At 38.4% G+C, this 138,398-nt stretch overlaps 1 protein-coding gene and 2 pseudogenes across 3 annotated transcripts; 1 reads left to right on the top strand and 2 right to left on the bottom strand.

Annotated features, from left to right (window-relative positions):
* Positions 1-27,891: 27,891 nt before the first annotated feature.
* On the top strand, positions 27,892-121,374 carry BBOX1 (gamma-butyrobetaine hydroxylase 1). Of its 3 annotated transcripts, none has more exons than XM_023230379.2 (8): positions 27,892-27,967; positions 48,248-48,501; positions 50,271-50,385; positions 89,950-90,148; positions 108,005-108,110; positions 112,866-113,062; positions 119,220-119,386; positions 120,865-121,374. In XM_023230379.2, the coding sequence occupies exons 2-8, from the start codon at positions 48,283-48,285 to the stop codon at positions 121,023-121,025; spliced, it is 1,164 nt and encodes a 387-aa protein (XP_023086147.2). In that variant the 5' UTR covers positions 27,892-27,967; positions 48,248-48,282; the 3' UTR covers positions 121,026-121,374. The 3 variants fall into 3 exon arrangements, with proteins under 3 accessions (XP_023086147.2, XP_023086146.2, XP_031789738.1); XM_023230378.2 differs by having other exon boundaries at positions 48,245-48,501; XM_031933878.1 differs by lacking the exon at positions 27,892-27,967 and adding an exon at positions 28,292-28,550.
* Positions 40,577-41,878, bottom strand: LOC111533773 (annotated as a pseudogene).
* Positions 59,827-62,244, bottom strand: LOC111554704 (annotated as a pseudogene).
* Positions 121,375-138,398: the final 17,024 nt, after the last annotated feature.

The following is a 138,398-nucleotide window of genomic DNA, read 5'->3' as shown; positions in this document are numbered from 1 at the left end:
GAAAGAAAGAAAGAAAGAAAGAAAGAAAGAAAGAAAGAAAGAAAGAAAGAAAGAAAGAAAGAAAGAAAGAAAGAAAGAAAGAAAGAAAGAAAGGAGAGAGAAAGGTGAAAACATTAATCAACAGGTTGATTTTATCTCCTTGACTTCAACAAACCAAAAGCCTGGATTTCTGGTTTTCCCATTGATTATGACTTCTTCGGAACTTTGGCAAGACAATTAAAGGGGATGAGTGGAGTTGATTTACCCTAACTAATAGTTCGGCATGATGTAGACAAAACATCTGGTTGACTGGTGCTTTCATTTTTCACTTGGTGGTTTTGACATGGAGGAAACATAATCATTGTTGGATGCTAACCAGTTATCATTGTAAGCCCAGCTGTTCACAGGGTAGAATCAACCAGTCCTAAAATAAAGTACTGTAGGTACATACCTTCAACCTGAAAGATCACAGCTTATAAGAAAAATGAACTCTAGAGGTAAAAACGAAGAACTCAGGCATAACCTTCATTTATGTCTACTTGCCATTGCTCATGTTCAAGTACCCTCTTAAATATGTCTTACATGCCTGGGAGTTTGTGTGATTCATCAAAGCATTAAGTCAAGCCACATTCCCTAGACCAGAGCTGTACCTTCCTGGAGACAGAAGCTCCTTTTTCTTCACACATAAGTTGTTGTATACACACAAAATCATGTACCTCAAGAGGATGTATTCACCCAGAAAGGGAGTGATATGTTTCGTTATTTTTAAAAATTTATCTGCCAAGAGGAGACTTCTTGTATAAATTCATCTGATGGAACAATAAAAGCCAGTGAAAGTATGGGTTGGTTTTTTCTGCACTTCTAAATCCTACACATCTTTTTAAGCCTAGTTCTTCCCACCTTCCTAAAGGCTTCCCTGGGGCTACTGCCCATGGTGATTAACATACATGACAATTTTCATTGGCAAAGGACTACTTGGATCACTGTGTCAAGCAGATTTTTGAGGTTATATTAGTATCCCACAGGAAAGAGTTCTGTGATCCATTAGCAATGCCTTTCATGATCATAAGAAAGGGAGGAGGTAACATGAGAACAAAGTATTTACTTTCTTCATCATTTCTTAGCATTTGTTGACACTGTCATTCATTTGGTACCAATGCTAGACACTGGTGTAACCACAGTGAGCAATAATAAACATTATTCCTGCTTTCTCAGAGCTTAAAGTCTAGTGGAAAGTGTCATTAAGCAAATACTCATATATCTGCTGATGAATTAAAGATAGCCACAAATTGTGCTTCATCCATCAGAGGGTAGCATTTTCTTCCCTCTCTTTGAATTCGGATGGCCTAGTTATTTTCTTTGACCAATAGTATATGGTAAAAATGACCTGTGACAGTTTGGGGCCTAAACTTTAAAAGGCCCAGCAGCTTTCACCTTTTCTACTTAGATGCTAGCCACTAAGGTATAAAGAACACTGGGCTAGACATCTGAATGAAAGCACCCACATGGAAAGAGGTCCAAAAAAGGCAGACATCATGTTGAACATGCTGGAGCCAAAAGACCTCTTAGCTAAATGCAACCACATGAGTTAACTCAGTTTTCACAGTGTGGAGCAGAAGAACCAACCAGCTAAACCAAGTCAAGTTAAAAAATCATAGAAAATTTAAATTGCATTGTTTTAGGCCACAAAATATGAGGGTTATTTGTATGTAGCAATAGATAGCTAAAAAACATAATTTCTAAAGCAGGCCTCTACCACATCCCATTTTGATCACATTATCCTGTTTTACTTTTTTTGTAATTCTTATTACTACCTAAAATTATTTTATATATTTATCTGTCGTCTGTCTTACCCAACAAGAGAAAAACCTGGTGAGAGCAGACACCTTGCTTCATGCTGTAACCCCGATGTCCACAACAATGCCTGTCACAAAGCAGAAGCTCAGAAAATATTTACAGATTAAGTGACTAGATGGATAGTCGTAACTATGATATATGCGGTAATGGAGAAGTTAATGTTGCTATAACTATAAAAAGATTAGTCCTGGTGAGGGAGGTCAGGAAAAGGAAGGCTGGCTTTGATAAAATCTTCACATGTTATATCCAGGATGGGAGTGAGAAAACATTTCTTTCTAATTACTTATTAATTTACCACTCTCTTTTAAGCAACATTATCACTTTAAACTTTTTGTGATGGCAGGGTAAAACTTTTTTTCCAAATATTTTTACAGCAACTTGCTGACAATCCAGTTGCTAACTACTTATCAATTTAGTAGGTAAGGAATCTCCTGAATTATAAGAACATTAATTTTAGAAAAACTGATCAACAAAAGGAGATGTGAAGTCTACTCTATTCCTCTGCTAGAAATCTAGATTAAAGGAAAAATATCTTCTTTCTTATGTACCTATATATTTGCAGCTTAAGTTTCTATCTGTGTTTAAATTTGTTATTTAATTAAAGCTTAGTTTTGGCTCTCTTAATAGAAAGACAGATCAATTGTTGGCATGAAAGAAATGAAAATTCATGGTTATAAAACTCTGAAATGAGTTTTAACACAAAAATACTATCAGTTAGTATACAGAAAGAAAACAAAATTCAAGTCAACAAGTAAGCGCAGACTCTGGATTAATCCAGACCTTTGTTTGAATCTTTGATTCAATACTCCAAATATTGGAAACCTTACTTAATATTTTATCTTCAAAGATAGGTTCTTTCTATCCAATTTAAGAAATATTTATGGAACTTTCTTTGCTAGGTTCTGAAACTATAGCAGACGGCAAGACAGAGAGCACTTGTTTTCATGGAGTTTAAAATTTAGGGAAAAAATACCTAGAAAGTAAATTTTAAGTCAGTTTAGAGTCCCCTTAAAAGATTTTGATTCAGCAAAGTTCCCTTATAAAGTAGTTGAGATGATTTTGTGATATAAGGCATATGAAGTCCCTGAAACTATGCTTGGCACATCAGACATTCAACAATGTGGAATTCCCCAGCCTCTTGGCATTGAAGCAGACGGAAAGTGGACATCCCAGATGTTCCAGATCTGAATGATTGATGAGGGAAAAAAAAAATATATCTGCCTGTTCCCCATTATAATTCTAATGCTTACGTTGAGTTAGTGAATGACTGAATTGATCCCTCTTGAAGCTTAAAAACAAGATAAACAATCTAAGTGTGCAGCTTTGTAGCACTGCCTTCTCTTTAAGGCCCAGAAGAGTGCCTCACTCACCTTTCACAGTCCCATGGTGATCAGTACAATGCCTAAGAAACTCTAGAAAGTGCAGATCAATCGGAAAACCCTGGAATTGTGGGAGAAAGAGTTCTCTCTCTACCACTTCTCACCTGTAAATCACATAATCTCTAAGTGCCAGCATTTCCACTTGTCAAGTAGGTTCTGAAATCCTTTCTTCCCTCACAAAATAGTCAAATGAGATAATATAAGTGGAAATGTTTTAAAAACTTAAGATACAACACAAGTATAAAGGAGTAGTATTATTAAGACGCTTTCATGCTTTAACCCTCTGTAGTCTGCTTTCATCAGACCATCTCTTCACTGGGACTCTTTTCTCAAAAGTTACTAACTGAAGTCATTTGAGACAAAGCAAGCAACAAAGTAGTTTTGTTGCTGGGGAAGATCAGCTAGCTGGCTGCCAGGAGGCCATTTACTTCTGTGAACTCAATAAATGTAGGCTGTGACCCTCAGTCTGGCAGCTGCAGAAACAGCCTTAGCAGTTTTACAGAGTTGATTATATTCAGGATGATGACTCATACTGATTTGGGTATATAAACCAGGGTATGTGTTAGAAAAAGGAAATAGAATTGTTAAATCATCTTTTTCTGTTGTGTATTTACTACAGAAAAGCTACATGAAAGCCAATTTATCAGAAAATACCTTGATGGGTAAAGAATTGGTTCCCTTGTAGTTAACACGGGTGACTGGAATGTTTAATGACATTGATGTGTCTGCTTCCGTGATAAGGATGCATCTCCCTGAGAAAAAATGGCTGTTTACATGGTCTTATCAGGGCATTCACTTCTCCAGCTTGTGTCTCTCTGCTTCTCCCTTGCTGGCCAGCATCTCTTTTGAAGGATACATTCTTTCTTTAGATAAGGTAATGCCTTCAATAAGGTTCCAGTTCAGTCTCACTGGCCTGGAGGACATTTAGTCTCTTTTACATATATTTGCCTATTTCTGGCTTACCAAACCCAAAGTGTTCAGTTTACAGTTTAACTCTCATGTGATCATCTTACTTCCTTATTTCCTGTATTCTTAGGGGGTGCTTCATTGTTGCTCCATTTATCACCAACAATAATGAACTTCTAATTCACCTCCAAATCCTATAGCCCCTTCTTGGTCTTCAATCTCCTGCATGTCTGTTCAGCATGACAACATTGATCTTGCCTACAGTAGACAATGTTCAGAATCCTTTCTATCTTCAATAGTCCCCCTATTTCCTTTTGGAGAATTACCTTCTCCCATTGTGCTCGACTTTGGTGGAAGGGTAGTTCCTGGCTTGTGAATTCCCATCTCTAACTTGGGAAGGCTAGGAGACCAGATTCTGGCTCTGCCAGGACAGGCATGTAACTAGACATGAGATTCTTCTGGAACTTTGAGTGGCAGTCATTCTTATGACAGAAGAAGATTAAATAGCAACAGTGGCAATATTACCAGCATACAGAATGTGGACTCCTGCTAGAAATATTTGCTGAATGGTCCCAGTTTCCTGTATTTTGGGCCTCCAACTTGGGGTGTGTGTGTGTGTGTGTGTGTGTGTGTGTGTGTGTGTATGTAATGTAGATACACGGAAGATGAAGCGAAGAGAAGAAAAAGAAGAGAAGACAAGAGGAGAGAAAGAAAGAAACAGAAAGAAAAGAAAGAAGAAGGAAGGAAGGAAGGAAGGAAGGAAGGAAGGAAGGAAGGAAGGAAGGAAGGAAGGAAGGAAGGAAAGAAAGAAAAAGAAAGAAAGAAAGAAAGAAAGGAAGGAAGGAAGGAAGGAAGGAAGGAAGGAAAGAAAGAAAGAAAGAAAGAAAGAAAGAAAGAAAGAAAGAAAGAAAGAAAGAAAGAAAGAAAGAAAGAGGAAGGAAGGAAGGAAGAAAAAGCAAGCAAGCAGGCAAGCAGACACAGACAGATAAACAGATAAATTAACAGATAGATGGATTCGTTTTTCATTCCTCTCATTCCTAAACCTGGTCTCTGTACTGCCTTTTGATTCTGTGAGGCCCTGAAATCCTGTCATTAAGTCTGTTTGCTTAAAGTAGTCAGAGGCGTTTTTATTGCTTGCTACCAAAAAGTTTTCTTGTCTCCTCAAGTAGATTGAAAGCAGTGAAAATGACTTTTCATCATCTCCCCCAGAGCAGTGCCTCATACACAACGGGCGCTCAATAAAGTATGCATAATTGAACAATTCTGTGTTGTATATTTAGCAACTATAGCAGAGTTGAATTTAATTCAAATGAACTGAGCAGAACTTGCTCCAGCCCATAGCAACTATAATACTAGAATATTTCACCACCATTCAGAAAATTGGGCTCACAAGATTAGATTTTGGAATCTCGACAGTCAAGATTTCAGCAACTCCTTATTTAAACACTTCTTAGGCAAATTATGTATCACACTCTGTTACTAGGAGCTCTGGCAAGGATCTACAAGTGAAACAGTCAAAAGCAACTGCCTATGTTTGTAGGTGGTGTATCATCAAGAAGTGGCTATAACATGCTGCAGTGTTAGCTCAAGCCTCTGATTTAACCACAGACTCTGAATCAATAGCATCATTGGTTTGCAGATTCAGATGGAGGAATGCACGCAGAATAGGAATCGCAGATAATAGTATGAATTGAGTTTTTTCCTTCTGAAGCTACTTGGTTTCTGTAATACCTCTTCTATCCAGCATTAGATCAATTCTATTTGGCAGTTGAGCAGAAGTCGGTTGAATAAAAAATGAAAGATTGCAGTTGTCTTTTAGGGAAACTCTTCCCCTGTTCAATAAGATGCATTTTCAAAGGGATAAGAATAAACTTTGATTTTTAAAAAATGGTCAGTATTTATGACTCAAAAGTTTACCAAAACAAGACTATATGCTAACTTTGCCAAGTAAGATTTATACTCGTTCCTAAGAATAAACCTATCCCTGGGAAGAAATATCACTGGAAACCACTAGTTACTACTAGCCACAGCAAATCTGGGTTTCATCAATGAGGCCACAGAACTCACTGAACACCACCTCACCCTTCTACTGGGTACACATATACCACCCAGAAAATACCATCTCAGCAGCCTTCTTACTCTTGACCTTGTATGTCCTTCCCCAACCTTGCAGAAGACCCTCAAGGTAAAGAAAATACATATGATTAATACACATGCAATGAAATATTCAGTTTCAACAGATGTCTGGAAAATACAAATTACAACATGATACTATTTTAGACTTATTTAATTGGCCACAATGGTATGACAATGTTTAACAACACCAAGTGTTGGAGAGAAGGTAGATGAATGGGATTGAGAGGTAAAGACAAACTTTTCAAGACCAATCCACTGTGGACTGATCTCTGAAAAAAGGATGTGGCCTCCTACAAAGCTCCATGGAAACCAGCTTTGTTAAAATACTTAAGACATAGTCTGTGACTATGCGAGGTAACTGTGACCTACTCTGTAATAGGGTGAGCAGAGGAGATTTTCAAGTAATATTCTACCTCTTATATTGGGTGGTAGGTCTTCAAATGTTTCTGTTTTGTTGAAAATAAATAACTGTAAACATATAGACAACAAAACAAGACTATTCATGAGCCAATGATGAGAGTATGTAATGACTAGAGTCAATGATTAATCCAATCCTCTACTCCTGAGTCAAAACCAAAAGAAAAATGTCAAAAAATAATTGGGATTTAAGATAAGGTATAGGAAGCACCTAAATTAATGTAAATCCCAATAGTAATTTGTGATGTCATGTACTGTTTATATACATTTTTAAATTTTCTGTATATTATAATGTTTTGACATCTTAAAAATTTTTTTGACTGGGGAGAGTTTGCCTCTCCTGGGCTAACCAATTCTTAGATAGCAAAGGGCTCAGCCAGGAGCATGCCTTTTATGTGCAAGCTAATCAATCCAGAGCCTCTACCCGGCCTATCCTCTATCTGGCCCATACACCCCAGGAGGTAATATTTCCCGCTTTCTTTATCCCAGAGCCAGGGACCAGGCAACTAGGGACCACCCCTATAGTTTAAAGTCTGCTGAACTTATTCAAATTAGCCCATCCTAAACTATATACCCTACCCTGCCTAGCCTTTCCCATGGAAACCCCAATCAAGGCCATTGCCTTCGCTTCTACACTGCCCCTGCCCTTCCTGCCTCCTGGCCCACGTTGCTCTCTGTGGCATTCCATACCTCCTGTTTCAAGGACCTGTGAGTATTACAAATTTTGTTTTCCTGTGGCTTCCTTCAGGACACACCAGACTGGCCATCATATAAAAGAACACAGAACATGTAGCTATTATCATATCTCTATTTCACGTAAATCAGCAGGCTTAGAGAAGCTAAGAGAATCACTCAGCACTAAGTATCTAAGAAGAATTAAACATCCTATTTGGACCTAAATCTGTCTGATTATGTACTACCATTAAGCTGAGTTACAGTAACAAATAAGCCCCAAACATTCTGTGGCTTAACAAAACAGATATTTATTTCTTATTCATCTGAAGGTCCAAAAAGCATTATTTGAGTCAGCGGAGTGGCTCTCCTCTATGTGATCGTATAAGGACCCAAACTCCTACTTTATGGCTCTACAGCTGTCCAGATTCTCATCAGTGTTTGTAGGAAACAGTATGAAAAAGTACTCTGTGGTGACTTCTACAGGCCAGGTTTGGAATGATACTCATTAATGCTATTCTCATTTTTTTTTTTTTTTTTTTGAGATAGGTTCTCACTCTGTCACCCAGACTAGAGTGCAGGGACACAATCACAGCTCACTGAAGCCTTGACCTCCTGGGTCCCCCTACCTTAGCCCCCCCAATTAGCTGGGACCACAGGCATGTGCCACTATGCTCAGCTAATTTTTTCATTTTCATGTAGAGATTGTGGGTCTCACCATATTGCCCAGGCTGGTCCCAAACTCCTGGGCTCAAGTGATCCTCCTGCCTCAGCCTCCCCAAGTGCTGGAATTATAGGCATGAGTCACTGCACCTGGCTGCTCTCATGTTATTAGAGTGAACTTTGTCACATACACTAGTGCACTTACCTGGGAGGGTGGCTCACAGAAATGTGGGAAGAGTGAATTTGAGTGGACAGCTGATACTTCCACCAGAGGCTCCAAATATCAAGTTCTTTCCAATGTCACAGTATCCTTCTTATGAAGATAAATGGCAAAGGTAAAAAATGACATGGAAATATCACATGATATTGGCAAGCCATGGGTAACAAGTTCTGTGTTGCTGGGGTACATGTGCTCTCTGGACTAATGTGCTGATTTTGCTAGCATATAAAAAAAACATATCTCAAGCAAAGTTGTGTGAGGTACTTCCTCATTATGCTGAAATCCATGGATGCCCACTAAACAACTGCCTTATAAAAAGAACTGGTCATCCTACAATTAGTAACTATGAAGGAGAGAAGGGAATGTATTGATGTAGTGAGTATATGTATGCTTTGGAATGAATACAGTGAAATAATGAAATATGAAAACAATCATAACATAGAAAATCAGTGTATTTTGGTTGCTGTTCAATATCACCTTTCCTGGGTCACATTTGATTTTGGCCAGATAGTCACTGTAGTCCAAAATATTGATGAATAATCAATATGATAGCCACATTCTTCAAAACTAGGATGTGTAAAAACACAGGGTTATTCAAACAAAATCAAAAGTTTCTGCATACAGTTTGATTAAGTTTTTAAGGGACTGGCAAATATTCCTTACCCAAGCATGTATCATGCTGACCTAATCAGTTATCTCTTTCAATTTTAAAAAATAATAATTTGCTAAGACCTTTATATACATTATATCATTTAACCACAATGATGTTATGAGGAAGTTATGATTCTCAATTTTAGGATAAAGATATTGAACTTAGAGAGCTTAAACTACCTAAGGTCACTGAGCTAGAAAGTAGCAGAATCAAGATCACAGTCCAGATATCTACAACTCCAGCACCCTCATTCTTCCCCATCATGTTAAGCAGCAAGAACTCTAGCTCAGAGTCAATAATGTTAATTACAATGTATCAAAAAAGAATGATGTTTCCTTTTCTTGGTTAGAGCATTTCTGCTAGGAAGACCACAGCTGGTACTATAAATGATGAGTATAAGTGACATTCTTGTATCTCAGGATGGTTCCAATTTCCCACTCAGTTCTGACCCACCAGGGCACACAGTGCTAGATAGCTAGACTAATATTAGAAGAGATTAAGATGTTTTCTTAATTTAGTCTTTGTAAAAACATTGCTTATCCCTACACTCCCATCTGTTTTGGAATTTTAAGAGTGTGCATTTTTAAACCAGGATGGAACCTTTCCAGACCACTCAAATTACATCATGCAGAGATAAGAATTTCTCTAGTGGCATGGCTTCTTTCGACTGGAAACCCCAGACTTCTCTACACTAAGTAATATGAAACTGAACTAAGACTTTTCCCATCTCCTTAGAATTGACTGTTGCAACCCAATGCTGATGACAAAGAGGTATTAAATACCTCCACATTTTAAAAACAGCAGAAAATAAAGATGGGCCAGAGTCTCCCCAAAGCTTATTTCAAAGCAGTGTAACTGGTTCTTCCAACTCTGATCATGTCTCAGCTACTTAAATCATCTTCCTCCCTCTCCCTCTACAACCTCCAGTCTAAATAAAGAGAAAGTTAGAGAGACAAAGGTGTGTGGGAGGAGGGAATCATTGGCCTAGAATTAAGTGCTGTATCTCCTTCTCGACCCTTGCTTCCTGTGGAAGAGAGAAAGATGTCACCTATTTTCATCCCAAACCAAGTGAGAATGGCACTCAGAGAACCACTTGAAGAGTTTGAGGGTGCCTGCACCTGTGTGGAATTGTCATCTTATTCACTGGACAGACCTGTGTTTGGGTAGCATGCATGCAAATCTGACTTTTATGCCTATTTTAGAAGGGGCAAAGGATTTGAAAGAGATGGCAATGTGGAAGTGGGAGTACCATAGTGAAGCTTAGCAAAGGTGTGCAAAATGTTCAAAGTTAAGTAGCCATTGCTATAGATACTTAAACAGGCAGCATCTTGCTGATAACATATCCAAAAGGGCAGGGCATCCAGTGTGATATCAAGAGCATAAAGAGTCCGTGGGGTGAACTTCCAGGAGCACAAGATGAAGGGGTTCAAGAAAGTTGAGCCAAGAAGAATCTCATAGTAGAAAACTGGGCAGTAAGAAAACCTTGAAGGACCCACTTTCCTCTCACAATGGAGCCAGTATGTAGATGTTTGCCATACAAGGGCATCAGCAATCAGTCTTAGACATAGACTCAGAGACTGCCAAAGACATGTACAACTGCCATGACCTGCTGAATTAGAGGTGTTTGTTCTATTCTATCTTTTTCAATTCTAGAAAGACCAAGTAAATGAAAAGAAAGAACAGATCTTTGCTGGGGCCCCAGTGCTGGGGCCACCAAAGTTAGATGCAGAAGGCTGAGACATGAGCAGTAAGTTGAATATGACATAAAAGCTTTCAATTCAACTACACTGGATCGGACTTCTTTGTACCTGAAATTTACTGGAAACCTGTGAGATTGAAGGTGTTTTAGATTACTAGATGTTGGTATTTAGATGTCATTAGATTATTTGCAAATAGTCGTTCCTTTCCCCTTGACCTCCTCCAAAAAGAAGAATTTGCTTCCCTGCCATTTATGTTGGGCTTGGTCATATGTCTTGTTTTGACTTATAGGATATTGACAGATCCCATATAAGCAAGGACTTAAAAAGCACTGTGTGGATTGGCTGGCCCTCTAGCACTCCTGCCTTTTGCCATGAGAAGAACATGATTCAGGTCATCACTGGTTCAAGGATAATGGGAGGCATGTGGCACAGACATAAATCCAACTCACACACTGCAGCCAAGCCCACTTAAGAAGAGCTGGAGCCCAACCAACCTGTGTACTTATGAGAAATATATAAATAGATATGTTAGTTTAGCAGTTTCACCGTATTGATAGGCATGAGGTTGTTTACCTTTTCAAGTTTTTTAATTCACAGAGTGCTGTAATAAACATCATTTTGCATATACGATTATGCATATCAAAAATTATTTCTATAAACCAGAAAACTAGAAGAGCGACTTCTGGGCCAAAATCCTCACAGACGGTTAATTTTATGTGTCAGCTTACCTAGGCTAAGGGATGTTCAGATGGCTGGTAAAATATTATTTCTAGGTGTGTCTCCAAGGGTGTTTCTAGAAGAAATTAGCATTTTTGAACCAGTAGACTGAATAAAGAAGATCCACCTTCAGGATTGAGGGTGGACATCATCTAGTTTGCTGCGGGTTCAAATAGAACAAAAAGGCAGAAGAAAGACAGATTCTCTCTTTCTCTCCCCCTCTGTCCCTCTCTCCTTATTTGAGTTGGGGCATCCTTCTTCTGTTGTTCTTGGACATCAGAGTTCCTGGTTCTTGGGCCTTCAGACTCAGACTTACACCAACACCACCCCTCACTCCCTGCCACCCCAGTTCTCAGATCTGCAGCCTCAGACTGGGAGGATATCATTGACTTCACTGGTTCTTAGACCTTCAAAGTTGGACTGAATTACACCACTAGTTTTCCTGCTTCTCCAGGTGGCAGATTGCGTATTATAGACGTCTCAACTTCCATGATTGCGTGAGCCAACTTCCATAATAAATCTCTCTCTCTCTCTCCATATATATCTGTATATCTTATTGGCTCTGTTTCTTTGAAGAACCCTGACTAATAAACTGTCTAAGTTCCTTGGAAAAAATATTATAACTTTTTATGTCAACACTATTTACATCCCCATCTACTGGATATAAGAGCACCTGTTTCGCCATGCCCTTCTAAGTCAGGCCTTAACAGTGTTTTAAAATTTTACCAAACTGACAAGTGAAAATAGAATCTCATTGTTTTAGTATCAGCAGTTTAAAACGATGAGGTATTCCTATGTGCATACATGAAAAGGTTTCCACAATAAAAGCAAAATAACAGGCATAAAACTGTACGTATCATGATCTCATTTTTTATTATGCATACAAATTTATATGTGCCTTATGTACGAATGTGTGTATGTATGTATATGTAGGCATACTTTTATGTAAGTTTATATACACATTAAAAATCTGAAAAGATAGTCACTCAATTGTTACTGTAATTATCTCTGATAAGTTAGTTTCGGGACAGAGGATTAAGGAGAAAACTTTAATTGTGTACTTTATATACTTCTGTATTGTTTAAAATTTTATAATCATGTAATACTTTGTAACAAAAGGAAGTGACAGAAATAGAAATACTTCTTTAAGTATAAAACAAAGATCTTCATTGTCTGGAATTTTGTAGCCATCATCTCCATTTAATAATTTCTCTTATTTCCAACCTTATTGAGATAAATAAATAAATTGCTATATTCACATAAGGTATCACAATTCATGTGTACCTGGCATTTATCAGTAGTGTTATTTATCTGAGTAATATCAAATGTGGCAAGATATAAATTTAAAAAATTATCAACATCATTTACTGATAAGGCAGCTAACAAGAATTATCTTACGAATTAAAGAGAGATGAAATAAAAAGAAAACCTCATGCTGCATGTATCTGTGACTGAGCTCATGGAAGTAACCAAGCAATGTTAATGTACTATAAAACAAATGAGTTCCAGACTTCCATTTGTATTTCAGAAGGCATTAAGTCTCAGAGATCTGTGTGCATCATTTTTTAAAGCCATTAATGGGCCAGCCTTTTAAGTAATTTATTAGGAGAGAAAAACAACTTTTCCATTGAGATGTTTTCATATCTTCAGCTTATCTATCTAAAAGCATCTCAAAATTTAAAAATCACTTCCACATTTGCAAATCAAGTACACATGTCTGGATGAAGCATTTTTTAGTGGCTTTTGATATTCAACATGACATATTTTCAAGTAGGAAAAATTAAATAGTATTTTAAGGAATTGAGATTTGGCTAGCCAAATAATGAACCCACCAATTATTGTTTTTAAAATGCTTTATATAGAGTGTGCTAACTTTCTTCTCCCACTGTTCAAATCACACAGTGAGTAGAGTCAGGAGTTGCTGTCTCTGTGCCAACAATGCAATCAGAGCCTGGGCAGCTAATTGAAAAATGATCATGAGAAAAAAAAAAAAAAAAAAAAGAATGTTATAGAAGCCTTTACAACTAAGAACTAGCTGGAAACCATCATTCTGAGCAAACTATCGTAAGGACAAAAAACCAAACACCGCATGTTCTCTCATAGGTGGGAACTGAACGATGAGATCACTTGGACACAGGGTGGGGAACATCACACACTGGGGCCTGTCATGCAGTGGGGAAAGTGGGGAGGGATAATATTAGGAGATATATCTAATGTAAATGATGAGTTAATGGGTGCAGCACACCAACATGGCACATGTATACATATGTAACAAATCTGCACATTATGCACATGTACCCTAGAACTTAAAGTATAACAAAAAGTATTGTAAATACATCTGGATATGGAAGAAATAGGAGACTCAGAATACAGCTTCAAGTAAGCAAAAGACATTAATATACTCTCCCAAACATATACAAGTTTGCCCACAGAATTGCATGCATTGGACCGTGTTGTTGAAGAGATTTCACTGTAGCATATATTTTCTTCCAGCCACATTCTGAATTCATCCCCTATAGCATATTGTCAAATATTAAATCCATTTGCCCAGTCGTATGTTGAAGTCTTTGATTGAGGTATTCAACAAATGCCGCATAAGTAGAAAAAGCCTGGAGAGCACTTCACTTGCTGAACAACAAATCAGCCAACGGAATTATCTGTTACTTTATAGAAGTAACTTGATTGCTTACATGCAGAAAAGGTTCATATTGGAGATAGAATAAGATAGCAAGGAAAGTGCCCTTGGGTCTCACTAGGTTTCATAGAACTGCCTCAAAGAATGAGAGACAATGTTTCACCTTCTGGATCACTTGTACCTTTGCTTTGAGACTCAGAAGACACTAATTAATTTCAAGGTGAATCTGTAAGATTCAGACCAATACTACAGTGTTGATTTGGGCACCATTTGATAATCATAAGAAGGCATCAGTTTATGTCCTCAAATTCATAGGTAACATTTATTCTGTCCCATTTCCAAAATTTTGAGTTAACCTCAGCCACCATCAGTTTGTTACACATCTTTTTCTTTTTTCTTTCCTTTTTTTTTTTTTTTTTTGGACAGAGTCTTGCTCTGTCACTCAGGCTGGAGTGGTGCAGTGGTAAGATCTCAGTTCACTGCACTGCAACCTCCACGTCCCGGGTTCCAGCAATTCTCCTGCCTCAGCCTCCCAAGTAACTGGGATTACAGGTGTGCACCACTATGCCTGGCTAAATTTTCTTTTTTGTATTTTTAGTAGATACAGGGTTTTGCCATGTTGTCCAGGCTGCTCTCGAATTCCTGACCTCAAGTGAACTGCCCACCTCAGCCTCCCAAAGTGCTGGGATTGCAGGCATGAGCCACTGTGCCCGGCCTGTTACACATCTTTCTGAATGTAGACATTCTAAACACTAACTTTTGGAGGTCCTAGAATAGGCTGAACTCTACTTTACATCATTATTCATTAATAAAGCTATTTGTTGCAATACGTGCTTGACATAATTTTAGTCAACACTACAGAAATTCTACTGCTTTGTGTTCAACAAGTGCTTGAAGGCATGCAATGGTTTGCATATCTAAAACCAAATCTGTATTGTACATCACTGGGTATTCTGGAGAGTAAAGTAAAAGCTAAAAATAACTGAGGACAGAGATAGCTCTTGGAAAGAAGTATAAAGAAAAAAACTTCCTGTCTTCTTTTTTGTTTCTTGGTTTTTTGTTTGTTTGTTTGTTTTGTTTTTGTTTTTTTAAGAGACAGGGTCTCATTCTGTTGCCCAGGCTGGTCTTAAACTGCTGGCCTCAAGCTATCCTCTTGCCTCGGCTTCCCAAAGTGTTAGGATTATAGGTACGTGCCACTGCAAGTCGCTGTCTTTTGAGACTCCTCAACTTTCCCTCCTGTACATTTTACTCAAATCCAAGAATGGATGTTGCTCCCCTCTTTTCATGTACATGATTTGATACCCGCCTGTCTCTCCAACTTCATCTCCTCCCATTTCCACCTTTATCACTATGTGCATTCACAGTGGCCTGCCTGTTCCTCAGATGCACCAAGCTGATCCTCGACCGGAACATTTTTCCATTGCCCTTTTCCCTGCATGGAATGTTTTTATTCTCTCTCTAACCCTGCTGTTCTCTCTACCTGGAATGTTTTTACCTTCTTCCAAAGGCTGACTTCCACATCATTCATGTCTCAGCTTGAGCATTTTCTTCATTTTTAAAAAAAGCTTTATCTGATCAACATAACTAATTTATTTTTATCAAATTTCTGTCCATCTTATTATACCACTAAAATTAACTTGTCAATTAATTTCTGTATTCCTTAACAGAATAAAAGCTCCTTAAGAAACATCTTGAGGAATTTATAGTGGACTAGACATGCTCATTGAATAAGTGAGTAAATGAATATTATCAACAATTATTCTCTTCACTTTTACGTAATGATGAAGAGCTCAGGTTTTAAAGTCAAAGTTCATTTGAATCCCAGCCTCTTTCATTATCAGCTTAGTAAACTTGGGCAAGTTACCTAACTTCTCTAAGCTTTAGTTTCATCATCTGTAAAGTAGAAATGATAGTATCATTGGGTTTTGTGAATATTAAATAAAGTACAGCACAAAACATTGACTGACATGTCTGCCCTGCAATAAATATTCAGTAAACATTGGGACAAAAGAATCCTTCCTTCACTCAAAGGATATTTGCATCTGAAAAGATTTCAGGAAAAGGCTAAATTTTAGACAGATGATTCTGTGCCTAGCTACCATAGATGTACTTTGTTTAGGCAGAGAAGAAATCTCATTAAGAAGAGAACCAGCACTCCTCACATTAAACTTTGAGGATAACATTACTGATGGAGAAGCAAGCAGGAACTATCTGTTGCCGTGTGAGAGATGGTCAGATTTTGCGAAGAGAAGGTCACTTGGCTAGTGAGTAGAAGGTCTTAACCAGTAGCATTTCCTGGATGAATTTACCACAATCAAATATTGGCCATGCAGGTCAAGAAAATATCAGTCTCCCAGGGCTGATAACACTTACTGAGACTGCCTCATAATGTCCAAACCGAAGCATATGAACAAAAGGCCATTTGTTGAGTTACAGTAAAAACCCGAACTTTCCAATGTCAAATATTTATACTAGCCTGAGCAGTCCATTTTTTTCTTCTAAGAAAGAAAAAAAAAAAACTTGAAAATCAGATTTTGTTGCAAAAATGGTTTTGGCAAGGGAAATGATTTGTAGGTCTCAGATGTTACTGGATACGTGCTGTAGAGACTAATACTTGCATCCGTACTGCCAAATCCTTGAGCTAGCACTGGAGGGATGCTATCAGCTTTCTTCCCCTAACTCTTGTTTGTCAATGTTTCTTCACTTTTCAACTAATCCATTTCCTAGATATCTTAGTATCATTTATCTTCCAATGGCTTGGGTGTTACTGGCTCAGCCAGGTGATAGCATGTTCTCTAGGATGGAAGAAACTTTTCAGCCATGCAGTTACATGATAATTTTCTAGATAACTTCTACATTTTCCACAATTGAGTTTTCAAAATGTCCTATTTTTTTCTTATACCTTTTTTTTTTTTTTTTTTTTTTGAGACAGGGTCTCACTCTGTTGCCCAGGCTGGAGTGCAGTAGTGCAATCTCGTCTCACTGCAACCTCCGCCTCCCAGGTTCAAGTGATTCTCCTGCCTCAGCCTCCTGAGTAGTTGGGATTACAGGTGCCTACCACCACGCCTAGCTAATTTTTTGTATTTTTAGTAGAGATGGGGTTTCACCATGTTGGCCAGGCTGGTCTCGAACTCCTGACCTCATGATTCGCCCACCTCATTTTTAAGGTCTTATTATGCCTTAGTGTATTCCATGTTCACTATCTAAATTTATGTGTTAACACATTGAAAATTGTCAACAACTGTAAGAATAATAAGGATTTGCAACTATTTTGACTGTTCAAAAATATTCCAGTTTTCTTCCTCCCAAGAGCACAGAAGGATTGCAGTCCCTATCTCCTTGAAGGGATGCATGGTCATTGACTTGCTAGACTAATGAAATGAGTGGAAATGATATGTGGCACTTGCAGGTGGCAGTCTTTAAATTCCAGGCATGATTGGCCGTGCTTGCTTTCTCTCTGCCACAGCATTAGGTGATGGTCCAGGCAGTAGAAGTGACATCGGTTGGATGTTTGTCCCCTCCAAATCTCACGTTAAAATGTGATCCCCAAATGTTGTAGGTGAGCCCTAGTGGGAAGTGCTTTGGTCGTGGGAGAAGATCCCCCATGAGGGTGTTGGTACCATCCCTGCAGCAATGAGTGAGTTCTCGACCTATTCGCTCACATGAGAGCTGGTTATTTTAAAAAGCCTGGCATTTCCCTTTCTTCCTCTAGCATCATGTGACAAACCCACTCCCCCTTCACCTTCTGCCATGAGTAAAAGCTTGCTGAGGCCTTCACCAAAAAGCAGGTGCTGGTACTGTGCTTCTTGTAGAGTCTGTAGAACCATGAGTCACAACAGACCTCTTCTTTTTCATAAATTACCCAGCCTTGGGTATTCCTCTATAGCAACACCAAATGGACTAATACAAGATGTTTCATCAATTTTAATCCCCAAGCTCATGGAGTAGATCCCCCTGGTGACTCATGATGAGCACGTCATGTATGTGAGAAATAACTCTCCTTTGTCTTAAGCCACTAAGATTTTGTAGTTATTTATTTACATACCATGACTTAACTCATTACAACTAATATAAAGATGCAAACTTCTAGGCTGTCCTCTGATTATATCCATTTTTGTTTTAGTTTAGAATTATCTCATGTTCATCATCTATAAAATAAGACTAGTGTGTAAGAAAGTGTGTAAGGGTTTCCAAGTTGCAAATTACTATATACTTCTAAATTTACCGATTATTTCCCTAGGCTCTGACCTTAAGTTGATGTCCATATTGACAAATCTATGTTTTCATTCAGCAGCCTGTTCTGATGCATTTTCAATACATTTGTGATCTGATCACAGGACTCTCCTTTTGGGAGATCTTTTTGAGAAAGGACTCCTTTTTGTCGGTACAAAGGAAAACTGTAGACAAGACCTTTGCTAATTTTCCTAGGGATTTGAGCTTATAGAAACAGGAGACAGCAAAAGTGACTTTTTGTTAGTAATTGGTAAGTTTAAAAAAAAAAAGCTATTTGTAGCACTATGAAGTAAAAAATTAAAAAAAGAAAAAGAAAGTCTACCTGCTGAGAAAATATTGAGGGGGGAGACAATGGTTCATTTAGGGCATGTAACAGCACTGAAATACTTTAGGAGAAAGAAAAAGTCCTCACCAGAGTTAAAACATCTGTTATTATAAATTACTGAGAAAAGAGCAACACTTATACTGTGTATAAATTACCAAACAATGGAAAATGTTCATGGGTGACAGCTGTTTCAAATATAAATTATCACTCATCATTAAGCTTTATTCAATTACCCAAGCAAATGAGAGAGAAAATGTCACTGAATCTTGTACATGTCTTTATTTCTAATGTGTTCATCTTGAAAACTCAAGACATTCTTCACTGAGGGCAACATATGGAATGACTAAATCTCAAGTATTAATTCAAAGCCATTTTTCTCTCCACTATCCCAGGATACAAAATGCAGCTGAGAACAAAGTCAGAGTATAAAACACAGACTTTCTTCCCCTAGGCTCAGATAACAGACATGCAGCCAAATGGAATTTTACCAAACTTTCTAAAATGAGTAACACTGTGTGAGCACTGTTCCCTTGGGAACTTTATGAAAATGAGATATCTATCACAAAGGTTTCTCCAAGAAAAAAAATTCCTTCAGAAATGGGCATGTGTCATGACCTAGAAAGAACTGCAGAAAATTACAAACACCTAAGAATAGTTTAAACTAAAAAAAACTTGAATTTTCCCTAAATATGATAATAAAAAAAGAAATTAAAATTTATTGAATGTCTAGTACTCATTCTTTCAACAACATTTATTGGTTATATATAAGATGCCAAGAACCATGCTAGATGCTTTCACATGAACTGTCTCATTTAGTCAATAACACTGTAAAGTACATATTAATTTATAGATGAATGGCTTGCCTAAAGTCACACAACTAACAGAGTCTTTTATGTGAGAAGTATTTAAGGAACTCTACTACATGCTAGCAATTTTTTTTTTATTTGAGATGGAGTTTCGCCCTTGTTGCCCAGGCTGAGGTGCAATGGCACCATCTCGGCTCACTGCAACCTCCACCTCCCAGGTTCAAGCAATTCTCCTGCCTCAGCTCCCGAATAGCTGCGATTACAGGCATGCACCACCACACCTGGATACTTTTGTATTTTTAGTAGAAACAGGGTTTCTCCATGTTGGTCAGGCTGGTCTCGAACTCTCAACCTCAGGTGATCCACCCACCTCGGCCTCCCAAAGTGCTGGGATTACAGGCATGAGCCACTGCACCTGGCCCCATGCTGGTAACTTCCTGTGTACTAGAGCCCATCACTAACATTTAGGGGACCCAGGATGAGCATACAAATTGAGGTCCCTATACCAGATGTCTAAATTTTTAAAATTATAAACGCTGGTGTGCTGGAGCCAGGTACAGGCCATAGGCCTCTCTTCCCAAATTCAGATTTATTAATGTTGTACTGGTAGCTTGAAATCAGCCATGGTGGAAATATTTAGACCATGGTAAAGGGCAGACACTACAAATTGTCCTTTTGTTTGTTGGTTTGTCTTTAGAGAGCCTCTTTTTAAGCATTTACAAGCACAGCACTTCTTATAACAACCTAACCTTTGAATAAAATATGTTATACTCCTTAATTTTTAAAAATATACCTTCATAGTTACATGGAAGGCCAAGTTTGAATTTAGTCCCAGATTCCTTGTTGTTCCACACCAGAATTTGGCAGAGAAGAGAGAGCCATTCCCCAGAACTATGCCCCCTCACCTGCACGATGAGACCCTAGCCCTCTCCACTTCTCATCACATCCCATGTTTCATCATGCACTGGGAAGGAGTTCATGTGAAACCCTGTGGACACTCCAGCACACACATCAAAGCTTTGTCTATCTGTACACCACACACACATAGAAAGAGCTGCCCTAGATCACGTCTCTGGGCCTAGGGGCGCATACACCAGGGGTGCAGAACAACCTCAGTTGACTTGATGAAGGGAGAGAATACTCACAGATTCTGGAAGCAGACACAAGTCTTTAAAGGTCTGAAATTTCAGCATTATCTAGAAAAGAAGGACAGTGTAGGCTCTGGGTAAGTCCCTTTTTCTTACCAATAAATCACCCCTTAGGGTAGTGCAGATGGAAGAGGGCTCAGACAGAGCCCTCTAAAACACAGGGCTCAGGATAGAGGCCTCTATTGCCTGATCTAAGAATGGTACTAAATACAGAAGTTTCAAAGCCCTCATGGAACTCATGTTCCACTAAGGTAAGTTATAAAATCATCAAAGTATTTTAAAGATCTAATTGTTTATACCCACACTCCTTTTTAGCTCAAGTAAAATGTTAGTAATCACCATGTATTGGCAGCATACTATTTACTCAGAGCTTACCAAGTTCTTGGAGACTGAATGACTAAAAATTCAGGGCCTAGGTATTAATTTTAGTAAGCAAAACAATTATTGACATTTATTTATCACAAAATAATTGTCAATGGAAGGGGTCAGAGCAGCTTCGCATTCCATGAAAAAAGTGCTCCTTCTACCCGCCCAGCTGAATCCTTTTGCAAATTGTGGATTAGTTTTGCTCCCCGATCATGGCACCTGTCACCATGGGTAATAAGAGCACTTTCATTATTTACCTAAGAATTTAGAAATATACCTTCATAATAACCTGGAAGGTAAAGTGTCAGCAACACTGGCTGTGATACCAATGCTGCCTCTTAGGTGTTTTGCAACCATCTGTAGTTCATGAAACACTATGGTCTCATTTTCTCCATCTGAAATCTAGAATATTAACATTGTTCACTACTTCTAGGATAGTACATTTAGAGGCTGTATGTGAAGGCAAGCTGAAACCTGTAAAAAGTTAACATAGAGAAAAGAGAGTCCTCAGGGAAATGCTTTCTTTTTTCTTTTTCTTTTTTTTTTTTTTTTCAGTCTTAAAGAGGCTTTCACAGCCAGGTGAACCAGCTGCCACCAAGGGACCAAGACAACTGGTGCATTCCCAACAGACCTTCGGAGGGAAGGCACCAAGAGTGGACAGAGGGAAGACACAGAAGCTGGATTGAAGTGGGAGGAAGCTGGGATCCGTGCATGGGGCTATCATGCACCAGGACTCATTCTTGGCCCCCAAAAACCTCAAGGGAATTGGGTAAGTTGAACCAGTGAGGAGAAACCCACTCTTGCCATAGGCCTCTGGAATCACAGTGGGCGGAGACCCCTCAAACACCACAGACACTTGAGTTGGCAGGCAGAGCTGCTTAGAGAAGTGATAGGAGCAGCATGCCAGTGGAAGCAGGGCCTACAGGGTTTGGCGTGGGAGCATCTGTAGCAGAACACAGCCAGGGAAGCCCATCTTCCTAGGTGCAATTTGCTCCCATAGGAGACTTTAGCTCTAGGGGAATTGTCTCAGACCTGAACTCTGCAGCAATGTCCTGCCCATAAGACTATGTCAGTAAGACCTAAGCACCCGTTGGACTGATGGCCTCTCCCAGGGCCAAACCTAGCCACACCTGCTTGTAGGGCAGCTAGAGGGTGCCCTGGGGGCTGCATCAGAGCTCCTGCACTGGCTGATGGTGCCTGGCCCTCACTGCCATGCACCAACCTGCCTGCTCCCTCCCCATGCTGCAGCTTACCGTGGGCCCACAGCAACCTCTGATATGGCTTTGCTGGCACATATGTAGCTGGGCAGGTTTTGCCTTCCTTGTCCCACACATTTATGTGTGCACCCTGCCTGTCACTGATGGGGTGGGAGTGCACTCTGCTCACCCTCCTGGACCATTATTGCAGTAGAGCCTTGGCAGGCACAAAGCCAACCAGTCCCATCCCCACCATTGCCTAGCCCTGGTGCCAACACTACCAAGGAAGTGAAACTATGCACAGAGAACAGCAGACCCTCCCCAACCCTGAGTGACTACTCTTGCCTGTGGCACACAGAAAACACACAGTCTTGTATCTACAAGCACCCCACCCACATGCTAACCCCATCACCAGTGCCACCACAGGCACAGTTGCCAGCAGCACTCCCCAACAACACCATGAGCCATGCTGCCGTCACTACTGTGGTGAATGCCTGCATGGAGGGAGGCCTGGGCACAACTAAGGAGTATGTACCCACTGTGCTGCTGCCACTGCAAATGAGAATGGATCCTGCAACTACTGCAGGATGGCTGCTGCCACTTTGGCTGACACCACCCTTTTTGCTGACAAAATAATCCTATATCCAGAAAACTTCATAGTCTCAGCCCAAAAGCTCCTTAAGCTGATAAACAACTTCAGCAAAATCTCAGGATAAAAATAATTGGTGTACCAAAATCACTAGCACTCCTATACATCAACAACAGTTAAGCTGAGAGTCAAATCAGAAACACGATTCTATTCACAATTGCCACAAAAAGAAAAAAATACCTATGAATACAGCTAAAAGATATCTGCAAGGAGAACTACAAAACATTGCTCAAATAAATCAGAGATGAAACAAACAAATGAAAAAAAAAAGTTCCATGCTCATGAATAAAAATGATAAATGTCATTAAGATGGCCATAATGTCCCAAGCAATTTATATATTCAATGCTGTGCCTATCAAACTACTAATGACATTCTTCACAGAACCACAAAAAATATTTTAAAATTCATATGAACCAAAAAAAGAGCCCTAATAGCCATGAATATCCTAAGTAAGAAGAATTGAGGAGAAGGAACTCCCTCTTCTCCAAAGCTGGAGGCATCATGCTACCCAACTTTAAACTATACTATGGGGCAGCAGTAACCAAAACAGCATGGTACCAGTACAGAAACAGACAAATAGACCGGTGGAACAGAATAAAAACCCAGAATAAAGTGGCACACCTACAACTAGCTGATCTTCAACAAAGCTGACAAAAATAAGCAATAGGAAAAGGACTCCCTATTCAATAAATGGTGCTGGGATAACTAGCTAGTCATAAGCAGAAGATTGAAAATGGATGCCTTCTTTACACCATATACAAAAACTAACTCACGATTAAAGACAAAAATGTAAAACTCAAGACTATAAAAATCCTGGAAGACAACCTAGGCAATACCATTCTGAACATAGGAATGGGCAAAGATTTCATGATGAAGATGCCAAAAGCAATTACAACAAAAGCAAAAATTACAAATGAGATCTAATTAAACTAAAAAGCTTCTGGACAGCAATAGAAACTATTGACAGAGTAAACAGACAACCTATAGAAATGAGAGAAAATATTTGCAAACTATGCATCTGACAAAGGTCTAATATCCAGCTTTCATAAGAAAACTTAAGCAAATTTATAAGAAAAAACAAACTACATTAAAAAGTAGGCAAAGGACATGAACACTTTTCATAAGAAGACATACATGCAGCCAAAAAGCATATGGAAAAAAGCTCAACATCACTGATCATTAGAGAAACGCAAATCAAAATCACAAAGAGATACCATTTCAGATCCAGTCGGAATGGCTACTGTTAAAAAGTTAAAAAAAATTTAAAAAAAAAAAAAAGATGCTGGTGAGGTTACAGAGAAAAAGGAATGCTTATATACTGTTTATGGGAGTGTAAATTGGTTCCACCATAGTGCAAAACAGTTTGGTGATTCCTTAAAGACCTAAAAGCAGAACTGCCATTCAACCCAGCAATATCACTACTGAGTATATACCCAAAGGAATAATTCTATCATAAAGACAAATGCAAGCATATGTTCATTGCAGCACTATTCACAATAGCAAAGACATGGAATCAACCAAAGTGCCCATCAATGGTAGACTGGATAAAGAAAATGTGATACATATACATCACGGGATACTATGCAGCCTTAAAAAAGGATGAGATCATATCCTTTGCAGCAACATGGATGGAGCTGGAGGCCATTATCCTTAGCAAACTAATACAGGAATAGAAAACCAAATATTGCATGTTCTCACTTATAAATGAGGGTTAAAAGATGAGAACACATGGACACATAGAAAAGAATAACAGGCACTGCATCCTATTGCAAGGTAGAGAATGGGAGGAGAGAGGTGATCAGGAAAAATAACTAATGGGTATTAGGTCTAATACCTGAGTAACAAAATAATCTGTACAACAAACCCCCATGACATGAGTTTACTTCTATAACAAAGCTGCATCTGTAACCCTGAACTTAAAGTTAAAAAAATTAATTAAGGTATAGTTGGCAGGTAAAAATTATATATATTTATGGTGTACAACTTGATGTTTTAATGTATGCATATACTATGAAATCATGAAATCTAATTAACATGCCCATCACCTCATATACTTATCATTTTATGTTGTGAGGACATTTACTATCTAGTCTCTTAGCCATTTTCAAGTATATAAGATGTTATTATTAACTGTAGTACAGTAGATCACCTGAACTTATTAATCCTATCTGACTAAATTTTTGTACGCTTTGGCCATCATCTCACCACTCCCCTGTCCCCACTCTCACCCCCTGACAACCACCATACTACTCTATGCTTCTATGAGTTTGACTTTTTTAGTTGCCACATGTGAGTGAAATCATGCAGTGCTCATATTTCTGTGCCTGGCTTAATTCACTTAGTACATGTCCTGCAAGCTCATCCATGTTGTCACAAACTATAATTATTTTCCAAGACTGAATAGAATTCCATTACATGCACACACACACATGTACACAGACACACACACACAACATATTTTCTTTATCCATTCATCTATTGATGAGACCAGGTTACTTTCCTTTATTGATTCTTGTGAACAATGCTATAATGACATCAGTCTAGGCAATGGTTTTTTGTATATGACCCCAAACACAGGCAAAAAAAGCACAAATAAATGAGGTGGCATCAAAAAAAAAGCTTTTGCACAAACAAAGCAACAGTCAACAGGGTGAAAAGATAATCTATGGAATGGGAAAAAATATTTGTAAACTATCCATCTGACAAGGAGTATCCAAAATATATAAGAAACACTCAATAGCAAACAACTCAATAGAAAAAAAATCTGATAAAAAATAAAGAAAGGATCTGAATAGACATTTCTCAAAAGAAGACATGCAAATGTCCAACAGATATATGAAAACAATGCTCAAATCACTACTTATCATGGAAATGTAAATTAAAACTCAAACTACAATGAGAAACTACCTTACACTGTTGGAACAGCTTTCATCAAAAAGACAACAGATGAGTATTGAAGAGAATGTAGAGAAAAAGGAATCCCTGTACACTAATATGGTTTGACTCTGTGTCCCCACTCAAATCTCATCTTGAATTGTAATCCCCATAATCCCCACATGTCCAGGGAAGGAGCTGGTGGGGGGTGATGGATCATGGGAGTGGTTTCCTCCATACTGTTCTTATCATAGTGAGTGAGTTCTCACGAGATGTGATGGTTTTACAAGGGGCTCTTCTCCCTTCATTCATTTGCTCTCTCTTGCCTGCCACCATGTAAGATATGCCTTTGCTTCTCTCTTCTGCCATGATTGTAAGTTTCCTGAGGCCTCGCTAGACATGCAGAACGATGAGTCAGTAAACTTGATAAATTACCCAGTCTCAGGTATGTCTTTATAGCAGTGTGAGAATAAACTAACACACACACTGTTGCTGGAAATGTTAACTGGTAAAACCATTATGGGAAACAGTATGGTGGTTCCTCAGAAAATTAAAAATAGAACTATCATATGATTCTGCAATCCCACCTCTGGATACATATCCAGAGGATATAAAATAAGCATGTCCAAGAGATGGCTGCACTCCCATGTTCACTTAAGAAACTTCTTCCAGTGGAGAGCAGCGTTTTGATTATTTGCCTATTTGTGAGAATCGATTCTTTATGTGCAAGTCTTTAAACTTTATTAACAGATTTACTTGTTGGTTTATTTGTTGTTTGTTTTATTTAATCATTCCATTAGAAAATATGTATATTCGGCACATTCTTGTCAGCAACTTTCTTAAAGCTGAAACAGAATTTACCTAATTTATTCCAGTAATTGTTACTAAAGTACAAAGTGTAAAGGAAAAATTAATTGTGTGTATTTCTGTGATGTCATGAATTATTAAAATATAATTATCTGCTTTTGGCATACCTATAACTTCAGTTACTGTGGGTTTAAGATGCTGGTCACATTTATGACGGCACCCCACATATTACACACCCTCCTCTCATACATGGAAAACGAAACCTGCTGTTGTTTTCACTGGACAGTGGGTGTCAGTAATTTGACCTGGAGACTGGGGGGAAGAAAGGAGGAAAGTGGAAAAGAGGTTCCTTTCTTCAGATTCAGGGAAACAGTTTAAATTTTATTGTTAAAGGATCTGACAAAGCATCGTTTAGGGAGGGGATGCTGCCATTCTGGAAGGGGAGATTTCCCATAATTGGTTACCTCTTATTCTTTCTTCACTGAGTCTCACTCACAGCCCTGTAAATCCTTCGGGCAAGAAGCAACAAGTTGCAGGCTGCTTCTCCATCTGCCTAGGAAGCGGGTGTCAGGTGGGAGGAGGGCAGAGGACTCATGCATCTCTCCCCTGAACCTTAGTTTCCACCTGCAGACTTTCTTTTAATGTAATCTAGACTCTGTTAGGACCTAGGACCTGAGACCAGTTCAACAATCTCTCCCCCTGCACTGGGCACTCTCCAAGAGTATGCCTGGCAGTCAGGCTCTGAATCCTGGCATGCTGCCTATTCTGGCCTTTCCCTTTTGTTGCCCTAAGGGCTGTGTGTTGTGAATCAAATCACTGGGCAACGAAGTACCTTCAAAAGAGCCCCAAGCTCTCTGGCAATTACTGTGTATTCCAGCCAAAACTGCAAAGAAAGGAGGGCATCAAGCTAAGGGGACCAATCCCCGTCTTTCTACCAGTCCCTTGTAACTACTCAAGCTCCCTTTAAAGAGGCTCATATTGGAATACTCTGTTGACAAGTAGATACTACTTCACCTCTGCTAGGGTGAGTGCTGGTAGCTCCTCCCTGTTAAATGCACATCTCAATGCCTCTGCCCTAAGTGCATTGTGCAATAAATGAGCTGTCACACTGAACAGGTGGGAAAGAAGTGAACTGCTTGTTCACTTGCTGCTGTTGCCACTGCTGTTCCAGAAATAGAAGATAAGACAGGTGAGAACTGCTTTTCCTTCTATCAAGAAAGATTCCAAACTGAGGCAATGCTTTGCATCGAGTTCTGGGTTTTGTGGTTTTGGGAACCAGCAGTAGTCAAAGTATCTTCTCTTGGTAACTCCTTCCCCTCTAGGCCATAAAGGCTCTTTTGTTTTTTAAATAAAACACAACAGCACACACAAAAAAACAAAGATAAAAAAACCTTCAAGCTCCCTTCAGTAGTTGCTACACCTTCAGATTGAGACATCCTTCCTTATTTGCAAACCTCAGCTGCGTCCCGGGGCAGGGCCACAGTGAAACTGCCGGAGCAAAAAGGCTTCCAAGAAAAAGTACCACATCAGACTGGAAACTGGGGACAGATCAATCCTGGGATATGATGAGCATCAGAAGGCTCCCTCTCCAAAGGACTTAAGAACCAAAGCTGACAGTTTCTTTACTTGGTAAGTTTTGTGTGGTTTGCTGTGTAAAGCATATCTGAGAACAGGTATTATTGAGCTCAACTTCCTTTTCTCCTTATTGGAAGGGTTTGTGAATTCAAGTCCGTGGACTGAGGTGGTGGGGAGCATCCAATTAGAACTCTAGTCACATGTAGCTCACAGCCATGTGGGCTGTGCTGGGGATGGTCCATCAAGCATTTGGAATAGCCTTGGTTTTTGGAATGCAGTGGATCTGATTGCTTCCTGGCAGCTTCTCTTTCCCAATTACGTTTGGCTTAGTCTGATAGTCAAACTACTTTACAATCCCTAAGCTGATCCAGAAAGTATACAGAGGAGACAGAGAGAACGCTGTCTAAAAAGAGACTGGGGATGGGGGAAGGAGGATTCTGGTTGGATTTTCACAATGTTCCCTGAATAATCCACAACCCATCCCAAAGAATGGTGACTGCATATGATACCCTGGCTCTTTGTTAAGCTCAAAAAGCTGACTATAACATACCTCTTTAAAATGCTGGCCAATTAAAGCCATTGCACACATTTTCAATTGTTTTGTTCCCTTAATGAAACTCAAGAATGTATATTACAGGTATGGATTTGATTAAAAATGTAAGGTTTCTCATAATGAATATATGTTCTGGTTCAAATAATTTATAAGTTTCCTAAAATCTAAACCCAGTACTTTGCATTACATCAGAAAACAAAACCTTGATAATTTGAGTTCCAATCTGAACATGGTGATTCCACTGAAGTGAAGCTAATGTTTTCCTTTGTATAATTTACAAATGAATTGTTTGCATGAAATTTAATGCAAGCCAAATTGTGAACCTATTTTAGAGAATGGACTGGTTTTTCTAATGGCGTTATTTTTGTTGTTATAGTTGCTGAGATAGGGTCTTGGTCTGTCATCCAGGCTGGAATGTAATGATGCAATCACAGCTAACTGTAACCTCAAACTCTTGGGTTCAAGCGATCCTCCTGTCTTAACCGCCCAAGTAACTCAGAGTACAGGTATGCACCACCATGCCTGCCCAATTTTTTTTTTTTTTGGTAGATGTGGGGGAGTCTCACTATGTTGTCCAGGCCGGTGTCAAATTCCTGTTCTCAAGCAATCCTTCTGCTCTGGCCTCCCTAAGTGCTGGGATTACAGGCCACTGCACCTGGCCTCTAATCGCTTTACAGAATTCATTATTTACATGAGAATATATTCACAAATTGTTAAGTATCTCAGCCACCTATTAAACCAAGTTTAAAAATAATAACAACGACCATTTTACAATTTTAAAAAGACTTCAAGTTGAAGAGCCTTAGGTAGCAGGTATCTTGAGTAGAGTATGTATGTATTTAAATGATGTTAAAGAGAGGCACTACAAATATTGTCTGGTCAAATTCCATCTTACCAAGTAAAAATTAATTAATTTTATTATTTAAAGGTTGAAATATAAAATAATAACAATATAGTTAAGCCTCCATGGTGTAATGTCTAGAAAACTTCTTGCCCTCTCTCTCCAAAGCTGAAACGTCAGATGGTGAGGTTAATTAACACACAACAATCTTGAAGGTTAGCTACTAATTTTTTTAAAATTATACTTTAAGTGCTGGGGTACATGTGCGGAATGTGCAGGTTTGTTACATAGGTATATACATGCCATGGTGGTTTGCTGCACCCATCAACCCGTCATCTACATTAGGCATTTCTCCTAATGCTATCCCTCCACGCTCCCCCTACCCCACGACAGGCCCCGGTGTGTTATGTTCCCCTCCTTGTGCCCATGTGTTCTCATTGTTCAACTCCCATTTATGAGTGAGAGCATGTGGTATTTGGTTTTCTGTTCTTGTGATAGTTTGCTGAGAATGAGGGTTTCCAGTGTCATCCATGTCCCTGCAAAGGACATGAACTCATCCTTTTTTATGGCTGCATAGTATTCCATAGTGTATATGTGCCACATTTGCTTTATCCAGTCTATCACTGATGAGCATTTGGGTTGGTTCCAAGTCTTTGCTATTGTGAACAGTGCTGCAATAAACATGCATGTGCATCTGTCTTTATAGTAGAATGATTTATAATACTTTGGGTATATACCCAGTAATGAGATGGCTTGATCAAATGGTATTTCTGGTTCTAGATCCTAGAGGAATTGCCACCCATTCTTCCACAATGCTTAAACTCATTTACACTCCCACCAACAGTGTAAAAGTGTTCCTATTTCTCCACATCCTCTCCAGCATCTATTGTTTCCTGACTTTTTAATGATCGCCATTCCTGGCATGAGATAGTATCTCATTGTGGTTTTGATTTGCATTTCTCTAGTGACCAGTGATGATGAGCTTTTTTTCATATATATGAAAAAAATGTTGCATAAATGTCTTCTTTTGAAAAGTGTCTGTTCATATCCTTTGCCCACTTTTTGATGGTGTTGTTTATTTCTTGTAAATTTGTTGAAGTTCTTTGAAGATTCTGAATATTAGCCCTTTGTCAGATGGATAGATGGCAAAAATTTTCTCCCATTCTGTGGGTTGCCTGTTCACTCTAATGATAGTTTCTTTTGCTGTTCAGAAGCTCTTTAGTTTAATTAGATACCATTTGTCAATTTTGGTTTTTGTTGCCATTGCTTTTGGTGTTTTAGTCATGAAGTCTTGGCCCATGCCTATGTCCTGAATGATATTGCCTAGGTTTACTTCTGGGTTTTTATGGTTTTAGGTCTTGCATTTAAGTCTTTAATCCATATTAGTTAATTTTTGGATAAGGTGTAAGGAATGGATCCAGTTTCAGCTTTCTGCATATGGCTTGCCAGTTTTCCCAACACCATTTATTAAATAGGAAATCCTTTCCCCATTGCTTGCTTTTGTCAGGTTTGCCAAAGATCAGATGGTTGTAGATGTATGGTATTATTTCTGAGGCCTCTTTTCTGTTCCATTGGTCTATATCTCTGTTTTGGTACCAGTACCACGCTGTTTTGGTTACTTGCAATCTTGTAGTATAGTTTGAAGTCAGGTAACATGATGTCTCCAGCTTTGTCTTTTTGCTTAGGATTGTCTTGGCTATGTGGGCTCTTTTTTCATTCCATATGAAATTTAAAGTAGTTTTTTCCAATTCTGTGAAGAAAGTCAATGGTAGCTTGATGGGGATAGCATTGAATCTGTAAATTACTTTGGGCAGTATGGCCATTTTCACGAGATTGATTCTTCCTATCTATGAGCACGGAATGTTTTTCCATTTGTTTGTGTCCTCTCTTATTTCCTTGAGCAGTGGTTTGTAGTTTTCCTTGAAGAGGTCCTTCACATCCCTTGTAAGTTGGATTCCTAGGTATTTTATTGTCTTTGAAGCTATTGTGAATGGGAATTCACTCATGATTTGGCTCTCTGTTTGTCTGTTATTGGTGTATAGGAGTGCTCAGGATTCTTGCACATTGATTTTGTATACCGAGACTTTGCTGAAGTTGCTTATCAGCTCAAGGAGATTTGGGGATGAGATGATGGGGTTTTCTAAATATACAATCATGTCATCTACAAACAGAGACAATTTGACTTCCTCTTTTCCTAATTGAATACCCTTTATTTCTTTCTCTTGCCTGATTGCCCTGGCCAGAACTTCCAACACTATGTTGAATAGTAGTGGTGACAGAGGGCTTCTTTTTCTTGTGCCAGTTTTCAAAGGGAATGCTTCCAGTTTTTGCCCATTCAGTATGATATTGGCTGTGGGTTTGTCATAAATAGCTCTTATTATTTTGATATATATTCCATCAATACCTGGTTTATTGAGAGTTTTTAGCGTGAAGAGCTGTTGAGTTTTGTTGAAGGCTTTTTCTGCATCTATTGAGATAATCATAGGGTTATTGTCATTGGTTCTGTTTATGTGATGGATTACATTTATTGATTTGCATATGATGAACCAGCCTTGCATCCCTGGATGAAGCCGACTTGATCATTTTGGATAAGCATTTTGATGTGCTGCTGGATTTGGTTTGCCATTATTTTCTTGAGGATTTTCACACCGATGTTCATCAGGGATATTGGCCTGAAATTTTCTTTTCTTGTTGTTTCTTTGTCAGGTTTTGGTGTTAGGCTGATGCTAGCTTGATAAAATGAGTTAGGGAGGATTCCCTCTTTTTCTATTGTCAGGAATAGTTTTAGAAGGAACGGTACCAGCTCCTCCTTGTACCTATGGTAGAATTAGGCTGTGAATCCATCTGGTCCTGGACTTTTTTTGGTTGGTAGGCTATTAATTGCTGCCTCAATTTCAGAAGATGTTACTGGTCTATTCAGGGATTTGACTTCTTCCCGGTTTAGTCTTGGGATGGTGTATTGTCCAGGAACTTATCCATTTCTTCTAGATTTTCTAGTTTATTTGCATAGAGGTGTTTATAGTATTCTCTGATGGTAGTTTGTATTTCTGTGGGATTGGTGATGATATCCCCTTTATCATTTTTTGTTGGGTCTATTTGATTCTTCTTTCTTTTCTTCTTTATTAGTCTAGCTAACAGTCTATCTATTTTGTTGATGTTTTCAAAAAACCAGCTCCTGGATTCATTGACTTTTTGAAGGGTTTTTTGTGTCTCTCTCTCCTTCAGCTCTGCTCTGATCTTAGTTATTTCTTGCCTTCTGTTAGCTTTTTGATTTGTTTGCTCTTCCTTCTCTAGTTCCTTTAATTGTGATGTTAGGGTGTTGAATTTAGATTTTTCCTGCTTTCTCTTGTGGTCATTTAGTGCTATAAATTTCCCTCTACACATTGCTTTAAATGTGTCCCAGAGATTCTAGTATGTTGTGTGTTTCTTCTCATTGGTTTCAAAGCACATCTGTATTTCTGCCTTCATTTCATTATTTACCCAGTAGTCATTCAGGAGTATATTTAGTTTCCATGTAGTTGTGCAGTTTTGAGTGAGTTTCTTAGTCCTGAGTTCTAATTTGATTGCACTGTGGTCTGACAGACTGTTTGTTATGATTTCCGTTCTTTTGCATTTGCTGATGAGTGTTTTACTTCCAGTATGTGGTCGATTTTACAATAAGTGCGATGTGGTGGTGAGAAGAATGTATAGTCTGTTTATTTGGGTTGGAAAGTTCTGTAGATGTCTATTAGGTCTGCTTGGTCCAGAGCTGAGTTCAAGTCCTGGATATCCTTGTTACTAATTTTAATAGTACTTTTTTTTTGTAAACTGAAAACATTACTTAGAAAATTATTCAGCCACAAATTTTCCATGATGGAATAGCATGTCAAAATTCCTGTTTCCTGATTTGTTTTAATGCGACCACCAGAGCCGGCGCCAGAGAAAAGGCAAGTAGGCAAGGTAAAAAGGAAACTTTATTAGGTAGCCAATGTAAAGAAAGAGGAAGCGAGGTTCACCGGTCTCTGGCGGCGGAGGCCGGGGAAGTCGCTCTCACGTTCTCGGAGGAGGTTCCTGGGTCCCGTGTATGAGGAGGGGCCGAGGAAATTCACGCCGCGTGCCTGCCGGGAGCGGCTTTTATGTTTTGGGCCTGGGAGTGGGAGGGCAATAGGCGGGATGCGGGCGTGTAGGGGGGCGTTCTGTAGGTGTGGCCAGGTAAATCTCGGTCTCTTCGGATTGACATCACCTGGCACATGTCCGGTTGATCTGCACCTTCCCGGGCGCCGGCTACATTTTCGCGTGAGGGAAAAGTTGGTGATCAAGATCCCGGAAGTATGCCATCTTAGTCACCTTTGTTCTTTGTTTCCCTCTCCCTCCATCTAGACATTTCCTTTGCATTCACATCAGTTACTGCGCCTCTCCAGGCTTCAGGTCATCTGTATGATGGAGGTGATAGCACTGATCTTAGAAGGTTTTCTAGGGGATTAAGGTAATGTGTAGAACGTATCAGCTGAGTAGCTAGAATGTAATTGCTGTTTAAACGGTTTGACACACACCTTGCACATATACATCCATACGATTTGCTTGTTTCTTTTATTTTGATCATTTTTTATCCTACCACCTAGAGGGAGGAAGTCAAACATATCAGTGCATCCTGCTATATTATAGCAGGTTTGATAACTTACCCAGAGGAAGAGAAGATGAATATTAACAGATACTGACATTTGCTAACATAGGCCTATGCTGGTCTTGTTTTCCATGTATTAAAAGCACTCAAGAAATAACAGGCTTTTATTCTGAGGGATAAGTAATTTAGTAGATAAATCAGCCTTCTCAGGCACATATTAATCTGCTACGATTTTAATTTTATATATAATAACTATAAAGTTTCTGCATCCACTTCCTGTGAATTCCCTCCAAAGCCTATGATGGAAATTAGTTGTAATTAATGTTTGAAGAATTTTTGCACATTCTTTTATGAGAATTTGAAAAGTGTCACTTAATACATATACACTTGGCTGGCAAATGCAGGTTTGGGGCAACCTCTCTCACTAATCAGCAATGTGAGCTTGAACAAATTACATCCAACATCTCTGAGCTTCTATTTTCCCTGCATGTCTGATGAGGGCCCTGTGACCCAATAATTGCACAGGCTGTTTCTTTCTGGCTCTAAAAGCCCTAGCTCTAAGTTACTTTTAGTTCCAAGATCAATGCATAAAATAAATTTCAAAGCTACTTTCTTAATTTTCCAAACAGTGCTGAAGAATCAGGAGACAAATTTGAATTTGTAATATTAAGGAAAAGAAACAAAGGGAGAAAACCCACACTCATCACCGAAGTAGAATAATTTCAAAATCAAGCAATTTAGTTTTGCCCAACAGAAGTCCCAGACAAACTTCTATTACTCTGAAGAGAAAAAATATGGTAGGTGAATGCATTAGGAGGGAAACACACCACACACACACACACACACACACACACACACTACACACATGTATTAATATGAAATGAAAGAAACCTATCCCATCAGATAAGAATATGCCAAAAATCCAAGGGCTGTTTTTCAGAACAGATGACACTACTCCTTCCCACCAAAACCAATCTGATATTTCATAAACTAAATTATAATTGTAAGAAGAAAAACAAATAGGGAATCCTTTCCCCATTTCTTGTTTTTGTCAGGTTTGTCAAAGATCAGATGGTTGTAGATGTGTGGTATTATTTCTGGGGGGCTCTGTTCTGTTCCATTAGTCTATATCTCTGTTTTGGTACTAGTACCATGCTGTCTTGGCTACTGTAGCCTTGCAGTATAGTTTGAAGTCAGGTAGCATGATGCCTCCAGCTTTGTTCTTTTGGATGAGGATTGTCTTAGCAATGCGGGCTCTTTTTGGGTTCCATATGAACTTTAAAGTAGTTCTTTTCCAATTCTGTGAAGAAAGTCATTGGTAGCTTAATGGGGATGGCATTGAATCTATAAATTCCCTTGGGCAGTATGGCCATTTTCACGATATTGATTCTTCCCATCCATGAGCATGGAATGTTCTTCCATTTGTTTGTGTCCTTTTCTATTTCATTGAGCAGTGGTTTGTAGTTCTCCTTGAAGAGGTCCTGCACATCCCTTATAAGCTGGATTCCTAGATATTTTATTCTATTTGAAACAATTGTGAATGGGAGTTCATTCATGATTTGGCTCTCTGTTTGTCTGTTATTGGTGTATAGGAATGCTCGTGATTCTTGCACACTGATTTTGTACACCGAGACTTTGCTGAAGTTGCTTATCAGCTTAAGGAGATTTTGGGCTGAGATGATGGGGTTTTCTAACTATACAATCATGTCATCTGCAAACAGGAAAAATTTGACTTCCTCTTTTCCTAATTGAATGCCATTTTTCTTTCTCCTGCCTCATTGTCCTGGCCAACATTTCCAACACTGTGTTGAATAGGAGTGGTGATAAATGGTGCTGGAAAAACTGGCTAGCCATATGTAGAAAGCTGAAACTGGATCCCTTCCTTTCACCTTATACAAAAATTAATTCAAGGTGGATTGGAGACTTAAAATATTAGACCTAAAACCATAAAAATCCTAGAAGAAAACCTAGGCAATACCATTCAGGACATAGGCATGAGCAAGGACTTCATGTCTAAAACACCAAAAGCAATGGCAACAAAAGCCAAAATTGACAAATGGGATCTAATTAAACTAAAGAGCTTCTACACAGAAAAAGAAACTACCATCAGGGTGAACAGGCAACCTACAGAATGGGAGAAAAATTTTTGCAATCTACTCATCTGACAAAGGGCTAATATCCAGAACCTACAAAGAACTCAAACAAATTTAGAAGAAATAAACAAACAACCCCATCAAAAAGTGGGCGAACGATATGAACAGACACTTCTCAAAAGAAGACATTTATGCAGCCAACAGACACATGAGAAAATGCTCATCATCACTTGCCATCAAAGAAATGCAAATCAAAACCACAATGAGATACCATCTCACACCAGTTAGAATGGTGATCATTAAAAAGTCAGGAAATAACAGGTGCCAGAGAGGATGTGGAGAAATAGGAACACTTTTACACTCTTGGTGGTACCGTAAACTAGTTCAACCACTGTGGAAGACAGTGTGGCGATTCCTCAAGAATCTAGAACTAAAAATACCATTTGACCCAGCCATCCCGTTACTGGGTATATACCCAAAGGATTATAAATCATGCTGCTATAAAGACACATGCACACATATGTTTATTGCGACACTATTCACAATAGCAAAGACTTGGAACCAACCCAAATGTCCATCAATGATAGACTGGATTAAGAAAATATGGCATATATACACCATGGAATATGTGCCACAATAACAAAGACTTGGAACCAACCCAAATGTCCATCAATGACAGACTGGATTAAGAAAATGTGGCACATGTACACCATACACTATGCAGCCATAAAAAAGGATGAGTTCATGTCCTCTGTAGGGATACAGATGCAGCTGGAAACCATCATTCTCAGCAAACTATCACAAGAACAGAAAACCAAACACCACATGTTCTCACTCATAGGTGGGAATTGAACAATGAGGACACTTGGACACAGGAAGGGGAACATCACACACCAGGGCCTGTTGTGGGGTGGGGAGACGGGGGAGGGATAGCATTAGGAGATACATTTAATGTAAATGATGAGTTAATGGGTGCAGCACACCAACATGGCACATGTATACATATGTAACAAACCTGCACGTTGTGCTCATGTAACCTAGAACTTAAAGTATAATAAAAAATAAATAAATAAAAAATAAGAAAAATAAGTATAAAATAAGAAAATTTGTTTTACAGGTGTTATTTAATTTGTCAAAGAAATCCCACTGATAAAAATTCATCCTGTATGGCTAGGAGCATCTACATTTTTCTTTTCTTCAGAGAAACAGAATAGCTTATCATCTAACTAAATTGCCATGGTGCTTCAACTGAGGTCAATTCTAACAAGTCAAGTTGGTTAAATTACAAAAACAAATTTCAACAAATCATGTTAATATGCAAGCTATAATTTTCAGAAAGCATTTGCTTTTAAATACTGACGATCCATGATTTTTTTTTATTTTTTTAAATTTTCATCACATTTGTCCCAGTAGACCTTTAAATAATCTAGAAAAAGTTAAAGTGGGAACTTATTTTCCCATTTTGCCCTGCTCTTGTTTTGATTACCTTTCACATTTATCATAAATTTAAGAAAGGGATTGTGAAGAGAAGGAATGACCCACCAAGTTTCTATAGAGATACCTAAGTGACATGAGCAACACCCAAGTCTTTCCAGTTCTTCCACATTCTCCCATGTGCCTTGGGCACCCTCCAATCAGACACTATCCTGACATTACCTCTTGGAACACCTTTCTCAGGATATCCATTTGGCAAAATGGGTTGGAGATAATGTTCTCAGGTTCCCCCAGTGATTGGAAACGTGCTTCTCCCTCTCTCATTCAAACCTAGGTAGAAGAAAAAAATAAAAGATGGAAAGCTCAAAACAGCAGTCTGAAATGTAATTGATGTTTCTTGGCACAGATGTCTATAGGAGTGGTCAGTCACTTCAATAGTTGGTGTGACATGGACACAACACCATCTTTAAGCAGAGGAACAATGTTCCTCATGGTAGAAAACGAATCCCTGGACTGAGTATTCATTAAGTATTAGTGTTTCACATTTCAAGTTATATCAAAATACTTTCAGCCAAAAAATTTTCAAACACATGAATGAATATATTTTTAATGCATTGAGTTTAATATATATATGAGCACACAAAGAACTTCATAAAAATACATAAGAATAATTTTTAAATGGTCTTATTCCTACAAGAACTTAAGATAAATTATCTGTATGCTGGTATTTCCTAGCCTCTTTCTACTTCTGTTTTTTGGGTAATTACAGTAGATTTTTTTTTTCTTTGGCTTGAAATGAGGATTCAATGAGTTATTATATAAAAGAACTTCAAACAGTGAGTGGCATAAAGAAAGTATTCAGAAAATGTAAACTATCATTACTTTTACTACTACTGCTACTTCTACTACTATTACTACTCTTGTAATCTTACTGTCAATACAATTAAAACTAAAAATCTTTTTTCACTTTATGTTGTTATTTTTCCTGTTTTATTGAGGTAAATTGACAAATAAAAGTTGTAAACATAATGGTCAATGTGATGCTTATGTATACATTGTGAAATAATTCCCACAATCAAACTAACATATTCATAACTTTACATAATTATCATTGTATGTTGGAGGGGTGAGAACGCTTGAGATCTACTCTTTCAACAAATTTCGAGTACACAAGACAGTATTATTAACTATAGTGACTATGTTGTACATTGGATCTCCAGAACTTATTTATCCTGAATAAGTAGTATGCTTTGACCAACATATCCCCATTTCTCCCACCTCCCAGCCCCTGGCACCCACTGTTCTGCTCATGACTTTTATGAGTTTGGCATTTTTAGATTCCATGTATAAGTGAGATCATATTGCATTTGTCTTTCTGTGCCTGACTTATTTCACTTAGCATAATGCCCTTCAGGTTGATCTGTGTTATCAAAAATGACAGAATTTCCCTTCGTTTTTAGGGCTGAATAATATTCAGGGGTGTGTGTGTGTGTGTGTGTGTGTAGACAGATGATAGATAGATAGATAGATAGATAGATAGATAGATAGATAGATAGACAGACAGACAGACAGAAGATAGATAGATAGATACGGGTTTATATATATACCACATTGTTAATCCACTCATCTATCAATGGACACTTAGTTGGTTCCGTATTTTGGCTGTTTCGAATAATGCTGCTATGAACGTGAGAATGCAAATATCTCGTTGACATACTGATTTCATTTCCTTTGCCTATATGGCCAGTAATGATACTGCTGGAATGGTAGTTCTATATATTATTTGGTGGGGAACCTCCATACTGTTTTCTTTTTTTTCTTTTTTTTTCATTTTGAAAAATATATATTTACAGGAACAATTCCCCATTCTCTGGGACTCTTTAGAAAAAAAAAAAAAGTCCATTCTGGGGAAGTAAAACAAACAATGGAGACGAGAGTAGCACCGTCCCCCAAATCACCAACCCCCAGGTCCCGAGGCCTGGGCTGGGCCAGCGCTAAAAGTGAGCTCAGGAGTCTTTTGAACCCACTCTCTCTTGCCTAGAATAGAGACAGGACAGGCTTTACGTCCCCCATTCCTCCCTCCCAACTCCAGTGATATTAAAAGGGTCCTTTGTACCCTCCACAGGAAATTGGGGGGCTGGGAGGGAGGGAACTGAAAAAACACGTTTGGTATCAAAAATAAACACGTGGAGGGGGGAGGCGGCAGGAAGATTCCCCCCAAATCCCTTCCTTCCCACCCACCCCACCAAATATAAGAAGAGATGACTCCCTCTCCCCTATTGAGAAGCTCCATTTAAAAATAGATTATACTATCAAAATGGCAGTGGGGAAGAGACAGGGAGACCTGGAGTACTGGCTGGAGGGGCCCCCCAGACGGGGACCTTCCCCAAAAAAACCCTCCATTGGGAGGAAACAGGCAGGACCCCAGGGAGGTTGGCAGACAAAGGAATGGCTTTTCAGGGGAAGGAAGAACAAAAGTGACATTCCTCCCTGGCCAAAGTTGGTTGAAAAAGGATAAGCTGTCTGAGAGAAAGGCTGGGGAGGTGGAAATTTCTATTCCAAGGGTGTGATTCTTCCTTGGCCAAGACTCCCAACCCATTAAACGGTACAAATTCTTCCTGGACCCCTGAGTATGGCCAGGAATAATAAAACAAACTAACTCTTCTACTCACATCTGAAAATGGAGACAGGGCTCCCTCATCTCCCCAAGGGCAGGCTGAGAAATAAAGAAAGAAAGGTCGTTCTCAAGCCAGACCCCGATTGTCTTGTCTTGGGGAAAAAAAGTGGGGAGGTGGGGGAGATGCCCTAACCACCCTAAAAGGTTAGGTCAGGCTCCTCCCAGTGGCCTTCAAACAATAAATAAATAAACCGCCCCTACCATTGATGTAGGAGACGTGCAAGGGCGACCACTGGGGGACTGACAGAAAACAGAGAAGTTGTGGATGCTATGTGTTTTCTGTGGAGGAGATAATGAGAATTACTCTTGAGAGTAATCCTTCCCAAGGATCCCCACCCCACCACAATCACAGCATGAGTCTTTCAGTTGAACTATGTTTCTCCTTGAGATGGCTGGCTGGAGAGAGCATGGATGGAGTGACCCCAGAAGGGGTGGTGGTGGTGGTGGTGGTGGTGGTAGTAGTCATGGCTTCTGGGGCCCTGGGGAGAGCACCACGGGGATCGAGAGGCCATCCACGCTGATGGAAGGGATGTGCACCTGGGCCCTGCCACTGGACGGAAACTGGAAGGAGAGCTTGGCCGGGCTACGGGGCGCAATGGGACTCACGGTGCTCCAGAAGTGAATGCTGGGAGGCAGCGAGCTGGGTGTCAGCAGCACCGGGGTCAATGTATGCGTAGGAAGTAGGGACGGAGTTAGCGCTGGCTCAGGCGCCTGGAGGCCGGAGCCAGTTCCCGATCCTGGGGTCCGTTCGGGTCCTGGCCCACCTAGCAGGCTCGGGCTGAGTGGAAGCTCTAGGTCCCGGGGCTTCCGGCCCTTCTGCGGCTGGGAGATCTCAGGGCTGGAAGCCGCGTGGCCGCCAGCCTGCCTTGCGGTGTCCACAACGACCGCCGGCAGCCGGGCTGGCACGCCCTCCTGTGGAGGGACTTCTGGCTCGGCCTCGGTAGTTTCCGGCACAAACCCTCTCTCCCCGGCAACTTCCAACTCTTCCTTGGGGCCTTCCACTTTCACTTCCGGGGGCAAAACCTGGCCCAAACCTGGCTCCACGTTCAGCTCTTACGATTTCAGGTTTGGGGCCTCGGGCGGGGTCAGGATGACCTGCAGAAACAAGCCGGCCTCCTCAGCCTCCAGGCAGGCCTCCAAGGGGCTTGGACTGGTGCTCCTGCTCCCCGAGGGGGGCGCTGCTGCTCCTGCAGGAGCTGCGTTGGGGAGCACCACAGCAGGCCGAGGATGAGGGGGTGGCTGTGGCTGCAGAGACTGGATGGTGAAGGTGGAATAGAGGCCCGAGCCCACTTACTCATTCCGGCGGCTACGTGCCAAACCGCTCGGGCCTGCCATTCCTGCATCCTTGGGTGTGCCTGGCTTTCCAGAGGCAGTGTCCCCTGGGGCGGCATGTACAGCAGCAAGGGCCACATTTGGCATGGCCGAGGTAACAGACACCTCTGGCTGGGGCGGGCAGTCCTCAGTGGAGCACCCTGCGACCTCAGGATAGGACACAAACTTATAGACAAACTTCTGGCCGCTCACTTTGCGGATGATGTTCTTGTCATAGTAGTACCGCAAGGCCCGGCTGAGCTTCTCGTAATTCATGTTGGTCTTGTTCTTGCATAGCCCCCACAGCCAGGCCACCTCCTCTGCATCCACCAGCTTGAATTCACCACCATCCCGTGAAGTCCAGGAGATGATGTGGCCATTGCCTTGCTCTCTCAGCAGCTGCAGCAGAAACTGCCACAGCGTAACAGATGGGTCCATCGCTGGAGGAGTGGCCATCCCAGGGGTACCTATGTGTAGCGTGGCGGTAGCGTTGGCAGTGTTGGCAGCTCCGGGGGGCGGGGGCTCCATACGCGGCCCCACCACCCCCTAGGCCTGGGTTCCGAGGCGGCGGTGGCAGTGGTGGTGGCGGTGGCAGCGGCCGCAGCACCTAGAAGCCCTATACTGTTTTCTATAATGGCTAAAATAATTTACATTCCCACTAACGGTGTACAAGAGTTTTCTTTTCTCCATATTCTCACCAAGACGTATCTTTTGTCTTTTTTGACAACAGTCATTCTAACAGGTGTGAGATGATATCTCATGAGATGGTTTTGGTTTGCATTTACCTGATGATAATTGATAGCATCTTTATATACTTGCTGGCCATTTATATGCCTTCTTTAGGTAAATATCTATTCCTTTTCTTTGCCTGTTTTTAAAAGTTTTCTTTTATTTTTTAGAGGTAGAGTTTTTCTGTGTTGGCTAGGTTGGCCTCAAACTCCTGAGTTCAAGCAGTCCTCCTACCTCAGCCCCTGGAATAGCTGGGATTACAGGCATGTACCACTGCACCCAGCTGCCCATTTTTTAATTGAGTAGTTTGTTTTCTTGCTATTGAGTTGTTTGAATTCCTCATATATTTTGGAGATTAACCCCTTATCAGATGTGTGGGCCCTGCTGTGGCTTACAGAAGAGTCAGCATGAATTCCTCATATATTTTGGAGATTAACCCCTTATCAGATGTATGGGCCCTGCTGTGGCTTACAGAAGAGTCAGCATGGTTCCATTTGAAAGTGACTTTAGCTTATTGAATGATATAGGATGATTGCTTAACTTATTTGATTAAAATAAGTAAAAACATAGATGGTCCTCAGATGTATGCTTTACAAATATTTTTTCTCATTTTTTAGGCCGTCTCCTTACTTGCTTTATTATTTCCTTTGCTGTGCAGGGATTTAATTCAATACCATCTTATTTGTTTATTTTTGCTTTTGTTGCCTGTTCATTTGGGTTCCTATCCAAAAAAATCCATGCCCAGACAAATGTCATGGAGTTTTCCCATATGTTTTCTTCTAGTAAAGTTTCATATTTTATGTTTAAGTCTGTAATCCATTTTGAGTTGATTTTTATGTATGATGTGAGATGAGGGTCCAGTTTTATACTTCTTCATCTGGATATTTAGTAACACTCCACCATTTGTTGAAGAGACTGTCTTTTCCCCATTTAGTGTTCTTAGGATCTTTGTGACAGATTAATTGACCTTAAATGCATAAATTTGTTTCTAGGCTATTACTTTCTATTGATTTATATGTATTTTTTATTCCAATACCATGCTGTTTTGATTATTATAGTTTTGTAGGCTATTTTGGGATCTGATAATGTGATAGTTCCAACTCTGTTTTTCCTTCTCAAGACTGCTGTGGCCACTCAGATTTTTTGTGGTTCCATACATATTTTAGAGTGCTTTTTAAAATTTATTTGATAAATGTCATTGGAGTTTCAATAGTAATTGCACTGAATCTGTAGATGACTTTGGTAGTATGGATATTTTACTGATATTAATAATTCAAATCCAAGAACACAGAGTATTGTTCCACTTACCTGTGTCTCATTTAATTTTTTTTGTCATCGTCTTATAGTTTTCAGTGTATAGATCTTTTATTCCTTGGCTAAATGTAATCCTGAGTATTTTTAGTGATCCTGGAAATTGAATTGTTTTATTGATACCTTTTTCAGAATGTTAGTTGTTATTATACCTAAACGCTACGAATAGTTGTATGTTGATTTTATATTCTACAACTTTACTAAATTTATTAGTTCTAAAAAAAATTTTCTGTAGTCTTTAGGGTTTTCTGTGTATAAGATCATGTCATCAGAAAACAAGGACAATTTTACTTCTACCTTTCAGATTTGGATAACTTTCATTTCTTCTTCTTGCCTAATTGTTCTGGCTAGGACTTCCAGTACTATAATATTAGAAGTGGTTAGAGTGGGCATTCTTGTCTTGTTCCCAAACTTAGAGGAAAAGTTTTCAACTTTTCATCAGTGAATATGATGTTAGCTGTGGGCTTGGCACAGATGGCATTTATTATGTTGAGATACATTCCCTCTATACATCGTTGTTGATAATTATTTTCATAAAAGGATGTTGAATTTTATCAAATGCTGCTTCTGCATCTATTGAAATGACCACCTAATTTTTATCCTGAATCTGCTAATTGTTGTGTCATATTTACTGATTTGTATGTGTCGAACCATCTTTGCATCCCAGAGATAAATCCCACTTGATTATACTGTATGTTCCTTTTAATGTGTATTGAATTCTTTTTGCTAGTATTTTGTTAAAAATTTTGCATCTATGTTCACCAGGAATATTGGTCTGTAATATTCTATTCTTTCAGTGTTCTAGTCCGCCTTTGGTTTGAGGGTATTGCTGGCCTCATAAAATGAGTTTGGAAGTATTACCTCTCTGTCAATATTTGGGGAAAGTTTAAGTAGAATTTATGTTAATTCTTCTTTAATGATTGATGGAATTCACTGGTGAAGCCATCAGGTCCTGGAGTTTCCATGGTTGGAAGGTTTTTGATTACTGACTTAATCATCATACTTACTGTTCTCTTCAGATTTTCTATTCATGATTTAGTCCTGGTAGGTTGTACATTTCTAGGAATGAATTCATTTCTTCTAGATTATTCAATCATTGGCATATAAATGTTCATAGTAATCTCTTACAAGCTTTTGTATTTCTGTGGCATCAGCTGTAATGTCTCCTCTTTCATTTCTGATTTTGAGTCTTCTCTCTTTGTTTCTTAGGTTAATTGATGGTTTGTCGATTCTACCTTTCAAAAAAGTTTTAGTTTAATTTTTTCTTATCTCTATTTCATTTATTTCTCCTCTAACCTTTTTTATTTCCTTCCTTCTGATAACTTAGGGATTAGTGTGTTCTTTTATCTAGTTCCTTGAAATGTAAAGCTAGATTGCTTATTTAAGATCTTTTTTTATATTTTATGAAGGCATTTATCACTATTAACGTCCCTCTTCAAACTACTTTTACTGCATCTCAAAAGTTTGTTATGATGTGTGCTCTTTTTGTCTCAAAATATTTTTAATTTCTCTTTTGATTTTTTCCTTGACCATTGGTTGTTCAGGAGTTTGTTGTTTAATTTACACATATTTGTGAAAACTGGAAATTCACGAGTTTTTCAGTTTTTCCCCAGTATTGATTTGAAGACAAAGTCATTATATTTCATAAAATGATATTTCATATAATAGCCAAGAGAATAATAAAACTTTTTGTGAGAACATAAACTGCAGGCAATTTAAAGTATATCTTTGGAACATAGTTTACATGTATCCTCCCATATATGTTTTTACTCCCAAGTTCTCATTTCTTCTAGACTAAATTTTTATGACAGCTCCATACGATGTATCTGATTTTAGCCCCTTAACCTTCTTTCAATATACCATACACACTGTCATCAACTTCATTGTCAAATCTGCTACCTGAAAAAAATATATAAAAATTCCCATTCATAATAGAATGAAACCCAAACTCCTTATCTTGCTATGCATGGTGCTTCATGATCTGGTGTCAACATGCCTTTTAATCTCTCTCAACCACCATTTCCCCTTATAGCCTTTTGTTCCAGCCAAATAACATGTTTTCTACTGCTCAAATACTGTACTTTCATATTGTTGTTGTTGGCTCAGCCTGCACCTTAAATGTGGAATGACCTTTCACAAATCTTTCTTAAATCCAACTTGTCTGTACCCAGATGAGCTAGCAAATAAAGGTTTAAATAAGTAAGGAATTTAGTTTTTATCATGTAAAAAAGAGGTCCAGACATGACCATCTATTGCTGGTAAAGTGTTTTCACAGAACCCTGGGGAACTCTGACTTCTTTTAGATTTTATGCTTACGCTTCTTACCTCATGGTTGCAAAATTACTGCTTCACCTCCAATACTACATTCACATTCCAGAGAGGAAGTGGAAAAAAAAATAGAGTAAACAGCATATGACAGCAAGTCTTATCACCTTTTTAAAAATTTCCCTACACAGCAACTTCCAAATATATTTCATTGGGCATAATTATATCATAACTAATCTTAGCTATAAAGAAAACTGATAAAATATTTACTAGTCAGAAAATGTTGTACTAGTGAGGAAGGAAAATAAGGTGAAACCAATATGCATTCAGCAATGTTGGCCTTATTATTTGTTTATTTTCGTAATTATCTTTTCCTGGTTGTCTGGAACTTCAAAGTCATCTTTGTACCTTCTAGTGCAGCATGCACTAAGAAGATACTTATATATTTGAGTAAGTTTAACTTTATAATATAATGACAAGGGAAAGAGAACCATTTTCTGCATTTAAGCGTGATTGTATTCCATTGTAATGAAAGCATAAACTTAGATAACTTGATCAAGAATAAGTAAACTACTGCCTGGCGGCAAAATGTGGCCTACATTGTTTTTGTGCACACACCATAAACTAAGAATAGCTGATACATTCTTATAGTGTTTTAAAAAATAAAAACAGGAATATGCAGCAGGGACTGTATATAAACTGCAAAGCCTAAAAGATGTGGCATCTGGCATTTTACAGAACATATTTGCCATCCTTTGATACAGGTTAACATGTACTACATTTCTTTTTTTTAGTGTTAAGGATTTAATTGTATTATTTCAGGGTCATTGAAGCCATCTTTGTCTTTTGAAACAATGTATGTGAGAAAACTTGCCAGCCAACCCTTTCTCTTGTCAGGAAACTCAAATGTCCTATACCCATTCCACAGAGAAACTGATGTTAGAACTTCTATAATGATCCTCACTCAGACTTATGAGCTAAATTTTCAGGTTTGAAAGTGCATCATAATTTTTGATGATTTTTAAGTAATAATGTTCTCCTATGACTATGCAAATTTTAAGAAAAAAAATTATGGTTCCGAAGCAGAAATAAGCATGAGAGTCAATTGTATTTCACCCATGCAATTATTGAATAACTCTGTATGTGAGGCTAAAGGGAGAAAGCAATCTTTTTCCTATTGACTCTGCTCCATACCTTGACTAAATTATCCAAGCCAATGATTTGAGGAAGCATATGTGAAACCACCTAGAAGTATTTTACTTTCATGTTGTGTAAAGTATATTTTAAGTTATCTTAACGTTGCATAAAGTCTTCCTGTAATCTCAAGAAGGAGAGGGAGCAATTTTATCTTATTTATCACTAAATCTCCCGGTGCCTATTGCAGTGCCTGGGAGGGAATTATAAGCTCTGTGTGTTTGTGCGTGCACACGTGTGCAAGCATTCCTACCTCCCCTTCATCTCAAGGCAATGAAGGCTTGTTTCCATTGTCACATGTCACCTTCTGTTAATGATGAGCAAATCATTACATGGAAGAAGTTAAGGAGTTCTACTTCTCGCATATAAATTCTACTTTTCCTATGTAAGTTCTACTTCATTCATGTAAGTTTAGAGTACTGGAAAATAATATGTGAAGAAAGTAAAATGTAGAACATTGACATGGTTTCTGAAGGTCAAATATACAGTCACTAATGGAATCAGGATTAACACAGGTGCTCAAGCATAATACCATGGTGTCTCTGTTTCACTAAATTTCCTCTCCTATAAATAGTCCATGTCCTTAAATTTGCTGGATTTTTTAATAAAAAGTAAGTCATGTAATCCCAAGTAATATGAAGGTATACACAAGTACTCCAAAAAGGTTCAGAATAAAGTAACTAAAGTAACAAGGCACACTCTACTGATATGTATTAACACAAAAAATCTCAAGAAACCAAATGAGTTTCTTGCAGAACCTAAGGACTTCTGTATTTCATTAAGAAAATGTATTGTAAAGGTAAAAAAGCAAATGATAGAAGAGAAACAGCACAATATTCTGAATTATAGTGGCCTTTAAGTAAATAATAAGCATTAATATTCTCTTCATAAAAACAAGTTTACTAATTTAGTATCATAAAAACATTTTTTTCAAAAGCCATGTCCAAGGGGGCACCAGTTAAAATAGGACAGGGATGATTGTTACACTTTCAATTTGTGGAACATTTTTCTTCTTTAAACATTCCAGAGCTTTTATGCAAACATAATTATTAAAGAGCATATGTCATTGGTTCTGAACTTATTATCTGAATTTTCTCTGAGAAAAACAAGGAATTCTTTTCATTTGGATCCTGACTCAGCACTTATGTCTCATTTACTTTTAGTCACTGTGTTTCTGCTTACAGTATGTGAAATACTCTCACCAGAACAAAGGTCCCAGTGAATAGCAGAGGCCAGAGTCCACTTGAAGTGTTCACACTCTCAGAGGCAAAGTTTAGATCTTATCTGCCTGAGAATCCTTTTAACACTGATTTGTCATAGCAGGTAGCTGACAGAATTTAATCCTGAAGACCGGAAACATGGCTTGTACCATCCAAAAGGCAGAAGCACTTGACGGGACTCGTTTGATGCAGATCCTCTGGCATGATGAGGAAGAGTCTCTCTACCCAGCTGTATGGTTGAGAGACAACTGCCCATGCTCTGATTGTTACCTGGATTCTGCAAAAGCACGGAAACTTTTAGTCGAAGCTCTTGATGTGAACATTGGAATTAAAGGCTTGACATTTGACAGAAAAAAGGTAATTATCTCTAAATTATGTCTCCCTTCTTTCTCACGTTCAATAATAGGGCTAGTCAACAATAATTTAGATAACTCTTTTTTATTTGGTCACACATATATAACCACATATGGACCCAGGTTTGTATAGTACTTGGTGCAAATTAAGTATACTCAGTAAATGGAAGCTTCAGCTATTGTTATTACTATTATCATTACTACTACTATTTTTAATAAAATTTGCAGTGTTATTTGTCACTCTTTCAATGAGTGGCAGCCTTGAAAACACAAATTGTCTACAATAAGAGCAATGCTTCTAAGCCTCAGTTTATTCATTGGCAAAAAGGAATACTAAAAGAACTTGCTCATAGAAATGTGAGGCATCACTGGGATAATATGGATAAAAATGTTTAACAGTGCCTGGCATACAGTAAGCACTAAAAAAAACAAAAAAAAACAAAAAAAAGACATTAACTAATGTCTTTTAGTCAAATTACTATGTAGAGATACGAGGCTTGTTCTTGGATTCCCAAAAGCACAGCTCTCAAAACTACAAACCAGAGGCAGCCACCATTCCATGTTTCTCTCTTCCAAATTTACTAGAATTCTTATTACGTTCCTGTCCATATCCCGACTTGAGGACTTTACTCCCAGATTTCACTGCTTGCTAGCTAGATAGAAATGTTGTTTACTCTTACATTTCTCACCTGAAGAACATACAAACAATAGTAGTATATTCTCCCTAGATTTTTAAAGATTAAATGTGTTATGTCTATAGTACTTGTTATAAACACTTAAAATAGTGTTATTTTTATTATTGCTGTCGTCCTCCTTATCATCACTACTAATACTTTTTTTTTTCTTTTTTGAGATGGAATCTTCTTCTGTTGTCCAGGCCAGAACGCAGTAGGGCGATCTCGGCGCACTGCAACCTCCGCCTCCCAGGTTCAATAATTCTCCTGGCTTAGCCTCCCAAGTAGCCGGAATTACAGGCACGGGTCACCACGCCCGGCTAATTTTTGTATTTTTAGTGGAGACGGGGTTTCACCATGTTGGCCAGGCTGGTCTCAAACTCCTTACCTTGTGATCTGCCCACCTCAGCCTCCCAAAGTGGTGGGATTATAGGCGTGAGCCACCACACCCAGCTGCATCATTACTATTTCTAATACTCTTGGCAGGAATCTTAATTGATAACTAGCTTCAGTTATCACAGAAAGTTTGGGGATCCCAGGTTTAGAGGATGTAGGTCAAGAACTGTAGATCTATCCATGCTCTAATTCTTGAGTGCTATTTAAGGGGCTTCAGACCTCAGATGTATTACTTTGGCTTCCTTGTTTTCCAAAAGCTTATGCTTAATCTCTATCTTAAAAATCAAGCTGGTCAGGCATGGTGGCTCATGCCTGTAATCCCAGCACTTTGGGAGGCCGCGGCGGGTAGATCACGAGGTCAGGAGATCGAGACCGTCTTAGCCAACATGGTGAAACCCTTTACTAAAATACAAAAAATTAGCCAGGCATGGTTTTGCTTGCCTGTAATCCCAGCTACTTGGGAGGCTGAGGCAGGGGAATCGCTTGAACCTGGGAGGCAGATGTTGCAGTGAGCTGAGATTGCACCAGTGCACTCCAGCCTGGCAATGGAGCAAGACTCCTTCTAAAAAAAAAAAAAAAAAAAAAAAATTAAGCAAAGCATAATTGGATTCCCTGATTATCTTAAACAGCATTCAAAAACAGAGCAATAGTGGAGAACAGAAATAAAATCCATATACGTGAAATTTGCTTTTTGTGTTATAAGGTGTACATCACATGGCCCGATGAGCATTACAGTGAATTCCAGGCTGATTGGCTGAAGAAAAGATGCTTTTCCAAGCAGGCCAGAGCAAAGCTCCAAAGAGAATTGTTTTTTCCAGGTAACTTTGCCAAAGTCTTCAATGTCTTTTTAAACCCTTACAGTAAAGGATTTTTATTAAGAAATTTGCTCACAGAAAATTCAAACTTTTGTGCTTTAATTAAAATATGTGATGTGTAAATTATGTGACATGTTTAAAGTTTTACCAACAAAGATCATTTGGGTAGAGATGAAAAAGAGTATAGAGTAATTCTAGACATTCTATAGAGAAAGGAACAAAATAAGCCCAGCAAACTTGTGTCTTTGTCATCTAAAGCAAAACCTGGCACAGCACACCTCAGACACTCCGTAAGTGCTCACTACAAAGAAGCAGGATGAACTAGAGGCAGACTGGCCCTTTATAAAAATTTTGTCTAAGACCCGAACAACACAAATCAACAAAGCAAGAATTCTTAACCTGGTCTTCACAAATGGAATTATGGGATTTACGAACCCATGAAATGATAGGCATAGCACTGCATATGCCTGTGAATGTGGGACAATTTGTCTGTATGTGTGCATGTACACACACGTGCACACAAAGCCACATTTGTCTAGGAAGAATTTATATAGGTTTTAAGGGGATCCGTGAACAGAACAATGTTCAGAAAACTTCAAGTGTGGATTCAGTGGATAAAGAGGGCTCTATTGCTGAGCAAAGAAGCAAAATAAATACTTAAAACAGGTGGAAATATTTTTTTAAATATAAATTTTAGGAGACACACAGTAATAGAACTCAAGCAGAGGAACTGGTAAGGGGCAAGGGGTGTTTACAATTCATTCCCTGACTATTTTGAAGATTTATTACATGAAACTATGTAAATCAAAGATAAACTGAAAAACAGTTCTTGAAAGATCTAGTCATTTAAAAGTGCATAGCACTCCCCTCTCTCTCTTGCTCCTGCTTTCCTCATGTGACCTGCCTGCTCTGCCTTCACCTTCCATCACGATTGTAAGTTCCTGAAGCCTCTCCAGTAGTTGAGCAGATGTCAGTGCCATGCTTCCTGTATAGCCTGCAAAACCATGAGCCAATTTAATTTCTTTTCTTTACAAATTACCCAGTCTCAGGTATTTCCTTATCGTGATGCAAGAACGAACTAATACAGAAAATTGGTCCTGAGAAGTGGGGCATTGCTATAAAGATAACTAAAATTTAGAAGCAGCTTTGGAACTGGGTAACAGGCAAATGTTGGAAGGGTTTGGAGAGCTCAGAAGAAGACAGGGTAAGTTTGGAACTTTGTAGAGACAGGTTAGATGGTTGTGACCAAAATACCGATGGTGATATGGACACTGAATGCTTGGCTGATGAGGTATCAGATGGAAATGAGGATCTTGTTGGGAACTGAAGCAAAGGTCACATATGTTATGCCTTAGCAAAATAACCTGGCTGGATTGTGTCCATACCCTAGGGATATGTGGAGGTTTGAAATAGAGAGTGATGACCTAGGGTATTTGACAAAATAAATTTCTAAGCAGCAAACTAAGTGTTTAAGAAGTAACATGACTGCTTCTGACAGCCTGTGATCAGATATGGGAGCAAACAAATAAGTTGGAACTTTCATATTTAAAAGGAAAGCAGAGTGTAAAAGTTTGAAAATTTTGTAACCTATTCATGTCTAGGCAGAGAAAGAAAAAGCTTTTTCAGGAGAGGAAGTCAAGCAGGCTGTGGATCAACCACTTATTAGAGATATTTGTGTAACTAAGAAGAAGCCAAGTGCTAATAGCCAAGACAACAAGAAACAGGCTTCGAAGGCATTTCATAGAACTGCCCAGCAGCCTCTCCCATCACAGACCCAGAGGCCTAGGAAGGAAGAATGGTTTCCTGGGCCAAGGGCTCCACTGCCCTGTGTGTAGCCTTGGGACGCAGCTCCCACATACCAGCTGCTCCAGCTCCAGCCTCGGCTCCAAGGGGCCCAGGTACAGCTTGGGCCATAGTTCCAGAGGGCATAAGCTACTGTAAACCTTGGTGGCTTCCATGTGGCTTTAAGCCTGTGGCTGCACAGAGTGCAAGAGTGAATGAGGCTTGATGTTCTCTGCCTAGATTTCAGAGGATGTATTATGTTGGTGCAAAAGTAATTGCGGTTTTTACCATTAAAAGTAATAGCAAATATAAGAAAGCCTGGGTGCCCAAGCAGAAGCCTGCTGCAGGGGCAGAGCCCTCTCGAAGAACCTCCACTAGGGCAGTGCAGAGGGAAAATGGGTTGGAGGCCCCACTTAGAGTACCCACTGGGGCACTGCCTAATGGTGCTGTGGGATGAAGGCCACCATCCTGCAGACCCCATAATGGTAGATCCACCATCAGCATGCATACTCAGCATGGAAAAGCCACAGGCACTCAACCACCTGTGACAGCAACCTCTGGAGCCGAACTTTGCAAAGCCATAGAGGCAGAGCTGCCCAAAGCATTGAGAACCCACGCCTTGTACCGTTGTGTCCCGGAGGCAAGACATGGAGTCAAAGGAGATGATTTTGGAGCCTTGAGATTTAATGACTGCCCTGCTGGGCTTTGGACTTGCATGGGGCCTGTACTCCCCTTTCTTTTGGCTGATTTCTCCCTTTTGTAATAAGAATGATTACCCAATACCATTATATCTTGGAAGTACATAAATTGTCTTTAATTTTACAGGCTGATAGGTGGCAGAGCCTTGACTTGTCTTAGATGAAACTTTGGACTTTGGACTTTTGAGTTAATGCTAGAATTAGTTAAGACTTTCAGAGAATATTGGGAAGGCACGATTGTATTTTGCAATGTGAGAAGTACATGAGATTTGGGGGGCCAGGGCAAAATGATATGGTTTGCGTGTTCCACCCAAATCTCGTATTGAACTGTAATCTCCAATGTTGGAGGTGGGGCCTGGTGGGTGGTAACTGGATCACAAGAGTTGATTTCTCATAAATGGTTTAGCACCATCCGGTTGGTACTATCCTCACAATAGCAAATGAGTTCTTTGAAGATCTGGTTGTTTTAAGGTGTGTAAGCAACACCTCCCTCTATGTTTCTCCTGCTTTTGCCATGTGACCTGCTTGCTCCCCCTTTCAGCTTCCATCATGATTTTAAGTCTCCTGAAGCCTCCCCAAAAGCCAAGCAGATGTCAGCACCATGCTTCCTATAAAGCCTGTAGAACAGTGAGCCAACTAAACCTCTTTTCTTTATGAATTACTCAGTCTCAGGTTTTTATTTATAGCAATACAAGAACAGACTAATATACCAGCCTTGCTGAGTTTTGTAATACCTTTCCTGGAAATTCTTAGCCACATACCAAGAGAGAGATTTTACCTTAACTCCTTTCAAATCTGAAATTCTTAAACATGTGTGGTAACTCTCTGTGGCTTTAAATGAGACTTATGACACTTTACTATGTATGAAGATGTTGCTAATCAACTTGAACCAAATAGCTTCACCATTTCTTCTGGTTATCAATAATAGGGTATGATATTGTCCCCTTCCTCTTTAAGCATAGACCAGCCGTGTCAAGAATTTGGTTGCTCCATTTCCTTAGTCTCACCATTTTGATGACTGACAAGGTTTTGTTCTAATGCTTTCTCTCTAAACTACCAGTTCATTTTTCCCTTTATCTAGCTGGTTAAATCCAGATGGATATTCAGGGAAAGATGTTTTTATTGCCTTCCTCCAATAAGTGCACTGCTAGATTCTTCAAGGAGTCTCCAATTACATAATTGAGTACCAATTGTCTGGGTCACATCACAGTATCAAAAATATATTTTTTTATTTATTTTAGATTTCTTCTGGTACTCAAAATATTTTTCCTTAACTCCGTTCTAATTTTGTAATCCTATTGGATTTTACTTTCATTTCCTTCAAGTTCTTCTTTTGATTTTTTCAGGAAATACATGCCAACTTTTTATTATTACAGCTTAAGCTTTTAAGCATTGTGAAAGGATATGGACATCCTCCTCCATTAATATTTCTTGATGAGTACAGTTTTATAGCTTACATTTTTCAGTACTATCGGGCAGTAGCAAAATGGAAATGATACTACACTCAATTAAGTAGTGGAAAAAACTGGTCACAATGACAGGCTGCAATCATGAATAATATAAGAACTGGCTGCTATTTAGACACTGGAAAATATTTTAATAGTTTAAAACAAGATCAGATTTTTAAAATATATTCTCAAGCTGTGCAGTTGGTGGGTAAAAAAAGAAATTAATGAGCCATTTTTGGAATATTGGTTCTATGGCTTTTTGCCTGTAAAATTTGATACCTTATTTCATTGCCATTGCAGATTTTCAAACATTTATATTGCAGAGCATGCAAACAAACTCAGTTACATTTGTGAAAGGATTTTGTTTTTTAGTCCCAGTGGTAATGTTTTCTCTTCTGCAAGCACAACCCTCGGAGTGAGGGTTACAGGGCTTTTAAAATCTGGAATCAAGATGCAGACAGTTTTTCCTTGATCTTCCCCTGGCACTTGCTGTTGAACTAAAAAATGACAAGACAAATGATCATCATCCAAAAAACTTTTGTCATGGGAAGGAAGGAAGCTGAAAGGAAGACATGGATAGTGATCACTCCCTCATACATTTCTATTCAGTTGTGCATATATTGGGTATCTATTTTGTGCCAGGACCTCTGTAAGGAAATATCAAGATTTTTTAAAAAGACATAGATTCTCTCCTTGAGGACTTATCAAGTCTGAAAGGGAACAATAGCCATGAGAAAATAAGTATAAGACATTACTTCAAGTACATTAAAACCACACATAGAAAGTTAATGATGACACATAGGAAGGAACTTGAAGGGATGAAAGAATGATCCTCAGAAATGAGGTAATACTTGAGCTGCATTTTGGAGAATCAATCAGTTTGTCAGCCTAAGATAGATAGAAAGGAAGGAAATTCTCAGCAAAGAAAAAGGCAGGTAGAAAATCATCAAAGGGTAAAATGGTAGGATAGGTTTAGAAAACTGCAATTAGTTTAATATTGGTGAAGTTAAAATTGTTCGGCAACAGAGAAGAAGGAAGGGGCCAAGCCATGAAGTGACTTATATGCCCTGCTTGGTCCTAAACCTGTAGGCAATTAAGAGTTTTCCCAACAAGGTGTCAGATACGCCATACCATTAGCTTCTCCAGACTGATGTTCTTCTTTTAAAGCCAGAGAAAGGAGTTTAAGATCTGTATAAGTTTGAGAAGATGATTGCTTTCATTTTTTCATCTGTATTTTACATTTTTCGAGTTATGTATTTCTGATTTTGGTCAAATGAACATAATTTCTCAAATGCCTACAAGTTTGTACATGTCTCCTATGCTTTTTTTTTTTTTTGAGACAGAGTCTTCATCTCTCATCAAGCCGGAGTGCTGCAGTGGCACGATCTCAGCTCACTGCAACCCCTGCCCCTGGGTTCCAAGTGATTCTCCTGCCTCAGCCTCCCAAGTAGCTACAGGTGCTGCAGGGACTACAGGCATGTGCCACCACGCTCAGCTAATTTTTGTATTTTTAGTAGAGACGGGGTTTCACCATGTTGGCCAGGATGGTCTTGATCTCTTGACCTCGTGATCTGCCCACCTTGGCCTCCCAAGCTGCTGGGATTGCAGGCATGAGCCACCGTGCCCGGTGGGCTTCCTTTTTTCTGCTTGCATTCTCCCCTCCTCCACAGTGCACCTGCCTGGCTCTTGGCTTATATTTACCCCACAAAAGAGAGTGAAGTAATCAGATCTGTGTTGTAGAAGGGCCTTGATCATGGCTCTGAGTTTGGATGGACCAGCATAGGGAGTGACTGGGGTCAGGGTAACCTGAATAGCACGACCTAGAAATAGTCCTGTAAAAGACAATGAAATTTTGAGAGGCAGGGAGGATGGAGGAGAGTGTAGAATCTGTATTCAAACAGAACATACATGACCTGTAGGACAGAAAGTTGCTGGCCATATTCTCCAGTCTCTATCAACTGAAATCCGAACACTTCAAGCCTAGCAGGTATATGTTTCCAAACATATGGGTGAAAATGAAAGACTTTAAATTATATTAGAGACAAGATTTTTAGGTACTAATTATAATTTAGCTCTCGTGTGAAATTTTGACATAATTATACGCTCATTTTTGTCACTAACTTTGAGATGCAACATTCCCAACATATAACTGGCAGGACCAAAATGGAGAAAAAAAATCACTATATAGTTTGATATACATATGAACCTAATATTTGTTCTTTTTATTAATCCTCAATATCAGAATGATAAATGCTTGCCTTATCTCTTTGAATTGGTACTGAAGTATTTTTGTATTAATCTCTGACTTTAATAATATTTCTTACAGAAAATTGAGATTTAAAAAGCTGTAACTTGAAGAAAATATTTTATTTCCGTGGAGACAGGCTGCTCAGTTTTCTCAGTAATCCAGGGATGGAGTACGTTGCACAGCCAAAAAAAAAAAAAAAAAAAAAAAGAATATTGCCCCACAATTCTTTATGCTTCTCTCATGGCAGTCTTTACCACCTACTTCATCAGATTACAGCCCTTCCGTCTAAAGCTATAATGCACTTCTTTGTTTCAAAGGAAACATTCCACAAGAGGAAGTGAAAACTCACAAGTAACTGTTGGGACCCTCTAAAATCTGTTCATCTTATACATGGCAAGACAAAGTAGAGAGTTCTTCCTTTCTTGCAGAGAGCCATACATTTACTTGAAGATGGAGATTTTATGATGGTGCAAAAAACAGATTTGGTTTGGTGCGGAGGCCATTTTTACAAAGCTTTGTCATAAAGCAAAAATTGTGTGTGTTTTTCTTAATTCAAGTAATGTGCAAAATAAATATGCCTCACCCTTGTGACATTTTGCCCCCATTCTAAGCCTTGCTACATCCATTCTTGAATCCTCAGAGGTGGGAGCCTGCGATGCAAATCAGAGATGGGGTGAGTGTAGTTGTTTCATTATTTCTTGGTAATTATAAAAAGAACTAGCAAGATTTGGTGAGTTGTTGTTTTTTTTCAAGCTGTGTTAGGATGTCCCAACAGTATCAGGGCTGCCAGGTCAGAATGGCTTCCAAATAGCCCTGTCAAAACAGCTGCCTTAGAGCAATTAAGCCCCCACCACATCATCTTCCGAAATGCATTCTATTCCCAAGAGAGACTAATTAAGTTTCCTTCCCTAAGGTCACCCAAATTCATAACTAATATACACAGGTGGGAGAAGAGCTCATAGGATTTATATGTTTAAGAAGCATGTCTTTGTTCTGTTTTGCCTGTCGTATGCAAAATGGACCTATTGACTTGCAGAGAAATATCTCTAGGGTTTTTGTGAAATGAATATAGCTATCTCAAATGCATGTGACTTTATTGTAACTGCCTGAGGGGTTCTTCCTGCCTGCTGCTCAAAGAAAGACTATGGTATTACAGTAAAAAAAGGAGTTTAATAGACATGAGGCCAGCCATGCCACGGGAGAGATGGAGTTAGTTCTCAAATCAATCTATCCAAAGCTCATAGGTTAGGAGTTTTTCAAAGGCATTTTGGGGAAAGGAGTGCCAGTGGCTAGGCTTGATGCTGATTGGTTGGGGCAGAGATGAAATTTTAGGGGGTCAAAGCTGTCCTCCTGTGGGCTAAATTGTTTCCGGGGGCGGCCACAGGGGCAGGATTGGAGGGTCCAGATAGAGCCATGGGGTCCAGTGGAGCCATAGGTGTCAGACATGAAAAAAAAAAAAAAAATCTCAAAGGCCAATATAAAATAGTGGTGTTACCTGCAGGAATGGCTGACCATCTGTTTCTGTGCCTTAGCGGAATCAGGCTCCTCTCTTTCCCCTAACCTGATGGTCTTTCATTCATTTTGCAAAGGCCATTGAGTTTTTGGGGAAGGCTTATTCCAATTTAAAACTATAAATTAAATATCTCTCAAAGACAGCTTAGCCTAAGCCCAGGAATGATTAGGGGAAAGGCAAGATGGGGGAGGTGGGTTAGATCAGTTCTCTTTCATTGCCATAATTTTCTCACTGGTATAATTTTTGCAAAGGGACCTACTGACTTTCAGAGAAATATCTTTGGGGTTTTGATTAAGTGAATACAGTTATCTCAAATGCATGTCAATTTAGGAACGTGTACCTTGCTTCATTTTTCCTCTGTGCCATATTGATGTCTTTCAATGTGTCCTATTCTTTCCTGAATTATATAATAATAGATTATTCTCAATTTCTGCACTGCGCTTGGTAAAATCAGGCATAACATCTAAAGAGTCTAACGTACCCATGCAAGATGAAGCTGCCCTTGTTCTGACTGTAAATCCACCAGGGGAGACTCAGAACCTGGGAAGCACACTGCAGTGCCCTGTGCTTTTCGTAGGTGCCACTAATCTGCAGGTTGCTCCCACAAAATCTGCCTAGTTTGGGTTTCATATGTCAACTCCAGATAAACTTATCTTCCTCATTCCTTTTCTAAACTCTCCCCGTACTTCCAGCTGGAAAACACATACCACATGTTCAGATATAAATGTTAAAAATAAGTTTATTTTACTAGATGTATTAAATAAATTTTTTAAAAGCTTGTATACTACTACATCTATTACTTCTTAAAATGCTTGACTAAGAGGTATATTAATTATATTCTTCTTCAAAAATTCTTTTTCCATTACTTAACAACTTCATAAAACAATGTTAGTGCTAGACAGGACCTTGAAAAACTGGTATTTTAAAATATTTAAAAAGCCATGGTAAAGTTTGAGGGTATTTTTGAGAACCTAAAGTAAATATATTTCCAGAAAGAATTATTACAGTCCATTCCCTTTTTATACCTTTTTAGTGTAGTTGCCACATTGAGAATTAAGGAAAATATTCTTTTTTGCTCTTGGAAAAATAACTTCTTGTAGTTATACTAAAGTAAACATATTACTTTTTAAACACAGAAAACAAAATAGAATGGGTTTTCCTTAGTGAATGTTGAGCTTCCATTTCTTACAAGCTAGGTTTTTTGTGTTTTTGTATGTGTGGTTTTTTGATTTTTGTTTTGTTTTGTTTTGTTTTTTGTAGCCCAGGAATAAGTTTTATAACATTGGCAGTTGGGCTACAAGTTTAGAATTTATACATTTAGAAAATTCCAAAGTGTTGCAATTTCCAAAAGTAAGGTTGGAATGCTTTCTACACTGGCTTCACATTTACCAAATGTACACATAAGGGATAAATTTAGCCTGCCAATTTTGCTAGTGCCTATATATCGGCAGATTCGCCAGACAATAAAAAAGAGGACAATTGATTCGAAAACCATTACCTCTCATTTCTGGTTCCACTTTGCTTCGAGATGGCAGAACATAGAACTACACAGCGTTAGGTTTGGAGTTGCAGTTATCTTCAGCACACTTAAATTTCTTTTGTGTTTAAATAATCTTTATTTACAAAATACTATACTAAGAACTATAATTCCATTAAACTTCAATTTGAGAAAAGTGTAATCACTTAAGTAACAGCAGTTACTTAAAGTGAAAATGAGATCAGTCTAAATTACTTTTGAAGAGAGCAAAAATATTGTCAGGTCTCTTGCTGTGGTTCTGGATGGTCAGTAGCAGGCTCCTTTGAAGGCGGAATCAACCCTGAAGGGAACTCGCTTCTACCTTCAGAATATGGGGGTGGGGTAAAAATCCAGGTCTTGGGTGAAGGTAAGGAGGAAAATCCCTCAGTGGATAGATGTTTCTCATTGCAAATGGAGCATGTGGTGGACCTGGCAGATCCGTTGGTGGATAGTAACCTCGAGAAGCTCCAAACATGGTTCCTGGAGGAGGTGGGGGGAAAGGAGGTCCTCTTCTCATGAACAGGCCCCTTGTATTCACTGGAAACAATGGACCTCTGATTGGAGCTGGAAGTGGAGGAGCAAAGCCGGTGCCAGTTGCTTCATTTTCAGCAGGGAGAGATGAATCAGGCACATTTAAATCACCAAGATCATCTTTGGCATCATTTCTACTGGATTCCATTTCTGAAGGCATTGACCCATCCATTTTATCCAAAGAAGGCATATTAAAACTTCTGAGTTCTGCTGGCCCAGACAGTCTATCAGAATTAGAATAAAATCTGTCTTCCGTTTGTGGAGGAAGACCTGAATCAGGATATGATTGTCCTGGTGGAGGAAACATCATCCTTCCTTCCTGATCCCATGGAGATGACAGGGACCCAGTATCAGAAGGAGACCTGTGAGGATCGGTTAACTTATCACAGCTTGGTTCTCCTCTTTCATTAGTAATCTGATGGTCCAGAGGATTCCCTGGGCCTCTTGGGGCTCTTCCTCCTCCCCGTGGAAGCACAGGTGAGAGTCTGAGTGGACCCTCCAACAAAGTTTGAGGAGACAGAAAAGCTCTCGTTTCAGATGAAGGCTGACCCAATGGTGAGGGACCATATGGGGAATGCTCTCTGTCAAATGCTGTATTTGAAACATCAGGTGCAGAAGGATCTTTTTCTAAAAGTGCAAATTTAAACCCTGTTTCAGTTAATTTTTGTCTGTTGTTAGCATTTTCTTTCCTTAAATCACTGAGGTTTCTTTCAGCAGTCCGAGCTGCCAACCAGTTATCATGTCCTTTTCTCTCGTAGGAAATAACCTGCCTTTGATAAAAATTAATAGTTCTCTCCAATTCTTCTTCACGATCTTTGGCTAGCTTTCTGTAGGTCTCCAGCCCTTCAGTGGTATGGCTGATCTTTTTTTCCACTTTAGAAAGTTTCTCTTCTTCCTGTATCTGGTAATTTTCCTCTACTGTCAATTTCCTGTGGAGTTTTAGTTCATTTTCTTGATATAATTCAGTCATTATTTTAAGTTTCTGTTGAAGTTTCTGATTCTCACTTTCAAAATACATGTTTTCTGACCTCAGATATGCTTGTTGAGTCTGAAGATTTTTAATATGCTCTGTAAGCTCGTCCTTTGTTTTGTCAACTTCAGATAACTGAATAATAATGTGGTTTCTTTCTCCTTCTAAGGTTTTTAAAGAAACATTTAACTTAGCAGCATGAATCAGTTTCTTCAAAGCTCCTTTTGGAGGATCATCTAAGTAAGCACCATTTTCCGGTTCACCATTCACTTCTAATTCCAAGTTATCATCATCCATTATGTCCTCTCCCAAGCACAGCAACCCGATCTTTCATCTTCAGCAAGCATCCAGTCAGAATCTTGATGTGATTTTCTTTATCATTTAGAACTTGTTCTGCGTGTACTTTGGAGTCTTCAAATGTTACTTTCTGTTTATTAAGCTCACTCACTTGTTCCTTCCATACTTCAGCTTCTTGCAAAAGCTGCTTCTGACTTTCCTGAAGTTGAGAATTTTCACTCAAAGCATCTTTTATCGCTATCTCCCGTCGTTCTTCATTCATTTGAAAAATCTTGAAAATGATTTTGGCTTCAGCTATTTGTGATTTGAGGGATTTTGACTCATCTTGTACAGACTGTATCGTTTTTGAAATATCCGCCATCAATTCATCTTGTTGAGAATGTTTAGATTTCTCTTCTTTGAACTCTTTTTCTAGACAGAGGATTTCATCCTCAAGTTCAGAATTGAACTTGTTCAGCTTTTCACAGGTTGCCTCCAAACTTCGTGCTTCTGCTGCCGCCTTCTCAAAGCTGACATCCTCTAAAGATGACTCTACTTCATAGTCTTCGTATTCTTTTTGAATAAGGCTAAATTTTTCAAGTAGTTTACATTTTTCTTCAATTAGTCCAGAAAGCGTTGCAGCAAGTTTTTTTTCTCTTCCCACATAAAGCCGACTCCTAACCGATCTAAAACTTCTCCACAGAAAAAGGAGAACAGCAAAAAATCCAACAACAGCTGCACATACCACCAATTCCCATGGAAAACCATAAGGATTCGAATCTGGTCTCCTACTTTCAGGTAGTGCTGCCACAACCCTGGGTAGCTCCTCCAGGACCAATCCCAAATAGGGCTGAGAGGTAGCCCCGGGCTCCTCCATAGCGCCCAACTGCTCTGGGATCACCGCAGTAACACTGGCCACAACAAACGGTGGAGAACACGCAGCCTTGGGTCTAGAATCCGAATCCGCAGGCGGCAACCGACCGGAGTGGACCACTGCGGAGCCGGCTGCGGGGGCCGCTGGGGAACGCGGACACCCCATAGGCCTCACAGACCCATGCTGAGACCCCCCATTCCCCCTTCTCCTCGGCCCCCTTGTTACACTTTATATCCTGAGGCAGCTCAGGTCCGAGCCAGACCCGCCTTAGTTCTGGTAATTTTCACATCACATATTTTGAAGCTCTGTTGTTTGGTGAGTACACTTTTAAAATTGCTGTCTTCTTCATGGATTAAACCTTTGATCATTACATAATCTCTGTTTCTGGTAATTTTCTTTGCTTTGTCTAATATACATACAAGCACTCTTGCTTTCCTTGCATTAATGTTTGTGTAATATATCTTTTTTCATCCTTTTAATTTGGCCTGCCCTGGATTGGTAAATTTCAAGTGAGTTTCTTGTACACAGCATACAAGAAACATATACGAAATGGTCATATTTTTAAATACACTCTTGTATTATCTGTCTCTTGATAGACCATCCATAATTAAACTAATTATGGATAATTTAGTGCATAAGCTTGACATTTTTTTCTGTATCAATTTTTGTTTCTCTGCTTGTTTTTCTTTTTTTTTTTTTTTAATCATACTTTAAGTTCTAGGCTACATGTGCACAACATGCAGGTTTGTTACATATGTATACATGTGCCATGTTGGTATGCTGCACCGATTAACTCGTCATTTATATTAGGTATATCTCCTAATGCTATTCCTCCCCCTCCCGAGTCCCCACAATAGGCCCTGGTGTGTTATGTTCCCCTTCCTGTGTCCACGTGATCTCATTTTTCAATTCCCACCTATGAGTGAGAACATGCAGTGTTTGGTTTTTCTGTTCTTGCAATAGTTTGCTTAAATTGATGGTTTCCAGCTGCATCCATGTCCCTACAAAGGACACAAACTCATCCTTTTTTATGGCTGCATAGTATTCCATGGTGTAGATGTGCCACATTTTCTTAATCCAGTCTGTCGTTGATGGACATTTTGGTTGATTCCAAGTCTTTGCTATTGTGAATAGTGCCGCAATAAACATATGTGAGCATGTGTCTTTATAGCAGTATGATTTATAATCCTTTGGGTATATACCCAGTAATGGGATGGCTGGATCAAATGGTATTTCTAGTTCTAGATCTTTGAGGGATCGCCACACTGTTTTCCACAATGGTTGAACTAGTTTACAGTCTCACCAACAGTATAAAAGTGTTGCAATTTCTCCACATCATCTCCAGCACCTGTTGTTTCCTGACTTTTTAATAATCGCCGTTGTAACTGGTGTGAGATAGTATCTCATTGTGGTTTTGATTTGCATTTCTCTGACGGCGAGTGATAATGAGCATTTTTTCACATGTCTGTTGGCTGTATAAATGTCTTCTTTTGGGAGGTGTCTGTTCATATCCTTTGCCCACTTTTTGATGGGGTTGTTTGTTTTTTTCTTGTAAATTTGTTTGAGTTCTTTGTAGGTTCTGGATATAAGCCCTTTGTCAGATGAGAAGATTGCAAAAATTTTCTCCCATTCTGTAGGTTGCCTATTCACGCTGATGGTAGCTTCTTTTGCTGTACAGAAGCTCTTTAGTTTAATTAGATTCCATTTGTCAATTTTGGCTTTTGTTGCCGTTGCTTTTGGTGCTTTAGACATGAAGTTCTTGCCCATGCCTATGTCCTGAATGGTATTAGCTAAGTTTTCTTCTAGGGTTTTTCTGGTTTTAGGTCTAACATTTAAGTCTCTAATCCACCTTGAATTAATTTTCGTATCAGGAGTAAGAAAAGGACCCAGTTTCAGCTTTCTACTTATGGCTAGTCTGATGGGCTTCCCTTTATGGATAACCAGACCTTTCTCTCTGGCTGCCCTTAACATTTTTTCCTTCATTTCAACTTTGGTGAATCTGACAATTATGTGTCTTGGAGTTGCTCTTCTCGAGGAGTATCTTTGCAGTGTTCTCTGTATTTCCTGAATTTGAATGTTGGCCTACCTTGCTAGGTTGGGGAAGTTCTCCTGGATGATATCCTGCAGAGTGTTTTCCAACTTGGTTCCATTCTCCCCATCACTTTCAGGCACACCAATCAGACGTAGATTTGGTCTTTTCACATAATCCAATATTTCTTGGAGGCTTTGTTCATTTCTTTTTACTCTTTTTTCCCTAAACTTCTCTTCTCACTTCATTTCATCTATTTGTTCTTCAATCACTGATACTCTTTCTTCCAGTTGATCAAGTCAGTTACTGAAGCTTGTGCATTTGTCATGTAGTTCTCGTGTCATGGTTTTCATCTCTCTCAGTTCATATCTCTCTCAGTTCATTTATGGACTTCTCTGCATTGGTTATTCTAGTTATCCATTCTTCCATTCTTTTTTCAAGGTTTTTAGTTTCTTTGCACTGGGTACGTAGTTCCTCCTTTAGCTCTGAGAAGTTTGATCGACTGAAGTCTTCTTCTCTCAACTCGTCAAAGGTCATTCTCCATCCAGCTTTGTTCCATTGCTGGTGATGAGCTGCGTTCCTTTGGAGGGGGAGATGCGCTTGACTTTTTGAATTTCCAGCTTTTCTTCACTGCTTTTTCCCCATCTTTGTTGTTTTATCTGCCTTTGGTCTTTGATGATGGTTACGTACTGATGGGGTTTTGGTATGGGTGTCCTTTCTATTTGTTAGTTTTCCTTCTAACAGTCATGACCCTCAGCTGCAGATCTGTTGGAGTTTGCTTGAGGTCCACTCCAGACCCTGTTTGCCCGGGTATCAGCAGCAGAGGCTGCAGAAGATAGAATATTGCTGAACAGCAAGTGTTGCTGTCTGGTTCTTGTTCTGGAAGCTTCATCTCAGAGGTGTGCCCAGCTCTGTGAGGTGTGAGGTGTCAGTCTGCACCTAGTCGGGGATGTCTCCCAGTGAGGTTACTCAGGAGTGAGGGACCCACTTGAGCAGGCAGTCTGTCTGTTCTCAGATCTCAACCTCCATGCGGGGAGAACCACTGCTCTCTTCAAAGCCGTCAGCCAAGGACATTTACATCTGCAGAGGTTGTTTAGCTATGCCGTCCCCAGAGGTGGAGTCTACAGAGGTGGGCAGGCCTCCTTGAGCTGAGGTGGGCTCCACCCAGTTTGAGCTTCCTGGTGGCTTCGTTTACCTACTAAAGCCTCCGCAAAGGTGGGCACCCGTCCCCCAGCCTTGCTGCCACCTGGTAGTTAGATCTCAGACTGCTGTGCTAGCAATGAGGGAGGCTCCATGAGCGTGGGACCCTCTGGGCCGGGTGTGGGATATAATCTCCTGGTGTGCCATTTGCTAAGACCCTTGGTAAAGTGCAGTATTAGGGTGGGAGTTACCCGATTTTCCAGGTATTGTGTGTCTCAATTTCCCTTGGCTAGGAAAGGGAATTCCCTTCCCCATTGCGCTTCCCAGGTGAGGCAGTGCCTGGCACTGCTTCACCTCTCACTGATTGGGCTGCATCCACTCACCAGCACAGACTGTCCAACACTCCCCGGTGAGATGAACCCAGTACCTCAGTTGCAAATGCAGAAATCACCCGTCTTGTCTGTCACTCACACTGGGAGCTGGAGGCTGGAGCTGTTCCTATTCCTAAATTTCTTCTTTTAGGTTTTAGAACCAAACTTCCAAATGTGCCCATCCGTGGAATAGCTGTGGGCTATCCCTGTAGGGAAAAAAAAAAAAAAGATTTTAAGAATTTGTTGATGTTTACATTCATGCATAGTATTGATTTGCCTAATTTCTGGCTTAGCAAATTAAATAAAAATGTTTAAGTTCTACTCTATCCAATAAATCATCTCATTTTCCTTCCTTTTTTTCTTAAAATTTTATATTTTTCTCAATCAGTAACTTTGTTATTAATCAATAAGAAAGTAGGGTACTGAAATTAAGAGTTTTTGGCCCTAGGCCTTGCTAAGTCTGTGATTTTGAGCAACTTACTTAACCTTTCTGTGCTTCAATGTTCTTATCTGCACAACAGACATAATAATAGTATATACTTAACTTCTCAATCAGTGCAATATTGGGTGAAGGGTAGTGTTGCACAATGCATATCAACTCATTATTTTTTTCAAAACATTTCCTTGAAAGTGGTTGTAAATAACTATAAACAGCAACTCTGAAAGTTTTCTTTTTTGTTTTAAAATAGGTTTATTTCTTTTTTAAAATTTTATTTCAATAGCTTTTGGAGAGTAAGTGGTTTTTTATTACGTAAATAAATAGCATAGTGGTGAAGTCTGAGGTTTTAGTTCACCTGTCACCCAAGTAGTGTACATTGTAACAAATATGTCATTTTTTATTTCTTACCTCTTCTCACGTTCCCACTTCTGAGTCTCCAAAGTCCGTTATACCACTCTGTTTGCCTTTGCACATAGTTGAGCTCCAGGCCAGGTGCAGTGGCTCACGTCTGTAATCCCAGGACTTGGGGAGGCCAAGGCAAGTGGATCACCTGAGGTCAGGAGTTTGAGCCTGACCAATATAGTGAAACCCCATCTCTACTAAAAATACAGAAATTAGCCAGGCGTGGTAGCACATGACTGTAGTCCCAGGTACTCGGGAGACTGAGACAAGAGAATTGCTTGAACCCAGGAGGCAGAAGTTGCAGTGAGCCAAGATTGAGCCACTGCACTCCAGCCTGGATGACAGAGCGAAACTCCATCTCAAAAATAAAATAAAATAAAAATTTTAAAAAACATAGTTGAGCTCCCGCTTGTGAGGACATACAATATTTGCTTTTCCATTTCTGAGTTACTTCATTTAGAATAAAGGCCTCCAGCTTCATTCAAGTTGCTGCAAAATACATTATTTTGTACATTTTATGGTTGAGTAGTATTCCATGGTGTGTATATACCACATTTTCTTTATCCACTCATTAGTCGTTGGGCACTTAGATTGGTCCCATAACTTTGCAGTTGCAAATTGTGCTGTAATAAGCATACATTTTCAGGTATCTTTTTTACATAATGACTTCTTTCCTTTTGGGTAGATACCCAGTAATGGGATTCCTGAATTGAAAAGTGGTTCTACTTTTAGTTCTTTAAGAAATCGCCACACTGTTTTCTGTAAAGGTTATCCTAAGTTACATCCCTACCTACAGTGAATGCTTCCCTTTTCACCACATCCATGCCAACATCTGTTGTTTTTTTATTTTTTAATAATAGCCATTCTGGTGAGGGTAAAATGGTATCTCACTGTGGTTTTAATTTCCATTTCCCTGATGACTAGTGATGCTGAGCATTTTTTCATGTTTGTTCGGTCGTTTGTACATCTTCTTTTGAGAAATGTCCATTCATGTCATCTGCCAATGGGGTTGTTTTCTCTTGCTGATTTGTTTGAGTTCCTTGTAGATTTTGGATATTAGTCCTTTGGGATGGACAGCTTGCAAATGTTTTCTCCCATTCTGTGGGTTGTTTAACTCTGGTCATTATTTGTTTTTCTATATAGAGCTTTTTAGTTTAATTAGACCCCATTTATTTTTGTATTTTTGTTTGTTACATTTGCTTTTGGGGTGTTAGTCATAAATTCTTTGCATAGGCCAGTGTCCAGAAGAGTTTTTCCTAGGTTATCCTCTAGAATTTGTATTATTTCAGATCTTCAATTTAAGTCTTTAATCCACCTTGAGTTAATTTTTTATAAGGTATGAGATAGGGACCCAGTTTCATTCTTCTATATGTTGCTATTCAGTTTTTCCAGCATCATTTATTAAATAAGGTGTCTTTTCCCCAATTTATAGTTTTGTATGTTTTGTCAAAGATCCATTGGCTACAGATATTTAGCTTTATTTCTGGGTTCTCTATTCTGTTCCATTGTTCTATGTGTTTAATTTTGTACAGTACCATGCTGTTTTGGTAACTATAGCATTATAGTATAATTTGAAATCAGGTCAGATGATGCATTCAGATTTGTTCTTTTTGTTTGGGATTGCTTTGGCTCTTTGAGCTCTTTTTTATTTTTTTGGTTCCATATGAATTTTGAGTTTTTTTTTTTTTTTTTTTTTTTTTTTTTTACTAAATCTGAGAAGAATAGTGTTGATATTTTGATAGGCATTGCCTTGAATCTATAGATTTCTTTGGGCAATGTGGTCATTCTTAAAATACTGAGTCTTCTAATTCATGAGCATGGGATGAGTTTCCATTTGTTTGTGTCATCTATGATTTCTTTTGGCAGTGTTTTGTAGTTCTCCTTATAGAGATCTTTCATCTCCCCAGTTAAAAATATTCCTAGATTTTGTTTTGCAGCTATTGTAAAAAGGATTGAGTTCATGGTTTGATTCTCGGTTTGGTTATTGTTGGTGTATAGTAGTGCTACTGATTTGTGTACATTAATTTTGTAACCTGAGACTTCACTGAATTTGCTTATGAAATCTAGAAGTCTTTTGGAGGAATCTTTAGAGTTTTCTAGGTGTACAATTATATCATCAGCGAACAGTAATAATTTGACTTCCTCTTTTCCAAGTTGGTTGCCCTTTATTTTCTTTCTCTTGTCTAATTACTCAAGCTAGGACATTCATTCTAGAAAATGGATGCCCATTTTCTGGTGAAAGTGGGCATCCTTGTCTTGTTCCAGTTCTCAGGAACTGGAACTTTTAACTTTAACCTTTTAACTTTTGCTTTTAACTTTTAACTTATACTTTTAACTTTTCTCCATTCAGTATGATGTTGGCTGATGGTTTGATATATATGGTCTTTATTCACCTCCTGGCATTTTGAGGTATGTTCTTTCAATGCCTAGTTTGTTATTGGGGGTTACCTAAAAAGAGGCTGAATTTTATCAAATGCTTTTTCTGCATCTATTGAACTGATTATATGACTTTTGTTTTTAATTCTGTTTATGTGATGTATAGTAGTCAACATCTGTATCACAGAGATTTTCATAACTTGTGTCAATATTATCATTCATTTCAAAGAATTTTTTAATTTCCATCTTGATTTCATTGTTAACCCCAAAATCATTCAGGAGAAGATTGTTTAATTTCCATGTGTTTGTATTGTTTTCAGGGTTCCTTTTGGAGTTAATTTCCAGTTTTATTGCACTGTGTTCTGAGAAGGTACTTGACATAATTTTGATTTTCTTAAATGTATTGAGACATGTTTTGTGACCTATCATATGGTCTATCTTGGAAAATATTCCATATGTTAATAAGAATGTGTATTTTGCAGTTATTGGGTAGAATGTTCTATAAATATCAGGTCCATTTGTTATAGAGTGTAGTTTAAGTCCATTGTTCCTTTATTGACTTTCTGTCTCAGTGATCTGTTTAGTGCTGTCAGTGGGGTATTGAAGTCCCCACTGACAGCAACACACTATTGAAGTCCCCAATAGCAACACACTATTATTGTGTTGCTGTCTGTCTTACTTCTTAGGTCTAATGGTAATTGTTTTATAAATTTGGGAGCTCCAGAGTTAGGGACATATATATTTAGGATTGTAATATCCTCTTGTTGGATTGATTCTTTCATCATTGTATAATGACCTTCTTTCTTTTTTGTTTTTAATATTGTTGCTTTAAAGTCTGTTTAATCTGATATAAAAATAGCTACTTCTGCTCACTTTTGATTTCTATTTGCATGGAGTATCTTTTCCCACTCCTTTATCTTGAATTTATATGAATCCTTATGTGTTAGGTGAGTCTCCTGAAGACAGAAGATATTTGGTTTGTGTTTTTTTTTTCCATTCTGCCACTCTGTATCTTAAGTAGAGCATTTAGGCTGTTTACATTCAATATTCATGTCGAGATGTGAGATACTTTCTCAGTCATCATGTTGATTGTTACCTACTTTATTTTCTTCATTGTATTGTTGTTTTATAGGCCTGTGCATTTTATGCTTTCAAGAAGTTCTATTCTGGTGCATATCAACCTTTTGTTTCAAGATTTAGAACTCCTAGGATTCCTTGTAGGGTTTGTCTAGTAGTAACAAATTGCCTCAGCATTTGCTTGTCTGAAAATGACTTTATTTCTCCTTCATTTATGGAACTTAGTTTTGCAGGATACAAAATACTTGCCTGACAATTATTCTCTTTAAACAGGCTAAAGAGACTGGGTGCAGTGGTTCACGCCTGCATTTCCAGCACTTTAGGAGGCCAAGGCGGGTAGATCACAAGGTCAGGAGATAGAGACCATCCTGGCTAATACAGTGAAGCCCCATCTCTACATATATATATATATATATTAGCCAGACATGGTGAAAAATTAGCCAGACATGGTGGTGGGTGCCTATAGTCCCAGCTACTAGGGAGGCTGAGACAGGAGAATGGCGTGAACCTGGGAGTCAGAGCTTGCAGTGAGCTAAGATTGTGCCCCTGTACTCTAGCCTGGGCAACAGAGAGAGACTCCGCCTCCAAAAATAAAATGGCTAAAGATAGGATCCCAATCCCTTTGGGCTTGTAAGGCAACATGGTTTGGCTCTGTGTCCCCACCAAAACCTCATGTCAAATTGTAATCCACACATGTAAGAGGAGAGGGCTGGTGGGAGGTAATTGAATCATGGTGCTGACGTCCCCCTTGCTGTTCTCATGATAGTGAATGAGTTCTGATGAGATTTGATGGTTTAAAAGTGTGTGGCACTTCCTCCATTGCTCTTTGTCTCCTGACACCATGTGAGAAAGCTACTTGCTTTCCCTCCACCTTCCACCATGATTGTAACTTTCCTGAGGCCTCCCAGTCATACTTCCTATAAGCCTGTGGAAATGTGAATCAATTAAACCTCTTTCCTTCATAAATCATCCAATCTCAGGTAGTTCTTTATAGCAGTGTAAGAATGGACAAATACAGAAAATTGGTACTGGGAGTGGGGCACTGTTATAAAGATACCTAAAAATATGGAAGTGATTTTGGAAATTAGCAGAGGTTGGAGCAGTTTGGAGAGCTCAGAAGAAGACAGGAAGATGTGGGAAAGTTTGGAACTTCCTAGAGGCTTGTTGAATGTTTCTAACCAAAATGCTGATAGTGATATGGACAATGAAGTCCAGGCTGAGATAGTCTCAGATGGAGATGAGAAATGTGTTGGGAACTGGAATAAAGATCACTCTTTAGCAAGAAGAAAGATGGCCTTTTGCCCCTGCCCTAGAGATCTGTGGAACTTTGAAATTGAGAAAGGTGATTTAGGGTATCTGGCAGAAGAAAGTTCTAAGCAGCGAAGCATTCAAGTTGTGACCTGGCTGTTTATAAAAGTCTATACTCATATGTGCTACAGCTATTCAAATCAGACAGGCATCTCTTTTCATGTACAGGAATGAAATTCCAAGTAGAGTTGAGTACTTGGTATTCCAAATAGAGATGAATTGTGACACTACCCCTCAGGCAAGTCTGAACCCAGAGGGCATTCCTCCTGTGGCGATTCAGTCACCCTGAAGTGTTCCAGAAAGGCTGCCTATAGGTGGACTCATGCTGAACTCCTGTGGGAGAAGCCCTAGCTGTGTCTTCAGTGATTGACAAGAGAGAAAAGAATTCGTCTTCTCCAAGACCCTTTGTGAGCACAAGGGCTGCCTCACAGTTGGGGCAGAGCTTCAGACTTTCCCCACTGAGCCCAGCACTGTATCTGTACCACTGCTGAAAGAAATTCCCACCAGCAGAAAGTTCTGGGATTCAAGGCCTGCCATCCAGATTCATTTATCTCTCAAGGTGTTCTCTTAATATGGTACATTTGCTGTCTGCCTAGGAGTAGGAGTTGCTGAGAACCAGACTACTGTGAGTGCTGCTGCTCCTCTGGGTCTAGCCACCTAGTGGGGCTGCCACACTCCAGGCTGGTGCTGGGAAATGTCTGCAAGGGAACCAGTGATGTGATCTGTCCTCAAGTCTCCCAGCTCTGATGGAGATGGCAGGGGAGTGATGTAAACTCTGTAAAGTTCCTTAGTTATAAATAACTTTAGTATGTTGGCTTTCTCAAATGCTGGCAGAAAAAGTAATGAACTGGTCACACGGGCAAACTCAAGACCTCCTGGTTATCCATGGTGCTGCAAGCAATGGTGATAACTGAGGTAACACACACATTTTCTTCTTTCTGAGCACTGTGTTATTCTACCTGCAGATGTTGTAATGGACTGTGTCAGTTGGCCTCCAGCCAGGAGGTGGCACCTGCAAAAGAGCACAAGCTGTGTTAGTAGCAGTGGGATTTGTGCTTGCTTTGTTACCCAGGGGAGGTATTCTGTATTCTCGGACAATGAGTGGGGCCATAAAGCTCCCAGAAGTTTCTGTCCATTGTGTTAAGTTATCAGGATGGGTAGAGGGGGCAAAGCCAGGCAGCAGCTGGGTCAGACAGGGCCACACTCTGACTCTCCACATGCAGGACAAGCAGCAGTTTTGTGAAATTGGAGGGCAGTTCTCTTGCCACTGGGGTAATGTTCTGGAGAGAAGCACAGCTGTCTCTACTGCACAGAAGAGTTTGTGCAGGAAGTGGGGAACAGCAGGTGGCAATAAACCCCACCCAGCTACCATTCACTTGGCAAGGCAGGTCTCACACTTGCCGTGCTCTCCACTAGCAGCAGCTAGCTAAGTCCTAAGCAGTCTATGCTCAGAACTCCCCCAGAAGATGCTACCATGGCTTTCAGACCTCACCCCTTCCAGTCCACCCACAAAGCCAGAACACCCAGCTCCTGCACCTGTGGCAGCAGCACATTTCCCACCCACCCTTAAGTTCTGGCCGATGGTGTTTGTCCGCACTTGAGATTATATCCTGAATTTCAGTTGGGAGCCTCTCTCAACCTGTGACTGCCACCTGCATTTGCTGACAGACTTCTGTAAGGCCAAAAATGGCTTCCCTCCATCCATGCTGGAGACTGGGAATGCACAGAAGTCTTCCTGCTGCTGCTCCTACTTTTATGTTCCCTACCACTCCCTAAATCAGCTCCAGTGTTGGGTAGGATTAAGGCCTTCCGCCATGGGCTGTATTGCCAGGTTCCCCAGTGGGAGGGTGTATCCTGGAGGCAGTTTATCTGCCCTCGCACTCTGGGGACTTGTAGTTTTCCACCTGGCTTACAGTGAAGACTACAGCCTGCCACTTATTTCAAAGGGCCTGTGGTTTCTTTCAGTTTTCCTGTTAAGTTCCTGTGTTGCTTCTTGGAAAAAAAGTTCACAGTGTGAATCTCTACACACTATTTTGTCTTTCCAAAAGAGAGAGGCATACTAACAATGTCTCCAATCCACCATAAAACAAACAAACAAACAACAAACAGTTTTCTTGACCCTCTTGAGCAGAATACTTGTTTTTGAAAAATGTAGAATATTATTATTAAAATTGCTTTTTCGTCTCCCATTGGCTTTCGATTATATCGCGTATTTGCTGTTTGCATAGAGATGATTGATATTTAAGTTAGACTTATGGAGGGAAAGATTATATAGATTGTCTCTCTTGCCAACAGCTTAGTTGGAGCCTTTTATCGTCCCATGTCTGTATTACTGACATAACATGGCCTCTCTGTTCATACCCAGCTTGCACAATTCTAAGGGCAGTCCCCCTGAGGCTCACAATCATCTCTCCTCCCCCTTGCTCATGTGTCTCATTGCCTAAAGAATAAAAGTCTTCACTGGGGCTTTGCAATCATCCCACAATCTGGTACCTCCTCCACGAGCATGTGGACTCCCTTTTTTGTCCAAGTTCTGCTTGCCTCCTGCATGACTTATTCTTCTCTTTCTGACTGGTCAAGCTTTACCTACCCATTCTACAAGGTTTACTCACATCCTAATGAAGACCTTCATCAATTATTCCACCCTACATTTATATTGATCCCTAAACCAAGCCACAGATATCAATAGGAAAGAAAATAAGCCCAGGAAACAGCCATCATTTCACTGGTAACATTCAAACAGTTAGGCTTTCATATACAAATGGAAACATACACATTTTTCTTTTCTTTTTTTAAATTATACTTTAAGTTCTGGGGTACACGTGCAGAATGTGTAGGTTTGTTGCATAGGTATACCTGTGCCATGGTGGTTTGCTGCACCCATCAACCCATCACCTACATTAGGTATTTCTCCTAATGCTATCCCACCCTTAGTCCCCCACCATGGAATACTATGCAGTCATAAAAAAAGGAAGAGTTCATGTCCTTTGCAGGGACATGAATGAAGCTGGAAACCATCATTCTCAGGAAACTATCACAAGAATAGAAAATCAAAGACTGCATATTCTAAATCATAAGTGGGAGTTGAACAAGGAGAACACATGGACATGAGGAGGGGAACATCACACACATACACATTTTTCAAAAAGAATTTTATTAGAATTTGCTAGAAGAGAAGGTGAAAGAGTCCACTATATCAAGAAAGCTCTTGACTCATGAAATAACATGGTGTTAACAGAAGGAGCACACACTTAGGGGTCAGAAGAGCTGGTTTTGACTTATTTCTGTGAACTTGACTATTTCTGTGAACTTGACTTAGTTTCATAAATGGCCTGAGCCTCACTTTTTTCATATTTAAAAGAGGCGATGCCTATTAGCTTTGGGAGATGAAGAATAAGTGATAAACTGTAAGTACTTAGCACAGTGTCTGGCACACAGTGGATGCTCAAAACCTGTTAGATCCTTCCTGTCTCCCCTTTTCCTTCCAGTTAAAGCACCATAAACGTAAGAGCAGAGGCACATTAAAGAACATTTGGGAAAAAGACAGGAGAGAAGAAGAGTGCCTTATAATATCTAATGTTTGAGCTCCCCTTACATGAAGAACAATCATGTTCTATTCCTGATTAAACACATGAGAGTATCTCAAAGGTGGACAATTGCCATTTAGTCACACATTGGTTTGATTCCTAGCAAAAGTTTACCTACCTGGTAGATAGTTTCATTTAAATAGAACTAAAGAAGGCAGTGAAAGGACTGGTCAATTATGAACCTAATTCCAGTCAAGAATATAGAAATGTTTGGTGAAGCTGGAATGACCAGCACACTTAGAAAAAAGTGATCCTGTGTTATCTATTACTTAGTCAAGAATAGCTACAGATGAAAATACCAGCAATCATCAGCTACATTATATGTCACATATGTGCTAGATACTTGAAAAACAAAAATTCCAAACCAAAAATCAGTACAATCTCATCACCATAGAAGAGCAGATCTCAATAGGGAATATAAAAGAAAAATATCTAAAGAAAACAATGTGCCCATATAATGAGGAACCACGGTCTTTAAGCTCGAACTTCAGTAAGGTGTAATAGGAGTTTCTAGCCCAGAATAAATTGACCAATCGAGATACATGATGGGAAACCATAGAGGGGATTAATGAAGTTATTTACTTGGAACAATACGAAAAACATTGAGGAAAACCAAAGGAAAAAATGAACCCGCTGCTGGGAGCAGATGGTCTAAGATTAATTCTGCTCCACGTACAGCATTTTCCATCTCAGCTGATGATGACAACTCTGTCTCTCCAGTAGCAGGCTTATCCTTGACTACTGTTTATCTCTCATGATACCCATCCAACTTATTAGAAAGTTCTATTAGCTCTATCATCAAAATAATTCAGAATCCAACCATATCTTGCTGCTTCCACTGTTAACCTTCTGTCCACACTACCAACATCATATGCCCTTCTTCTTCCTCCTATAGCTTATTTCCTATTCCCGTCCTGCTCTTTCTTTTTAAAAAATGCTTTAAAATCATTTTCCATGTTAGAGTCACTGAGTTTAGCACTTAATATTTACTGCCCTGTTTAATCTTAGCAATAACTCCCAGGCAGCATTATTATTGTAACCATTTTATACACAAGAAAAATTGGGCTGATAGAAATAAATAACTAGATTGTAGTCAAAGAGAGATGAAGTGAAAGAGCCAAGGTTTGATTTAAGAGCATCTGCATATTACATACCTTCTATTTTCTTCCTCTTCTATGGGCTCACAGCAATTTGTACGGGTCCTCTCTCTCTCACTACAATTACTATACCGAATGGTCATTATCTATAATATTTGACTCTCTTTCACAATAGACAGTTGAAATCTAGAGAAATAACTAATATTAGTAACATATATCATTACTGAACACTTTCCATGGATTGTGCATTTATTCATTCGTCACACTTAATGAGTATCTGCTATGTACCAGGCACTGTTCTAGGTACTGGGGAATCAGTGGTGAACAAAATAAGAGAAAAATCCTGCCCCTTAGCAGTTCACATTTTGGTAGAGAAATAGACAAATAAATGTACAAATATACCTATAATATATCAAGTAATGATAAGGACACAGACTCAGGCAGGTTGATGGGTGTGGTGGTAGCAGTGTATGGAAATTCTCTTGTGAGTCCTTCTGTCTTTTCATTGAAGTAAGAATCAAAGTCACCAGATGAGCATAAATATGAGGAGGAAGTGTGGAAGGTTTGAGGATCGAAAACATAAGAAACAGTCAGATAGGACCGTGTAAGGTATAGTTAACTAGAGATTACAATAAAATCAGTCATCCTCGTGTGTTTTCCTCCAGCCACATTCAGCTGCTTTGGTTCAAGTGAAGATTTAACCAGACAGCAGGCACACCATGGTAAATTCTTGATAGATATTATCTCATTCAAATTTTACAACTCTGTAGGTTGTTCTCATCCTGTACTTTCCAGATAAGGAAACTGAACTTAGAGAATTTCTCATTTTCCAAATGTCATGCAGATGGGAAGTGTTGAAATTAGGATTTGAACCCAGATTTTTCACCTTCAAACCTTGAGTTGTAAAATTTGACAAATGACCATATCAGATGTAGTCTTTTTCTCATCTCTGTATGTGCTTGGTAAGTTATTTTTCAATGAACTAGCTTCAGAAATAAAGCACATTAATCCAGGAGACAAATACTTGGCTAACAGGCAATTCTTACATGTTCTGGTGGGCTGAAAAGTTCATATAAGTCATCAGAGTTGGGACTGCCAAAAAACACTAATTAGATAAGGGCTGCATTAGTAAAAAATGTAGGAATGAGCCCACCCTGCAGGCATAGACCAGACTATACCTGCAGTATTATGTCCGATTCAAGATGCCAGTGCTGTCATGGGGCATCAGCAAATTTAAACATGTCATCTGAAGAAAAGCAGAAAGGTTAGTAGAGTGCGTGGTACCCAGAAAGCATGAAGAAATACTGGGGAGGAAAGAGACCACTTAGCCTTACAAAGAAATACTTAATGCAGTAGTTGTCTTTATGCACATCTTCAAGACTGCCTGTGTTAGGCTGTTCTTGCACTGCTCTAAAGAAATACCTGAGATTGGGTAACTTATTTTAAAAAGAGGTTTAACTATCTCAAGGTTCTGTAGGCTTTACAGGAAGCATGATGCTGGCATCTGCTCGGCTTCAAGGGAGGCCTCAGGAAGCTTACAATCATGGCAGAAGGTGAAGAGGGAACAGATACATCACATGTACAAGCAGGAGCAAGAGAAAGAGAGAGGTGACACTGACTTTTTTATCATTATTATTATACTTTAAGTTCTGAGGTACATGTGCAGAACATGTCACTTTGTTTCATAGGTATGCACGTGGCATGGTGGTTTGCTGCACCCATCAACCTTTCACCTACATTAGGCATTTCTCCTAATGTTATCCCTCCCCTAGCTCCCTACCTCCTGACAGGCCCTGGTGTGTGATGTTCCCCTCCCCGTGTCCATGTGTTCTCATTGCTCAGCTCTCACTTATGAATGAGAACATGCAGTGTTTGGTTTTCTGTTCTTGTGATAGTTTGCTGAGAATTATGGTTTTCAGCTGCATCCATGTCCCTGCAAAGGACATGAACTCATCCTTTTTTATGGCTGCATAGTATTCTATAGTGTATATGTGCCACATTTTCTTTATCCAGTCTATTATTGATGGACATTTGGGTTGGTTCCAACTCTTTGCTATTGTGAATAGTGTCACAATAAACATACGTGTGCATGTGTCTTTATAGTAGAATGATTTCTAATCCTTTGGGTATATACCCAGTAATGGGATTGCTGGGTCAAATGGTATTTCTGGTTCTAGATCCTTGAGAAATCACCACACTGTCTTCCACAGTGGTTGAACTAATTTACACTCCCACCAACAGTATAAAAGTGCTCCTATTTCTCCACATCTTCTCTAGCATCTGTTGTCTCCTGACTTTTTAATGATCACCATTCTAATTGGCATGAGATAGTATTTCATTGTGGTTTTGATTTGCATTTCTCTAATGACCAGTGGTGATGAGCATTTTTTCATATGTCTGTTGGATGCATAAATGTCTTCTTTTGAGAAGTGTCTGTTCATATCCTTTGCCCACTTTTTGATGGAGTTGTTTGTTTTTTTCTTGTAAATTTGTTTAAGTTCTTTGTAGATCCTGGATATTAGCCCTTTGTCAGATTGATAGATTGCAAAAATTTTCTCCCATTCTGTAAGTTGTCTGTTCACTCTGATGATAGTTTCTTTTGCTGGGTGCCACAGACTTTTAAATGGCCGGATTTCTCAAGAATTCACTCACTATTGTGAGGACAGCACCAAGTAGATGGTGCTAAATCATTCATGAGAAATTCACCCTCATGATCCAGTCACCTCCCAGCAGGCCGCACCTCCAATACTGAGGATCACAATTCAACATGAGATTTGGGTAGGGGCAAATATCCAAACTATATCACTATTCTGCAATTCTGAAGCACAGAATTAGGGTTTAAAAGGTCTGATGTGCCTCAGCAGAAGAAAGAAGCTATGACAATTGGAGCTGTTTGAAACACGCTGTCCCACAGGGAGGTGTGTGGCATATCATTGAAAGGAATGAAGAGGGCCTTCTGTGACCTTTTTATGGATGTCATAGAGGAGAGTCACAGAGACAGAGAATAAAACTGAATTATCTGTCTTCCCTGCCAACTCTAAGGAAGTCTGGGATAATAATCCTTCCTTCTGACATCCTTTGGTGCATGTTTTCCTTCACCATACAACTATTTTCCCATTGTCTTCAGTCATATTGTGTGGGAATCCCAAATCTGACTCATTGTCTGATGCTGGACAAATTTTCTAAGCTCCTTGTGCCTGTCTCCTCATCAATAAAATAAGAACAGTGATAGAGCATCTCTTATGGGATTGTTGTGAGATTTATATAAATTAATCCATATGAAGTCCTTAGAAGGGTGCTTGAAAATATAAGTAGTCGATAAATGTTAGGGTCCATTGTTTTTTAAATTATTTATCATACACCGCCATTTATGGTTTCTTTATTATTTTATGTGTAATTCTTGTTTTCTTCAGCTAGATGGTCATTCTGGTCATAGGCCTGAGCATACAGAATATGTCAGTATTGGTGTTTTTTCATTATTTTGTGTTATTTTTGCTTTCTCCAGCTGTATGGTCTTTCTGGTCATAGGACTGAGCATACAGAATATGTCAGGTTACTAACAGTCCAACATGAAAATGTGTGTCTCTCCTTTCAAGCAGGCTAGACATGTTTAGAAGTCCCATTTGTACATTCTCAGCAATACTTTCAGAGTTTTATGGGGTTACCACCTAAATATTTTATGAATTTCTTCATCTTTTAAAATATAAAAGTGCACTCAGACTCAATCTCATTTTTCAGGGGTTGCTTTAGCCATCATTAGGAAATAAGCAAAGATTTGTTTTGGATACGGACCATAACAGTTTTCTGAAAACCTTCAGTGTTGGACTATACAAGCTGGGGAGGAAGGAAAGGAGCATTATTGGTGAAAACATAGATAAGTGACATGATCCTCATAGGTCTTGAGGAACTTACAATCTAGCGGAAGACACTGAGTCTTGCCTGACCCAGCCCTTTCCTGCTTTTCTACCTCATCTGGTACATGCCCTCTTGCCCCAGTTCTAGCCTTGATGACTGAGTTTTTCAAGCAAGATGATTCCCATCTTCCCACTGTCCCTCCTACCCGACAGTCGTTCCCCTGCCCTTTGCATGACTGTCTTCTCTCACCCTTCAGGATTTGGCATAAATAGTTTCTCTTTAGCTTGGTGTTTCTTAATCACCATGTCTAAATACATTCCCTATTCCAATCCCAACATTCATTTATTATTGTTATACACCCCTTTTGTCACCCTCATAGCACTTGCCAAAATTTTTATTTTTATGTATTAATATTTGTTTGCTTCCTTGTTTTTGCACCCTTTATGCCCAACAAGAGAAGTGATCATATCTATCTTTATTCACAAATGTGATCTCTTTTCCATAGCAAGGATTTCGACAGATGTGTTGTGTGAGTGTAAGATTTCAACATAACATCCTGAGCACTGGGACTGACGTGCTGAGGGGCCAGAGAAGTCAGGCATCCAGAGCACCATTAGCAGTTGCAGGAGATTACCAGAAGGGCATTGCAGAGGCTGCCAGTACCCTGCCATAGCCCCTTAGCACTTGTCACATACATGCCAGCACATGTTGCAAGACTGCCAATCTTCTCTGCCTGAGAAAGCACGCTTGGCCAGCACACAAGAAAGGCCAAAAAGACCCAGGAGTGGATGCCCAGAGGAGCAGCTCTCAACCAAAGAGGGGTAGGCACGGGTATCCTGAGCACCTGAGTGTCCTTTCCCCAAGTGTGAAACCTCTAAGGTATACCCTACAGTGTCCCTATGAAGTCTAGTGGTGCTGAGCCTGTTGCCAAAGCAGTAACCTGTTCATTACAACACGTTCCAGAGGTTTTCTTTCCTGTCTTAATTTCCCATCTTCTATGAGTGTTTCCAGATAGACTTCCTCAATAAATTTCTTGCATTTAAATCTTCATCACAGGGTCAGCTTCTGGAAAATCTCAACATAAGAGAAGTGATCAGAATCTTGAAAGACATGTAGAATTCACTAGACAAGAAGTTAAAAAAAAAAAAAAAAATCTGAAGAGGGCAGGATCCCCATAGTGCAGGAGAAGAAAATCAAAGCTCTATTTTCCATTCAGCTGCCTTTCCTCTAGGAGGGATCAGACTTTGTTTTTGTCAGGGTCCCTAGAAGGTATTTACAGGAAAAGACAGTAAGAGATTGGCTGATCTCCTGCATATTCGATAAGCTATTTCAGAGCCAACAGCTCAGTTCAGTGCAGGTGGACAGAAGGTCCTGAACTCTTGAAATAACACATTGCAACCTAGCATGCTGTGTTCATGAAATTTTAACTAAAGAGCTTCTTTGTGTCTTTTCCTTTTTTGAAATACAGCTCAGGATCCAGGAATGTGATGCTTAACCCCGAAAAGGAAACCTTGTACAAATGGTTCCTTGAAAACCAGCATGTAGCCTGTTCATAAATTTTATGATGTGTGAAGCACATGTTCAAGGAAGTATTTATTAGTAAGACCATAAGTTAAATTAGGAAGGGTAGTTCATACCTTAAATATTCCATCACTTTCCGTACTGTTTATGTACCCAGACCCAAGTGTGAAACTTAAATTTGTTTTTAATGTGTTCTCCTGACAAATGATTTACTCTAGTCAAATGTATTTTCTTTTGGTTCCCTGGATAGTTAAGTTTTACAGTTGGGGGAAGATAAGAAAATGCTTTTAAATTACTCTTTCAACACACGCAAAGTTAAAATTTCTGTGCTGATATCATAAAATAATTTTCCTGCTGGATTTAATAAAATGTAGTGTGATTTCAGGTATATTAGTACAGGCATACCTTGTTTTATTGCACTTCACTTTACTGAGCTTCACAAATACGCGATTTTTACAAATCGAAGGCTTGTAGCAACACTCAAGCAAGTCTATTGGCACTATTTTTCCAACAGCATGTGCTCGCTTTTTGCCTCTGTGTCACATTTTGGCAATTACCTTAGTATCTTAGACTGTTTAATTACTTTCATATCTGTTATGGTGACCTGTGATCAGTGATCTTTGAGCTTACTACTGTAATTTTTCTGGGGTACCAAAACCAGCACTCATATATGACAGATAATTTAATAAATGTATGTGTTGTGACTACTTTACTGTCCAACCTTTCCTCCCTCTCGCTCTCTCTCTCTCTCCTCTCTTTGGGCCTCCCTGTTCCCTGAGAGACAACAATATTTAAGTAAGGCAAATTAATAACAGTACAATTACTTCTAAATGTTTTAGTGAAAGGAAGAGTTGCATGTCTCTCACTTTAAATCAAAAGCTAGAAATTATTACGTTTAGTGAGAAAGGCATGTTGAAAGTTGAGGGAGGTCAAAAGCTAGACCTCTTGCACCAGACCATCAGCCAAGTTATGAAGAATGCGAAGGAAAAGTTACAGAAGGAAATTGAAAGTGCTACTCCAGTAAACACACAAATGATAAGAAAGCAAAACAGCCTTACTCTTGATGTGGAGGAAGTTTGAGGGGTCTAAATAGAAAATCAAACCAGCCACATGTCCTTAAGCCAAAACCTAATTCAGAGCAAGGCCCTAACTCTATTTAATTCTGTGAAGGCTGAGAGAGGTAAAGAAGCTATAGAAGAAAAGTCTGGCACTAGCAGAGGATGGTTCATGAGGTTTAAGGAAAGAAGTTTTCTCTATAACATAAAAGTGCAAGGTAAAGTGACAAGCATAAAGGACAAGCTGCAGCAAGTGATCTGGAAGATCTAGCTAAGATCATTGGTGAAGGTGGCTACACTAAGTAGCAGATTTTCCATGTAGACAAAATGCCTAATATTGGAAAAGATGCCATCTAGGATTTTCATAGCTAAAGAAGAAAGGTCAATGCCTAGCTTCAACACTCCAAAACACAGACTGATTATTTTGTTAGGGACTAATACAGCTATTGACTTTAAGTTGAAATCAATGATCATTTACTATTCTGAAAATTCTAAGGCCATTAAGAATAATGCTGAATCTGTTCTGCCTATGGTCTATCAGTGGAAAAACAAAACCTGGATGACCATACATCTATTTACAGCATGGCTTGCTGAATATTTGTTCAACATCTGTTGAGACCTATTGCTCAGAAAGAAAAGATACTTTTCAAAATACTACTTTTCACTGACAATGTAGTCATTCAAGAGCTCTTATGAAGATGTCCAAGGAGATTAACGCTGTTTTTATGCCTGCTAACACAGCATTCATTCACAGCCCAGGGAGCTGGGCTTCTTATCATTTAAGAAGCACACATATTTTGTGTCTTTTCCTTTTTTGAAATACAGCTCAGGATCCAGAATGCGATGCTTAATCTTGAAAAAGAAACCTTGTACAAATGGTTTATCATTTTTCTTATCATTTAAGAAACACACATTTTATAAGGTTATGGCTGTCATAGACAGTGTTTCCTCTGATGACTGTGGGCAAAATAAATTGGAAACCTTTTGGAAAGGATTCACCATTCTAGATGCTATTATTAACATTTTTCATTCATGGGAGGAGGTAAAAAATATCAACATCAACAGGAGTTTGGAAGAAATTGATTTCAGCCCTCATGGATGACTTGGAGGAGTTCAAAACTTCAGCAGAGGAAGTAACTGTAGATGTGGTGGAAATAGCAAGAGAACTAGAATTAGAAGTAGAGCCTGAAGATGTAACTAAATTGCTACAATCTCATAATAAAACTTGAATGAATGAGGAGTTGATTGTTATGAATGGGCAAAGAAAGTGGTTTCTTGAGATGGAATCTACTCCACTCCTGATGAAGATGATGTGGACATTGTTGAAATGAAAACAAAGGATTTAGAATACTACTCAAATACTGTGGATAAAGTGGTGGCAGAGTTTGAGAAGATTTACCCAAATTTTGAAAGAAGTTCTACTGTGGAAAAATGCTATCAAACAGCATCACATACTACAAAGAAATACTTTGTGAAAGAAAGAATTAATCAATGGAGCAGATTTCACTGTTGTCTTATTTTAAGAAACTGCCACAGCCACCCCAGCCCTCACCAACATCCACTCTGATCAGTCAGCAACCATCAACATTGAGGCAAGACCCTCCACCAGCAAAAAGGTTATGACTCGCGGAAGACTAAGATGATCATTAGCAATTTTTAGCAATAAAATATTTTTTAATTAAGGCATAAATAGTTTTCAGATGTAGTGCTATTTCATACTTACAGACTACAGTATAATGTAAACATAACTTTTGTATGCATTGGGAAACCAAAAAGTGTACATGACTCACTTTATTTAGCTCTTCGCTTTGTTGTGGCAGTCTGGAACCCAACCCACAGTAACTCCAAGGGTACGTCTGTATCCCTGAAAATTAGAGCATTTCACATTCAGGCCACTATGATGAATTTGAAAACTGGTTAGTCACAGCAGCGTCTGTGAAAGTCACATTTAGCATAACCAAATTTAGGAGAGGCTCACATTGGGACACAGGTTCTAATGGGCTATGGCCCTTAGTCTCTGATTTCAGCAAAACTCCTAACTAGAGCACTCCAAAATGAGAGCTATGGTTGAAAAAGTATAAAGTTTGAAGAACTGAAAAACCATTGTACCACACTGTGATGGTAAACTCCTGTAAAATCAGAATTATTTATACTACAGGCTATGCTGCCTATTGTATTGATAGCTGTGCATTATCCTGGAGTCTCTTTGTGTGAATATGGCTAACTTTACACATTTAAAGGATAACATATTTTTTAAAAGAATATAAATCTTTCTGTATTTTTAAAACAAAGAATATTATGTGAGAGTGTGTGTGGGTACTATTTTATAATGGAAAAAAAAAAAAAGCTCATGTAGAAACAAAAATTCATTGTAACATGCTATGGAAGTATATAGTGTGTGCCCTAACCAGATGCTTCTTGAATCAACAAAGTAGTCAAAATATAAACTCAACGTTTAAAGAAAATTCATCTTGTGAAAATGATTTTTCAATCACTGTGTATTATATTTCCCTGCCACATGGTCACACTGAAATTCTCTGGAAAGTAATAGTGACCTTAAGTAAAACCAAAAAGGCATGGATCACTGAAATATAGTGATGTATACTAAAGAAGAGAAGCTAGCTGATTTTTCATTGTGCAAAGCCTTTGTTCATTTCACCAAAGGTGAATAGCAATGTTGTTTCAATGTTGTGCAATGAAACCTGCTCATAGTGTTTTTCCTGCTTTTAAAATTCTGAATAGGAGCCAAGGTTTATCTTTAAACACCCATGCTTGAACAAGTTCAGACAAAATGTTCCTAATTGCAGCTTGCTCTGCTTTCATTTTTATATAGTAGATTTCCTTTATGAGGGACAGACTAAGCTATGAACATTCAGATATAGGACATAAAAATACCTATGATTATAGTATTTCAAGGCATCAAATGTTTATTTTATATGCAGTTGTTAAAATTACAGATTTTTGAATCAGTCACCTGGATTTGACTAAGTAGTCCTGTAAATCATTAGCTGCATGACTTAGAACTCTGTTCCCTTCTCTATAACACAGCAACACTGCAAGCATCTATTACATATATTTGCTGTGGAAATTAAAAGAAATAAGGTACAGAAGCATCTAGCACTCGTAGAAAGTATTCAGCAAATATTAGCTATTATTATTGATACTATGGATCTTCTGTATGCCATGTACTGTACCAAACTCCTTTCATAATATCATTACATGGTCACAAAAGATCTGCAGAGTAAGTATAACTGTCTCTATTTTATAAAAAACTGAGACATAGAGAAGAAGCCAAGAAATGACAGCATCTGGTAAGTGGCTAGACAATGATTCAAACCCAAGCCTCTTGCCTCCGTGCTCTTTTCTTCATGAATGACTTATCTAATACAATACCAGTCACATATGGCTATTTATTTAAATTAATTAAAATTAAATAAAGTAAAAAGTTTAGTGCCTCTGTTTCACCAGCCAGATGTCAAATCTCAATGTGTTTCTAGTAGCTATGATATTGGACAGCACAGATATGGAATATTTCCATTATTGCAGAAAGCCCTATTGGACAGTACTATAGTCTGTACCACTACCATCTCTCTAGTCTGGTTTACTCTCAATAGGAAACAATACATTTTTCTTAAAATCTTAATAAATTACTTAAACAGTTGCAGTAAAGGCAACACATTTACTATAGATAATCATGTAGACCATACCTAATTCCATACAACAGTCTACAGAGGAATAGAAAATATATTTTTGGACCAATTACCACAGTGCCAGAAAACTAGAATTTTCATCTGAAATTTAGGCAAATGTTTTGTTCAACGATAAGAACAAATGGTGATGGGAAATCCAAAAACCAATACGAAATGCCAAGTGAGTCTTTAACATCCCATCCACTTCTAATACTCCATGAGCCCCTGATTTCTAACAAGCTTAAAGCTGTTTTCAATAAATCTTTTAATGTTCTGGACATGGTCCACTTAGGTGTGAGCTTTGGAAAGAGGAAATGGTGATTTGTTATTTATGCCCTTAACACTGATGTTTTGGCCAGTAAATTTTTCTTCTCACTAAAACCCAAATGACCTTTCTAGTTAGGCAGTCAGTAGGTAATTTGTATAACATTTATCATCCTCTTCCTGCAAATCTTTTTAATTGGTATCAGATGTTACAATCAGAGGACTATAAACACAATGAGCAAATGGGAGTGGCAAAGCAAACAATCACATAATCCAATATTCAAAACAAAGCCACATCTATTGCCTCTCTGAGAAGAGGCTCTTACCATATGAAATCAATCCCGTTTTCTTTTGGAAATAGTTGAAGTCTGAGGGACTGCCCTGGGGAACTTCATGAACGTGAAAGGGTAGCTGGGCATCAAGAAAGAGCATTAGACAAGGGATCAGAAAATTTGATATCTATTGGGAGAACCCACCCCCCAATATTTCAACGTAGACTCTTTCTATTTTCCATAAGTGTCAGCTGGCTGAGAAATAGAGAGAGACAGTACAAAGAGAAGAATTTTACAGCTGGGCCTCCAGGAGTGACATCACATATCAGTAGGACTGTGATGTTCACCTGAGTCTCAGACCAGCAAGTTTTTATTACGGGTTTCAAAAGGGGAGGGGGTGTAAGAACAGGGAGTAGGTACAAAGATCACATGCTTCAAAAGGTGAAAAGCAGAACTACTAGTAAGGGTCTAACAAAGATCACATGCTTCTGAGGGAACAGGACAAAAGGCAAAAGCAGAACTCCTGATAAGGGTTTCACAAAGATCACAAGTCAAAGGGCAAAAGCAGAACTACTGATAAGGGTCTGTGTTCAGCGGTGCATGTATTGTCTTGACAAACATCTTAAACAACAGAAAACAGAGTTCGAGAGCAGAGAACCAGTCTGACCACAAATTTACCAGGGTGGAGTTTTTCCCCACCCTAGTAAGCCTGAGGATACTGCAGGAGACCAGGGCGTGTCTCAGTCCTTATCTCAACTGCATGAGACAGACATTCCCAGAGCGGCCATTTATAGACCTCCCCCCAGGAATGCATTCCTTTCCCAGGGTATTAATATTAATATTCCTTGCTAGCTAAAGAATTTAGCAATATCGTCCCTACTTACATGTCCACGTATAGGCTCTCTGCAAGAAGAAAAATATGGCTCTTTTTGCCCGACCCCACTGGCAGTCAGACCTTATGGTTGTCTTCCCTTGTTCCCTAAACTTTGCTGTTATTCTGTTCTTTTTCAAGGTGCTCTGATTTCATATTGTTCAAACACACATGTTTTACAATCAGTTTGTACAGTTAACACAATTATCACAGTGGTCCTGAGGTGATGTATATCCTCAGCTTATAAAGATAACAGGATTAAGAGAGTCAAGTAAAGACAGGCATAAGAAATTATAAAAGTATTATTTGGAAACCAATAAATGTCCATGAAATCTTCACAACTTATGTTCCTCTGCCGTGGCTCCAGCCGGTCCCTCCATTTGTGGTCCGTGACTTCCCACAACAGATACCTTCTTAGTATCCTGAACGTATCTGAACTATAGCAATGATTGTATTTTGTTTTAATTGCCACCTTCCATGTCAAATTCTCCTGTAGACTGTGAACTCTTCAAAACCTACTGCCTATCACCATGCCTTGTGACATGATAAAATATTAGCCTTATTGAAAATATAAACCAACAAATGACTATTGATTAGGTAGCTCAGATAATCAAGAAATACCAAGAAACTGTATCAAACCATCCTTCCTCCCTCCCCCAAAATGTATAACCATCCTGAAACCTTCACACCTCATTGTCTGTTATTGATTTAACCAACTTGCTCTGGTCTAATAAAACATAGCCCACGTGCTGACCTGTTTCTCTTTGCCAAAGTGACTTGATTGATATTAAATTCTAAAGTTTTCTCAAATATCAGAAGCACTTGAAAAGCAATGCTTAAGGAGCTGGAAAGACTGTGGTTATTTCAGTTCTGGTTACTCCTCACAGAGAGAAAAGAGTTAAAGTTAGGAATTCAGAACCAGTGGCTGGATATCAGCTCAACTTTCAGGGACAATACAGTAGTCACTGGGGCCTGTGGAATGTGTTCAGTACTAACGAATATTAGCATAGTAAAAAATAATTAATGTAACTCTAGGGAGGCCTAATTTACAGTTTGCAATTTTGGTCTGGAAATTCTGGCTCATCATGCAAACTGGTATGCTTAATAACCCAGAAACTTTGGCAATATGTGCATTTATAGCCTAATTAGGCTTTCATACATACACATACCTACTAACCTCTGCCAATGTCCTTATGCAACTAGCTGGTGGAAGAGCAAGAAGTGGCTCCCTGCACCTGCAAGTATCTTTTTACTGCTAAAGCCACTGACTCCTACAAAAACTCCTATTTCTGCAGAAACAGCTATGCTGACATCAAAGAAGCAATGATTTCCAGTCCACAACTACTATATGAGGCACTGACCCATTCTTCATTCTTAAACGGGGGCTTTATTTTGTTTCTATAAAATGACACATTCCCCAGCTAGAAAAGTAAAGCATTGCTCACAGCGATATTGAGATCAGAAGTTCTCATTCTGTCACTTTTTAGGAAGGCTTACCTTCCTAGGGCAATTTTCTTACCAAGGAAGGAAGAAATCAAATGCATTAGCTAGAGTCAGGCTTTTCCTGAATTCAGTTGGTAATATCTGTGTTATTTTGGTGGTAAAATTTGCATTTCCTCTGTGTTCCACTTCCTTTGGGAGAGCCCGGTTTGCAAGCCAATTATTTTTTACATTTTTCTTTTTGTTTTTTCAATTAAGCATTTTTGTGAGCATTTAATCATGAAGAATGAGAGAGCTAATGGAAGCATTTGACCTTATCTGTGTGGCACTCCCACCAAAAGGTCTATGTATTCCAGGAATATACCTTCATCTTTTTTTGCTGACCCCAAAGGATGACTTGATCCCAGAGGTTGCCTCTTATCAGGTGAAATAAGAGGAAAGAAGAGCTGTACCTACCATGTCAAAGCTCTTCTCAGCCCCCAGTCCCCAAGAATAGACATATTCTGTTCTAATCTACCATTTTGATTTTATCATCTATTTGGAGTTGAGCAATATAACTTGTCCATTAACATATACAGTATCTCAGAGTTATTTCTAAGCAGTGTCCATGCAGAGAAGCCCTGAGAACATACAGATCAAGAGCCATTCATCAGCTAAACACTATTCCCTTAACAAATGGGACATATTGAATACCTGCTATGGGCCAGACACAGTTGTAAGCAGAAGGCATATAACAGACTGGTGTGGCACCAAGGAAGAAAGGCCTAGTGACTTGAGCATTTCTAATATGAATAAAATGTAATAAACTCCATTATAAATCAACAATCAACTTTAACGAACTAGCCCTTTCTCTGAGGTTATCATCCTATATAAAAAGAATGTAATCCCATCTGGTTTCTTCATTTTCTCAATTCACAGAATGTCAATACTGGGGCTCAGAGCTCCAGCTACCCACTTTGGATTTTGAAGATGTTTTAAGATATGACGAACATGCATACAAGTGGCTTTCCACCCTCAAGAAAGTAGGCATAGTACGACTCACCGGAGCATCTGACAAACCAGGAGAAGTTTCAAAACTTGGGAAGAGAATCGGTTTCCTCTATCTCACATTTTATGGGTGAGTCACCAAATGGTTTGTATTCTGCCATCACAGATAAAGTTTGAAATATTTCCCAACTGAGGAAGACCCCCTTGATTGAAGATACAGAAATTTTCATAATGTCTTGAGCAGGAAGCCAGATAAAAAGAAGAGTCTAAAAGTAGTGTTTTGCTGAGAATGATAATTTTTTAAGAGCCCAAAAGCCCAAAGACACCAGGCACTAAAGACATCAGGCTGGTTATAAGTGGTATATGTAGTCTGCTTGGGCTGCCATAACAAAATATCACAGATCAGAAAACTTAAACAGCAGAAATTTATTTTCTTTTTATAGTTCTGGAAACTGAAACTCTAAGATCAAGGTACTGGCAGGGTTGGTTTCTGGTGAGGCTTACATTTTCTGGCTTGCAGATGACTGCCTTCTCATTGTGTCCTCGCATGACCTTTCTTCAGTGCATAGCACACTCCTGCTGTCTGTTCTTCTTCTAATATGAACACTAGTCCTGTTAGCTTAGGGCCCAAGGCTCTATCTCCAAACATTGGGGGTTAGGCCTTCATCATATGAATCTGGGGGGACATAATTTATTCCACAACAGATGTGATGAAAGACTGTGTTTCTCCAAGACTTTACAACATATTAAACTTTATGTTAAAGTTTCTTAAACTTTTACCTCCCAAGAGTTGGCTGAAAATTAAAGTTGGGCCCTGAGAAATTAAAGTCAGTTACAGATGTGTTAAAAAGATAAAACTAACATTCATAAAATTAGTCCTATGTGCTTTAGTAAGTAACAGGGAGATATAATTGATTTTAACGTTGGAACAAGAGGCTGTTTGCATAAGAATTTCCTTGGAGGTAACATTCATTATGGACAGTGAAACACAACAACAGGAAACACTTATGTAGACATGGGAGTATAACTATATTTCTTTAGAGTGAGCCCCTCATGTGAGATTAATACAGTTATTCTTGGGCTCATAGAGTAGAGAGCATTGAAAGTGAAAGGGACCTTCCAACTCCAAAGGTTGCAACTGGAAGCACACGGGCTGTATTCAGATATTTAGTTTGGCCCACATGATGTTGAAAGAAAACGGAATTAGTTGTCAACACTTAAAAACTGGGAGATTTTACATTACATATGGACCTGACTTTTCTTGAAAAATCATCTCTAGCAACAACAGAGCCTAAATCCTTGCATGCCAACAATACATGGATACAAATAGAGGCTGCCTTTGAAGAGAGCATAGACTCACTCTCCAGTTTGCCAAAATCCTCCACCCTCTCCAGACCTGCAAGTGCCCTGCTACTCCTTAGGTTTGCCACTCCTAAACTAGAGTAAGACTTGTAATAAACAGGAGACCAAAAATATTCAATCACTGAAAGACTGCCATCTCTGCCATGTTTAGACTTAGACAACCCAGCACCTAATCTGACTCCGAAACTTACATTTACCATTAGTGGATTTGTGTTGTATAAAATTTGTATCTCCCTTACATCTGCAAGAATTTGAGCTGCCCTAGAGATTACAGCAACAACAGACAAAGGAAAGAGGGGGAAAGGTCTCAAAATTATTAAGAGCCTCAACTGTATTATGTTTTGTTCATTTAATTCTCACAACAACTTTCCAAAATGAATATTATCCTTCAGTTCACTGATAAGGAAACTGAAGCCCAGAAAATTAATTTGTAACCCAAGTGCCCACAGATAGTAATAAAGGAACCAGAGTCTGTCCTATCTATGGACTTTCTACTCTACCTTGCTGCCAATAATATGAAGAAAGCACGCGGAAAAGAAGAGCTTTTAGCCACTGGTGTTAAATAGGACACTTCGAAACGAATCTCTTCTAAGTTGTTTCACTTAGTTTTTATTTGCTGACAACAAACTTTTTGTATCTATTCCAAGGCATTTCACAATTTAATAACAGTGGCCAAATTTTGGGATCTTTGTTGGAGTTCTCTAACTGCCCACCAAACCCATCACACTAGGGGTCAAATCTAAGCTTGATTTATTATGTGTGTTTTGTTTTGTTTTTGCAGGTTCTATAAAAGGGCTTAATAATTTGGCCACTGATCTAATATTGTGAAATTATTGGAATAAATACTAAAGGTCTGTTGTCAAAACAAATCAGATCTCCTACTACCATTCCATGTCCTCTATGGACCTTGCCATATAATCAGATAAGTTAACCTACCCCATCCTACCTTCCTTAGATGATCACATTTCTTACCTGAATCTCTCAAATTATACACATGCCAGAAAACGCCTTTCTTACCACCTTACCCCTTACTTCCACCACTAGTTATCAAGATCTGTCCACGTATTTTTTGACAATTTTTAATTCCCTACCTCAAGAACTTACAGAACAGTTTTGTTGTTTTTGTTATTGTTGTTTTATCTGCTTTTTTGTTTTTGTTGATGTTGTTCAGAGGATATGAAAAATAAATATTTTCTCTAATATTGTCCCCTTTTTCCATTTCTCTGCATAGTAATGTGCAGAAGTGATACTGAAGTCTGATATTTAAAAGAAGAAGGGATACTTAGAACAGTGATTTTCAACCTAAGCTGCTTATTGGAATAGCCCATTTAAAAAATACTGACACCTGCATCCCATCTCCACAGTGTGTTTTCCTTTTTTTATTTTTATTTTTTAACAGTACTGGTATTTGGCCTGAGTATCAGGACTTTTCAAAACTCTGCAGGTGATTCTCATGTACAGCCAAGGTTGAGAACCTCTGGCTGAAAGGAAGGGAGACTTCAATAGAAGGCAGGTCTCCGTTGGGATAGAACCAGGGTGCTTTACATCATCTGAACTCTCACAATGATGTGCACTAAATGGCATTTACCACGTTATTCTTTCTACTTTGGTTGTGCCTGGACATGACATCTTCAGAACAGACTCAGTAGCTGCCTTAAACAATGTCCCTCTCTTTCATATCTTTGTTTCTCCACTGGAAAAGTATCTTACTCTTGTTTGAAAAATAATTAGTTGGTGAGTGAGTGAGTGAATGGAATGAATAAATGCACACAATAAATAATGGAGAAAAGAGATTAAACAACAGAAGAGGGATAGAGAAAGGAAAGTGGAACAGATTAAAAGTAAACTTTGCTCTCCATGAAGATTTTTCAAGGAAGCTTATGCTCTTGGTTAGATGCCTAAAACAATAATAGCTTGCTGATGGTGCCACGTTAGACATGCTTTCCTTGGGAAACTAATATCCACCTCACACTTTTCCATTCAAGTAGGGTTATTAGTTTCAAAACTGTTACATGCATGAGTCTAAAATGAAAATGAGAATGCGAATAGCTATTTTTGGTTCTTGGCTGTCATCTCAATTGCTAAGTGGTTGGTTGAATGAACAAAAAAACAGTAGATTCCAGCATTTCATGTTGTCTTCATATACAGCAGGCAAGGAATAAATGTTGAATGAATAAATCATGCCTAAATCTTTGTAAAGGACTATAAACCAGCAGATGAATGAAATAATTATTAGAATCTTTCACCATTATAAACTTACGTTCAACTAAATCAAAATGGCAATACTTTCAGGACAAAAGTGCATGTCATTTTCCACATCTGTATTTTCTCAGATGCTTGTCATTATTTTGTCAGCACATCATCTAGACAATATTTTTTATGCAACCATGTGAAATGCTCAGTAACTTTACTGACTTGATAATGATGAATACTTTTCTGGTACAAAAGAATAAGAGTAGGTAAAGAAACTCTCATTGTCACCTTTGTCAAATACATGTAAACATGGAGCAGTATGTAAAAAGACAACCTTTCGAGAATTTAAACCTTTGATTTAGGACAATGCTTTTACAGACCAGCACAAAAATGCCTCATCTCATGTCCTTTCTCCCCCACCAAAAAAAAGAAAATCAGTGAAAATAATTTTCTGGAGCCCTTTTGGGAAAGGTGATATTATTGAAGAAATGAATTTTATGACATTACTTAATCAATTGGGAAATAGTTATTGTAAACTACATTCTACCATACACCGTCATTTTCAAGGTTTATACCAAGTTAGGATGTTTTTTCAGAATGTATCCTACAAAGTAAATCCCAAAAAAAGTACAATTTCTATCCATCAAATAGAGTATCTTTCTTGAATACTAATACGTGCATGGCACTGTACTAGGCATTTTGTTGAGTTTAGATTTGGGTTTCTACTTTATGAAAAAATATCTTTTGTAATTGCTGTGTGTGGGTAAATGTAAATATTTGAATTGGCTTCCTTCAAGTAATCTAAGCCAATAAGAAATTCCATAAAACCAAGGAACAGACTGAAAAGTAACCCCGGACTTTTGGCATTCCAACTGAGGGAACGTGACAGTCAATATATGCCAACAGCAGTTCAAAGAGGCCGGATAACAGGAAGGTGATCCCCAGGATGATGCAAATCATGGTCAAGATGGGGAAATACTCATCTACCAATATGATCTTCAGACAAAATGAATCCACTTCTCAAAATTTACACAGGATACCATTGTATAAAAAGGTGTGGCAAGATAATATAAATTTAATTAAGATTATGCAATGCCGTGCAGCCCTTCCTCCCCATCCTCAAGCTAATTCAACTCAGACACATGCCATTTCTATGACATGCCATTCTTCCCCATTCCTGGCCATCCTCTCAATCAGTCCCTTTCTCACTTGTTTGTTCAGGACTGCTTCTTTCTCTTCCTGCTTAACCTTTTGTTTGCTACATGTATCTCTCTTGCTTTTATATCCCCTGGACGTTTATTCTGCCTACAGACAACCTGTGCCAAGTCTTCATGTCTTTTTGGCTGCTTTTTGGCCTTTCCTGCCCTTCTCAGTTGACTTACTAATATTTTTCCTCTTCCCTTCCAACCACCACACCTGCTACATCCTCCCATTGACCTGGCATCCTCTGCATCGCTCCAGTAGAAATTCTCTCCCAGCCTCTGTTCTGTGAAACCACTATCAGTACCTCATCCCCAAGCCCTGGCATTATAATAAAACAAAATAATTATATGCTCCTCACTGAAATGAACCAGTTTTGCACTCTTGATGGCCCACCAGGAAAGAGAAGTGGAAATTCCCTCCCACAAATTCATAACACAAAGTAAGGCAATTTCTATTTTTTGTTGCAGATTCTATTTTTACTAGTAATACATGCACTATATTAACAAAAGAAAATGAACAGCACTCCTGTAAGATGTCACTACTGTTGTTGTTGTTGTTGTTGTTTGGCTGGACTGTACCAATGCATGGTCTTTTCATACTATAATTCTGGTAAGATAATATTGAGAAGTTCAGACAATCTTCTCTAAAATGGCAAAACTCAAACCCTGAAAATTCGTTTTTTAATGAGGACAACTAAATAAACTGGAGAGGCCAGGGAATTATTATTTACAGAAGCTCATCTGTGAGTATATGTGTGTACATGACAGAGAAAGAGAGAGAAAGAAAGACTTGGTGGGAAGAGTACAGTGTCATTTTTAAAAATATTTGTCAACTATATTTCATATTATTAATTATCCTCCTTGTAACTCCATCAGTCAAAAATAACCTTTGAAAACTAAGAAGGCATGTAACATTGCCATTGCCACTGTCATGTTGAGCTCCTTATAGGCATAAATGGTGGCATAATCAGGGTTGTATCTTTACTGGTAACTCAGCACCTGACACACAATTATCTCTCAGGAAATTTTAACGAAAGGAAATACGTGCTAAGTAAGATATTGTAGACTTCCATCTGAACAAGACAACAAAAACTCTTTGACAACATTGTCAAAATTTGTCAGTCCATAATTTAAAAATTAACCTCATGGGCAACTCAAAGTGACTCTTCTTCCTCAAAAAGTCAAGCAGAAGAGAAAAAAAATTCTAACCTTAGCTAGCAAGACATCTTTCTTTTTAGAACTGAGCCCAGAAGTTCAGATTTGTTTTTTTTCTCAGAATGTTTCATTTGCTGGCATCAGCAAATTGCATTAATACATGTAATAAGGGTTACACTGGTAAGAATAATGGGATAAAACTGGAAACAAAAATCTGAGATATGAACTTCAAGGAATCAAATAAAGAAGGCAAGAGGCAATAGGAAAAGGAGATAAGATAAATGTGGATCTTGGTGGTAGTCAAATTTTATCTTGTATAGCATTGCATGGAAGCTATATAACTGCTGAATAAAACTTATAAGGCCACAAGTTTATAGTAGAAAATATAGGTAAATACTTTGGAAACTTTATGCCCAAAAAGTTTAGGAAGAATTGGGGACCCAGTGCCCCAGAGCATCTGTACTGGATTACTTCCTCGAAAGCTGCTCGAGGATCAACAGGGAAGCAGTCTAATCATGGCTTCACCATGGGCTGTTTGTAAGTGAGAAGTCATTCTGAGCTTTTCATGTAATTTCCCAGATCTCTCTAATTCTCCTCTACTGAGGACTTGCCTCACTCTTTCTGCAGGGGTGTTTTAATACTTGCTATGTCCTTTGAGGTCCTTGGGTGAAAGTTTGTTGGAAAAATGTAGAATGCTACTACTACTGCCCAGTGTTATATCTTCATGAGTTCCTTGCATGCAAGCTTCATTGGATAAATAAAATAAGGTCAAATAGAAATGTGTCTAGTGAGCTGTTTATCTAATTCACCAGCCAGACCAGTTAAGGATTTGCAATATTGAAATGGCCTCTGGGAAGTACAACTATAATATATAGCTTTCCAGCATCCACTAGACTTCTGCTCACATTTCTGAAAGATGTCTTGTAAGCCAACCCAGCAGCATTTCACACATTAGATTGTATTCAAGGATGTACAAGTGAAAAATATTACTATTTCTTGGCATCTCGCCCCTAAGAAATTGCTCCTACCATAAGTACTGCCTCCAAATCTGACTTTGAAACAGCTACTTGTTTGAAATACTTGTTACCAGAAAACATTTGTGAAGTGTGGGGATTGGAGAAAGAAAAAACAAGTTTACCCATTTGTTGATGTTTCTAATTAGGAAATTGCTTGAGAAAACCACACAGCCCTTCTTGAATAAAAATGGCTTCTGGGTTATGAAAAATCAACCTAGAAATAATTCAAACTTGAGAAGAAGACAAAAAAAATTGCCTGAGTTCTAAATTTAATTGTAATCTCATTTTACTTTTTAAACATTTACACTGGGGCCAGGTGCGGTGATTCAAGCCTGTAATCCCAGCACTTTGGGAGGCCAAGACGGGCGGATCAGGAGGTCAGGAGATCGAGACCATCCTAGCTACCAAGGTGAAACCCGGTCTCTCTACTAAAAAACACACAAAACAACTAGCCGGACGAGGTGGAGGGAGTCTGTAGTCCCAGCTACTCGGGAGGCTGAGGCAGGAGAATGGTGTGAACTCGGGAGGCAGAGCTTGCAGTGAGCTGAGACCCGGCCACTGCACTCCAGCCTGGGCGACAGAGCAAGACTCCGTCTCAAAAAAAAAAAAAAAAAAAAAAAAAAAATTTACACTCGGACTCCTTAATAACTTAACGTGCTAATTATTATGCTTTGGTAGAGGGACCAAAAAACTCTTTAAAATGTGTATTCTAGTAAGTATTAGGGTTTCTTAAGCAGAGTAACAAGCTATGTTCTTTGAGCCATTGTGAACCTCAGCTTATGTTATCAGCCAAGATCCAGTCTCCAGGGTTCCCTTTGTAATATTAAGTTTCATAGTAATTAATACTGCTGCCAACAAAACCCCTTGAGTATGAAGTCATCTCATGAATGAAAGGAAAAATAATCTCTGTGTCTCATGCTCTTTTAGAAATCACTTGAGGAAATGTATGAGATAACCAATTAAGGCAATTGCTTTTCAACGAGTCCTCTGATACCCCACCCCACACCCAACACACACACATACAACCTTCCTTCCTTGCTTGTACTCTGTGCAGCCAGGACAGATGGCTGTTATTGGGATGATAGAAATATTTTTTATTAAGCCCCTTTTATGTACTAAGTATTGAGCTCAGCAGTTTACTGCTCAGCACCAAACTTATGTCAATGTAGCTATTCATTTTGGTTGTCTGAAGTCCATTCTTAGTAACAGAATAGATTATTTTGAATCTTCACAATTCTGAGAAGAATCATTAACCCATCATCCCCAAAAAAATGAGGCGGAAGAATCAGGCTACAAACCCAGGTTTACTTGACTCAACAGCCTGCAGTCTTTCCTTTATACCATGCTGCTATGGTGGTTCATTGTTATCTAACATTTGTCTCCTAATTTCCAATGCCATAATAACTGTTGATTGCTCAGATGCAAGGAGATAATCAGACAGCATTATATAGAAATTTATCAAATTAAGTCAGAATGACAGCACCAGAATATTCATTGCTTTCTCCTACGTTGAAATTAGCACCAACCATTTACATAAAGGGAAAATGGCAATTGATACAGAATCAAAAAACATTTTATTCAATCTTTCCCATTAAAAAATCAAAACTAAAACCCAATTCTTGTTCTAATAAAATGTATTAAGTAAAATTTGACTGCCTCCAACTCAAAAAGAACCCTACTAAATATATTTAATGTGGAATTCTCATTAATTATTTCACTTTTTTGCAATGCACTACATTATTTGTTTTTTATAACGAAGTCTTTGGGGCTTCCTTTGGAGCAAATTGCTATAACTTTTTCTTTATGTTTTTACAGGTGGTTGTCATCCTTCTATCACTACCTGACTTCATTTTTATTACTGGCAGTATTATTAACCTTTAAAAATAAATGTACAACAAAGATATCTTTTTTCAATTTTATTTATTTTATTTTTAAATTATTTTTGCAGCTTTATTGAGGTATGAGAGACAAAAATTGTATATATTTACAGTGTACAACATGACATTTTGATTGCCACGATCAACCTGATTAACATCTCCATTCTTTCACATCGTTTTCTTTATATTTTGTGGCAAAAAGACCTGACATCTACTTTGTTAGGAAATTTCAAGTATATGATACATTATTATCAACTATGCTATTCTTTAGGTCACCATGCTATTCTTTAGGTCTCCAGTACTTATTCATATAATAACCAAAGATTTCTACCCTTTTGACAAGTATCTCCCCTTTTCTCCTACTCCCATCCCTTGTAACCACTGTGCTATTCTGTTACTAAGAATGGACTTCAGACAACCAAAATGAATAGATACATTGACGTAAGTTTGGTGCTGAGCAGTAAATTTATGTTTACGTGAATTAAATTGTAGGGGAGAAAAAAAAGATATTGAACAGCAAAAAAATAGAAAAAGCAAACTGCAGTGCTAAGGATGCATGTGGTTGATAATACTCTAAACCAGGAAAGAAAGGAAGTGAACACCATAAAATTTAGGAAAGATGTTACATTTGGGGAGAAAAGTGAGGTTTGTGTTTGGTAAAATAGGTTTCTTGTGGTAAAATATAATACAGATATAGAAAATCACATAAAATAAATGTATAGCTTAATGAACTATCATAAGGCAAACACCCTTAAACATCAGCCAGGTCAAAAAACGGAACATTGCCAGCCACCCCAAAACCCATTGACACATCCCAACCAAGCATAAACCTTGCCTTTTTCCCAAATGTAACGACTTTCCTAAGTTTTATAGTGTTCACTTCCTTTCTTTCCTGGTTTAGAGTATTATCATCAACATGCATCTTTACCACTGCAGTTTGGTTTTTCTACTTTTTAGTTTTTCAGTATCTCTTTTTCCTCCCCTACAATTTAATTCACATAAACATAAATTTACTGCTCAGCACCAAACTTACATCAACTTATCTATTCATTTTGGTTTTCTGAAGTCCATTCTCTTGTAAATTCCTAAGGAAGGCCTCGCAGGGACAGTGTTCTCTGAATTCATGCATATTGACAGCAGTTTTAAAGCCTTTATACTTGAAAATTGGCTTGGCTAAATATAAATTCTTGGCTCACAGCATCTTTAATATGTCACTTATGGTTTTATTGGTAATATGATTTTCTTTTCCTTAAAAGTAATTTAATGGCCGGGCACCGTGGCTCACACCTGTAATCCCAGCACTTTGGGAGGCTAAGGCAGGCGGATCACTGGGTCAGGAGCTTGAGACCAGCCTGGCCAACATAGTGAAACCCTGTCTCTACTAAAAATACAAAAAAATAGCTGGGCGTGGTGGTGGGTGCCTGTAATCCCAGCTACTTGGGAGGTTGAGGCAGGAGAATTGCTTGAACCCGGGAGGCAGAGGTTGCAGTGATCATGCCACTGCACTCCAGCCTGGGCAACAGTGTGAGACTCCGTCTCAACAACAAAAAAAAAAAAAACAGTAATTTGACATTTTTACCTGGATTTTGAATTTTTGTTGTTGTTGTTTAAATGTCCAGTAATTTTATAGACTATGTCTTGATATTGATTGTTCTGGGACAGCTTTTTCTGGGAGGATATGATTTGTTTTAGGGCAGCTTTAATTACTTTTTTTCAGAAAATGTTTCTTGAATCACATTTTTTAGTATCCGTTCTGTTCCTTTGCTTTGGGCTTCTTCTTTTGAGGACTCATGCATATCTTAAGGCTTCTTTGCATGTCCTTTTGTTACTTTCTCTCAAATCATTTCTATTGATTTCTTTTAAATTGTTCTCCCTCTTATCTCCTAGTTACCTAAAGGCTTGTTACACTTATTTGATCTTGCATTCCTTCTAATTTAGTCATTGTTTAAGGACTTTTTAAAGATTTTTCCTTTCCTAATACATCAGCCCATTTTTGAGTTTCTAATTCTGATGTTGGTTATTCCTTTACATATTGGACCATTTTGATAAAGACTTTTGGATTCATTAGACATAGTTATTTAAAAAAACAGAAGTTAGGAAAAAATAATATTTTATCTTTTCTATTGGGGGTGGCCTGTCCTTCTGACATGTACTGCCTGTCTGTAGGTATGCTATTTTGCTACTAATCTTGAGTTTTTCTCTTAAAATAATTTTGAGTTTAAACCTTGATTTTTGTTGTTGTTGTTGCTAATTTTATGTGAAACTTGTTTTCCTAACTGTTAAAAGGAGACATGATTCAGAAACCTTATTTAATTTATGGTTTTAAGCTATATTTCAAAACTGGCTGACAACTTTCTAAGACCTTCTAGTTCCTCTCCTTTACTTTTATGAGGACCTTGTTTTTTTCTTTGTCTATATTGTTCCTATACCACTCAATATGCACTCTTCTCAAAAGGAAGGTCATGGAAGGGAGATTTATCTAGTTAGTTTCTAGAATTCATGAATTCCAAACTATTCAGATCCCTTACCATGGACCTTAGGTACTCAGCTATACTGGAATGTAGAAATCCCCTCCCAAGTTTAACTGCCATTCTCACATTGCCCCACTGCACTGTCCAGTAAACACCTGTTAGTGATTTGGGAATGTTTTAGATCCATCATGTACCCAGTTGTTTCTCTCTGCTTTCTCCTGCACAGTTGCCAATATCATATAGGTCTTGTGGTTTTGAAAGGTTTTTCTCTATCCCCTCCTATTTCCTGGTTCATGGGAATATCTTGTCACTTAATTTTTGTTTAGACATTGTCATTGAATTCTTGAATTTTCACTCTAGATGTTCTATAGGGATAATTTAGAGAGATTCTTTTAAATTATGTCACCACTATCATTTAAGAAACCTCTCTCTTTACTTTATATCTTTAGGTCTTGTGGAGATTTCTGTATTAGTTTAATGGACTGAGTAATAGCTATTCTAGAGATCAGAAAGGTTATCTTTGTTTCCCTAGTTTGTGTTTGGGGATACTGATTCTCACCTTAAAAAATGGCATGAATCATGCAATGCCCATGTATTATACTCATGTAACAAACCTGCCCTTATACCCCCAGATCTAAAATAAAAGTTGAAATTATTTTTAAAAAGGCATAAACTCTTTCTTTTTCAGGGATGGATTAAATGTCAATTAATGTCTATAATGAAAGAAGAACTCAAAAGATACTTTTTAAATCACAACTCTTGAAATTTTGCCAAGCATTGTTTACAAATAACTGTAAGCACTTCTCCCTAGAAGGAATAAAAATGGTTAATGGCCAAAGTATTCATTATTACAATGTACTTAAAATATACAGTGTAAACCAAAATTAAAGTTTATAGTCAATCAGGAAGTAGCACAATTTATTATTCTAGAATCCATGTCTTTACTCAACAAACATTTTTGGCACTGGGTTAAATGCTATGAGACAAAGAATTTGTTTGGGCCGGGTGCGGTGGCTCACCTCTGTAATCCCAGCACTTTGGGAGGCTGAGGCGGGCGGATCACGAGGTTAGGAGATCGAAACCATCCTGACTAACACGGTGAAACTCCGTTTCTACTAAAAATACAAAAGAATTACCCGGGCTTGGTGGCCGGCACCTGTAGTCCCAGCTACTCAGGAGACTGAGGCAGGAGAATGGCATGAACCCGGTGATTTGCTTTAATGCGACCCCCAGAGCAAATGCCAGAGAAAAGGCAAGTAGGCAAGGCAAAAAAACTTTATTTACAAGCCAATGTGAAGGAGGGAGCAACGTTCACCGGTCTGGGGAGGTGGAGGCCGACCAAGTCGCTCCGCTCGGGCTTTCTGGGGTGAGGTTCCTAGATCCGCACAGGAGCAGGGGCCAAGGAAGTTAGCACCGTGCGTCAGCCGGTAGCCGCTTTTATGTCCTGGGCCCGGGAGTGGGCGGGCAGTGGGCGGGACATAGGCAGGTCGGGGGCGGGGCGGTAGGCATGGCTAGGCGGGTTCCGGGTTTTCCCCGTCAGAGGTCGGGTTGCGCCTGCGCAGTCGACCCGTGTCTTTCCCAGGCGTGGGAAAGTTGACGGTGAAGAACCCAGAACTGCGCCATCTTGCCTCCGTTTGTCCAAACGCCCGGGAGGCGGAGCTTGCAGTGAGCTGAGAACAGGCCACTGCGCTACAGTGTGGGTGGCAGAGCGAGACTCTGTCTCAAAAAAAAAAAAAAAAGAATACTTTTCAACTCAGTTTCTAAAGGAATGAGTTTTTTGAGACTTTACAGGACAACAGTGGAAGCAGAATTTGAACAGAAGCTAAGGATAGCCATAGAGCAAACTCTCCCCACTCTGGCCCACATTGAACTTCAGCTTCCTCTCCTAGGTAATGTTCTTTCCCTCCATTGGGCCTTCCCACGTGCTATTTCTTCTTCCTGCAATGACCTTTACTCTTCTCTTTGCCTAGGTAAATCCTACTCAATCTTCAGGTCTCCATTTAGTCTTTATTTCCTACTCTCATAACATGGTGTACTTTTGCTTTGTAAGATAAATCATACTAATTCATCCTCCCCATAGACTGTAATTCCATGCAGTACAAGTACCATGTCTATTCCATTCACTTCTGGATCCCCAGTTTCTGGACCATTGTAAGTGTCTAATAAATGATAATGGAAAAATAAATATATGGAGCTCTGGTGAGTGACTGCATCTAGGAATTCATATGTGGAAGTGCTGTAACTAGAGTAAGCAATATAATATTCCTTTGATTAATTAACTACAAAATGTATTTTTTGCTTTTTAGCTAGCAGATCATATTTGATATTGAAATTTTAAAATATAAACAATATATGGGCATTGTATTTTAGATCCAATGGGATGAGTAATAATGTTCAAAAGAAGGCATTCTTACATAATCTGATGAGAAGAGCTTGCAGCAAGTGGATCAGAGGTTGCAACTGTTGGTAAAAATAAATCCAGGTTTGCACTCATAAAACATCCTTTTGTATAAAAATTACTTTTAAAAAGGAAAAGTTTACAAATTAATCCAGCATGATTTTCTAAGTGTGAACCATTAATCAAAAGAGTGTTAGCTAGGTGATGGGATTCACACCTGTAATCCCAGCGCTTTGGGATGCTGAGGCAGGAGGATGGCTTGAGGCCAAGAGTTCAAGACCAGGCAGGACACCAGAGCAACACACTGTCCCAGCAAAAATAAAAATAAAAGCATATTAGCCCAGGCATGGTAGCACATGTCTGCTAACCAGGAGGCTGAGACAGAAGGATTACATGAGACCAGGAGTTTGAGGTTTCAGTGAGCTATGATCACACCACGGCATACTCCAACCTGGGTGACAGAGCAAGACCCTGACTCAAAAAACAAGTGTAAAACTTATCACCAAAGGTTTAAGGAACAAATCCCATGACACTGCATTTTAAAAAAAATAAGACATCACCAAGATATAAAGAACAAATTCAGCAAAAACAATATTCAAGTATTCCACAAGCACTGAAGGAACCGAATTTGTCACAAAACGTTATTAATATCTTGATTATCTATGACTAGTCATCTGTGTTTGGGCAAATTTAGTAAATTAGCATTCAACTCAATCTCATGAAATATTCTCTAAAAGTTATTTAAAGTACAGGAGCTTTTGACAAAAAATATTGAATAGACAATAAAATGTAAGGGAAAGTTTAGTGAGATGTTGAGATTGAGAATGACACAAATGGCTCAGTGGAAACACTTAGGTTTGTTTAAAACAGCATCTTTGATAAAAGCAGGATAATTTGCAGAGTTTCAGTCACTCACCCCAGCGCAATAGTAAACAAGTCTATACCACTGGATTAAGATATTATGTTGAGCTTGCCTCTTCAGTTTTAAAAGAATCTGGCCCCATACCTCTACTTCAGTTACCGCCATTCTTAGTAATCTGCTTGAGTTGTTGCCTTACTTGGAATAGCATTAGAATCTGTCTCGAATGAGAGGTGCATGTAAATACACCTTCATTTCACCAAGGCCTCACCATTAGGTTTTTTAAAAGTTCCTTCATGATAACTATAGAAGTCACAGTCATAGTTACTTTGGAGAAGGCAGAAGTGTCTGTGATTGCGACAGGGCACACATAGGTACCTAAAGTTTTATTTATTGACCTGAGCAAAAGTTTCGAGAGTGTAATTTGAAAATTGAGTTTCTCAGATAAATATACAAATGGAACAGAATAGAGATCCCAGAAATAATGCTACACACCTACAACCCTCTGATTTTCAACAAAGTGGACAAAAACAAGAAATATGGAAAGGACTCCTTATTCAATAAATGGTGCTGAGATAACTGGATAGCCATAAGCAGAAGATTAAAATGGGATCCCTTCCTTAAACCACATACAAAATTCAACTCAAGATGAATTAAAGACTTAAATGTAAAACCTAAAACTATAAAAACTCTGGAAGATAACCTGGGAAATACCATTCTAGACATAGGACCTGGCAAAGATTTCATGATGAATATAACAATAACAACTGCAACAAAAACAAAAATTGACAAATAGGACCTAATTCAACTAAAGAGCTTCTACACAGCAAAAGAAACTAACAACAAAGTGAACAGACAACATATAGAATGGAATAAAATATTTGCAAAGCATGCATCTGACAAAGGTCTAATATCCAGAATCTATAAGGAACTTAAACAAATTTACAAGCAAAAAAACAAACAACCCCATTAATAAGTGGGCAAAAAAGATGAACAGACACTTTTCAAAAGAAGACGTACACACAGCCAACAAGCATATGAAAAAGTGCTTAACACCACTAATCATTAGAGAAATGCAAATCAAAACCACAATGAAATACCATCTCATACCAGTCAGAATGGCTATTATAAAAAGTTAAAAAAATAACAGATGCTGGTGAGGTTTGGAGAAAAGGAACACTTATACACTGCTGGCGGGAAAGTAAATCAGTTCAGCCATTGTGGAAAGCAGTTTGGCAATTTCTCAAAGACCTTAAAAACATTACCATGTGACCCAGAAATCCCACTATTGAGTGTATACCCAAAGGAATATAAATTGTTCTACTATAAAGAACACGTACGCATGCGTATGTTCATTGCAACACTATTCTCAATAGCAAAGACATAGAATCAACCTAAATGTCCATCAGTGATATATTGAATAAAAAAAATATGGTACATATACACCATGGAATACTACACAGCTATATAAAAGAACAAGATTATGTCTTTGAAGCACCATGGATGGAGCCAGAGGACATTATCCTAAGCAAACTAACACAGGAACAGAAAACCCAATACAGCATGTTTTCACTTAGAAGTGAGAGTTCAACATGGAGTACACATGGGCACAAAGAAGGGAACACTAGACACCTGGGCCTTTGTGAGGGTGGAGGTAGGGAAGAGGATGAGGATCAAGAAAACCACCTACCAGCTACAATATATATTACCTGAGTGGCAAAAATACTCTGTACACAAAACCCCTGTGACATGCAATTTACCTATATAACAAACTTGCACATGTACTCCTGAATCTAAAAGTTAAAAAAAAAAAAAAAAAGTTTCTCCATAAGAGCAGAAACAAGATAAAAACGCTAGCTTTCACCACTGAGATTCAACGTTGCACCAATATTTCCAGCCAGAGTGATTAGACAGTAGAAATAAAGGCATCCAAATGAGAAAGGAAAAAGTAAATCTATCTCTATTCACAGATGGTATGATCTTACATGTAATAAATCCCATAAAATCCACCCAAAAAAAAAGCTACTAAAGCTAATGAATGAATTTAGCAAGTTTCAGGATACAAAATCGAAACACAAAAATCGGTTGTCTTTATATACGGTAGCAGTGAACAATCTGAAAAGGAAATCAACAGATCCATTTACAACATCATCCAGAAGAATAAAATACTTAGGAATAAATTTAATCACTTAGGTGAAAGACTTGTACAATGAATACTATAAAACATTGCTAAAAGAAATTAAAGAGAACCTAAAGAAATGGAATAGCATCCTGTATTCATGGATTGGAAGGCATAAAATTGTTAAGATGTCAATACTCCCCAAAGCAGTCTACAATCCCTACCAAAATTTCAGTATCATTTTCTTATTTTAGAAATGGAAAAGCCAATATCAAATTTATATGAAATTGTTAGGGCCTCCAAGTGGGCAAAACAATATTTAAAAAGAAGACTGAAATTAAAAGACTCACACTTCCTGATTTTGAAACTTAACTACTAATCTACAGTAATCTAAATAGCATGATATTGGCATAAAGATAGATAGATAGATCAATGGAATAGAATTTTGAGAGTCCGAAAATAAACCCACACACCTACAGCCAATCGATTTTCAGCAAACATGCCAATATCATTCAATAGAGAAAGAACAACCTCTTTAACAAATTGTTCTGAGGCAACTGAATACTCAAACGCAAAGAATTAAACTGGACCCACAACTCATATCATATGCAAAAATTAATTCAAAATGAACAAATTATCTAAATATAAGAGTTAAAGTCATAAAACTCTTAGAAGAAAACATAGAGGTAAATCTTCATGGCTTTGGATTGGGCAGTGGATTCTTAGATATAACATTAAAAGCATGAGCTTACTATATAATTCCATTTATGGTAAATATCTAAAATAGGTAAATCTACAGAGACAGAAAGCAAATTAGTGATTACCAAGGTCTTGGGGAAGGGTAGAATGTAAAGAAACTGCTTTCTAAAATAAGAGGTTTTGATTTGGAGTAATAGAAACGTTTTGAAACTAGATAGGTAGAGGTGGTGGTTGCCAACATTGTGAATTTACTAAACGCCACTGAATTGTTCGCTTTAAAAGTGATTCATTTTCTGTTATGTGAACTTCACCTCAATAAATCACTTTTTAAAATGCATTAAGCCAGTAAGATGATAACCTACAATTCCATATATAGTTCTTTACAAACTGTAAGATAGACTGATGTATAAAAGTACTCTCTTGTTGAGAGGAGAGGAAAAATGAGGAGATGTTAATTCTGAAATAGTGACTTTAGACAGAGAGAAGTCAGATTCCTTTTCTCGCTCATAGTCATTATGGTAATTATTTCAAAAAATGAAAAGTTTCCATTTCTCCCCACATATCAAATTCATTCTAACACATTTCCTCTGGCTCAATGACAACCTGTTTAAACATGTGTTTCTTGCATTTTACAGACATACTTGGCAAGTGCAAGACAAAATCGATGCAAACAATGTGGCTTACACAACTGGGAAGCTAAGCTTTCACACTGATTATCCAGCCCTCCATCATCCACCTGGGGTAAGATGAGCTTCAACATATTTTCCACAAAGCAGGCCAATGACCGATATCTTTTTGTATTTTGAGTCTAGAAGATTACATATTTCACCAGGTAGTTTGTCTTACATAAGTTTTCTTTCTCCAAACACAATCCAAGCTCACAAAATCTCGATACCTAAATCCTAAATATCTTCACCTTCCTAAAGGAGAGAATTTCATACATTTAAAACAACAACAACAACAACAACATTTCTTTGTTCTTCCTAGAAATTACTATTAGCGTGTTTTTGCTTTGCCAAGACAGATTTTAAGGTAGTAGCAAATCTTGAAGTCTTTCTGCACATATATTTCTAAGAAAGTTAAGAGAGAAAATGGAATCAGTAAACAAAATGTAGGATTTCCCTCCAAGTCACATGGGCATCATTCATATCCATTAACTACTGCTGCATTAAAACTCATTCTACTATAAAGACACATACACATGTATGTTTATTGCAGTACTGTTCACAATAGCAAAGATTTGGAAGCAACCCAAATGCCCATCAATGATAGACTGGATAAAGAAAATGTGGTACATAAATGCCATAGAATACTATGCAGCCATAAGAAAGAATGAGTTCAATCTTTTGCAGGGACGTGGATGAAGCTGGAAACCATCATTCTCAGCAAACCAACACAGAAACAGAAAACCAAACACCACACGTTCTCACTCATAAGTGGGAGCTGAACAATGAGAACACATGGACACAGGGAGGGGAATATCACACACTGGGGCCTGTCAGGGGGTTGGGGGGATAGGGGAGGGATAGCATTAAAAGAAATACCTAATGTAGATCACAGTTTGATAGGTGTAGAAACTACCATGGCACCTGTATATCTATGTAACAAACCTGCACATTCTGCACGTGTATCCCAGAACTTAAAGTATAACAAAAAAAATAATAACTCACTCCCTAACTTGATGGCTTAAGAAAACAGCCCTTTACTTAGCCCTTGTCTTTTCAATTTGGGCTGTATTCAGCTAGGCAGCTCCTGTCTTCAGTCACATACCTGCAATCGGTTTTTAAGTTGACTTGGGATCGACTGACTTTCACTGAGATGGCTGGTTTCTGCTCCACTTGGTCTATTGACCACCAGTAGGTTAGCCCAAGTTTAATGCATATGGCAACTGGAAGAATTTTCAGACAGCTGCACAGCTTCTCAAGGCCTAGGCTAGTCACCTCTGCAATGTTATATTGGTCTAATGAAGTAATAAATCTAGCCCACATTCAGGAGGTGAGGAAATAGACCCCTTATGGGGGAAGCTGCAAAAATGCATTACAAACTGTGTGACTACAAGGAACAGAATAACAGTGGCTATTTTTGGAAACCATCCAACATCCCATCTATCAGATTCCTTGTCAAGGAGGGAAATGCTCAGTGTGAAGCCACAAATCCCCAGGAGAATCTCTGGGTGGACATTCTTTCTCTACATTTTTACAAAAGTTTCATTTTACTAAATGAGCTACATTTTTACAAAACCTTCATTTTATTACACCAAAAATAAGTGGTTAGGAAACTACCTTCCTAAAGATACGCCATCCCTATTTTTAGAGCTAAATTCGACTATGTGAAATAACCACATAGAAATCTGTATCTTTAAAGGTAAATGAAAATTTGGGCAATTTTAAAATTAACAAAGGAGAAATGGGCCAAAATCACAATTAGCCCATTTTTTTTCATTATCTTCACTGAACATGTTTTATCTGCATCCTTGTTACCGATTGTTCTCGCCAGTATTGGCTACGCTAGTCTAGTATTTGACTTTACATGTTTTAAATTATTTTGTTGATTGTAAAACACCACATGATTTCTTTGAACTAAGTGGCAGTAAAATGACCCCTGTAGACACCTTTTGGGGTAAGGGTTGGGGGCAGGAGACACACCACGTGATTTCATTCTAAATGTGGCTCAGATTTTTCTAAAACTCTAGGGTTAAGAGCCAAATTAATCAGCTCAGCTTATCTTCCAAAGAATGATTGAGGGAGATGGATGGAATAAGGATTAAAGAATGAGACTAGAAAACTAAAAGTTTTGTTTGAATTTTTAAGTTATCTTCTGTCTTTTAAGAATTTAAGTTTTGTTTCTGGGTTAAAATTCTAAGCTTAAGGAAAAGTGATCAAATGGCTTCATAAATGTTCCTGAAGAACAATAGAATGTGTGACTTTTTCATAGCACATTATACTATTTCAAAGCAGTTTTACTTTCATTATTTTATCTGACTCTTCTTGATATTCCTTTAAGGTAGAAACACAAGATTCAATACCTTTTTTTTTTTTTGAGCCCGAATCTCGCTCTCTCGCCCAGGCTGCAGTGCAGTGGCGCCATCTCGGCTCACTGCAGGCTCTGCCTCCGGGGTTCATGTCATTCTCCTGCCTCAGTCTCCCGAGTAGCTGGGACTACAGGCTCCCGCCATCTTGCCCGGCTAATTTTTTGTATATTTAGTAGAGACGGGGTTTCACCGTGTTAACCAGGATGGTCTCCATCTCCCAACCTCGTGATCCGCCCACCTCGGCCTCCCAAAGTGCTGGGATTACAGGCGTGAGCCGCCACCCCCGGCAAGATTCAATACTTTTATAGGGTAGCATTTGATTAAGGAGGAACTTGGACTTGAACCCAGGCCTGTATATAGTTTTCTGTCACACCACACAGATCCTGAGCTGGAATCTCCAATTATTATAATTTATGTAGTAAAATAGTAAAATTTATAGTTTTTTTTTTCTTCATAACTAACATCTTTAATAAGACTTTCATAAATTTTTACAAAACTATTTTGAAAAGCATGATTTTTGTAATGCAGTTTGGAGGTCAACAATGTTTTTACCAATGTGTTTGTTTGGTACAATGACATTTACCAACAATATATGGGGGAAATTTTATTTCCAACATTGTTACATGTTTTACTTTTCTTCCTCTCTGTCCTTTCTTTTCCTCTCTCTCTTTTTTTTTTTTTTAATTTAAGTTCTAGGGTACATGTGCATAATGTGCAGGTTTGTTACATATGTATACTTGTGCCATGTTGGTGTGCTGCACCCATCAACTCGTCAGCACCCATCAATTCATCATTTATATCATGTATAAGTCCCCAATGCAATCCCTCCCCCCCTCCCCCTCCCCATGATAGGCCCCAGTGTGTGATGTTCCCCTTCCTTTATCATACTTTACAAACTTCTTAAAGACAAGAATTGACTCTTACAGTTCTTTGTATCTCAATACTTTGTATCTCAATACTTACATGCACATTGCATGTAATAGAGACATCGTAGATATGCTATAAAGAGGCAAAGAAGTGCAACAAACTTGTACTTGTGTCCAGTAAATAAAACATTCAAACTAAGTGACTTGATAGGAGATTTTTAAATAACAGATGATTCCTAAAATGTCTAGATTCTACTAGAATAATAAAATGTAGGCAACCTGTTTGTACTATTGTTCAAATTTCCATTTTGAATTATTCCAGGGGAGTTGTGCCAAGGTTTGATATTTTCAATAACAAATAGAACAAACCAATATATTTTTCTGTGCAGATGAAATAATCTGGAAAATGAGTTACCTGTTGAGAGTTCAGTTTAATCGATTTGGATTATGTGGGGCAGAGATAAGACACCATATCTTTAATGAAACAGAGATGTTACTTCACTCACTGTCTTTGCAGAAGTCACATGCTGCATAAAATAACATTTAGAAGGAAAATATTTTGGGTTCTGAATGACTCACATGAAGTAAAATTGGGTTTTATACATAACAGGCATATATTTGCCTTTTAACCTAGCAATAAAAGTTTTATCAGTCTCCATCATCTTTTTTCTATTGGAAGATTGTATTAAAAGTGTAACTGTACAAAAGAAAGTATTAATGGGCCTTCATATATGTAAATAACATCAGCTAATCTTTTTAAAAATTAGCATTTGAAATATTCTGTCAGTTCATGACAGCAAAATCTAAAAGGATTTAAAGAACACTGTGATCCTCCAAAAACAAAGTTATGCTATTGTTTTGCTACTCTGACCAGTTCCTTCCTCAAAAAAAAAAAAAATTCATAATCCTATATAACACCACTGGCCTAATACTTTGCAGCTCAGTTCCGACTACATTACTTTCGTATTCAAAAGGCTTCAGTGAATTCCCTCTATGCACAAGTACAAAAGCCCTTCATCTGATATTTAAGACTCTCCATCATGAGGCCTCAAATTGTCCTTCCAACCTGATTCACTCTTTCTATTTATGGCCCTCTGCTGTAGCCAGACTTTTTATTACCCAGTGAACTGTGCATTTTTGCACATCATTATTTCTGTCACCTGATTTGCTTTCTCGTTCTATTCTGCATAACCCAATCTCATCCATTCTCCTTTGTCTAACTTACCCGCCTCTTCCCTTGGAAATCCTTCCCTGCCTACTCTAACATCAAGTGTTCCATCTCTGCAGCTCTTACAAGCTGTGCTTTTTGTTTGCTAATGAGCATTATCATGCCTGCATCTATGTCTTCAACTGTAACATGTTTGAACTATACAGTATTGATTATAAGCAACTTTTTTCTTCCCAACTATTTTCCGATAACATAAGAGAGACAACAAAAAAAGGTCTGTTGGCTTTGGTTTGTTCATAGCTTTTTGAATCTTTAACACAGTATCAAAAAATGGTGCGTGCGTATTATTTTATTTTATTGAAAATTATTTAATTCTAATAATTAAAATTTAATTTAATATTTATTTAATAATGCATATTTTCTTTTTGTAGGTTCAGCTTCTTCACTGCATAAAGCAAACAGTCACAGGGGGTGATTCAGAAATTGTAGATGGGTTTAATGTGTGCCAAAAGCTAAAAAAAAATAATCCTCAGGCATTTCAGATTTTATCCTCTACCTTCGTGGACTTTACAGACATTGGAGTGGATTACTGTGATTTTTCTGTACAATCAAAACACAAAATTATAGAGTAAGTACTACTTATAAATTTCCCATAGCAATAAAACAATTGACAGCAAAACTACATTTATCTAAAGTTTAAACAGAACAAAACTTCAGTGAACTTCAGAGCTTTATTTTTATTAACATTTAACCCAATTTTAGAGTGATAGCATTTCCACTATAATATTTTTTAACAAATTACATAAAATTTATTCCTAATTAATATTAGAGGAAAAGTAACTAAGATTTCATGTATACTTCATTTTTTGAATATAAGTTCTGCATAGCTATAATCAATGTGATTATACTAGTCAGAAGGCTTTTGGCCAGAAGTGAAAGAATATAATTCAAAATAGGTTGATCCGAGAGTTAAACAGTGTCACCTGATATTGGTCCCTTTTTTCTTCTTAGCTTTGCAATCTTCTATGTTAGCTTTATTTTCAAAGATGATCAGCAGAAGCTCCAAGTTTTCATTGTCCTTAGAGCTAGTAATCACACCACAAAGAATGCTTTTATTTCCCAATACCTACAATAAAGCTAGATGGCCCACTCCCTAATTTCTGTCCAAGTCTATCCCTGAATCAATCATCATAGTCAATGGGTTAGTGAATCCTGATTGTCCATGCCTGGATCACATGTTCAACTCTGGAGCAGGGTCAGCCTCATCTGAACCACACGGACTGAGAATGAAACAGGGAGACTCCCCAAAGAGATGCTAATCCAACAAAGATCATATATTACCTACACAGAACATTTTGTGTTCTCCCTTTCTTTTTATTAAATATTATTTTATCATGATTTTTCCAAGTACCTACAAAGGCCACAAATGTATCCTTTTATTTGCAAATTATCTTACATTTTGTTTCTACAAGAGTTAATTTAATAATACCTCAATTAATGTTGGTAGGGGGGTATAATTTTAGAATTGAGTTTAAATTTTTCCATTAAGAGAAACAGCCAAATGGTATGAAAATAAACTCATTTAGAAAATAATTAAATCCCCAGTACATTAATTTATTCATTCAACAAATATTTATTGAGGCCAGCCACTTTTCTTGGTACTTGGAATACATTCGTGGACAAAACAAAGATTTCTCCCCTCATACAGTTTATACTCTAATGGGGGAGGGAAATGTTAAAGATTTTTAAACAGATGAGCATATTATAATAAATGTTAAAAACTGTTAAGTGCTTAAGAAAAAAAGGAAAAGCATAGCAAGATAAGGGGACTCTGTAGGGCTTAGCAAGGATGGAACTTGCATTATTAAGCAGTGTGGTGAGGGAAAGCTTTACTGAGATTTGAGCAAACACTCAAAGGAGTGAGGGAGTTTTCAAAAGAGAAGCAGTTTCCCAAAACTGCTAGAACAAAAGTTCTAAGAGGGTCCTAAGAACATGTCTGCGGTGTTCAAGGAACAGCAAGCAGACCAGTGTGACTGGAACAGAGTGAAGGAGACAAGTATTAGGGGAGGAATTCGGATGGGGACAAGTTCCTGTAGAGTCTTGTTAGCAAATTATAACAGTAACATTTACTCTGAGTGAAATAAGAAGCTGCTGCAAGATCCTGATCAAAGGAAAGACTTTTATATTTATGTAAATTTAGTTATATTTTAAATGGGTCACCCTGACTGCTAGAAAGAGCAAGGATAGTAGCAGGAAGACCAGCTAGGAAGCTAGTGCATGACTCTAGACTAGCAATGGTGGTGCCTTGAACATGAGTGGCTGGAGTGACAGCAGTGGTGGTTTGGAGAAGGGTCAGTTTTTGGTTACATTTTGCATGTATAAACAGATCGTTTTCCTGAAAGATTGGAGGAAGCGTCTGAGAAAAAGATAGACGCCAAGAATGAAATTCTAGTTCAGAATAAACCGGAGACATTTTCTGAGAGTTCACTCATCAAGGTGAAAAGGAAATAACTGGAGACTCTTAGTTATAACATGACAGATTTTTATGTTTTTATGTTTTTTGGTTTTTGCTTTTTTTTTTTTTTTTTTGAGATGGAGTCTCGCTCTGTCGCCCAGGCTGGAGTGCAGTAGTGTGATCTCGGCTCACTGCAAGCTCCACCTCCTGGGTTCATGCCATTCTCCTGCCTCAGCCTCCGGAGTAGCTGGGACTACAGGCGCCCACCACCACACCCTGCTAATTTTTTTTTTTTTTTTTTTGCATTTTTAGTAGAGACAGGATTTCACTATGTTAGCCAGGATGGTCTCCATCTCCTGACCTCATGATCCGCCCACCTCAGCCTCCCAAAGTGCTGGGATTACAGGCGTGAGCCACCATGCCTGGCCAACGTGACAGTTTTAACTAGTCAAATATTACCTTAAAATTCATGACAAATCAAAATTTTGTTGAGACACAATACGATTACAGATTCTGCAAGGTTAGTGAACAGAGGTAAGAAACATAGCTATGGATTAGATTAACTGAATGTCCACTGTGTGGCTCATGACTTGGCTTTGATATTTTCTGAAGTAAAATTTCAAAATTTGGCCATCTGTGAGGTCTCAGGAATAACCCCCTGGAGAATAAATATCAAGTGGTTAACATTAATTCACTTAAAAGTGTATTTTCAACAACAGGAAATGAAACAAAGCGTTCTCAGTTAACAGAGGGCCTCCATCTCCTAAGTGTTTGGGTTAATTTAATTTACTTTGCAATTAAATTTTTAAATTTGTATGTCCTAGTACAAAAATATCTTTTATGTTGCTGACTGAATTAGTTATAATTCAGTACAAAGAAAAATAAACCAATAAAGAAACGAGCAAAAATAATGATGGTGAGACTCAACTATCCTATCAATTACAAATTCAATCACGTAAATTCAAGTCTTTTACCTGCCAGCTGTGTAATCTCTCATGTGATTATTTACCCTTGCTGAGCCACAGTATATTTTCCAGTTAAAAAAAAACGAAAACAAAAAATACTACCACACATGATTGAAGTAGGAATTGCAGAGTTAATATATGGAAGCCCCTACTATTGCGCCTAGTTTAGAAAATGCAAAATAAATTTTAGCTAGCTATAATATGCATGAAGTCCAACACACTCAATGGGGAGAGATTTCTATTTCAGGTCTGAGTTTCTAGAAACCAAAGCAAACAGAATATAATCAGTTACAAGGCAAGATGCTTTTGAAGTCTGAAATAAATTTTTCCTGCAGATCCTCATAAATTATGACATGGTAGACAACACTGTAGTGGCATTCCCATAACAAATGCAAGTTCCATAAAACATTGTATCTATCAATGAGGCAGAATGCTGCCACTAATGAGGAGTACTCACAACACAGACTGTAGAAGATCATTTTAAAGTCCTTTCTTTGGATTTTTTTTGTTGGCATCATTGATCATGTTTTGCTTTTGCTGGTTCGCAGCCACTATGTTGTTGGTTTAAGTTTAATTAATTTGTCCTTTATGTATAGCTAATATATAGCCAGTTACTCCCATTTTTGTGGCTTTTTACCTTTACTCAGCATGCAAGCTTACATTAGACCCTGTTGTTCTGTTATTAGGCATCAGATTTCTTGCTAACATTCAATTTTGCATTGTAGGTTGGTCTTCAAGGTACCAGCTACCCATCTCCTCTAACATTCTTCAATCCTCAGAATAATGTCCCCTCTATATGTTATAACAAAATTTGCTTTCCATTCCTCTATTATTGCTGAGAATGCTAAATAATAAATTTGTGTCTTGTTTTCTCAGGTAAACAGTAGGTAAAAGAAAGCAGGGACTCTGTTACACTCTAAACACAAAAAAAAGTTGATTACTTTTCTATATAGGTAAACTCTTTAAAATGAAAACCTAATCTAGTATACCATGAGGCATCCAGTTCTGATTGTCATTACATTTATTAATCACAAAATTCCTTTCACTGGTACATGAGGATATACCCCAGGACTCTAGAATAGTTAGCTCAAAATTAGCATAACTATTCAAATCAAGGAGCTATGGTAATAGTGGGAAAAAAATAAAGCAGATCTTGAGGGTGACTGAAACAGATGATCCCCCAGAAGTTCCAAAGTCATGACATCCTTTGGTGGATGACACAGAGGATAATATTATATGTACAGAACACATAACAAGAACAAAAAAAAAAAGAAGAAGAAAAGTGGGTCAGAAGCCGTAAGGCTAGAATCTTGAAGGTAATATCAAAAGGCAAATGGCCTCAGAAACCATGACAGAGGTCTTAAACCAGCAGCATGAACTCTAAGAGGGTAATTGAAAGGTCGTGTACTCTCTGTTCCACTAAATCCTAGAGGTCTTTTCTACTGACTTACCTTCTATCTGATTCTTTGTACACAAAGCTGTATCCAAAAGGCCTAGAATTCTTGATTTATGTGAAAGCATGTGGAAGCGGGTAGGGTACTGCATTACCTAGTGAGTCACATTTGTATTGTTATTAATACATGTAAATTTATGTTTTAAGTGTCTAAGAGCCTTTTTGAAAGCCTGTTCCTTCCTTTTACTTTCTTTCCCAGTGTGGGTTCAATAGGTAGTTTTCAGGCCTTACCCAATAAGCAAAGAATTGGTGCTAATGACCAACTGTTGAGTTTACCATTACAATTGCCATTTGGCCCAAAGCCACCACGCACAAGGGGCCCTAATAGTCACAATTTGTACTTCACTGTCAATGGCATCTTTCCCCATTTGCTGATAATATTCACCAAATGTAACCCAGACCCCAAACCAAGGTCACCAAACCCAGGCATATGTGATAATGTGTTTGGTCTGACTGACCAAGCCTGGGCCCTGGTCAGTTGTTGGTTCTCATTACCACTTCCTGCACTTGTCCTTCTAGGATACTGCTTCCGGGAGTAATCCTAGGCACTTTGCCACCATCCTTGTCCACCTTCAGTTTGCATGCCTTCATCCTGTTTCTACCTAAAGAAAAGATAAAGTTGATCGACACTTTAAGACTGTCTGAAGGTCCACCTTCCCAATAAGCTATAAAAAGTTTCCTCTTTTTGCCTCTGTATCTGGGTGATGTTCATGTCTTGCTAATTATAACCACCAAAGCTCAAATCTAAGAAATAATGTTCTTTCCTTATTTATTTATTTATTCATTTATTTTTGAGACAGAGTCATATTCTGTTGCCAAGGCTGGAGTGTGGTGGTGCGATCTTGGCTCACTGCAACCTCTGGCACCTAGGTTCAAGCAGGTGCCTGCCACCACGCCCAAGTAGGTGGGATTACAGGCATGTGCCACCATGCCCAGCTTTTTTTTCTGTGTTTTTAGTAGAGACAGGGTTTTGCCATGTTGGCCAGGCTGGCCTCGAACTCCTGACCTCAACTGCCTCGCCCACCTTGGCCTCCCAAAGTGCAGGGATTACAGGTGTGAGCCACCATGCCCGACCTTCTTTCCTTATATTAAAAGCTGTATTGCCTTACATTGGCATGGCCATAATCCGTATTTTAAGAAAGAGAATAGAGATCACAACATTAAGAGCTCTCAAATTACTTAAAAACAAAACAAAAAACCTTAGTGCCCTCCCAAGGTACTAAAAAATATAGAGAATGACATGTGCAACAAATATTTATTACCTGCCTGTTATGTCCAGGCTCTATGTTGAGTGCTAGGAATACAACATTAAATGAGATATAGCACTGTCTTCTGGAAGCCTCAATACTAAGATAGGTAGGATGAGTAAATAGATGGAAAGAATATACCTCAGGCTAGTCCCTTCTTTTCTCATGCTTCAGTTTTCCCACCTGTAAACTAAGGATTGAATTAGAATCATGCATTTCAAACCATTTTAAAAATAGAATTTTCCTCCCATCATACCCCCCAAATAAAACCATCACACTTAAAACCTTAATAAATGAAACACATAGAACAATTGACCTATAAATTTGTGACATGAAAGGATTTTAATACCTGTTTCGAATAACAAAGAATGAATGACTTTAACCAAGCATAACAAAATTTTTAACTTGAATCTCTCAGTAATACTTATTTTAATTTAAGTTGAATTCTCCTGGCACTGAAGTAGTAAGATTTAGAAAAAAATCTAAATGAATGAATGAAAAAACAAGGAATACATTGTACCACAGGTAGCCTTAAGATCTTCTGTACATGTATTTGGATTTTTTAATATGGTGTTTCAAAAATATCTTTGAAGAGGAATTGACCCTTATCAATGTAAATAGATATTTCATGAATTATATATTAACTTTTTCTCTTAATAAAACAGGTTAGATGATAAAGGCCAAGTGGTTCGCATCAACTTCAATAATGCAACTAGGGACACAGTATTTGATGTGCCTGTTGAAAGAGTTCAACCTTTTTATGCTGCCCTGAAGGAGTTTATTGACCTCATGAACAGCGAAGAATCCAAGTTTACCTTCAAGATGAATCCAGGTCAGTGAATACATTTTCTCAAACAACCAAAAGCATGGATTTTCTTCAACCTTAACCATCTAGAATTATATCCAGAGCAGTTTTTCTTAGGTATCACATAGAACACCGATAACAGAATCTTGACGAACAACTGACTTGCTTAAGTAGTGGACTCCTGGCCCTCATTGAGGCTTATACTTAATTATTCTATCATGATAAACAAATAAAAATATCCTTATGATTCTTACTCTTAACACACACAAGTAATGCTTACTCATTGGGCTTACTAGTGGAGACAGTACTACCTGAAATAAAGTAGTACCTAAAGTATTCCAGTTACTTGAAATTAAAAAAGCAGAAAGCATTATATTTTTTCTAGACCATCTCTACTCAGTAAAGTGCCATCAAACCTGAGGCTTTTGGCATCTACAGTAAAAGGCGTAATTTCTCTCTGCTGTTGATTTGGCCAAATGGAAGATTCTTTTCCTTTGTATATACTTTTAATTGATCTTTGGTATAATAAGTTAATATGAATCTCCATAAATCCATTGCCATGCAGTCACAGCAGGTTAATTTTTAAAATGGCAACATATAAAATGAAAACATTATGGGGGGAAAAAATACAAAAAAATACAAGTAAGAATCCAAGCTTCAACTACTTAATGGCAGTGTAGTTTTGGGTAAATTCCTCAATTTTTAAAAGCTTTAGTTTCTTCATGTGTGAAAAGATGAGAGAATACTTTCTTTTCAGGATTCTTATAAGGCTTAGAAATAATGTTACATGAAATACTAGGCACACAGAAGACAAACCAAGAATGTCACTGTCCTTTTTATTTTCTGAAGCTGTTAAACTGAGAAGAAACATTTCTTTTTCTTTTCTTCTTTTTTTTGGTTTTTTTTTTTTTTTGAGACCGAGTCTCATTCTGTCACCCAGGCTGGAGTGCAGTGGCCTGATCTTGGCTCACTGCAAGCTCTGCCTCCCGGGTTCACGCCTCAGCCTCTCCAGTAACTGGGACTACAGGCACCTGCCACCACACCCGGCTAATATTTTTTGTATTTTTAGTAGAGACAGGGTTTCACCATGTTAGCCAGGATGATCTCGATCTCCTGACCTCGTGATCTGCCCACCTCAGCCTCCCGAAGTGCTGGGATTACAGGCGCGTGAGCCACTGCGCCGGCCGAAGAAACATTTCTAATTAGGTATGGATCAGTCAAAAAGATACAGATGTTTTACACAGAGATAATATTTTAAGTAAGAATGATTAAAGTACCTTCAGGAGACTACCAGGCTAGGCAGTTGAATTGTCATAAGGTCTAAAGCGGTTTGCATCCAGTGGCCTGATTTGTGTGGAAAAGTAAATGTGCAGTTTCATGTAAAGAAATAAACGATGATTCTTGATGTGAACCAAGTAGCAGTTGTGTTTTGCATGTTACATTTTCTAGCTCTGTAAGTCATTTAAACGCACAATTATTCATACTGAAAAAAATCTTTTCTTCAGGTGACGTGATTACTTTTGATAACTGGCGCTTACTTCATGGCCGACGTAGCTACGAAGCAGGAACTGAGATATCCCGCCATCTAGAAGGAGCTTATGCTGACTGGGATGTGGTCATGTCAAGGCTTCGTATCTTAAGGCAGAGGGTCGAGAATGGAAACTGAAGTCTCCTGTAGATAATTTTAGTAAGATTCCAATGAGTATATTTTGTGACATATGACACATTATTCACAGACCATGATTTTGTCATTTACATATAATTTCCTTAACAATGAACATGTAACTTCTCTCACAAGGGTACTCTTTGTAATCATATACAATGTCAGCTTTTTAGATGTTTCACCACTCTTTTGCAAATAAAGCATCTTTTCTGCTCTGTTGCATGCCTACTCTAATATCTTTTGCCCATATATGAGTATCTACAGAATGTCTACAAATAGTTTTTGTAGCAAATGAAACATTTCTTCAAATTAGCCTTTCGTTTCAAATAAAACTTGTCTCAAAACATACTTCTACCCTGTTGCCTGTAGGATCTCAATTTGCAAGACTGCACATGACCATATTTAGCATGCTTGGAAAAGGGTTTATATTTCCAAAGATCTGTTGTATGCACTTTTATTATAGAATTCTATTATCCAAATTTCCAGACCTCACCGATTTAGTGATTCCGACATTTTCTTTTGCTACCTAAATTATGACATCAAAACATGATTACTAAAGAGAAAATCTAGTCTCACTAATTTTTTTTTTTTTTTTTGAGACAAAGAGTTTCCCTCCTGTTGCCCAGGCTGGAGAGCAGTGGTGCGATTTCAGCTCACCGCAACCTCCACCTCCCGGGTTCAAGTAACTCTCCTGCCTCAACCTCCCAAGTAGCTGGGATTACAGGCGCCTGACACCACGCCCAGCTAATTTTTTGTGTTTTTAGTAGAGACAGGATTTCACCGTGTTGGTCAGGCTGATCTCAAACTCTTGACCTCAGGTGATCTGCCGGCCTCGACCTCTCGAAATGCTGGGCTTACAAAGGGGAGCCACTGCACTCGGCCTAGTCTAATTTTCTCTTGTCCCGAATCAATACTCCCAACCACTGTCAGTATTGCTTCCATGTGTCTGTGAATCAGATCTCCTCATTTCTTGTTTTTGACTAACAACTGGAAAAGGAAAAACTAAGAGATATGTACTACTTATGAATAACATGATGTCTGCAAATCTCTGGACAGCTTTACCTGTTGGTCCCAGCTTCCTCCATAGTCACTGCCTTGCCCTAGTGATGGAACACAGGTGTCACTGCCAGCAATGGAAGTCCTACTCTTATTGAATCCAGTCTCTCTCTACCCCTGCCAAGAAGCCTTAGCATTACCATTTGCTGAAATCCTGGTAGTTCATAAATTTTTGGACCTAATCAAGCTTCCTGTTCAAAAAGTCTTAATTATTGCCACCATTGTAGAGCTCTCTACCTGTTGCCTCAAGACCAAGTGAAAACATTACTTCCATTGTTGTTTTGACTTTTGCTCCACATCCACTTCAATTTCCACAAAGTGTGCCCATTGCATGGGGAGTCTAGATGAAAACCACCTTTAGCCCATGTGGGCACACCACTCTGACACTTTGAATTCTGGTATGAAGTCCACATCTCCAGTCAAGACTCCTCCTTCCCTTAAAACACTGCCCCTTTCTGGGGTCCTCATTGTCCTTTTCTATCATCTGGTCTTGATTTGGTCTACTGTAGTATATCACACATTTGATTCCTTTGAACTACAAAGGGAATGAGTTGGGTTCTCAATCCTATACCTCCTAAAATGCTCCTAGAATAAAAACAAGTAAATTCAAGAGGCATGGCCTGGTTCTAAAGCACAACATTCAATACCAAAAAACAAATAATTTTCTGGAGTGACCCTAGATTCATCCATTCATAGCATCTAAACCCAAGGCACTTGCCCAGCTAAAGTGACTTCTTATACTTCTACTTATTTGACAGATATTTATCACATATCTGATATATGTTAGGCACTCTGCTAAAAGAAGAATACCAAAGGACTTGAAATGTACCTTCTTAGAGTCTGGTAGGGGAACAGATAAGGATATAGATTATAATGTGCCATGTTAACAGAATGACCTCCAGGAAGGCAACCAAACCAGACTGGGAATGCTAAGAAAACCTTCAGTCTGATTTGAATTATAAAGATTCATAGTAGTTTTCCAGGCAAAGATGGTGAAATGACTCCAAGTTAAAGGGCAGAAGAAGCACAGAGAATTGAGAGTGGAAACATGGCATGTGTTGACTTACAAGTGAAAGAAATAGATTACAATGTAATGTGAATTCTGGGGTTGTATGCCTAGGTTCAAACCATAATAATGAATCAGTTAATAAGTCTTTGGACAAATAACTGTTACTGTTCCCCTTAAGCCTCATTACTTCTATCTATAAATGAAACCAATAACAGTTCTGATCCCATTACATTTTTATGAGGATTAAATGAAAGTTCATGTAAAGTAGTGTTTTCTCAAATTTCTCGGCTGATAACTCCTACCCATGGTGCTTTTGTAAAAAATACATCTTCCCAGATCATTCCCTGAGGATTATGATTCAATGGGTCTGGAATGAGGACCAGGAATTACATTTTTAGCAAGGATCCCAGGTGATATGCATCATCAGTGAAGTTTGGAAAATACTGATATAAAACATTTAGCATAGTTCCAGGATGAGGGTTAGTACTCAATAGACATTAACTATAAATTAGTTATAAAAGCAGAGTTTGCAGAGGAAGAGGGTGATTTAGGATGAAAAGGGATATATGAAGGTAGAAACAGAAACAATGATCAAGTCATGAAATGTCTAAATGCATGTTGCATTAAGGAGTTAGTATTTCATCTTGAAAGCAATTAGGAGCCATTTAAAGGTTTTTAAGCAGCAAAGTGCCTTGATTAGATATTCATTTCTTAAAGATTCATCTAGCTTCATGGTGAAGGGAATTGTAAATGGGCAAGAGAAAAGGCCATAAATCTATTTATGAGGTTACTACGGGAAGCCAGATGCAAAATTAAGGAGCACTGAATTAGAATACTAGAAGAGGGAGTAGAGAGATACTTAGAAGGCAAAATCTAGAGGACTTGACCCACTGCATGTAAAGAATGAGGGAGATGTCTAACTTGTTGTCCTATCAGTTTATAGTTAGGAGAAATGGGTTGTGCACCATAATAGGACCAAGCTTGTTCAGCAATAAAATCAATTTTGAACAAACTGAGCTTGAGTTGCCACTGAGCTATTCCATCTGACAGTTGGATATATGTGCACATAGACTACAGAACAGAAATCTGAATTAGACATCTACACTTGCAAAGTATATAGATGGTAGTTGAAATCATCATTTGTTTTCATGGAGACATTTAGTGATGTGACCAAAGTCACCTCCCTAATGGTTTGATGATAAGCTAATGATATTGGCCTGGCTTATAGAATCAGTTAAACTCAGAATCAGAGAAGGCTTATATTCAAAATCAGATGAATCTCTTACATATTATATTTTGTCTCTAAAAAAAACAGCATTTCATTACACTACCCCATGGTCTGGCTGTTTCCTTCTCTATCGCAAATATTATTTCTGTCCTGGAAAGGAGAGACAGAAGGTTTGGATGCAGTTAAACAATTTCTAAAGTGTTATATAGGACATGACATATTATGGGCTACAGCACCTGGTGCTAACTGAAGATGATTAGGTTTCCTGGATATAATTGTCTAAAGATTTGACTTCTCTCCAAACTCATAATAGACCTGATGTAAGTTGGATTAGAATTTACCCCTATTTGGCAGTATGGATTCTTACTCTCTGTTCCATTTCTCTGTTTTGACTTGGAGAATGTTAGCTACTTGGCTAGTTCATCAAAATAACTCCACAGGTTACCAGAATTACATGTCACAAAGTATTTTCATTGGTCTCTACTTCTCTCCCTAGTCAACCATTAAAGGGCCGGCAAACGAATATTGGTGTAAAGCATTTAAACAAACAAAAAAAAGAAATTCTATAGAAAAACAGGGTGATGCTGAGGGTAATTGCTCTTCAGGAATTTAAACTGCGAAACAAGAGGTATTTTATAAACAAAAATATTCCTTTATGTTAAATAACATTTTGAGGAGGGATGTGAACCAAAATTTCTTGCAATGAAAATATAATTTGGTTGGACTTTATGGTTTGAAGCATACCTCTGAATCTCTGCACATTTTTTCCAGCTGTCTGGAATACCCTACTCTACCACCCTTTATGCCTGGAAAACTCCCCTTCTTCCTTCAAAGTTCAGCCTAAGATTGGTCAGCAAGATGATAAAGCAGGAGGTTTCCCACTCATATCCCTCCACAGCAACTATAATTTGGCAGCCATCAACAGAAAAAAGTGCCTTTGTAGAAGCTTTGGGAACCAGGTAGGAGGTTTGAAATCCAGCGAAGCTCAAGACCAAAGAGGGCTGTTTTGAGAAGGCAAGTCTAGGTATAGGGCTCACTGACCATGGTACTAGCTAAAGACCCCAAACAGCCCCCATCTTCCTACAGACTTAGATACACACCTGTTTCGCATTGGTCTTGCCAGCAGTACCATCTGCCAAGGGACCCAGGAGAAGTCACACCCCCACTCCATCCCTTAGATAACAGGCCTGCTGACCACAGTCAGCTGAGGACACCGAAGCAGCCTGTGACCCAGCTCCAGTCTTGTGACCCACCAGGACCCATGCGCTGGAGGCAGACTTGCCCACCTCAATCCCATAGCAGATCTTGAAACAACCCTGCAACTTGACTCCAGCCCCTCTCAGTTGCAGACCAAGAATGGTCCCCCTCTGCAGGGACCTGCCAAAAGACATACCCATTCATGTCCCAAGAAGCAGGTCTGCCAACTTCAGTCAGACTGCAGATCCTGAAGCAGCCCTAGAAAATGGCTCCCCTGAGCCTAGCAGGTGGCATACATATCCGTACACCTGGAGGCAGACATACGGGCTATACTCTCAGATATAGATTCTGAAGCAGTACTATAACTTGATTCCAAGCCACGCTGCCCAGGAACCCACCCAGAAACTTACCTAGTAAACTGGTAAAAGCCATCCAAGGGACCTGGCAGGAGCCTCAACTATCTGTCTGTAAACCAGATAGCATGCCAGCTGCCCACGAACCTAATTGTTGCAGACCCTGAAGTAGGTCCTGTCCCAGCTGCAATCTTACTGGCCCAGGTCCTGGAGGCAGTCCAGTCCACCCAGGGACCAGACAGGATTCATATCTGACCAACCTCTGGTAATAGGTCTACCAATCACTGAATCCACGATAGACCCATCAGCAGCCATGCAAACTGACCCCAACAGGCAATCCCATCAGGGCAAGGACCCAACAGGAAAAGGTCTTTACCTGCCAAACAGTCCGTAAGATTTGTAAGGTTACCTTACAAACCAGTCTATAAAAATTGGAAAAGGCGTTTCTTCCTTCAAATGCACAGACACCAATACAAGGCTAGATGAACCACAGTGAATGGAGGCAATTATGTTATCACTAAAGGAAATTAAAGTTTTAGTACTCAACCCCAGAGAAATGAAGATCTATCAATTTTCTGATAAATAATACAAAGTAATCATCTAAAAGAAGCTCGACAAGATGCGAGAAGACAGGATAGATGACTAAACAAAATCAGGAATAAAATACATGTACAAAATTAGATGTCTAATAAAGAAATGGAAACCATAAAAAAGACCTAAAAAGAAATCCTGAACTAAAGAACACAATGACAGAGTTGCAAAAGCAACAGATAACTTCACCAGCTAATTCAATAGTGCCAAAGAATCAGGAAACTTGAAGACAAGTCATCTGAAAATAGACAATGAGAGGAACAACAACAACAGAAAAAAAGAATGAAAAAGAAGGAAGGGAGCATATGGGACTTAAAGGACAGCATCAAGCAAACAAACATATGCATTGTGGGAGTCCAAGAAGGAGAAGAATAAGAGCAGTAGAAAGCTTATTTAAACAAATAATGTCTGAAAACTTCCCAGATCTTGGTAGGGATATGGCTATCCATATTGATGAAGTTCAAGCATCATTAGCTCAAAGAGGATTACACCAATATACATTATAATCAAATTGTCAAAAATCAAAGACAAAGAGAGAATCTTGAAACCAGCAAGAGAACAGCAACTGCAGCCTACAAGGGAACCTCCATAAAACTATCAGCAGACTCCTAGCAGAAATCTTACAGGCCAGGAGAAAGTGAGATGATATATTCAAAGTGTTGGGGCTGGCAGAGATGTGGAGGAGATATCAATCATAACTACCATATCCATCAAAGCTGTCCTTCAGAAATGAAGAAGAGATAAAGTGAATAGAGGCAAACATGACATTCCTAGACAAACAAAAGCTGAGAAAATTCATCACCACTAGACCAGACTACAAAACATGCTAAAGGGAGATCTTCAAGGTGAAATTAAAGGACACTAAGCAGCAATATGAAAACATAAGAAAGTACAAAATTCACTGGTAAAGGCAAATATATGGTCAAATTTGGAATATTTGAATACTATAAATAGTGGTGCATAAGTCATTTTTAAATCCAGTGTAAAAGTTAAAAGATAAAAGTATTAAAAATGCTTACAGCCATAATAATTTATTAATACATGCAGAATTTTTTTAAAAGCATATCAATAACATAAAATGTGAGGGGTAAAGTAAAAGGTAGAATTTTAATATGTAATTGAAGTTGTTATCAGTTTAAAATAGACTGTTATACCTGTAAAATACTTTATGCAAGCCTCATGGTACTCACAAAGAAAGCCTCTAGAATTTCAGCATACACCTATAGATAATCAACATATCACAAAGGAAGACAGAAAAAGAGTAAAAAATAACTACAAACAGAAAACAATTTTTTAAATGGCAGTCGTTTTTTACCTATAAATAATTACTTTAAGTGTAAATTGATTAAATACTCCAAAATACATAGAGTTACTGAATCGATTAAATAACAGGACCCAACTATATGTTACCTAGAAGAGACTCAATTTACCTTCAGGCTTTAAGTGAAGAGATGACAATAATATTACATGCAAATGGTAACCAAAAGAGAACAAGGTTGGCTGTACTTAGACAAGATGAAAAAAAGTTAAACTGTTTCCTTGTGTAAACGAGATGATCTTATACATAGAAAACCCTAAAGAGTTCACATAAAAATTGTTACAACTAATAAACAAATTTAGTAAATTTGCAGGATACAAAATCCGCATACTAGAAATTAGTCACATTTCTGTGCACTAATAATGAACTATCTGAAAAATAAATTAAGGAGATAGTCCTATTTACAACAGCACTAAAAATAATAAAATAGTTAAGAATGAATTTAACCAAAGAGGTAAGAGATCTGTATACTGAAAACTGTAAGACATTGATGAAAGAAATAAATATTAAAGAAGACGCAAACACTAAAAACAATCCTAAAATTCATAGGTAGCAACAAAAGGCCCTAAATAGCCAAAGCAATCTTGAATAAGAAAAACAAAGCTGGAGATATCACACTTCCTGATTTCATACTGTATTACAAAATTATGTAATCAAAACAGTATGGTACTGGCATAAAAACAGACACATTGATAACAGAACGTAACACAAAGTCCAGAAATAAACCCAGACACATAAGGTCAACAAATCTTTGACAAGGACTTCAAGAACACACATGGGGAAAGGATAGTCTCTTCAATAAGAGGTGAGTCAGATACGGCAGAAATGTTGGAACTATTAGACCAGGAGCTTTTTTATGATTAATATGCCCTTGTAATAGAAAAAAAGTAGGCAGCAGGCAAGCACAGATGGATAATGTAAAGAGAGAGATGGAAATTCACAGAATCAAAAAGAAATACTGGAGATAAAAACAACTATAACAGAAATGTATAACACCTATGATGGGTTCATTAGTAAAGTGGACATGACTGAGGAAAAAAAATCTCTGAGTTAGAGGACATAACAATAGAAACTTCCCAAACTGAAAAATAAAGAGAAACAACTTATTAAAAAAAATAAACAGAACAGAATATCCAGGAACTGTGGGACAACTACAAAAGGCATAATGTGTAACAGGAATATGAGAAGGAGGAGAAAGACGGAAAGGAACAGAAGCAGTATTTGAAGCGATAATGACTAATCTCTCCAAATTAATATCAGATGCTAAACCAGAAATCCAAGAAGTTCAGAAAACAACAAGCCGCATAAATCCCAATAGCAACAAAAACTACACCGAGGCATATTATATTCAAAGTTTGAAAATCAAAAATAAAGGAAGAAACCTTGTTAGAAGTCAGAGGGAAGAAAACTACCTACAGAAAAGCAAGGATAAGAATTACATCATACTTATCTTCAGAAATCATGCATACAAACAAGCAAGAAGACAGAGAAGTGGAATATTTAAGTGTGAGAGAAAGAAAAACATCAACCTAGAATTCTGAACCCAGAGAAACAATCCTTTAACAGCGAAAAAGAAATAGAGACTTTCTAAAACAAAAATTGAGGGTATTTGTGGCCAGTAGACCTGCCTTACAAGAAATGTTCAAAGAAATTCTTCAGTGAGAAAGAAAAAGATGTAGGCCAGAAACTCTAATCTACATAAAAAATGAAGAGCACCAGAGAATAAGTAAGTGAAAGTAAAATAAAACATCACTATACCTTGAGCGGTAAGTAGGTTCTCAAGTGTTTGGTTACATGAATCCGTCAGTCAATGTCTCTGATGAGAATCAGCTTTTGTCAGCTTTAGTTAGAACATGAACTAACTTGATCAAGTCACAGGACTTCTTTCTTTCATTTAATGTCAGTAGATGGTATTGAGTGTTTTCCATCTTTATAATGTTAATATCAGGCTACAGTATTACCATGCTGGTATGAGACTGTAATCATTGTAATAAAACCAGAGGATCTTGCTCTCTCTTGGGATTCTAGGCTCAGGCGTTTGACTTTAGAAAGTTCATGAACACCTTGAAATTATATGTACTATGTATTGATGCATGTGGTATGTATCACAGGTTTTTCTGAGTCAAAGGATTATTATTTCATCAGATTTTTATAGGTAACTGAGTTCCTTTGAAAAAAACAAACAAACAAACAAAAAACTATTTTTATAAAGTTCTTGTTGAGCCCTTGGATTAAAAAAAAAAAATCACGGCCGGGCGCGGTGGCTCAAGCGTGTAATGCCAGCACTTTGGGAGGCCCAGACGGGCGGATCACGAGGTCAGGAGATTGAGACCATCCTGGCCAACACGGTGAAACCCCGTCTCTACTGAAAAAAACACAAAAAGCTAGCTGGGCGAGGTGGCGGGCGCCTGTAGTCCCAGCTACTCGGGAGACTGATGCAGGAGAATGGCATAAATCCGGGAGGCGGAGCTTGCAGTGAGCTGAGCTCCGGCCACTGCACTCCAGCCTGGGCGACAAAGTGAGACTCCGTCTCAAAAAGAAAAAATAATCACTTGGGTTTTTGCCTTTTACAGCTTTTCAAAAACACATCCAATCCATTCATTTGCTTATATTTATAACACGTCTCTGAAATTGGCAAGGTTGTTCTGTCCTTTTTCCAGTAGATGAGACAGTCTTTTCATTTTGTTTGGTAGAACACTACATCAACATGAGATGAGTTTGTGTTCATCTTTACTTCAATACTGTTAGTGGACAAGATTAGCCAGTCTCACAGAAAAAAAAGGATAATCGAAACTAGCTATTACTCTTTACAATATTAGTCTTTGCGATAGCTAGTTTCGATTATCCCTTTTTTCCTACTGAACTAACCAATTATTTTGTTAACATGTATTCAACCATAATAAATGCCTTTAGTGATGATCGCTGTGGCAAGTCTTAATGGAAGCTGCCCCCTTCCCATCATTAAGATAAGCAGTGTGAACGGGTCAGTATAAAACCCAACAGTACAATCTGAAATTATTAGGAAGTATCCCTTTAGAAGCAACTACCCTCAGATTCATTACTGCAAATACTTACCTCCCAACTTTTCCCATCCTCACTACCCAGTAACCTAAAGAAAGCACAATGAGTATACTGTGAACAGACTTGGAATTTTATTTCTGCTAAAACTAAATTGTTTTCTATTTCCAATTTAGTTTTAAAGATTTGAAAATAGAAACAGATGGGGTTAGCAGACGTTATTAAGAAAAATATTTCCTGCTTAAATGCTACATACCCAATGTAAGCATTTAATTAAATATTTGAGCTGCATTTAAAAGCCATTTTTATAGGAAGAGGAAAAGTCATTATTTTTCTACAACTTTTATTATGAAATTTTTGTCTGATAATCACCCACCGTCAATTTTTCAGAAATTTCTTCATAAACTTGGATTCCCCTTCCCTCTAGAAATAATGAAATAACCTTTTGCATTACACTCCAATAAATACTCAGATCTATAAAACATAAAATCATCTTAAATGTCATTAAATTCACTATTTCCAAAAGTATGATAACAATATCAATAGCAATAGATAAAGTTATTTTAAAATTTCAGAATTAAACTTTTTTAAAATGTTTAATTGTTACATATTTTATAGCTAAAATTTTCTAATTATGGTAAGTGATGTTGATTTTCCACTTATGATAATGACATAAAGCTCCTTTTAAAATTAAACTTAAGTAACTATTAAAAAAATACTGCTAACCGTGCAGGTGGTACTATTTTGAAGATAGTACTGAACTGACTGAAGTTTGGAAAATGCTGATCATTTTATGAACAAGCAAACAGAATCATAGAGGAGAAATTACTTTCCATGGCTATACATAGTGAATGACAGAGCCAGAATTCAAACATAAGTTTTGGATTCCATGTTATTTCTCATTCCACTGTTTCACACTGTGAGGATTTCAATTTCATGTGGAATTAGCTTGGCTCCATGCTGCTTCCAAATGTCTGACCAATGGCTTTACTTTGCATTTCCTTTGAAGCAATCCCAGAACTGATTCAGGAACAAGCATGAAGGGGCAAAGAGGTCATTTGAGGGTCTAATATTTATGAGAATCTAAATCAGTGCAAAAGCTCTAAAATTGCAGAGCATATTAGATTCACCTGGGAAGCTTATTTAAAATGCTGACCCCTAGGCCACCCCCATTCAGATTCTGCTGACCTAGGTCTAAGAATCTGTATATTAAACCAGCATCCAAAGGATTTGGGTGTAGGTGGTCCATAAACCATACTTTAAGAAATGGCATTCATATTACCTGGTCCAAAAGAAACATTTCATTCTGACTGAAAAGTCCTGAGGGACTTTAATGGCCATGCATTGTCTATACTTGTTTCACTTTCCTCAGGCAAAGATTTCCCTTAGTTTCCTTTGGTATGTCAGCAGCAAAGGGAGGCATCAAGACAGGCAATGCTTGCCATATTCTATGGCATTAGGGATTGATAACTAGATCCTTTTCTCAGCCATAATAAGTCATATTTCTTCCTCAGCCTCTCACCACATGCTTTCCTTATAACCTAAACTTTTCCTTGGAAGCATTTACCACAGCTGTAATCAAAAGGTTTTCTGCATAATTAATGATCCAGATTTTTTTCCCTCCCTAGACAAATATGATGGCATTGGCACAGTTATATTAACAACACATGGCATACCTGGAACCCAGCAGACATTCAACAAACAGTTGCTGAATGAATAAGTAAAGTATCACTTTTGAGTATAGAATTTTTTTTTTTGGAAATAATCCAAAATTCACATTTGATAGGTGGAAGAGAAGACATTTTCCCTTCCTTTTGTTTTTAGAGAAAGTTGCATTTATATTTATGATTTCATTATGTGGCTGGGAAGATGTTGATTATAACTGCTCTCAAATTATTGAAATCAATATAATAATAAAACATACTGAGCTCAAAATGAATACTTCTGTTTATTTGTATATGATGTTAAGTAGAAGCCCTGACCTAAGCTTGACAATCTCTGCAAGCCATATGGAAAATATCACTGTCACTGATGCTTCATGAGTCCAAATATTGCTATGATTTCTCTCCAAGAAATATCAGTATGCTGACCCAGATGCTTAGTTTTCATTATACATATAAAGATATAAATCACAAGGTTTCCCTTTTAATACACTTATGTAAAATTGCAGAATTTGTCACCTGACTGTTCTGGGTTAAGTCATATACAGAGAGACCAATTATTCAGCTGGTGGTAGGGCAGCAGGGTGCAGAAGATGCAGAGAATATAGATATGCTGCTTCACTTTAAGGCATAAATCATAACATTTCTTTTTTTAATACACCTATGCAAAACTCAGTTCTTACCACCCTAGTTGTTTGAGTTAAGTCCTCATTCTCAGACCAGTGGTGGGACAAAGGCAGATGAAGAAAAAGGATGTAATAAATATAAATACGCAAGGGGAAAGAAAACTTATTTATAAGATTTTATTTTTCCCTACATAATTTGCTTTCAAATTTTAGCCACGGTCCTTTAAATATTGGATTCAATCAGAATTCACATGAAACTCTCATGAAAGCTAGCATTTAATGATCTCTGGAATGTCCTATACATTTTCTTGAAAACAGCTGAAAGTTCTAGTCATGATGAATAATGGACTTTCTCAGCAATCAAGGGAAACCTAGTCTCAAGCTTGAAAAAGCTCACATCTGAAGCCATCACTAAGTTGTTTGCCACTGGGACTATTGAGTAAAAAATTGAATCAGGGTCCCCCCGAAAATCTTTTAAGTTAAGACAATCTAGGATGCCACTTAACTTTCCTTTAGCAGCAACGCAGACCCTAGAGTCACTGTCTCTCCATGCATACCTATTCTCCCAGTTCCAACTTCATGGTTGGTTCAGCATGTATCACCATCTCAATCACTGGAGCCACAACCACTGCGGGCTGGCTATCCTGTGCGCTGGACCCTATGGCTACTGTCATTCTACAAGTGTCTATGCTCCTAACCCCAGCTCCATGGCTGTTCCATGTGCACTTGCATGTCATGCATGAAGCTATCACCACTGCGGGCTAGCAACTGAAACAATGGGCTGTCTAGCACAGTACCATCTATGAGCTGGACCTGGCACCAAGAGGAATCCCATCAGCCATGAAATCCCCCATGAGAAGCAAACAACAACAAAAAGAGATCAGGAAGTTCTTAGCAGCCTTCCACCAATTACACCAACAGCCCTTGCTGCTACTGAAGATACCCAGAGCCTTGGCCATTGAGGACTCCTAAAATCTTCAATGATGTTGGTCAGAGGTGACAGAGATACACAGACACTATATCACTGGGCCTTTCCCAGAACTGTAACTGCCACACTCCACCCAGCTGGCACCCTCATATCTACCCACAGATAAAGGTCCTTCCCCACCAAAACCAGTCCATAAAATCTGGAAAAGGTAATTGGAGCCATCAAATGTACAGACATTAACACAAGACTATAACAAAAAATTGTTTTAAATCAAGAAAGATGACAACACCAAAAAGACACAATAATTTTGTAGTAACCAACCCCAAAGATGAATATCTAAAATTTCCTGGACAAATAATTCAAAATAATTGTTTTAAGGAAGCTCTGTGAGCTCTAAGGGAAGATAAGTTGATAACTCCATGAAATCGGGAAAATAATAATGAAAGAATATACAAACAAAATGAGAAGTTCAACAGACAGAAATCATTAAAAAGAACCAAACAGAAATTCTGAAGCTGAAAAACATAGTGAATGAAATGAGAATTGCAATAGAGAGCATCCACAACAGACTTGATCAAGCAGAAAAATCTTTGAGCTTGAAGACAAGTCATTAGAAACTATCCATTCAGAAGAGAAAAAGAAAAAAAAAAAAAGAAAAGCAATGGAGAAACATATGTGAATTACGGGACTCCACCAAGGTAAACAATATCCAAATTATGAGAGTTCCAGAAGGTATAGAGAAGGAGAAAAAAAAAAACAGAAAGCATATTTTAAAAAACATAACTAAAATTTTTCCAAATCTTGGAGAATTATGGACATCCAGGTTCCTGAAACTCGTATGTCCCCATACAGGGTCAATTCAAAAAGAACTTCATAAAGCACATTATAATAATAAAATTATCAAAAATCAAAGGCAAAGATAGAATTTTGAAAGCAGCAAGAAAAAAAAAGTCATCTCAAACAAGGAAACTTCCATAAGGCTATTAGCAAGTGTCTCAGAAGAAACTTTGCAGGCTAAGAAAGTGTGGGATGATATCTTTAATTATTAAAATGAAATAATTGTCATCCAAGAATAATTTACACACACAAATGATGCCCTTTAGAAACAAAGGTGAGATAAAGACTTTCCCAGACAAACAAAAGCTGAGGAAGTTAATTACCAGTAAACCTGCCTTACAAGAAATACTAAAGAGAGTTCTTCAAGTTAACCTGAAATGATGCTAACTAACCACATGAAACATATGAAAGTATAAAAGTCCCTATAAAGGTAACTATATAGTCAAATTCAGAATACTCTAATATGGTAATGTTGGTGCTTAAGTCACTATTAACTCTATTATAAAAGTTAAAAGACAAAAGTATTAAAAATAACTATAGCTACAATAATTTGTTAATGGATATACAATAATAAAAAGTATAAATTATGGCATCAATAACATAAATGCAGAGGGAGAGGTAAAAGTGTAGTTTTTGTTAAGTGTACAGTGTCTAGATGAAGTTATATATTATCAGCATAAAATACTGGTATAATTATAAGATGCTTTATGTAAGCCTCCTGGAAACCACTAAGAAAAAACCCATAGTACATTCAACTAAAAAGAGAATTAAATCGAAGCATAACACTATTTAAAAACTCATCAAATCACAAAGGATAACAGCAAGGGAGAAAGTAAGAAACAAAGAATGTATAAAACATTCAGGTCCGGACATGGTGGCTCACACCTGTAATCACGGCACTTTGGGAGGCCTAGGTGGGCAGATCACCTGAGGTCAGGAGTTTGAGACCAGCCTGGCCAACAGGTTGAAACCCATCTCTAAAATTAGCCAGGCATGGTGGCGGGAGCCTGTAATCCCAGCGCCTCAGGAGGCTGAAGCAGGAGAATCACTTGACCCCAGGAAGCAGAGGCTGCAGTGAGCTGATGGCACCATTGCACTCCCGCCTGGGCAACAGACCAAAAACTCCATCTCAAAAAAAAAAAAAAAAGAAAAGAAAAATGGCCGAGCATAGTGGCTCACGCCTGTAATCCCAGCACTTTGGAAGGCCAAAGCGGATGGATGTCCTGAGGTCAGGAGTTCGAGACCAGCCTGACCAACATGGAGAAACCCCATCTCTACTAAAAATACAAAATTAGCCTGGCGTGGCGGTGCGTGCCTGTAGTCCCAGCTACTCAGGAGGCTCAGGCAGGAGAATTGCTTGAACCCAGAAGGCGGAGGTTGCAGTGAACTGAGATTGTGCCACTGCACTCCAGCCTGGGCAATAAGAGTGAAACCCCATCTCAAAAAGAAAAAAGAGAGAGAAAATATGGTGGAGAAAGAAGCCCTGACTGTGGTCTCTACAGAGTGAGCAAGACAGGGAAATTTTAATGAGACTTCAAAACTTGGGTGAAGAAATTAGAATGGAAGGGGTTTCTAATTTTTGTTCCTTTGGCCTAAGGACAAATTGCAAAGATGACATTATGTAGGCAGATTAATTCCCTGAAAGAAAGCCTTCCACCAGGCAGGGACTGAACAATTGAGCCTGGAGAATTCAGTCACCAGAAAATAAAGAGGCAGTCTTAGAGGGTAGAAATCTAAAGAAGCAGGCTCCAAATTATGGGCAAGAATTCTGAAACAGGCCGGGCATGGTGGCTCATATCTGTAATCCCAGCACTTTGGGAGGCTGAGGCAGGCAGCTCACCTGAGATCAGGAGTTCGAGGCCAGTCTGGCCAACATGGTGAAACCCCGTCTCTACAAAAACACAAAAATTAGCCAAGCATGATGGCGGGTTCCTGTAATCCCAGCTACCTAAAAGGCTGAGGTGAGAGAATTGCTTGAACCCAGGAGACGGCCAAGATTGAGCCATTGCACTCCAGCCAGGGCGACGGAGTGAGACTCGGTCTCAAAACAAAACAAAACAAACAAACAAAACAGAATTTTGAAACATATGTGCTGGATATGCTCAAAAAACAACCCCTCTAAAACTAAACTAATCCGAGATCTAAACCTCCACTGCAAGTGAGACAGACTTTCACTTTCTGAGTTTAATCAAGTTAAGTGCCTAGTAATACAAAAACATCAACATTCTTCAGATGATTAAAACATACGTAGTGTCCTGACACATAAATTCACAACATTCACGAGACAATCTCAAATTACCCAAATTATAACAAGCTAGGAAAGTATGAGCCATTCTTCTCGTGAAGAAAGACAAACATTAGATGTCAACCCAGAATGACCCAGATTTGGAGATTATCAGACAATGACTTTAAAGAAAGTATTAAAACTATGCTCACAAGTTGAAGAAAAATATATTTAAATGAAACAAAAGAGTAGAAATCTTGGCAGAGAAATAGAAAATTAAAAGTAAATTGGAATTCCAGAACTAAAATGTACAAAATCTGAAATAAAATTAGTTGACTGGGTTTAAAAACACAAATGAACATAATGGAGGAAATATTCAATACACTTGAAAATAAATCAATGCAAATTATTCAGTCTGAAAAAGACAGAGAAAAGATTGAAAAATAATACACAGAAACTCAGGAGCCTGTGGGGAGATCTCAAAACATATAGAATATGTGTAATTTTTGTCCAAAAGAAGAAAAGAGAGAACAGAGAAAGACTATTTGAAGAAAGAATAGCTGAAAAATCCCAAATATGGTAAAAGATATGTATACTGATTGACTAAGCAGGATAAGCATTAGTGAAATCACATCTAGGCATATCATAGTCAAACTGCTGAACCCAAACACAAAAAGAAAAAAAAAAAAAATGAAAACAACCAGAAATAAGCATATTGCAGAAAGGGAACAAGGATTCAAATAACCATGAACTTTTCAGAAATTATGAGATCCAGAAAACAGTGTGATTTACTTTAAATTGCTGAAAAAAAACTGTCAGCCTAGAATTCTATATCCCTTACAAATAAAGGTTTAAAAAAGTCACTTTCATATAAGATAAACTAAGAGAATTTATTGCCAGAAGATCCACACTAAAAGGCATGCTAAAAGGAAATTCTTCAGACTAAATGAATTTGACAGAGTTACGCACAGATCTTTTAAGAACGAACAAAAAGCATCCAAAATAGTAAAAACTTGGTTAATATAAGAACCAATTTTTTTCTTTTTTTTTTTTATTATTATACTTTAAGTTCTAGGGTACATGTGCATAACGTGCAGGTTTGTTACATATGTATACTTGTGCCATGTTGGTGTGCTGCACCCATCAGCTCATCAGCACCCATCAACTCGTCATTTACATCAGGTATTAACTCCCAATGCAATCTCTCCCCACTCCCCCCTCCCCATGATAGGCCCCAGCGTGTGATGTTCCCCTTCTCGAGTCCAAGTGATCTCATTGTTCAGTTTCCAACTATGAGTGAGAACATACGGTGTTTGGTTTTCTGAAGAAT

Source organism: Piliocolobus tephrosceles, chromosome 13 (assembly GCF_002776525.5).
Source record: "Piliocolobus tephrosceles isolate RC106 chromosome 13, ASM277652v3, whole genome shotgun sequence".
Taxonomy (NCBI): domain Eukaryota; kingdom Metazoa; phylum Chordata; class Mammalia; order Primates; family Cercopithecidae; genus Piliocolobus; species Piliocolobus tephrosceles.
Note: the sequence above shows the minus strand (reverse complement) of the source record. Positions and strands in the feature narration are given on the sequence as shown.

Coding starts and splice junctions, on each gene's coding strand:
- BBOX1 (XM_023230379.2), top strand. CDS start 48,283: ATGGCTTGTACCATCCAAAAGGCAGAAGCACTTGACGGGACTCGTTTG. Junction 48,502..50,270: donor TGACATTTGACAGAAAAAAG/GTAATTATCTCT, acceptor TTGTGTTATAAG/GTGTACATCACATGGCCCGA. Junction 119,387..120,864: donor TACCTTCAAGATGAATCCAG/GTCAGTGAATAC, acceptor TCTTTTCTTCAG/GTGACGTGATTACTTTTGAT.